At 44.7% G+C, this 114,699-nt stretch overlaps 1 protein-coding gene across 3 annotated transcripts; it reads right to left on the bottom strand.

Annotated features, from left to right (window-relative positions):
• Positions 1–31,146: 31,146 nt before the first annotated feature.
• Positions 31,147–105,219, bottom strand: LOC133356635 (leucine-rich repeats and immunoglobulin-like domains protein 3). 3 transcript variants are annotated; one of them, XM_061574257.1, is made up of 22 exons: positions 104,342–105,219; positions 96,519–96,590; positions 80,897–80,968; positions 77,141–77,215; positions 68,694–68,831; positions 67,425–67,568; positions 61,389–61,532; positions 60,182–60,325; positions 59,653–59,796; positions 54,496–54,576; positions 47,301–47,372; positions 43,719–43,790; positions 42,730–42,893; positions 42,281–42,453; positions 41,527–41,674; positions 40,240–40,521; positions 39,305–39,571; positions 38,705–38,893; positions 35,723–35,887; positions 34,708–34,869; positions 34,280–34,501; positions 31,147–32,894 (listed from the first exon to the last, which is right to left on the bottom strand). In XM_061574257.1, exons 1-22 carry the CDS (start codon positions 104,617–104,619, stop codon positions 32,650–32,652), a joined length of 3,453 nt encoding a protein of 1,150 aa, XP_061430241.1. In that variant the 5' UTR covers positions 104,620–105,219; the 3' UTR covers positions 31,147–32,649. The 3 variants fall into 3 exon arrangements, with proteins under 3 accessions (XP_061430241.1, XP_061430242.1, XP_061430243.1); XM_061574258.1 differs by having other exon boundaries at positions 31,148–32,894; positions 38,717–38,893; positions 104,342–105,218; XM_061574259.1 differs by lacking the exon at positions 96,519–96,590 and having other exon boundaries at positions 31,148–32,894; positions 104,342–105,218.
• Between the last annotated feature and the right edge of the window lie 9,480 nt (positions 105,220–114,699).

Below are 114,699 nucleotides of genomic sequence, written 5' to 3'. Positions count from 1 at the left end.
ATCAATCAATGCTGGTGAACTGCCTGAGGTTAATATGCAAACAAAAAACATCTCTTCAGGATATGAGTCCTAGTCTGACGCAAAATTACATAATCCCAAAACATGGCATTACGGCATATAGCATTGCGCTTGACTGCTTGATGACACCCAGGAGGTGGAAACTCGTGCAAGGTTTGCTCACTTAAATGCAACTGAATAACATTAGTGTCGAAAGCCAACTGGCTGATCGACATTATTTAATTGTGGAGACAATGGCATTCTGATTATACTGTATATTTGTTTACATATGGTTAGGTGGCATTGACTCAACTAAGCCAAGCATCCCTCCAAGGTTATTAAAATTGGTACCACCTTGAGAAAAATCAACAGCGATTGTCCATTGAGACTGCTTCGCCCCTGTCATGGAAATATGGAGTTGACACCACTGGCTCTAGACTGCCAACTGGTGAAACATTCCCAATTGCCCCTCAGATACTAATTGGGTCATTTTTTACTTAAAGATGGTTGGTGACAATCACACCAATGCACAAATTGACAAACTATGCATTGTTGTGCATAATTATTGGTGCAAATCTAAGCAGATCAACCGTTCTGTCTCCTATTGTCTTCCAGAACAGCATGGCCTGCACTTTCAAGGTCAAAGTAACGTCCATGTTTACAAGAAAATGTTCCACTGAAAGTGAAGTGGTTGCCCTGTAGAATGAATAACTGGCCAATGCCAAAGGCATATATGGGATTCCCTAAAGGAGCTTTGGACTTCCGGTGAAGGGTAACAAACAGTGCCCAATACTCATTTGAGTATGAAGACAATGACCTTTTTATAAAGATGGGCTGTGGCTGTCACCTACCTCATTTTGACAACAGCTTCGCCCCCTTTGCAGTGTTTAAATATCTTGTGTGGTCGTGACACACTTAGTCATTCACGGACCTCACAAACCGGTTTTTCAGCGTTATTATGTGACTACCCTTATAATCTTTCCTTGTTCCACACAAAACCGGTTCCCTTCTTTACGCTTATTGTTGAATTTTTTTTTCTAGCTAACATTGGTCTTCACAATGCTGGGGTTTATTTTTAAACTGAACCACTCCTTCGGTTTTTTTTACACCATAAATCTATGTACCTGCGACCAGTGGTGTACTTGTTGTTGTGGTGTAATGGTAACCACACGGATCAGTGGCAGTGTATAAATTATAATAGGCTTGTTTATTAAATCCCTCCGATCTTTTTCCCCAACCATCATTTGCAGTTGATTTGGCAGGTCGCATGCGGTGTGGTAAATTGTGGATTCTCACACATCTTCCAAAAAGGGTAGACCACACATGCACTGATACAGAGGTTGTCTAGAGCTTCCTCTGGTAGATGCTCTTCTGCCAGCAGTGGTGTTAAGCAAGTTAATCCACGGCTTTACCTTTTAACTGCTCGAGGCGGGTGCGACTCAACCAATAAGTCTGCTGGTACCAAGACAAATGACAGTATCACACCTCTTCAAATGGACTAATGCTTATGATTATCTCAAACCACCTGCCATTTTAGAGGCCTTTAAATTAGTACTTTTCCCACACTGAATAACACAATAAGTAGGTAAAGTACTGTTATTTGTTATGTAATGCTGCTGTGCTACATTCTAAAAGCCGAACAATTCTGAAGGAATAAGACGGAAAAACTTCGTAAAATACAACCCAACGGCCATAATTAAGGGTGCCTTATTGTTGTCAGCCGTGATCTATCATGTGCTGGATTAGGTCCTTCCAAGCTCTCCCCATCTCTCTTCGTTCTGACATGCAAGCAGAGTTCATTGCGTCATCTCATGTGCGTTCCCTCCCTTGGCTTTCCATTCCATCATTAGTCTCAACCATTGGTCATCGTCGCTTCTTGTTGTAACCATGCCTATACAGTATTTACCTTTGCAGTAGAACACCTCTTAACGGCCACCCCTGTTGTCGACTAATTGCTTAACGACAGGCCTCCATAGAGCCCAATGTGTAGTGTATAGTAGTGTAGTGTATAGTAGTGTAGTGTATAGTAGTGTAGTGTATAGTAGTGTAGTATGTAGTGTATAGTAGTGTAGTGTGTAGTGTATAGTAGTGTATAGTAGTGTAGTGTATAATGTAGAGTATAGTAGTGTGGTGTATAGTAGTGTAGTGATTTGTAGTGTATAGTGTAGTGCATAGTGTAGTGTATAGTAGTGTAGTGTGTAGTATATAGTGTAGTGTATAGTAGTGTAGTGTATAGTAGTGTAGTGTGTTATGTTGTGTATAGTAGTGTCGTGTATAGTAGTGTCGTGTATAATGTAGTGTATAATGTAGTGGAGTGCCTCCATAGAGCCCAATGTGTTCGCTTACCGACCATTCCCCTGTTAACGACGGGCTGTTTGGAGGTACAGTAAGTAGTAATTCATGCATTGATTAACCATGTTACTTTTACTACTATTATGTGTTCATGATGTTCGTATCTTTACGTATTAATATCCTTTGTATACATATAAAGTAAGTTTTTAAAATGAAAATTCTAACTTTCGTTTTCTCTCTCGAGCGTATGGCAAGTATGCGCAAATCACACGTCCAAGTTTAAGCCTGTGAGCCATGCGATATCTTCGGGAGTAGCGCGACTAATACTGCTCAGTCCGCCGGAGAGCGGGCGAAGGATGCGTTTGTTCGCAGTGTGGTCCATCGTGTGGTTCGCAGAGGTGGGACAAAGTCATTGTTATGCAAGTCCAAGTCGAGTCTGAAGTCATCAAATTCATGACTCGAGTCTGACTCGAGTCCAAGTCACCTGACTCGAGTCCACACCTCAGAGGTGGGACAAAGTCATTGTTATGCAAGTCCAAGTCGAGTCTGAAGTCATCAAATTCATGACTCGAGTCTGACTCGAGTCCAAGTCACATGACTCGAGTCCACACCTCTGGTGGTTCGTGTGGCCGCAGTCCCACTGTGGGTCGTCTTGAATTCTCCACTTGTGGAGGAGGAGGAGGTGTGCGCAGCGACATGTTACTGTTCTGAAACGGTTGATGGAGCACCGTAGTTTTCTTGGCAGGTCAACGCCGTGCATAGCAATCGACTGATACCATCACTTCGGCCTCTTTGGAAATCGTGTATTTTCGATTTCAAATGTGTAAATCGCGTCCGAAAAACTGTCCTTTTAAGGGTCAAATGATCAGCCAAAGAAGAGTGGGACCTGCATTACGAGTGTAGCAATTAAACGTGGAAGGCCTCTCACGAGCCACGTGTGAGGTGCTCGCCAAGTGTTTGCACCAAGAACACATCGACGTTGTCGCACTCCAGGAAACCCACGCCGAAGATAACCGACTCGTGAAATATAAAATCAACGGATATGATAGAATTTCCGCCATTGACCATCCGAAATACGGCCTCATCACTTAGATCAAGCAAGGCCTTAGGGACTATGAGGTGACAGGAGAAGTCACGACCAATGAAACATCAGCCATTACCATCAGAATAGGTCAGATGTCCATGACCAACTACAATGAAAATAAATGTTCAGGATACCCTGTCAAGTAAAAGCCTAATTTAACTATACATATCTGGGTGGTAGTGTATCTGCATCTGTTAATTCTTGTGTGTTTCAGTTCATAGTTCCTCAATGTCATGAGGTGCGTTAGATATGACGTTATATTTAAACTGGTTTTTAGGCCGAGGCAATGTGTGGGTGGCCAGTGGAATTGTTGACATTCCACACTTTCAGTCATGCATTTTCTTACCCGAATTTCAAGAAATATTTGCATCTTTATGCAAGTGTTATTGGTGAGCAAAGGAGGGCATAAAGTAATATTGGGGAGTGACGCACGGAGAATTGGGTTCCAGAAAAAAACGTGGTGGAGGTTTTATTGCCGCACACATTCCAGTCTTATTAGACAGTGATACTTGCGTAAAGCAGGCAGCATATTTCCTTTTACTTAGAATATAAATATGAAATCACTGACAATTAAGGAACTTAAACATTCCCATGTGTTTTATTGCTTTATTCATTCGAATATATGTGGTGCTTTTTTATATATACACACAGTATTTAAAAATGCCACTGTTATGTTGCTTTAGGCAAGCTGGAATGTTTCTTTAGGTACGTTGGAATATTGTTTTTATTAAGTTCAGTTTTCCAAAAACACTCCCAACTTGCGCTCATCCACATATTGTTGAACCACAATACCTCACCGATCTCGTCAACGAGCATAAACCATTACGCAGAAGACTCTGGTCATCCTCGCAGAAGCTTTTGGCTAGACGTCGAACAAAGACGGCCACCGCATCGCACGGCGCTTTTAAGACGCGCTTCTGTGGCCGTCTGGAACGATCTTCCATTATTAGGAAGCCACTGGAGCTATGTACTTTTATATCTAAATTGACAAACTAATTTCTTTGCTCTAGATTTGAAGCTTTCGTGACTGCAAGGATTCATATTCTTAGGTTTTTTCGGTAAAGTCACGTAGGTAAAAAAAATTAAAACTAATAAAAGTAAAATTAAAATATTATTTTTATTTTTAAAAAATCTAATAATATAATTTCTTTGTAACTGCTTTACGCGTTTAGTTCGTTGTCCTTCCGTCGCACCTATGATAAGCACGGTTGGCTACGTGCAGTGCGAAAGAAGTTCAACATACATTTATTTATTTTGATCCAGGTCCTCCTACCATAACTGGTCTGAGTATACTGCACGTACGCTACGTGATTATAGTTATCCCTCTAACGGGTATCTTTAATTGTTTAGAAACCTGTTGTACGTTGCTTTTTCCTATTTGCTCAGTGGCATATATAAAAGAGGGAATTAATGTATTTTGAACTTCTTTCGCACCGTACGTAGCCAACCGTGCTAATCGGAGGTGCAGGAACACGTCTGTCACAGAGATTGATTGATGAAATCAACCCCTGTGCTGGTGCTAGATCGATTGCTGCATCACAGGACCGTAAGAGATGGTGTGATGGCTTGGGGTGGCATTCATCCAGCAGTAGATTTAGAATTGATGATTGTGATATGAATAGAGAATGTTATTGATCATGAAATGCACTCTTGCATTATCAAAACCTATAATCATACCAACTATTTTACGCATTTTTGATAAATTCAAGAAATATTCTGCCTTGGATATAAGAGGCTATATAAATTTCAGATTAGATGTTGATGATTGTTTATATGTTTAAGATTGTTTATGTCATTGCTTTGCAGAATTTAATTAAATACAAATCTAAGCTGTATTGCGGTAGAGAATCTGTTGGGAAGATATCCCTATTCACCAGACAGCGATTGAGCTAAGGTTGAAGTCACACCATCGACAAGAATAAATCTGCTTCGGTCCAAGTAGTCTTCTTTAAGGTATTCCCTGATGCTTCACAGCTGCAGTTGGTTCATTTGCAAATGCCACAACTTAAGATGTGCTTCTAAATTATTATTCCCTTGCAGACTTGCATGCCCCTAATGCACGTGCACAAATTACAGCCCTTTGTAAAATCCACAGCTGGATGAGGTCCTCCCTGATGCAGTGCAGATCATCGGGATAATTCAGATACTACTTTACCACGCTGGTCAATACATGTTTGCGGGGAAGATAGATTCTGAATAATAGAAGTACAGCACTGTACAACCATGGATTTTGCTACTTTGCTCTCTACGGCCGACGAGATAGCCCCACATTTGCCTACCACAACGTGTCTGATGCATTTTGAGTCTCATCAGGCCCCACGATGTGAAGTGCAGGCCCCAACTTTCATCATCAACTCTGTCTCTGGGCCTCGCTATTTGCGCGCTATAAATAAGGGCCATTGTCTGAAACGTCACCAATTATATATATTTTACAATTCAAAGCCACACGGTGTTATTGACGAGTGGGTTGAGTTTTGTACACTGTGGGTCACCCATGCAAGCGCTACATGATGGGGCGCATTCCTGCCGATTTGGTTGGCGGCATGCCCCTGTTACACGAACCAAAATTATGTTGCTGTTAAATTTAGAAACTATTCTGTCTTAGACGCCAATAACCTTTTGCAATACATTCTTTACTAAATATTTGCAATGTTTTTCTTCAAATGCCTTAATTTATGGATGACTTTTCATATTTTGCTCTGTTTTGTGCTGTTTCTGATGTACCTGTACTTGCATTTTGCTAAAACTCAGATCTCCCTTGAGGCATATCGGTGTACTCCATAGTGAAATGAGTGCTTACACGATGATGGTGATGACGGTGATTGAATGGAACAACACAAGTTCGGGTTGAGGACACATTGATGCCCGTGTTGTATTTTATCTTCATGCGTTGCCAAGTGTGGCGGCTGGACACACCGAATGCAATCATTCAGCGCGATGAAACGCGTGGCAAAATATCATTGCCTCTACAAACGGATCTCCTGCTCTAGAAGTTTTAATCATAAAGATCAACGTCACCCCTGCAACGCTGGTCAAAGGCCAATTATGTGCTCGTTCATCGTTAATCATCCACTTATCGATAGTTCCATCTGAACTGCATGCCCTCGGAGATGTCCCACACTTTCTACAGTGATGCAAACGCATGTTATATTTTGTAACCCTTTGTTTACACAAGAACGCCAAGTCTGGCCACTTTGCATTACAAGGTGCAGTCCCGCAATTTATTTTGCTCACAACGCTGCTGGAGGGGAAGGGCAAGAGGTCGCAAACGGGTTTTGATTTCTTACCCGTACCCATACCCGGCCGCACCAGGGTCACAAATGGGTACCCGTACCCGGGTACCCGTACCCTACCCGAAATGAGTGACAAACGGTTACTCACCAGTGACTCACGGTCTACCCGTACCCGGCCGCACCAGGGTCGCAAACGGCTATCCATACCCGGCCGGGTACGGGTAGCCAGGTATCGGGTAGGGTACGGGTATCGGGTACCCGGTTGCGACCTCTGGGAAGGGCCTCCACTCGAGGGAGCTACTGGAGAGGACATTTTGGCCTATTTTTCTTACACGCTGGTCAGACTAATTGGAAGAGATGAGATTATCCACACTTTGCATCACCACAGCGTGTAATCCGATAGACTAACTACGCTGTATCCATTTACTGTACAATGCTGGGTGGACAGAAGCGGGTTAGGGGTATTTAATAAACGTACCCATTGCGTCAACTGCCGTACCGGGAGATCGAACCAGTGATCTCTGGCTTCAAAGTTTAGTGTTGTGTGCTCGCCGTTACACCATTGCATCATTTCCATAGGCCTATACACTATTTTTTAATGGCAGCTGCCATTAAAAGAGTTGTGAGATTTTTCAAGAGGTTCTTGCTTGAGACATTTAGCTATATTATTAAACAGGCCTTACATCATCTTGTTACCTGTGATTGGGTAAATTATTGCATCTAGGGTTTATTGTTTCTCAGGATGTAACCGTTCATTCATCAATTAAAATCTACTTTTGTGCTCGAAATGGGATTTCATTTGTGGGTGTAAGAATGCATTATTGCCAATTTATGTACGGTTATAGTTTTACACTCGAGATACATTTTACAAATTCGTTCTAGGGATGTCTTCATAGCTAATAGACTTAACCAAAACATCCAAACATTGGGCCTTGATATTAAATTTCTGCTCCAAACATTTTTGCTTTGACATTATCTGAAAATGTGATGTCCCTGGAAATGTCGTACCTTCAATGGAGCAATAATTTTTTTTTTTACGATTAAAATGTATGTAGAATATTTAAATTCAATGAATGTTTCAAGTATTACAATGATTACATTTCTAAGCAACGAAAGCTATTTTAATTAATACATTTCATTCTGAAAATACGAACATTAATTTGGTCCTAAACTTCTTCATATCCAATATCAGATAGAAATAAAATCTGAATTTCACCCCTAATTGAGATCACCTTCAGAACCTGCCGGGTGGCTTAGGAGTTGAGCAATCGTGAGGCTGCAAGTTCAAATCAGCCCATCGTCCCTCTGGGTCCGATACTAACACGTTCCTTCAGGGAGTGGGCAGGTAATGAACTGTGCAGAAATGCACGACAGACAAATATGCACGACAGACAGACAGACAAATAATCCCTGGTGGGCAGTGTAGAACCCGAGCTTTCAATACTCTGATAGTGCACTGTCTTTGAGTTGTACGCCTTTTGGCGTCATCTGGTCCAACACCAATGGAGACTAGGCTCTAAGAAAAGCTGTCTCGAGTGTGGACCAATCAACTTCAAGGACGGTGCATATCATTATCATCATCAGAGTTGTTTCTTTTTGTTTGCATTTACACTGCTTGTGTTGTGGTTATTGCAAACATGATGCCTTGTATAAAGGTGCCAGTTTTTGTACCACTTGAAAGGGTAAAAACCTATTACTAGTGTGGAACCTGTTGTTCCTACCTGTATAAGAAGTTAATAGTGCTTGTCCCGAGTAGAGACTCGCTCGAGGCTATTTAACAGAAAATGAGGACTGCCTAAAATGCTAATTTAAGTACGTAATCGCTTTAACGTGACCTGACTTTATTATATTCTAATTGTACCATGAGGGTAACAAAAAAAAATCAATGTATGAATGGAATTGTGTACTGGACGTGTGTCACTTGATTAAATTGTGGAGGGGTGAATTGATTGTTATGGGAGGTATGAGCAGCATCACGTTCTTGCTCTGCCTTGTCTTTGTAATTGCTTACAGTGTTTTTTTTGTGGCTGCCTCTCCCTAAGTCTGTCAGTCATTCTGTTTCTTTTGCTAATATTTGCATTGTCCCTTTGACGACTATAACCACATCACTCAAGTGTATTTGTTCATAACTGCTTTTTGTGTTTAGTTTGGCATCCTTCCCCCACACCTTTGATTAGCACGGTTTGCTACGTAACAATGCGAAAGAAGTTTAACATACATAACGTGTTCACGATGTACAAGATACGTTCACAATGTACAAGTCTGTAAATATTTTGTACGCACGCGTTGTATATTCCTGTTGGGCCACGAGCCGAGAGAAAACACAACGTGCTCGTGGCCACGACGCCCACGGTACTTAACACAACACAAGGGTTCATTGGCGTCGAGAATCGATGGTCCCTCCGCATGCCACTCTTAATGGCATAAGCCCCAGCTGTGTACATTCCACACGTGACTTGCCTCCCATTTGTCAGGACCTCTTATCAGGCCAATGGCAGGTTTTTCACGATCTCTGGCTTCTTGCACCCACTTTTGTCTCGCCTACCCACGCAACATTCTTTCTTGCACGAGGTCTGCATCATCTACATCACTGCTACTATTGTGCCTATTGCACAAGTAAGATTAACCGTGATAAAACCGATGCCGAGGCGCACGTAGTGCAGCTCACGAATTCTGGTTTCATTTGGTGACTCGTGAATGAAACATGATTTAATAATGATTTCTCACTTTGTTGTTTCGTGACTAACATAATGGTGGATGCTACCATGGTGTGTAATAGTACACTGTCCACCACCCAGTAGTATTAATGGTATACAATTCCACAGTTAGTCGATCGATGTCTGACGAGTGTGAAAGTCAGCCAAAGGAGGTCTCTGAATAGCTCTCTCTAGTAGAGGCCCATCTACTCGCAGTGGTGTGAGAAAGTGATTGCAGGGTTGCACCTTTATATAATTACTATTCTGTTTATATTACTGTAATGTTTCCATTTCACTGGTACAGGTTAAACCAGTGGTCGGCAACCAAAACAACAAGAAGAGCCCATTTTTTTAAAATTCGGTATAACACTCAACATTTCACGAGGCGCAATGCAGGTGAATACGAAAAGGTGGGCCTTAATAAACAATGCCACGAAGCAGTCATTAAAGAGCCGCAGGAGATTTTCATGGTGAACTGGACTTCCATGGTTAATTCAATTTTCATGGTAAACTGGACTTCCATGGTTAATTCAATTTTCATGGTAAACTGGACTTCCATGGTTAATTCAATGTTCATGGTTAACTAGACTTCCATGGATAACTGGACTCACATGGTAAACTGGACTCACATGGTAAACTCCCATGGTAAACTGGACTCCCATGGTAAACTGGACTCCCGTTGTAAACTGCACTCCCGTGGTAAACTTGATTCCCATGGTAAACTTGATTCCCATGGTAAACTTGATTCCCATGGTAAACTGGACTCCCATGGTGAACTGGACTCCCGTGGTGAACTGGACTCCCATGGTAAACTGGACTCACGTGGTAAACTGGACTCCCGTTGTGAACTTGACTCCCATGGTAAACTGGACTCCCATGGTAAACTGGACTCCCATGGTAAACTGGACTCACGTGGTAAACTGGACTCACGTGGTAAACTGGACTCACGTGGTAAACTGGACTCCCATGGTAAACTGGACTCACGTGGTAAACTGGACTCCCGTGGTGAACTGGACTCGCATGGTCAGGGGTTGGCAACCAAACATACCAAGCAGAGACTTTTTTTTCAAATTCTCTTAAAAAACTCTATTTCCAGAGCCGCCATGTAGTCCTTAAAGAGCCGCATGCTGCTTCGGAGCTGCAGGTTGCCGACTCCTGGGTTTGAATAATTAACTAACTAACAAAAATGCTCAGAAATTACGCATTTTTCTTGTGTTCCTTAACACAGGAAAAGCCATACGGTATATCAATTGTGTAATGATAGAGCACACTGAATTTCTTCCCAGAAGCTTATTGTTGCACACATTGCTGTGTCGTCGTATTCAGGGACAGCATTTGCACCAATAGGGTAGGTTATGCCAAGGTCAGTCTTGTTTTTATCATATCTGTTGCATCTGAATGTGCGTGTACGCCTGGTTAAACCTACAAACATTAATCTATTCATGCATTGCCTTTTATAAATGGAGATGTGAATGTGTTCATTGTACATGGTTATCGATTCGCTTGTCCACTTAGGGTTACGCTGTTATCTACGATACGCTGCAAGTCTTTTACATGTATTTTATAATTTGTGCTTTTTTCTGAAAGTGTTATGATTGCAAAGCAATTTGAGCATGTAAGCGGCAACTATACGGCTCATTATTGAAACTGTAATTCACAAATAGGTAGCCTTTAGACAGAAATATGGTACCAAAACACGCGATAGAGACAGTGGAGGAATTCTAGGAATCAGAACCTCTCTCAGATGAACAGGAGGAAGTTCCAGATGTGACACTTGGAGAAGTAAAACCTGTCCTTCGCAGGATGTTTTGGAGAACGCTCCTTAACCAGATGGCATAAACTGTGGACATCGTCAAAGAAGTGGCACCACTTGAAAAGACAATTAGGAGACGCGTTTCTTTTCTACTTTACACAGAATCGAAATATTTAAATCGTGGAATCGTGAATCAAATAATTCTATTACAAAGTAGACAAAACTCGCGACGAGTTAGAGACCAATTTTTCCTCCTATTAAAGACCTTGATCTACACTAGGCAGATGAATACGGGCGGTGGTGATTGCACGTCTGTAACCCAGCACTGTCGAGGCGCACTGAGCTTTAGTGGATCACACAAATGTCACAAAACTCCCTTCCCAGTGGGCCTCGAGATTGCCATACCCTGGCTTGCCAGGAGATGGCTGTACATCGGATAGATTAATCTCCATCCATTTCTATCTGTACAGGGACAGAGTTATTGGCCTTCTGGCATGTGTGGATTTTCTCAGGATACTCCGATTTCATCCTACATGCTTAATCACTGGTTAATTTAATTGGCCAAACACCCTAATTTAGGGCCACAGAGTTTGGGCATTTGTTGACACGGTTTCTGGCTGCCTTCCCATTTTCCTGTGTGTATCTTAAACTTTGAACTTTTAACAGCACACCCACAAATGCTCTCTCTGCCTTTGTAATCAGCTGCACCTGAGGCATGTGGGTGTGTGGAATGTCTGCCAGCAGCCCTTGAGATTATTTATGATTTATTTTCTAAAGTATTCACCCAAGAACAGCATATTTGAGCGAGAAGTTGTGCCTTATTCGACTGTGGATCACAACAGCTGGACTAACTAAAGCGGCTGTAAAATAAGATGCTGGCATTCGAGCTCTGGTGTCCAATAACGGATGCTGTGAAATTGGTGGCAAGACAGGATATCCAATGCATAAGTACAAAGGAGAACATGGGCAGGTCGGAGTTGTAGATATGTTTACGCAAAAAACAGAGTTGTGCTGGGTGGAATGTTTGCAGTGTGAAAGAGGGCCAGTTGCCAAGACGGGCATTGAAGTGGTCTCCACAAATCTGGTGTAACCAAGGGATAGCCCTACGGATACTCTTTGGGCAGATCTTGGACGTGATTGTGGGCCTCCAGTGCAACAGCTGCAGAGGATCTGGCAGATGATGGAAAGCATTAGCAAAGTCTGGTGGTGACATATATGGCTTTGGGTTATGATGACATCTTGATCTTCTCAACATACCTATTTTGGGACATTTGAAGCCTCTTTGCATGAACTGATTCTGAAAAAACACGTTTTTTTGGTAAACAACTGAATGCAAATCAGGTAAAACAACATAGCCATCAATGTGCGGTAAACAATTCCAAGAAGGCGCCGTAGTTTTAGGTCCACTAAAACTTTTTCGACATATTTTTTTTGGACAGCGCTGCTGGTTTGAACAATCGTTTTTAAATCCTTTATATTAAGTTTGCTTGCTTGCTTGCGCGCTTACGACCGTGCAAATCTTTCGGTCGTTTTTTAACCCACTTCCCGTGATCCAATCGAGCTGACATTTTGCACACAGACTCGTTGTGCGTGACAATTTATTTTTGTGAAATTTTTTTCCCAAAATGTTCCACTTTTTAGGAAAAAAAAATTCATATTTAATTTAAAATACCAATGTGATAAAAATGAAACTCTTACTCAAGAAAAACAGAAATGAATAATGAAATAAAACCGATGCCACGCATATCAAGGATTTATAGTGAAAAACTTTGTTTTTACGGGTTAATTTTTTTTCATTGGACTTCCAGAATGTAGAGCCACAGGTCTCAATTTAATGCGCGTGCCTCCGGTGCCCCCTAGAGGAAAACTGTAGCGTGAGGCTCCACACGAGTTCAAGCGCAGAATAAAAAATAATGACATACACCCTCCAAGAAAACTCATTGGTCATGAACACCGTGTGGCCTTAAAAGGATTTTTTTTATATAATTGGTGACGTTTAAGTCAATTGCCCTTCTTTGTAGCACAATAAATAAATCAATGTTAATTGTGCTTGTGCACTACTGCCAACGCAACAGTAGCATCACAAAATAATTAGTTTAATACTGATTTAAAGCTTTCTTCCGACAGACCTGTTCTTCACCTGAGGACGGCTGCTTGCGTTGTGGCCGAAACGTCGTGAGAATTATTTTATAATGTTTTATTTTTTATTATTTTAATATTTCCCTTCTACGTGACTTTACCGAAAGAACCAAGAAGATAGTTTAATACTGTATACAGCGACATGCTTGCACTGCTAAGCAATGCCCTTCAGTCAGATGAAAAGGTTGTAATATCAATGGTCACTGTGTGAGATATGTTGGCCCTTGACAATATATAGCAGGGGTGACCAAACTTCCTGACCCTAAAAGCCACAAACCAAAATATTATTATCGCCCAGAGCCACAAGATGCCTGGGTGGGTAATGTCGGCTGGTCATGTTGGATGGCTGTGGAGTTTTTAATAAATAAAAATCTGCCGGAGCACCACAGGAGTGCTCATATCTGCTAAGAGCGAGTGCCCTAAGCCACTCCCGCTTACGCAAATATTTTTTTTCTGTTTCAAATAAATGGGCGCCATGGTGGTGAGATGTTAACTACCTCGCCTGGTATTCAGAAGGTCGTGGGTTTGATCCCGGCCCTTACGCCTGCATATTTGGAGTTTGCATGTTCTCCCCGTGGTCGCGTGGATTTTTTTCCCTCCACATTTAGAAACAACACGCGTTTAGAGTATTTGGCTGATATGAATGTCCACATGATAAGCCACTTCGTTAAGCTATCATTTGTGGCCAGGTCACTTCTGTAAAAGAGCTTTATAACTCAGTGGGACTTACCTGGTAAAAAAATAACAGATAATGTATATTGAGAAGAGATAAAATAGCTGTGTCCTGATAGAACCATGCTTGAACGGTGATGAACGCACCATCGCATAAATGTGTTGTGCAGTATAATTTTCTCTGTACATTGTTCCATAATAATCAGTGGATGTGAATATAAATTGTATCGTTTGACTAGATACCTGGACGTTGTATCCATTGTCCTGTTTTTTTACAGATAAAAAGGAGTTTCGTGAAAAATGCATATTTGTTAGCGATGATTTATTCTATGGCTGATAATTTGTATACATGTTCATGTACACCCTATTGGCAGTCCACTGCTGTAGGAGGGCTTGCCCACACAGTGCTGGTTGTGGGGGAAATTTGACCATACTTTACCATGCTATCCATTGTGGGTTGGTGACGGTGGGAGCCATAGATGTGGGAGCATGTAAGTGAAGTACAGCAACAGATTTGTCTGCGATGCCCTCTCCTGTAAAATAGGAGTTCAGTCAAGTGTAAATTTTGACAGAGTAGAATTATGATGTATGTGAGTTGAACTTCTTTCGCACCGTACGTAGCCAACAGTGCTAATCGTAGGTGCGGGGGAAGGACAACAAACGAAACACGCACATGTTGTTGACGTCGTTTATTGTGAAAATTCGGTCACAGTTCGTATGATCGCTGTTTCATTGCTTTTATGGCTTTATTTTGGTGATTTTCGAAAAGTTTTTTGGTTTGGCCATGTTTGTTTGTTGTAGTACAGAGTTAGACTGATGGCCTTAATCTAAGTTGTCTTGTGGTTGTTGTTGTTTGACTTGCATCCCACTGGGATTTTTGCACACAGTGTTGGTGTACGGTGCTTTTTCTGCAATATTTTGCTGTCTTTTCTTGAATTTTCTGTTTGCACATAGTCACTTTAAGATGTTTTCTTGTTCATGTTTTTGTTTTCTGTTTGTTGCGGTTGCACCCGATTCAAGAGCCGAATGGCTCACAGGGCTATACCTAATAAATGAACTTGAACTTGAACAAACAGCAGTCCTAAAGCAATGGAGCGGTGGGCGGGGGGTGGCGACGGCTCACGTTGTGGCTGCTGCATCGCCGCTTCTTTGTGGTTCGTCCACGCGCCTCTTGAAGTCGTTCTCTTCGAGAGCGAGCGAGTGCCGTGCAGCACCACGTGACAAGTTGGCAGTATTATTATAACTGATCATTCGTCTGATGCAAGAACACCTCAGACGTTCAAAGTCATTTGGTTAAACTGCTGTTTGGGATTGTTAATACGTGCACTAACCACACACTTGCCTTACCACCATGTATGAGACGAAGTATTTGTCAGCAGATGGCAGAATTGCACCACAAAAAGTTCTCGCCGACCTAATTTGAGTCCACTTTCAGTGTTAACGCAGAATCATTTGGAGAGTGGATTTGCTATAATCATGGAAATGTTCATCATCATTAGCCATGATCAATCCACTGCTGGATGATGGCCTCCCCCAGTTGTCACCATCTTTCACGGTCTCAAAGCTGTACGTACGTTGAACTTAGTTCGCACCGTGCATAGCTAACCGTGCTAATCGGAGGTGCGGGAAATACAAATCTTGCAGAAAATACAAATGTTATTGCATTTGATTTTCACGCAGAAGGCAATAATCTTGCCCGTCTATTCACGTAGATGCACCCATTAGATCACCGGTGTAATGTTCGGCCGGTTGGCATGCTGCATTTCAGAGCCAGAGGACACGAGATCGATCTCCCGGCATGGCATTTGGAACTGTGGCGCAAACGTTTTTAATTCCCCCACTCAGCAATGTAAATGGTTTCGCCGCAGTCGAGCAGCAGGTCTCCTCTGGTGGGGTATAAAGTGTGGGTCCTCGCAACCTCTTCCAAGGCCATTGTGGAAGAGGAGGCCAAAGTCACCTCCAGAGTGTTCCCCTCTAAGAACTCCATCCGGCGGAGGCTTTTCCGCCAGCATTGATATGAGAAAAACATTGAGACTGCCCCCTTGAGTCTTAACTAAATGCATTGGAATGCAAATTGGCCAGGCTTGGCTTTCTTGTCTAAACAAAGGGTTATTGATAGATGTTATTGCAGGGCTGTACCTTTAACTTTTACCCATTATAGCACTGCCAGTAAACAGGGCGTAATTATTTTTGGCAGTGTATAAAGTTACGCTTCAATCAAACACATTGGCAAAAGTTCAAGGTTATTTACGTTAAATGCATTCTTAATTTCTCATGCATAAATTACGACTTATTTAAACATCTTCAGCATTAACTGCGGGAAATGACTATTCATTTTAATTAGCCAGCCACCGGTAATGGTAACAGATTGTTCCTCTGATCGCGCATTAGCCAAAGGCAAAAGGTTCAATGAAAAATGAACATGGCACTGGGGTTTGGCAAGAGAATACATTATTTATATTCCAAGCTGTTCTGCCACTGGCTGTTGCCTATATCTGCGGGCATCAGAAAAATTCATTCCTCTCATCAAAGTCGGTTTGAGTGGAAGGATCTGATGGAAGAGGCAGTGAGGTTATAGCTCTTCCCATTGTGTCACGTGCTGATCGGCATTATGATGTCCCCACGTTTCTCTCCACTGGCTGGGAGCTTCTGGAGGACCTGAAATGAGCAGCTCACGTTCTCCCTCGGTCGGTGGATCACACAATTGTGAACTTCCCGTCGCATCGAGGTGTTAACTCCCTCGCCTGGTATGTAGGAGGTCGTGGGTTTGATCTCAACCCTTTTGCCTGTATATTTGGAGTTTGCATGCTATCCCCGTGTTCGCGTGGATTTTTTGTCCGGGTCCTCTAGTTTTCCTTCCACGTTTCTACTCAACATGCATTTAGAGTATTTGGCTGCTATAAATTTCCACGTGATAAGCCACTTCATTGGGCTTTCATTTGTGGCCAGGTCGCTTCTGAAAAAGAGCTATATAGCTCAGTGGGCCTTAGCTGGTAACTAAAAAGTTTAGTACTGGTAGGAAGCTCCTGTTACACCAGCCCACAGGGGATTATTGTGTCCGTCCGTCGTGCATCCAAAAATGGGAGCGGTGGGGCTGGGTGGAGAGGGGAGTGTGGGGAGGGGCTGGGTGGGGAGGGTGGGGAGGGGCTGGGTGGGGAGGGGCTGGGGAGGGGTGGGGAGAGGGGAGTGTGGGGAGGGGCTGGGTGGGGAGGGTGGGGAGGGGCTGGGTGGGGAGGGTGGGGAGGGGCTGGGTGGGGGGCTGGGTAGGGAGGGGCTGGGTGGGGAGGGGCTGGTCACCTCGTGGTGCCCTTATAAAACTCAACGTTTAACCTACTCACGCCGGCTTGTGCCCGCCCTCACAGTCGGGCATATTTGCGGAATACACCACGCCGCCGTTGACCCTGGCCATTGACCGAGCAACCCAACGTTCCTACCAGCTCCCTCCGCAGGAATGTGTTTTAAGTACCCTGGCTCACCAGGAAAAAGCGCTACAGCAAAAAATCTGGACGCCACCTCTTCCATCTGCATGGGAATAGAGCGTTTCCCCTTCACACACGTTGGTTTTTCACTCTTGGTGCTCCAGCTTCCTCCGACAAGTAAAACACATTCTTTGGCCTATCGCACGTTCATATGGAGGACCGCAGAGCTTGGGAAATTTTTGGTGCCGGCTCATTTAAGTGGCTGCAGCTCTCGTGGCTTGCCTGGTGGTCCCCCTTCGTGCCTCTCAGTTGTCTCTCTGTCTCTCGAGTGAATACGGCGCGGTGCGTTTGGAATTGAATTGATCATTATTATTTTTATACGTAAAATTGCATGCGAACACACACATACGTTGCTTATGTATGTTGAACTTCATTCACACCGCACGTAGCCAACCATACGAATCGGAAGGTGCAGGTGTTCGAAACGATTTTATTTCTGTTTTTCAATAAAAACGTTCGAGAAAATCGAAAGCAATATGGCACGGGCAGCATCGTGCACAACAACAGCCCCCCCTTCATTTGTTAAAATTACCCATAATTAGTCCCCGTGTGAACTTACACCGGTTTACGAGCTTGCTTTCCTGATGGCTCTTAAGCAACAACTATTTGTCATGTCGTTTACCGGACGCTGCGAACACAACCGATTTGGGACAACTTTTTTCCCGGACAGGCCTAGTACATAACACATTATCGGCTCACGAAGATGAATGGCGACGTGCTTTTGTGAGTGGCTGTTCAGGCATCGCTGCTCTGTAGCACACACAAGCATCACTAGGCTGTAAATTAAAATGGATTTTAATCTTTCTTTTTTAAATTAAAAAAATTTCGCCGAGAGTGCATGGAGCGGTGGCGCAGTAGTTGTCGCCGCTGAGTTCAAGGCCACGTAACGGCTAACGTCCCCTCTTAAAACAACCCCACGTGACCATTCCAAGATCTGGAGGCCTTCATCCAGTTGTGGATTAACGAAAAGGGGGCCGTACTTGTGTTTTCACATCCACTGAGCTTCAGCCAGCATAGGTTAAATGCATTGCAGGGGAATATCTTAAAATATCGTTGCATTTAAAATGTAAATCCACTGTACATGACCATCTTTAATTTGTTACAGTAATTGCTGTTCATCCGGTCGAGTGGTCACTGTGGTTAGAGAGCTCAAACCCCGCAAATCAAAATGTTTTTGAGTTCGACTCCGAGTTTGGGGGTCAACTCCGTCCATCATCCCCGCAGGGTTGGTAACACGGGCTTTTAAGTTGATTTGGTTTAACCAGGTGCGAACTCAAGAGACCAGTCACGTGTTCAACAGTGGCCTGGGCAATCAGTCTGCCGGTCGGGGGCGATGATTGCTGTGTGGAATCCCAAGTGAGTAATTTGCGGTGTGATTTTTTTTTGCCAAATCTTGACGCTGACACCGGCTCGTGACTTCAGGGGTTACCCTTAACAGCCACCGTGGAAGAAGATAGGGCAAGTTGTGTTGTAGTGGTTAACATATCTGCGTTAATATTCAGGGCGGCCGCAGGATTCAAACCGTGAGCCTGTTCAGCAAGTGGCGAGCCATGCTATGACGAGGCCATGTCACTCCCCACCTTGCACTGCCCCATCCCCCATGGATGCCCTTGATGCTGCCCTGCTGACTGCCCTCGCTGCCCCAGCTCTCAGACACACACACACACAGTTATTCCATTATAAGACGCTTGTCCAAGTTTTGCTTTAAAATACACTGGAGAAAGAGCAGCTCCTAGGCACGGTTCACTACGTACTGTGCGAAAGAAGTTCAACATGCAGTGCATACAATTTATTTTCATTGACGACTTGTAAAAATGATTCCTTTTCTCGGTTTCGCGTCCGATTGCTGTTCCTACACGGGATACATTTTTTTTGTATTCCGAGCAATGAACGCTCAGTGGTAGCAGACCCCCCTCCTCCCCCCCCCCCCGTCGTGCTCATAACTCGTACCTGGCTGAGAGAGTGTTTGCCCTTCAAGGCCCAAAGCCCTCTTGATATCCACGTCCTTCGTTTTGAAGGGCTCTGTCGAGAAGCCAATTTTACTCTTTATTCATGGAACAAGGATTTGACCCCACGATTTTCCTGACGATGGTTTTGATAAATGAGTTGGCTTCTTGAATAGCAGATTTTTTTTTTATTATTATGAGCGAAGGGAGAAACGGTGGAAGTGGAGCATAAGATTAGGGGGGGGTATTTGAAGGGAAAAAAAATTACCCGTAAAAACAATGTTTTTCACTCTAAATCCTTTATATATGCGTGGCGGCTAGAGTCCTCTCGTCCTCTGGCTTGAGATGGCTGCCACCTATGGGTCAGATGATTGTCTGCCAGCATTAAGCAATTGGTAAATAAATATTGAAATTGTTTTCCCTAAACAGTGTAAAATTTTGGAAAAAAAATTTCACGAAAATTAATTGTCACACACAACGAGTCTGTGTGGAAAATGTCAGCTCGATTGGATCACGGGAAGTGGGTTAAAAAACGACCGAAAGATTTGCACGGTCATAAGCAAGCAAGCACGCAAGCATGCAAGCACGCAAGCAAGCAAGCGAACTTAATATAAAGGATTTAAAAAAGTAACGTCGTGGTTCGCTATCCCAGAAAATTGTGTGACCGAGAGTGAGAGGATGATGTCTCACATGTATAAACACTCATTAATTGACCGACAGCAACTTAAGATATAGAGCACTGCAGTGCTTTGGCAATTGTTGGTGCCGGCTTACCTTCCTGGCTGCCTTTCCCGCTTTGTACGTGGTTCCTTCTATCGCCTCTTGAGTCGTTGTCTCTTCCAGAGCGAGCGAATGCAGTGCGGCACGTTACAAGATTACATTTTAGAATGCAGTGGAAAGAAAAAAATGGTTGTAAATTTTATTATCCTCTAACTGTGTCCTTAACTGGAGCACTGCCACCTTGATAATTGTTTTTTTACCCTTTTATCTGGCAACAAAACTGACACCTTTTTTTACGAGGAGTCATGTTTGCATAGACCACAATACCTGCAGTCATAATGCAAACAAAAAACATAACTCTGATAATGTATGCACTGTCCCTGAAGTTGAAGTGCATACATTATCAGAGTTATGTTTTTTGTTGGCGTTATGACTGCAGGTATTGTGGTTATGCAAACATGACTCCTCGTAAAAAAGGTGTCAGTTTTGTTGCCAGATAAAAGGGTGAAAAAAACAATTATCATATTTTTTACTGGCAAATGAGGTACCAATGGTGTCACTGCCACCTTGTTGTAAGACCACTCCTCCTGTGTCTAGCTGCAAGACTGTTATCACCGCTTGTAATTGCAATGCTGATGCTGATGCACGATGGCAAAGGTACGACAGCCCTGGGCTTGCACACGGTTCCCTTCATGATGATGACATGAAAACGTTGAAAACAAACTGACAGAATGAACGGAGAAAAAGTGCGTCTCGGCTGAGTAGCGAAACCTTGCTACAGGGCGATTCACAGCGATGCGTTTAACTCCCTAAGTTTCGTTTGCAAAATTTTTAACTCGTATGAATATATATCCATAAATATTTGTAATACAGTTTGCTGTGCATAGTTGCCAAAGGCCTGCAATGTCAAGCAGGACAGCAACAAACTGCAATATCACAGAGTTGCCTCTGATACAGAGGTCGCAAACGGGTATGGGTAGCCGGGTATCGGGTAGGGTTACGGGTATCAGGTACCCGGTTGCGACCTCTGCTCTGATAGCACTTCCATGTGACCTCTGGTTGACGCAGTCGGGGGGCAGCAGTTCCCCAACCACTCTGCAGTTGGCCACCAACTGGGCAAATTGGCAGGGAAAAAACACTCCTTGTTGAGCCCAATTTAATCGCAAATTGTCCTTTATCAGCGTCGAGGGTTCTGCCGTATTAAACGGCCACTAATTGAGCATTAACTAAGCTTAGGCAACGCACAAACAGGCTTTCTAATGGGATTAGAGTTGGGGTTAAGGTTAGGACCGTTATTAGCTTCAAGGCTTGGCCAGACTTAATTACTGTCCAAATTAAAAGGTGACGGTGTTTCATGTGACGTCTTAAGATATTGTAAGTCACGAAGTCTGTGCTGGTTCAAGGAGTTTAAAATATGAGAGCACAATGAATGTTATTGGGAATGATGACGTTAAAAACCCTGTGAACAGAACCACCGAAGAACGTAATAGGGCATACTGCGCTTAAATTTAAAACTGTGCTTAAAGATCCGTTTTTTTCTGAAGAAGATGGTGAAGTCTCAGAGACGAATTACATCAACCCATGTCATTCTCATAATTCCTGCAAACATGAGTGAGGAATTGCATGGCCAAAATATTTAAGCAAATTTTAGTTTACCAGGTAGGGGCCCACTGAGTTATATCGCTCTTTTTCGGAAGCAACCTGGCCACAGATGATAGCTCAAGGAAGCGGCTTATTATCATGTGACTATTTATAGCAGCCAAATACTCTAAAACGCATGTTGTTTCTAAATGTGGAGGGAAAAAACCGGAGAACCCGGAGAAACATCCATGCGACCACGGGGAGAACATGCAAATTCCAATTATATAGGCGCTAGGGTTGGGATCAAACCCACGACCTCCTGTATACCAGGAGAGGTAGTTAACATTGCCACCGTGGCGAGATGTATATTGCTTGTTGCAGAGGTTCATAGTTGGAATACAGCAGTCGCCCTGATTATCACTGTGTTATTAAGCGTAATAATACTGGAGCTAGGGTCCAAATTTGCTAAATACAGAAATATGTGAACCACAAACTACTCATCTTCTTGGTTCTTTCGGTTAAGTCACGTAGAATGGAAATAATAAAATAATAAAATAAAACATAATAAAATAATTCTCACAGCGTCTCCCTGACAGACCTGGTCTTCACTTGAGGACGGCTGCTTGCGTTGTGGCCGAAACATCGTGAGAATTGTTTTATTATGTTTTATTTTATTATTTCCATTCTATGTTACTTTACCGAAAGAACCAAGAAGATGAATCCCTGCAGTCACGAAAGCTTTAAATCGAAACACAAACTACTCATTTGGGATTACGCATCGCAGAGATCGCCTCCTCATTGGCAGGCTAATGCCCGTTTGCAGGCTCGGAGTCACCTTGTGCCACACAGGGACAACTGCCCCTTACCCTTTTAAGTAGATGAGATGTGTGATGTAAAGCGCAGAGATGTGATGAGGTGCCCCGTCCTATAGGGTAATATGTCAAAAATAAATCATTATCACGATCGTTGTTGTGGAGTTTGGAAGATTCCGCTGGTGAAACTAAACTCTTGACGCCTTAGCGTGAGATTTTTTATCGCGGTTTTCCCAGTTGGGCTGCATGCTCGCAGGAAATCACTTTGAATGTTCTGTTCGTCCGGATGTTTGGCCAATACCAGTGGCATTGCATGAGTCTTTTTTAGCTATGGGAGGAAACTGCAATACCCGGAGGAAACCCATGCAGAAGAGGGGAGAGAACATCAACTCCACACAGAATGGCACCCGAGTCGAGAATTGAACCCAGGCCCTTCTCGCTGTGATGAATGAATGATACCATTCCTCCACCCTGCCGCCCATTAATGCCAGAGTTGTGAGAAGGAGGGCCAGAATAACATTGCATTATTAGCAAGGGAGGATTTTAATGGACTGCCAAATCACTGGAGGAAAGTGGAGAGGCCAAGCGTAATGTCTCTCTTAATGTACAGTTCAGAGAGCGTTGGACTTGAATAAAGCATCTGAACCATACAGTTTCATGCATGCAGAGGACAATAGCAATTTTATCCTAACTATTTAAACAACATTGTTTCTATTTTACCAGGCAGGCAAGGCTCTCTGAGCTATACAGCTCTTTTTCAGAAGCGACCTGGCCACAAATGATAGCTCAACGAAGCGGCTCATCGCGTGTAAATTTATAGCAGCCAAATGCTCTCAGCGCACGTTTCTAGACGCATGTTTCTAAACATGTTTCTAAACTCGCGTTTCGAGTAATAATAATTTATGGTAGGAGCACGCAAACGACTGAGAAGAACGGCCATCAAATGTTTCAGACGCAATTATGAAGAGGCGGTTGAGATGGCTTTGGTTCGGGTGCAGGGTGGAAGAGGGCGGGTTGCTCACACAGGCATGGATAGTGGCACCCTGAGGCCGGTCACCCAAAGGGAAGACCTGGAAGAGCGAGCCATGAAGGTCGGTATCGACTTTGCGACTCCTTAGGGGAGGGATCTACCAGGAGGACGTGGGAAGATTTGTGACAAGTGGTGCCTTCGATGGCAACGGCTGTTTTCACCTCTGGACCTATTGACTGATAAAGCTCTTTAGACTTTTTTCTTGACTGAAATCAACATTGCACAAAATCCAGCGTTTTGCTGCACATGATTTGAGATTTTTATGAAACCTACACAGTAATAAAACACAGCATCTGTTTTGAGTGTTAATACAGTATTTATCATCAAAAACATTTAGGCACTTGACTACTGGTGGTGTAAACAGCTATTACCAACTTCTTGGTTCTTTCGGTAAAGTCATGTAGAAGGGAAATAATAAAATAATACAAATAAAACATAATAAAATAATATAAAATAATATAATACAATAAAAAGATATATTTTTATTATTTTATTATTTCCCTTCTACGTGACTTTACCGAAAGAACCAAGAAGATGAATCCCTACAGTCACGAAAGCTTTAAATCGAAAGCTTTTACCAATTCTAACACTTCATTTTGCCAATTTCGGCAGTGGCGATATTGAAACACCAGGCGGCAGTGTTGATCCATATTTAAACAACAAACAAGTCAGCTTTGCTCCAGATCAGCGGTTCCCAACTTTTCGAGTGTGCGGACGCCTTTTCGACATACGTATACGTATGTCGAACTTGTTTGCGCACCGTACGTAGCCGACCGTGCTAGTTAGGGGGTCCATGGACCATAGTTTGGGACCCCCCCCCCCCGCTGCTCTCGAACGCCTGCCCGTAACGCGGTTGTACTTTGAAAATGCGATGACTGAACACCGTCAAGGAAACCTCTGCTTCTTTCTGCAAAGTGGATCCGATGCAATCGCGTGCATTCCGGGCGGCGCTGGTCGTGGATAATATCAGTTTAGCGACGCTGCTCTCTCTCTCTTGCGACGTGCTTCTACGCTCGCGTTCCAGGTTTTCAGGTCATTGAACAGAATTGGAAAAATTCGAGCCCATGTACGAAATCTCAGACAATGGTCGTTCATTTCGGATTAATCCGAAAACGTGACGTGACAGGAAGTGATGTCACACCGATGATGTGAGTTGCACGGGTTTGAGGTCACTACTGTTAGCACAAAGACATTTAAAGTTATTACATCAAGTAAGTGATTCCCAAAAAGATCTCGGGCTGTCCTTGAAAGTCTGTAAATATGACCCGTTTAAATCAAAAACTCACCCCCAATGCTCATAGAACATTATTACACACGTACCTGCTTACCGAAAGAACCAAAGAATAACTTACCTGCTTTTTGAGCTTACGAGATGCTTAAGCTCAAAGCAGTTTGAGTAAAGCCACATCCTACGTTGATGATAAATTCAGCCATGAAAAGTCTCTAGCCACTGGTGGGGTGGGGTAGGAGCTTTATCGGTCAGAATTTGATCAACACATTGGCACCTTTAAATAACATCTGTGCCAATGTGACACATTCTTGGTCAGGTGGTGGAGGGTGATTGACAACGATGTTGATGTAAAACTATCACGTGGCTTAACCAAAAAACAAACATGGATTTATGGATCAACAATAAGGACTAGAAACCCAGATTTACGAGCGCCACACTGATTGCGCTCCCTCTATAAAATGGCTTTTGTCCAAAGTGTCAACAGAGTTCTGCAGAATAAATATTTGAGCAAACAAATACTCGAAATTAATCGTAGACTTTTCCCGATGTGTTTCCGGGTTGTTACCTTTGTGTGTGTGTTTTGATCGGGCACAAAGTCCGACGTTTTGCCCCACACACTGGTAACTGCTGCAGGAACCGCAAAGAACATCCACAGGTACCCACTGGGGAATCAATTAAATGTTGTAAGGACTTCTGTTGAAAATGCCATTTTTATTAGCTAATTGCTGAATAATTTAGGCACAATGTCCTGTAGGAATCAAGTAGAAACATTTACTGGAGCTGGCATAGTCATGTCACTGTGGTCTGATATCACATAAAATTGCCAGGTTATATAAGCCTGCCAATATTACATTTAAATAAAAACTATGAAAGTTGGAATTTTTTTGTACTTAGACCAAAATATATTTAAATTGTGTATTTTTGCACAAATGCTCTTGGCAAAATTTGCCGGCTTAATGTAATCTTGTCATGACCATGCACATTTGCAATATTCGCTTAATTCAGGGTTCTTATAGCAATGCCTCTTTTACCATAATGGAATTTTTATGGTCCAATAAAATTAATTTAAAACTCATTAAATCTGCTCAAACACTCCAGCCAGTGCCCATTAATGTGGCTCAATTTGGCCCAGAAGTTGAATTTTAAATATGCAAAAAAAAACCTGCATGAAAGTGACCATCGTTATTGAAAAGTAAAATGTGGGCGATTGCTCTCGTAATATTTTTTCTCTAGCTAAGGATGGACGTGCGTAGTTATACATTATTGTCACCCATTGTGGCTGACATACAAAAAAAGTGGGAGTAATGTGTTTCATTAAAGTCAGGGCACGGTGATGGTGGGATTCTGAGGATGCAGGGTGGCTCAGGTCAAAGCGCTGAGCTGTTACAGGTCCTGGGGCGCCACATTGGCGAGATGTTAACTACCTCGCCTGGTATGCAGGAGGTCGTGGGGTTTGATCCCAACCCTGACGCCAGCTGCTGTATATTTGGAGTTTGCATGTCTCTCTCCCCGTGGTCGCGTGGATTTTCTTCCGGGTCCTCCTGTTTTTCCTTCTACGTTTAGAAACACGCGTTTAGAGGATTTGGCTGCGTGAAATTTCCACGTGATAAGCTACTTCGCTGAGCTATAATTTGTGGTTAAGAAAAAAGCAAGAAAAATGGTTTAGTCCTAGGTTCAAATCCAGGCGGTCACCTATTGCCTCTAATAAACCGCAGTTGCTTGTAATAAACTGGATTTGCAACGGTAGAAAAAACATCGCTCTCATTTTTGTATTTGGATTGTCAACCAACACCGGGTAAAACAACATGTGCACCTATTGTTCTCTTTTAGCCCCGCCCATCCCCCCCAACACGTTCCATTCATTGGCTACCACATTCAGATAAGCCCCTACCCCCCCCTTAACTTGTATTTAAGAGCTTGTCTCTTGGAATTTTGCCTCACTTGATACAGTAAATCTTAGCTGTGACGGTCCCACCTGATGACGGAGACTTGTGTTGCCTCCGAAACGTCGTGATTTATTATTTAATTTCTATTATTATTTATTATTATTTATATTTACCTACGTGACTTTACCGAAAAAACCTAAGAGTAGAAAAAACATCACCCGACAATCATTCCTTTCTGTGGCAGAGCAAGTGGAAAAGCGCCGCTACACACTGTGTCGACTCGTAGAGGCTGCTTGAAAGGATTTCTGAGATAGCTCTGCGTCATCGACTTCTGTGGGCTCTTTTGTAACGTGAAAGGCGACACTTCGCCGCGAGACATCTGGATGGCTTCTTCGTCAAAAACGCCCATAGCAGTTGGGATAGAATTGGGGCAAAAGACGAGGGGTGGGGAGTGACTTTGTGAAGTAATGTTGGCCACTCAGTGATTGACAGATAAAATGGAGGTACCAATGCATTGCAGACAACCACTTGCCTTGCAATGTTGTACCTGAAAGAGCCAGTACAGCATAGAGCTGCATGGTGGGTAGTAGAGGCAGTGCAGATGCATTGATTGCATTGTACTTATATAATTCCGTGTCGCCATACACAACGACGAACACTGACCAGCGTGGTGAAGTATGGTCAGTCATCCTCACGACTGACGTGGCGATGGGGAGGTCGTCATCTATACTCTTTGGTTTTTTCGGTAAAGTCACGTAGGTAAAAATAAAATACAAAAATAACAACTTTTTATATTTCGATTTAAAGCTTTCGTGACTGCAGGGATTCATATTCTTGGTTCTTTCGGTAAAATTCTGTATTATATTATTATATTATTTTATTATATCATTTTATTATTATATTACTTTGTTTTATTTTTATTATTTCCCTTCTACAGCGACTTTACCGAAAGAACCAAGAAGATGAACTTTTTATATTTTTTATTTTATTTCTCTTTTTATTTTATTTTCACCTACGTGACTTTACCGAAAAAAATCAAAGAGTATGAATCCTTGCCGTCATGAAAACTTCAAATCTAGAATTAGGTCGTCATCGAGCATTGGATTGACAAAAGAGCCGGACACACATGTACATTTTCAGCTGAAATTTCTAGAAAGAATAAATCTTAGCCTGTGAACGTGTGGTTGATGCGTTTCTCCTGAACGCAAGATGCAGGTTCTCAAAGGGCCCTGTTGGGAGCACTGGCATCGTGGTGACGTACTTCACTACGAACCCGGTGACCCGAGTTCGATTCTTGTTCAGAGCCAACCGGTCCCAGGGCCTCCCCAATCTCAACTCAAAAAGAGTAAAATTAGTACCTGGTGTGGTGCAAACATCAGCAATGGGGAGACAAAGGCTGCTGGCCATCCACCCCCCCGTGTGCCGTGCCGGCCTTAATAGGTGCTCGCTAACACTTGCCCCAACAGTCTGTTTGCAGGTATATTGGGGGGGATATTTGTCTTTGAACACACAAGGTGACCCCACAGATACGAGTTGTCAACTCTCTCGAACCTGAAGGACTCCAGCACGGGATATTGATTTTTAAATTAAAAAAATAATTATCTCATCTTAAGAATGTGGTAAGATTGAATGTTTTAAAGGATGATGGTCTAAATATGTCAATAGTTCCTGGCTTATATGAGCTTACTGGGGGGGTCAAAGCAGTCAGCCATACATTGTGCAGTGGTTAAGCTTTGAGCTGCACGGACAGGTGTTGCCATGGTTATACGTCACAATGATATGCTGTACAAAGTTGTTGGCATTTCGGAGAGTGACATAACACTATGTGCAGAAACACAGATATACATGTGTAGTGACGCAGATCGGAGACAGTAATACTTGGAGTCATTTATTTTATTAAACAAGCACCATCGGGATAACACACACACACACACCCTACTTGGGTGCACACTATTATTATTCTTAGGTTTTTTCGTTAAAGTCACGTAGGTAAAAAATTTAAATTAATAAAAGTAAAATAAAAAAACCCTAAGAATATGAATCCTTGCAGTCACGAAAGCTTCAAATCTAGAATTCACACTTATTATTAAGACCGTCTATTGTCGACGGCACTACTTAGTTAGAACAGTTGGTAGGCTATCTGACTAACAGCACCCCGGGATCGTGAAGACGTACACGACGACGAGATGGCGACGACGATGATCTTGAACAGCACGACGGGGATTCCACTTCCAGCAACAGCCCCGAGCCTCCGCTCAGGGCCCCCTCTTTTACTCCCAGCGTGGCCTTGTTCCGCCCCGGCCACGCCCCCCTTCTGGAACCTACTAGCGGGTTCCCGGCGCTCCCCGATGGGCCCCTTCTGTGACCTTTCCCCGAGATTGTCCCCCTATCGAATATATCGTGGCCTGCCGACGTGAGTACTGCCGTGCACTGCAGTTACCCTTTTCCGCCAGCAGCCAGCGCTATTCCACTACATGTTCGGTTTTTAAAAAGTAGAAAATATCTATTTTTGATGTGCCCAACCAAGAACTCTGCATTACAATCGATGCCCTGGTGGGAGATGCTAATAGTTATAACTGCCAGTGAACGGCGGCATCGACGATGAAAATCGTACAAATATAGCGTTAGGTTTTCTTTGGGTCTTTCGGTAAAGTCACGTAGATAGGTTCAAAAAAAATAACAACTACGTTTCGATCGCAACACAAGCGGTCGTCTTTATCGAAAGACCCAAAGAATAGGAATTCCTGCAGTCACGAAAGCTTAAAGTCAAGATTTAACGTTGGGTTGTACAAAAAACATTCTCGGTGTTTACTTTAGTGACTTTGCACCTGAGGTGTGGACTCGAGTCATGTGACTTGGACTCGAGTCAGACTCGAGTCATGAATTTGATGACTTCAGACTCGACTTGGACTTGCATAACAATGACTTTGTCCCACCTCTGAGGTGTGGACTCGAGTCATGTGACTTGGACTCGAGTCAGACTCGAGTCATGAATTTGATGACTTCAGACTCGACTTGGACTTGCATAACAATGACTTTGTCCCACCTCTGCTTTGCACTGCTATATAAATTAAGACGTGGAATAATCCATAAATTCATTAATATACATATCTCTGCTCATCAAGTTTCAAGGTTAAGAAGGTATGTTGTTCAAATAGTATACTAAATGTTGTATGCAATGGCAGTTCACTCAGCCTGTCATAAAACGAGTACAACTTTTTACAGAAGTCAAAAGTAGTTGGCCTATGACTCCGCTCCCTGCCATAGGAATTTGAAATTTCCACCACTGGCTCCGCTTCAAATACCACCCGCCGATGACATTCGTTATGACTGGGAATTGAAAACGGTTCACGGGGTTCATAGCGCAGTGCACCAACCAATGCACCACCATGCCAACCCATTTTCCTTGAGCAAAAATGACAGTATATTAACTCGGACAATAACCGTTAACATATCCTCCCCTCTTTCTGATGTTGAGCAAAGTCAGACATCACCCCGCTGGAAGGATTATACAGTGGTAGCCAAACTTATTGTTTAGCAGCACATGGCCAGTATACTGAGATGTAATGGCTTTTAGATGCGATACAAACCAACATCGTATTGGTAATGAGAAAGCAGCCGGAAAATATTGGTGGAAGGTAAATGCAGCCCTGAAATTGTTTGCTCATTCTTAATTATGGAGCTTTCGTGACTGCAGGAATTATTCTTTGGTTCTTTCGGTTAAGTCACGTCTAAAGATAAAATAATACATTACAATAAAAGCATATTACGACGTTTCGATTGCAACACAAGCAATCATCATCAGGCAAAAAGGAATAGCAACAAAAATCTAACTAGAAAACTATAGACAGACATACAAGCAGACAGACATCACAAGGACACACAGAGAGAGGACACATATCGACACAAAGAGAGGGGTCGTTTCTGTGACGGTCCCTTAAATATAGATCGGGGGGCAGGGACGGAGAGAGGGAGGGGGCAGAGAAAATTAGCATATCAATGAGTGGCAAAGTGCTGCTGCTGCTGCTCAAGTAAGATGACGACGTGGCACGGCACGCAAGCTTGTAAATTAGGAGAAAGGCACACTAAAATTAAATAACCTCGCAAAATATCGAAATGTGATGTAATACAACACAGAGAGTCTCATGCAACTGCTGGTGGTAGGGGTCACCACTCAGAGAGCGAAGCTCAGGATATGCCTCGTGCAAGGCATTTTCAGCCAAATTCTACTTTCCAGATGTCTTGGAATTGTCGGGAGTTACTCACTCTGTACACGACAAGCAAACCTACCCAGTCTAAATTCATATTGGTTGGAGCCTCCTGATTAATGTGTCCATCCGTCGTGCAGGGAGGGGCTGTGTGGGGAGGGGCTGGGTGTGGAGGGAGGGTCTGGGTGGGGAGGGGCTGGTCACCCCGTGGTGCCCTTATAAAACTCAACGTTTAACCTACTCACGCCGGCTTGTGCTCGCCCTCAGTCGGGCATATTTGCGGAATACACCACGCCGCCGTTGACCCTGGCCATTGACCGAACAACCCAACGTTCCTACCAGCTCCCTTCGCAGGAATGTGTTTTTTTTTATTAAACAAAACAGATCGGGACATTTCAAATTCGGAGAGAATGTAACATTTTATTTCACACATGCTGTACAAATCCTAAATACAGGGGACTTTTTTTAAACAATTAATAAAGCGATATGTCTATGTACAAGCTTCAAGGTCGACAACGTAGCAGGAAATGCACTGTGAATAAAAGAGAAAAAGGTACCAAGACAAATAAAAATCATAATATAACATCTGAAGAAAAATACTTGTTGATTAAATCCCATTAAAGCACGCACAGGGTTTCGAAAGCCGCTGTCCATGTCCTCATGCGATCAGCTTTAGTGCTGTTGCTCGTCAGGGCAACGTAAGATTAATTAGGCCTAGTGCTTTAATTACGATGAAGGCACGGATCTAGAAAGTAGTAGTAATTGGTAAATTTATCGATTAAATTTAAGACGTCAACAAAAAAATATGTATAGAAGGCCAATGACCAGGTCCAAATTTGGTAAAGAAATGGTGCAGGTTTTGTGCAAACTGTGAAAAGTGTTGCTGTTTTGTGTTTTAATAGAAAGAGCTAGAGTGTGCATCATGAAGAGCAATAAAATAGAAAACAATTAATTTGCAAAAACCTTTTCATCTATACAAATATACAACACTGTTATTTATCTTACTTTCTTTCCTATTCGTTTTTTTATACACACGCTGTACACGGATTTTAAAAGAGAAGTCCGTTTGTTTTTATTTCAGCATCGTCGCGGACCTCCGTGCTTTTCGCGACTTCCATCGACGCTTGAGATCCAGAACAGGGAAAACCGTTGCTCTTGTAAAGTCGTCCTTCGACTGGCACTCCGTTCACTGCCAGAGGGACATTGTAGGCCTGTAGTGTTGTTCAGTACCGATGTGTATTGTTCAAAAGAGTGATGTTGCAACTGAGGTAGGGGAAAGCATTTCACAAACTGGCTGCAACACTTCGTAGTACCGTTGTTGTCTTGGAAATCCTCTCCAACTGTGAATTCATATTTCCACGTTTTTAGAACATGTGGCTAGTCTTGGCGCTATTCAAGTCGTACAGCCTTCCTATCTCTGCTGAGCAGTACCATTAGTCGTGCTAAGCAAGTACCAGCGCAAGTACCGACAATTCAGGGGTCACGCCCTTTGACGTACAAACACTTTCGCAGGATGCCAAGTACTGTTCTTGCTTGCATCGCGCAACCGTTGTGACACAGGCTTGCTGTGCTTTGCAACGCTGAGCTCACACGTACAACTGAAGCCAAAAACTTAAGAATAAGTTACCATCCCAAGAATCCTGGGCCAGGGTATGGGGAGAAACATATAATGCTTTCTTTCTGTGCAGTTTGACAAACCGTGTTTCCTGCGTCATTGCAAATAAACGGCAGCGGCGTTAACAAGTACCAACTTGCGGTCACGTGACGGCAGCTGTTTACAGTCTTAAGCCGCTTAAGAGAAGGTCCGCTACCCATCTCTCTCGGTGAGCACGATGGGCACGGGGTGCTGCACGTCAGTCCACGTGTCCGAGACGCGGCTCGCCGGCCGCTCTACGTCTTGATTCGTCTCGGTTGTGGCTGCGAGGCTTCCCTCGTTCTCTGTCCGAGTGGTTCGCTGCGGCCCGTCGTCTCGGCGGCTGGGGGAACCGCCGCCGCTGCTGCCGCCACCGCCGGAGCAGCGACACCGCCGTCTGGGAACGGTGGCTCCTCGACCTGACCCCCGGGCGGGGGCTGGCGGGGGCAACCGAGCGCGTGAGTGTCGGCCGGGGAGCGCCGCACCGAGCGCGCGCATGCCTCTGTAACGTTGCACGCACAAGGAAGGAGAGCGATGTTGGAACGGTTAGCTTCGCAAAATCAAAAGTGTGAGATTTGCGGTTCATCTTCGCCCAAAACAGCCAAAAGGTACCGCCATGCCGATTAATTATTCCCACCCTTCCCCACCCGCTGTTGGTGAAGGGTGCGTCGGTATGTTTTGTCCAACATTTTTACCCACACTAATTGAGCCATAGGGAGGTGCTTGCCTTTTATAGCTGCTCTGACCCAGTGGTGGAAATTGCAGTCTTTCCCAAAGCAGAGCCATTTCTGACAGTACCCACAAGTGCAGGGCCAGCACAACCCACATGGATAACTACTGCACTGTCCTTGTAGAACCTATGTTAATACACTGTCCAAGGTACTCGTTTTAAGGTGGAGTCAACTTAGGGGAGATCCAGTTTAAATTACAATTGAAGGTGGATGTCCATCAGGAAATCTAATCCAGGTTTATGGGTTTTGCAGCAAAATTCAACACCCCCTTAAGCCACACACGCATACACAAACCAGTACTTCCTATGCAAGTAAGCTGACAAAATGGTATGCAGAATATTTAAACACTCCAGGGTCATCAAAAACATTATACTTGGTTCTCAAGCAACGTCAAGCGTGATTAATACCGCGGCTAAAAATATCTGACCCAGCGATGTCCACAGGCGACCATGTTTGTTAATTCATTATTTTACAGGAAGGCGGTGATTAATCAAATGTTGGCTTCCAGCAAAACAAATCTGCTTTCTCCGGCATCAAGTTCATAAACTGTGGTTCAGTTTCCAACCAAGGCTTGTACCTGAACACCTTTGGTGTTTTAAATTGGGACACCCTGTCTGTGGAGCCATTCATAAATAAGAACTTTTTTTAAATTGAAACAATTCCATCCATTCCCATTAGCTGCGATCAACTGATAATTCACAGGACAATCATCTTCAACTGGTTTACTTAGATCGTGACTGTCCCCAACATAGGAATGTGGAATTTCCAATACAGCGTCAAGGTATCCAAAGACGGGCGCTTACCCCCATAATTTGAGGACACTATTTTAGTCATCTTATCCTTCAGGGGTGTAACGTTTTACTATTTGGCGAATGTTGAATTTAGTTACTCATTTTAGAGATCGTGTTTCGTCATTTGAAAAATAGTCGGCCATGTGTGCTGGGAAATTACTTCACCCACTTTTCAACCGCTCACTTTTTGCCGCATACAGAGGCCACTGGGAGTTCCCAAGCTAAACTACAACAGGGCTTTAGAACAATTGAGATGGCATGCGATGGAGAGAGACATTTAGGCACCTGGCTGGATCCAAGAACCCCCTCACACGGCCGTAGTAACCTTGTCACCCAGCCCACCCACCCACTGGCCCATCCCTTACCGTCGGCGCACTTGGATGGGCAGCCCTTCCAGCTGTCGGTAGGCCCCGCTAACCGGTCGTGGTTGCTGGGATAGATGTGGCTGCCATTGCTGGTGGGCGGCGAGCACGCGGAGTCGGGCTGTGGGGCCATCCCGTCGTCCGAGCTCCCCCCGCCGCCGTCCTCGTCTTCGCTGATGACGTCGTCACAGTCGACTGGGTTTCCATTTGGGAGCAGGGCCGCGTCTGAAAAGCGAGCAGACATTAATCATATAAATTAACCGAGTCCGTCCCTCTGCAGAATCACCGTTGATATCCCACAAAGCTGTACTCATGTTAATGACCCCGGACGAAAAGGAATGGATGTGTACGACCCACGACCGGGATTTGAACTGTAGTGTAAGGTTGCGATTGCGAGTGATGCACTTGAACCAGAGAAGCCACGCGCGTACCCCTGGTCATGTCGGCGGCTTGCTGCCTTGCCAGATGGCCCCGGGGCTCCCGCTTGCTGTACAGCACCCTGAGCTCGGCTCCGCTCGCCTGCGGCTGAAAGAGGAGGGGCCCGGCCGGAGAGTCCGCGTCGGATTCCATCTCCACGTGGCAGTGACCGCCGCCTGCACGGACGGAGCGAGAGAGACTCGTCAAACGCACGCCAACGATTTCTTTGCGAGGTACCCGTACAGCGTTGCCTCCTCGCATGCCCTGTGTGTCCTTCGGCTTCCTCCCACAATGCGAAACACCCAATAATAATGTGGCCAAACTTATAATGCACAACGCGCTGGAAATATTATTGACAAATCAGTGAAGCTTCCCAGTTTACTTTATTAGTGACAGTCGTGAAAAATGCAAGGCTGAAAAAGACTTACACTGCTGCGTGTTCTAGTTGACAACCACATGACCAAAGCATAATAATGTAATTTATTTATCTATTCGCTCACCGAGTCTCAAGGCTCTTTTCAGGAGGGTCCTGCACTGGGATGTATGGCCAATTCCTTTTTAACCCTTTCCCGTTATAATGATGTACGTATACGTCATCGTAACTTAACCGGAAGAAAAAATAAAATAACTTTACTGGTACCGAGGCTTCCCACAAGGCCATGTGGGAGAGCGTGGCACAGTTTAGCACCAACTACTATAGAGTGCGGTCGTGTCACTCCAGCTCTCTATTGTGAGTACAATGGCTCTATGCCTCTGAATCAAATTAATGCTGAACCGCTTGTGCATTCCGAGATTACTTTTTTTATTTACTTACAAACGTCTCGGACAAGGAAAGGGTTAAGGAACATTTTGCAAGTGGAAGGAAACCTTGAAGAAGGACACTGTTCGAAGTGTTCGCGCAATTTTAATTGATTAAACTCAAGCATCGTTGCGTGCCTAGTAAATAACAATGGTGACAGCAGTGAAGGTGAGGACATGGTTGATTGCGCAACAGCAAAGCAAAGAATCTGTGTTTGCGTGTCAACTCACCACCACCGCGGTGCTGTGCCAAGTGTCCATTGGGTTGCAGAGCCCCACTGTTGGGCTGGTGGTTGGGACCAACGTCGCCAATCTGCCCCAAGACGTCCTGTCGCTCGGACAGCGCCCCTTGCGATGAGAGGCAGCTGGGCACGTCCGGGGGCACCATCGTCTCATCTGCGTCGTGGGTGACACGCACGGGGGGGGTAAGGCTTTAATCCACTACGATAGGCCTAAGCGAATGACAAAAATCTTTTTGGTTCTTTCGGTAAAGTCACGTAGAATGGAAATAATAAAATTAAAACATAATAAAATAATTCTCACGACGTTGCGGCCACAATGCAAGCAGCCGTCCTCAGGTGGAGAACAGGTCTTTCGAGAAGACAGACCTGAGGACGGCTGCTTGCGTTGTGGCCGAAACGTCGTGAGAATTATTTTATTATGTTTTATTTTTATTATTTTATTTCCCTTCTACGTGACTTTACCGAAAGAACCAAGAAGACGAATCCCTGCAGTCACGAAAGCTTTAAATCGAAATTGAATGACAAAAAGTCACATTCGTCAACAGTACTGCCTTAAAAGGAAACTGTATGTAGAAAAGGTGATGGAATTGGCAATGGCCATTCTTCATAGCAGAAAAATGGAATTATGGATTTGTGAAACTTAAACCCACATGCCTATGAGGTGGGCAGCAGATGGAATATGAGCATGTGGATTCATTAGCCCATCTGTACAAACCCTTGGGGTGTTTATCATCTCATATGCCTGGGTTTAGGATAGTGAAATATTAACAATGAGGCTGGTTAATTTACATTGTTGATTAAATTGTACTTGGCAGTGCTGGATAGATGAAGGTGGAAAGTCCTTTAAATACTGTTTGTTCCCATTAGAGAAAGTGGCATCCAAAAAACAATTGCCACTACACAAACATGTCGGTAGCGAGGTTGTGTGTCCCACATTGGTCAACGTGATTTTCAATCTTCCTTCGTTTAGAAGGCATGGGGGTGGGTAAACTTTGATCACAATTACAGCATTATTCGCTGAAATTACATTGTGATTGTAAATCACATTAAATTATGTAATCACGATTTGCAATTGACCCCAGCTCCGGTGATATAATTGCAGCCCACTTCTGTCAAGTGACAAATGCTCAAATTTGTGATGTACACAAACCTTGTCTATTAGGCGTCATTTACAAAACGGTCCCTCTCTGGCATTAGCGCAAATGAAGTGTGCCTGAGCACACACACAGGCGGGCGAACGCCGTGTATTGCAAAAGTTAATCTATAATTGAGGGTTTGTAACAAAAAAATCAATCACAGCAACAAGCTCGCAGTGTGGCTGTATGTAAAAACATTTGTATTTCATCGTGCCATTACAAAACTGGCTTGGCTGCTGGATTGTGTGGTTAGCGGTGGGAGGGGCTCGTATAATACATCCTTTGTGCAGCTGTAATCTGTGGTTGAGAACAGCCCAAAGGTCTGATATGTAAAAATCAGCCAAGAGGCCTAAATATTTGCTCACCTGTGTGAATGAGAATTCTCCTATTTCCCTCGCGTCAAAAGCCGCATTGAATTGAGTGCGAAATCAACACTTTAAACACTCGCAGAGCCTTATCGTACCGTTGGCACTCAAATCGATGTGTGCTCTGTGGTATTTTCCTATTCTCTTTGTCAATAAGCAGTGTTTGGCGGCTGTTGTACCGACTACCTGATCTAACACCCGTGGGATTCTGAAAGTCCCTTTAAAGTAATATTCCCGTTAATAAGGTTGTACATTGATGATGGATGGTCTGAAACTAACACACACTTTGTTCCTCACTTATAGACTCAACTGGCTTTCCTTAAGGGTTCGTATATTTCAAGCAGAAATAAGTATGGTCTTGATCGTGTATCTAAGTATGCATTTTAATACGTGACTGCAGTGAAGTCAATAGTGAACACAAGGAAGTCAAGGGGCCGACTTTTTATCTTCCCAATGCTAATGTTTACACACTACACCAGGTCCTCATTTGAGTCAACGTAGGGGAGGCCCAGGACCAGCCTAGATATTCGTCACTGATATTGGCCATAAGCGGGACTCAAACTCAGGTCGTCGTTTGTATAGCACAGCGCACGAACCACAACATTACTGCACGCGTACCCACACACACGTTCGTTCATACTCCAAACGGTCTGCCCTGTGACAACACCCACGCGCACCTGGCTGGGTTTACTTTAAATCCAAGAACAGAAATTCCAAAGCTTGATAAACAAAGAAGAGAGATTGCTTGGGTCCAGTGCAGCTGGTTACCTTCCTGAGGTCCCACAAGGGTGAAAAATACTGAAGTTCTCAGAAGCAAATTGTAAAGTACTTAACCCAAGCAAGCCTCCATGGAGTCTGGTTTAAATGGACTTGATTAGGATGGTTCTGATTTGGGATATTAAACCAATTTCCTACGTAGCACTTTTTTTTAGTGAAGGCAGTTGAGCAGTGTCCTGAGGATACCCACTAATATTTCAGGGTGGGGCCTAAATTTCGTACACAGGTAGACAATGCAATTGAACTGCCTAATACACACTGTTGTTAATAATTACAGGTGGATGACTGGTGGACTTAATGTCTTCATCAACCAACCCAAGTCACCAAGATAACAACCGTGAGTCCACCACAACCAGAAAACAACGGTTATAGCATCTGCCTTGCTCACCAGAGCAATTGGGGAGAGCTCATCCCCCTGTTAGTGACCCTAAGCCAAAGGGGGAAGATTCTGCATTATCGTGGCAGGGGCCAGTTTGTTTACGCATAGGACGACAATTTTGTCACTCTGGGCCCGATGCACGCCTTTTTGTCTGATAGGCACAGAAAATGCGCTAATGTCCCTGTCGCGATCATCCGCGTGAATCTGGCGCTTGTCTCGGCTTGAATCTCAGTGGAGAGCCACCGAGTGTGCAATGACCCCAAACTGCAGAGGGGACGACAGTGAAAGCGCTGTGTGTGTTTGCAGCAACGCACTTCTCATCTCACCCGTGTTGGTGGAGCTGTACTCCTCGCTCTTGCGCCGCGTGTGGTAGATGATGATGACCCACACGAGCGAGGTGCCCACCACGCAGCACACCACGGCGATGGTCACGATTCCCAGCACCGTGCTGCCATCGTCAATCTTTAGGGGTGTCGCGGGCTCGCAGTTTGGAGACGGCGTCACTGCGGCACAGAGACCACGCTTAGGTTATATTACACGTCGCGTCCCAACGCTTACTTTACCATCTGTGGCTACTACATCTTATTTCGAAGGCAAGATGCCTATTCATTATTTTAACACTGGGATGAATGTAATGTTGTAGGGGTTTTGGACCATAGCCATGATAGACTGTTGGGGCAAGTGCTGTCTGGTAAGCACCTACTAAGGCCGGCACGGCACAGGACGTGGTTGGTAGCTAACACCATGCCTTGTTGTCCGCTCCCTTACACAGCGCACCAGGTACTCATTTGAGGCTGAGTTTACAAGACAAATGATCCCTCGTATAGCCTCGGTAGACTGTTGGGGCAAGTGCTGTTAGCGAGCAACTATGAACACCGGGTCAGAGTTGACACACACACTCGTGTTGCCTCCACCTTTGAGCACGATGTCTCCCCGCTCCGTGCCGAGCGTGTTGGACATCTCGCAGGTGTAGCGCCCAGCGTCCTCCGCGCCGGAGCCCACGATGATGAGCAGCTGGTTGCTGGCCGTGAAGAAGTGGCGCTCCGTCACGCTGAGCACGCCGCCGTCCTTGGTCCAGGAGATCTTGGGCGCGGGGCTCCCGCCGGCGATGCACTGCAGCACCGCCGTCTCGCCCACCACCACCGTGCGGTCCTCCAGCGGACGGACAAACGAGGGCGTTTCTAGAAGAGAGGAGGGACCGACATTGCGGGTGAATTACGCTCGTAGCGCGCAAGGGTTTGTTTGTTTGTTTTAATTGACCAGATTGAAACGCTTTCCAACTATGAGGTCGAAAGTGTTCATATGCAGGGTCGCAAAAAAAGTCTTGCGAAGATCATCCAATATGAAATAAACTTCGGCGTTGCCGAGTTTGTGTTACACAGATGATCCTGTTTAGCCAGTTGCGGCGCAACAAAAACGCAAGTATCACAGATAACGACTCCATGAATATTGCACAACTGACAAAACGTATTTGATGGTCATATAAAAAAACACGCAAACAAAACCCCAGTGCAACTAAACTCTAAATTTAGTAACAGTAACATAAATACACGTGTGACAAACAGACTGATGTTAGCTGCTGCAACTCGAGTGGCATGGTCAACACCCACTGGACAACAAAGACAGATCTCTCGTGCAGCCTGAGCAGACTTTTGGGGGTAAGTGCTGTTAGCCAGCACCGATAATAACCTAAGGCCGAGTGAACCTAGGGAAGGCCCAGGATCATGGTCACTGGTACTGGTCATAAGCAGGGAAACGAACTCTGGTTGTCTAGTTCGTAGCGCTACGCTACCCAAGCGTGAAGTTGCCTTCAGTGTGCGAGTGTGTGTGGATGACAAGGCCCCCTCACCGAGCACGGTGAGTGTGGCATTGGCGGTGATGGTGCCGGCGCCGTTCTGCGCCGTGCAGCTGTAAACACCCATGTCCTCAGGCTTCACGTCCATGATGAAGAAGACGTCGTCCTTGGGCATGACGTGCATCCGCCGCTCGCGCGCTGCGGGGAAGTCCGTGCCGCCGTCCTTCTGCCACGCGATCTGCGGCACGGGGTGGCCCTCGGCCGCGCACTCCAACCTCGCCTTGGCTCCTGCGCGGATTGTGATGTCCCTGGGCAGCTTGGCGAAGGACGGGAAGACTGGCGGAGGGGGGAGGAGGGAACGGAGATTGAAATTATGCTTAACACGTACACTCCCGCAGCCAGTATTCGCAGTTGTTTTTTTAGTTAGGCCACAATGTTCTGGCCAAATTTGTGTCGTTAAGAGACATTCGCCACCTGACAAAGATAAGAGGACATCATTCTGGAAGTCATTCCGACTTCCTGGATGTTTTTTCTGGAATTGGCAAACTGAAAAAGTTATAATTGACCGGTTACAATTTAATTAGTTTGGCTGTCAGATGATGGAGGGCCCTTAACAAAACAAGCTCACTCCTATTTTTTTTATTGTTTGTCGTAACTTTGACCCCATGCCCCTATTGGACATCTGTTGAAAAAAAGATTCATAGCTCATCAGATTTCTCCTCGACAAATAAAGATTCGGAATTGGCCAAATCATTGCATGGCCCAACCAAAACGGCAGCAAGTCAAGTCAAGCAGTAAAGTTGAATTAGCCGTCAGTAAATAACAGAAAGGTCTACCCCTCCCCCTCTTTACTCTGAAGGACGACAGACAACAGAAATGTTCAAACTGTTGTACAGCAAAAGCTCTTATCCGGTACCCATGGGGAACGGAGGGTGCCGATTAATCAAATATGCTGGCTATCTGAGAGTAATACTTATGGCGCATAAAACTTTTCAAGAAAGAAACTCGGCCTACATTTTAACTATGATATAGGAATTACTGTACTCTTTTAGAGAGGTACTCGCCAGTCAGTTGCAGAGCATCTTAAGTTCATTGTATAGAGAAGCAGTGGGACTGCTTAAGAGTACAGTAAGTACTGTATGAACAGACCGGCGCTACCAGCGTCCTAAAAATTCCATAAACAATAGATCTACGAGAAGAGCACAGCAGGATGTCGTACAGACGTCGGAATTTTTCCGGATACGTCAAGGAAGATTTATATTGCCAGATGCCAGTTAATAGAGCATTCCGGATATTGTCTGTTCTAAGGCAGTGTCGGAAAGTGAGCGCCCAGCCCCTTACTATTGACAGTGAGCTTGGCCTTGTTGGAGTAGGAGGCCCCGAAGTGGTTGGAGATGACGCACTGGTAGCGGCCTTCGTGCTTGAAGTCCACGCTGATGAGGTGCAGCCGCGTCGTGTATTCCGTCACCTCCTCTTCCCGCTCGCGCACCTGGGGGTTGGGAACACGAAGCCGCTCGTTGCCAAGGTGTTTGGGCGCAGAGAATTCTACCTCGGCCCGGTAGTAATCCCAGCAATTGTAGGGGAAGCGATTGTGAGGTGGTGCTACTCATGTGTATAGTTGTGTGGGTGAGAGGCCGTAGCCTTGTCGCGGACCCACCTGTTGTTACCTTAAGCACAACTAATATTGTCGTCGAGACAAACTTGATGTCGTCAATGTGCATCCAATAATTGACGTGGCATCACATTGCAATGTGATCTAAGTTCAAATCCTGAACTTAGTCTCATATACACATTATCATTTACCACTGATGAATGGGTAACATGGTGGTGACGGTGGTTAACCCACTGCACTGTTAAGCCGTTTGTTGTCCTTCCCACGCACCTCAGATGAGCACACGTTGCCTACGTATGGTGCGAAAGAAGTTTAACATACACACGCTCCAAATGAAACTAAAAAGCTGGTAAAGTTATAATATAATGCCGAGTAAGTGGCGGTGGTTAAGCGGGCGAGTGAAATTGAACAGGTGGCCCCATCTCATTCCTTGCGCAGTGCCAACCACGCCATCAGCCGACATACCGCCCCTCTCCTCTTCACCTGTGCGTAGTTTTCGACGTGGCCGTCCGAGATGACCTCGTTGTCTTTCTTCCAGGAGAAGGTGATGGGCGAGTCGCTGCTGGAGCGAGCCGAGCACACGAACGTCACGTTGCTGCCTCGCAGGGCCATGGTCGTCTCAGGCTGGACGCTGATCTGCGGCTTGGGGAACGTGTCTGCACACCCACCGCAGCAGCAGAACACGGGCGAGACACAGAAAGGGATTCACTCAGGGCTGGCTCGGCTCGGCAAAAAACCACCTGTTCCGCGAGGGACGCTCGCTGGCACAGCTTGGGTGAACCAATGTGAGCTCGGAAAATTCAACACGGCCATCCAAGCATTTCTACCTACCGCACATTAACTGAAGCCATTTTCCTGGCTAACTAATCTGGACAGACTTCAACTTGCACGAGTTGTTATTCACCCAGCCACGTGCCGCCGCAAACACTGACCGCACACGTAGGAGTCGGGCTCCACGCTGAAGATGTCCCTGCCCTTGAGCCACTCGGGGTGAGCGCAGTCGGCCTCGATCGTGTCCCGGAAACCGCGCTCCTCCAGCCACGGCGACAGCCACTTGAGGGTGCAGTCGCACAGCAGGCTGCTGCTGTTCAGCCGCCTGTATGGCGTGGGAGATCCGGGAAAAAAACACACGCAAGGGTGGTTAGGAAGGTTTAGTGCAATGAATACTCAAAGTAAGCTTCAAGTCAAAAACATGCTGCTCCAATCTTGCAAAAAGTTAAAGTCACAAATTTGTCCTGCGCATTTTTTTGTTATGTGGTTCAGAGTAGTGAGGAACCATAGACAAGTGGGAAGGCAGCCACAGAATCAGCGCCAAAAACTGTCCGGAGCTTTGTGGCCCTGAATTGGTATATTCGGCCAATTCCATTAATGAGTGATTAGACATGTGGGACGAAACCCAGGAGTTTGTTGGGGGGGGGGGGGGGGCACAACTCTAAATCCACTTGCTCGCTATATATACTGTCAACTCTGCGCGATTAATGGGAAGGGAGCATGCATTTGCATGATACACCAACCCTCTCCTCCACAGCCTTGAATTACAGGTGTGCAGCAGCAGCAGCAGCAGCACCACCGTGAACTATATATGTCTACATATGTAGACGTGAGCTGTAACCAAACCATCCAGAATGCACCCAATCTTGTCAGATGCTATTCAGGATTTGAGCACAAGTGGTAGGATAGGCAACCACCATGCACAGCAGGTGATTAGAGGCTGGAGGACGATGTCGTAGGCACCAGAGGGCGGTGTAGCATTTGTTGTGCTGTACTCCTACGCCAACACAAATATGCTCTCCACCTTCACCAACCAGCGCTATCGAGCGTGATGAAGACGGTCAAAATAACGGCCATGACCCACACAGCATGACTAATGCTACATTTGTAATCATGGATTAGTTTTGGTGCTACCTTCATTTGTACTCACATTTCTGTCAGGGCTTTCAATGAAGAGAAGGAACCGTCTTGGATGGACATCAAAGCGTTGTTGCTCAAGTCCCTGAAAGGACAGACAGGGAGGTTACTTGACCAGTTTTCACACCGACACCAACAAAACTACTCAATGGAGGTTACTTTAGCAATAAAGACAATTCAACAAAGCTCCAAGTTGTTTAAGTACCCACTTTGTTTCAACATTGTGCTTCCCTATACGCTATGTTCAATGGGTCTACTGATGGGGGTGGTAACAATTATGCACGACTTGGGAGTGTATGGATGATGCAGGTTTGTTTGCCAGGACATTGGCTGGGTTGTGCTGCAGCTGCAAGCATGTTTAACAAGTCTTTGACACTTGTGATTTCTTCAAGGCATCAGTCAATGACAGAGATACCCCATCTTCATAACTTTTGAATGGCAGGGAATCAAATTAAAGAGGTCACCGCCTGCCAATGTTTGCTGATGCCACCACTTATCGCTGTCATTTTCTTTCGCGTGACGGATCCCTTGGCTGTTAAACAGTTAACGAGTGATGTCCGAGACCAACATTTGGCTTCAGGTCTTCACTCTGTTTACTGATCCTCTGGGAGCCACTCCAATGCATGTCTTGATAACCTGACCCTCTATCCTGCACATGCACCACCGCCATTACAACTGTCTCTCCGAGATGACAAATACAATGTTTTCATGGCACACGCTATTCCAAGATTTCAAATTGTTCACACCAATTTTTCCAAAAAGTTCTCATCGTCCATGTGTGTCCAGACGAGATATTTCACTTGTCTGTACTGCCCGAGGTGGCATCCAATTTTATTCACATGGCCAATTATGGTGAACTATCAAATCATTTCACTCGTATCCGCCGAGTAAATAAATCGGTTACTAAGTTTTACAACCTTAGATGCTAACAATTTCTGCTCTGGTTCATGGACTGCAAGTATCCATTTACATGCACCTGCACTCAAAGAGAAAATTATTTTCGCGAGTTTTTCTTTGTTAAAGTGAACCTCCCTTACCCAGAGCGTAACACGGCCATTCCTGATTCCAAGTTGCTCACCAAATCCTGGATTGCTATTGGTAGCATCCTCCTCTTATACTCGAGCGGCAGAAGCTTCTTTTGGATTAATATTGCTCAAGAGGTAGTACATTTTAAATCAAGAGAATGCGGCTTATTTTACAAATGAAAGGCTTGTTTTTCCCTACTATTTTGATCACTGACCTAAAGCACACTTTTTCTGGCTCTGCCAACGCTGCTAACAAATGACTCACAACCGAGTCAGCCATGTGGTCTCTGCGCTCCCGGCAATGAGTAACGTTCCGCCGACTTAATACAGTGAGTGTTTCACAATTCGCGCCTGCCCACAGTTATTTTAACACTAAATAGCAGGGTTTTTTCATGTCATATAAGCTAAACCACAGTCATCGCGTTACATTCTTAACTACGATGTAATTCTTAACGAGCCAAGACCACTTGCGACACACAATTGCTCATTAAAACTCTGCGCTTACAAAATACGCAGAGGAAAGACCTGCCTCGCAAAAATACACATCTGTCCAGCAATAACTGGCAACAATGGGCAATCTTCGAAGCGGAAACGAACTGGCCAACCATTCAGTCTTATGCCTCCTGATACACACCCCTTGAGGAGGTTCCCAAAACTCAAAATTTTGTTATAAAGTAAAGGTAAAGGTGCAGCCTGATGGCGATCGCTTACACCTGCCACTGCTGGCTGCTGGGGTAGGAAGGGCCTTCACTAGAGGGAGCTCTGCAGCCTCCTCTAGAGCAGTGTTCTTCACTAACTTTCGCCGATAAGAGACATCATCAGTGTGAGGGCTGCCACACATTTGAAACCATTGGGGTTTGACAGCAGCACGATGATGATGATGGAGGGGTGTTTTCACATTTGTGTATTGTTGGGGGCCGCGCGTCAGGGGCCGCACTAAAGGCCACCACAGTGGCCTGCAGACCTTGCAGTGAAGGACGCTGCTCTAGAGGCTATTTGGCCTTCTCTCCCACACTTGCCAGATGCCTTGCAAGAGATGGGAGCCCCAATACTTTAACCCCGCCACATGCGACATGCCGATCGACTAAGTGTGGTGGGCCTATTTATACTGCTGGAAGGACAGCGGATGATGGGGTTTAAGAAAGCGGATGATGAGGTTGAAGCAACATTATTTCAAATGGCGAGTCGGGGAGAACGAGCCGGCGACCTCTGGACTGCAAGTTCATTGTGCTTCCCGTCACACAGTGGGCAGCATCCCAATAATATGTTAATGAAGAATGCAAAATACAAAAAAAGTATAGAACTCCTACGCTTCGATGCAACACTCTACAGCTGCTGCACGGCTGGTGCACAGAAGTAAAGTGACGGGGGGAGGGGGGCAGGAGACGGCATCCTTCGGCAATTACGTGACCAGGCTACGTCGTCTTCCAGTGGAGGCTATTGTGGCGTTTCGGTGGGCTCGCAATGGACGCTGTGGGGGAACGTTCGCGAACGCTAACGTACGTGACACCGACGCGAAGAGGGAAAAAAAAACACAACAAAAAGACATTTGTCCCGCAAGAACTGGAAACGGCGCAACGCTCGCAGAAAAATAACAAATCCAGTCTAGACTCGCAGATGTGGCTAAAGCATGGGCTGGTTTCGGAGCCAGATTGCCATATTACAAAAGCTATCTGCGCGCTCGTGCAACCGCCAGCCACATGTGTAACTCCTTCCTGGGCTTCGACTCGCTGCCAAAGTAAATGCGCGGCTACCCACGAGCGTCCAAAACGAAAGTGGAAATGTCGGAAGGGCTCCAACTTGAGAAAGAGTCGAGAAAGACTTGGCGTAACGTGCACAGAAAAGCAAAAGCTACTAAAAGCATTTGCAAGCGGCTGAAGCCAGCAACAGCTGAATACTTTAGCACCTGTTTTGGCCACACTTCTGTATACCCCTTTTATAAGTTTTGGTCACATTATTGTGATTGGCTTCCGCGCAACTTAGCGCATTAACGTATAATGTGTATTTGCACAGGGCAAACACGTACACAGTAACTCTCACAGAGATGCAATCTGTGGCAGAGAGTCTCTTCAAAGTCAGCCATGCTTATAATGCACTCTACGCGGTTATAGGCGCTCAATATCCAGTCACGTGACAATGTAGTGAGACCAACTTTTAGTCTACTTCATCGTCATCAGTCAATTTTTTTACATTTAAAAATCGTGACAGCGGCAATATATGTAAGGTAAAGGTGTAGCCCTGCAATTTTTTACTCGCTCAACTGTTGGCAGAAGGGTAATTTGGCCTACTCTTCCACACTGGCCAGATGCCTTGGAAGAGGTGGGAGTAATGGCACTTCCCCCCTGATGCCCGACCTGCTGATCAACTTTGCTCAATAATCAATACACTGGGTACCACTTCCAAAACGGTACTCAACTCTTGAGCATGAATTGGGACTCTGAACTCACGCATGTTTTGACTGCGAGTTGAGCGGTGTAACCACAGGGCCACTCAACCGTATTGTGACTACACAATTCTGCTCATCGGCAAAACAGAGACAAATAGTCAAAAGGCAGTCGGGAGTAACTTACAAGTACTGCAGTCTCTCCAGACCGATAAACGCCTTCTTGGCAATAGACTTGATCTTGTTCTCACTCAATACCCTGGAATCAAAGAGATACACAAACAAGCAGGAATGTTAAAAAGCTGTCCCATAAGTCACATTACCACATGCTTTCCAGAAACAACAGAGCGCCTGCAAAGATGTGCACGCCAAATTTTATCCTACAGGGCGCAGTAAAAACACGGTGTGCAAGGTGTGACCGTTAAAAAAAGGTGTCTTTTTGTGGTTAAAAGCATTTAGAAATTTAGCACAAGGCACATGTAAAAGAAATTGTGGACTGCGCGTGATAGATAAAAAAAACAAACATCTGTTTTAATACGTAGGGGTTGTCTGTAAAGACAGAAGCAGTTTGAACGGTGGGGTTGAATACTGGGGCTGTGTGAAAGACAAAAGTGTTTGCCAAAAAATATATATTAAAAAAACACTTGAATGATTTTCGCACTGCACATAACAGAAGCATTTCAAACAATCACACCTGAGATAAAGGCCAGCAGCGCCTGGGACTATCAAATCTCGATACGACGAGTGTTGCCAACACTATGGCAGACATGCGGATGTTTAGAGGGATTAGACTTGTACGATAAAAAAAGTCATACTACCAAGCGCATGTATTGTCTTATAGGCCCAGCTCTCACTGCTGTACAATTGGAATTATTTTTTTGTTTCATTCCCCCTAATTATATTTTAATTGCATATAACAACTAACCAAAAAGCCACAATTTGCTTATATGTTGATGCGTTTCAATGACGAGATGGTGCTTTGGATGGCGGACTTGTGCCAGAAAGGCACCACGTTTTAAACACCAATCACTTGACTTGCTGTTAGGGTCGTCGTTTGCCAAGTACACTTCTATTCGGAACTCTGCACCTAACCGTGTACCACTCCGTCTCAAAGAACGCCCCCCCCGAAAGATGATGTCAATTCAGTTACTTTGCGAAAGACCACTTTTAATCATGGGCGTCTGGTCCAGCTTTTGAAGCCAGGATCTCAGCAGTGCCGGCTCGGCACGCTCAACTCTGAGCCACGCGGACAAATTTGAATACATTAGGGTGCATGCTGGGAGGTGGAGTTGGTGCTTGCTATGAAACAAAAAAATTGCACATGGAATTTTCTGTTTGCAGCATTGGATGCTATTAACTGTCGTACTGCATGGAAGAATCTTGAATGTGTTAGTCCCCGATATACCTGGGGTTTATCAAGGTGCTCCAGATATCGCACATTCAAAATAACAGTTAATAACAGTAAGTTATTTGTAAATCAAGGGCATTGTAAACATACATGAATTATCAAGCAAAGAGCGTGAGGCAATGTTCACAACTTAGTGCCTGAACACAGTTTGCATTTAAAATATTTAATTCCTATGAAAATTAACGCTTGCTTCGCTAGCTCCCCAGTGTGCACTCTGCTCCACACACACACACGTGTCACAATGCAGCTAAACCTGTCAAACCACTTTGTGGGTGTCATGGCAAGAAGTCGCGCTATTAAGTTTTACCCCGGGGACAACGCCCATCCCCATGTCACCGATGAAGACCTCTTCTCTCGACGTGCGTCGACAGGTGCGAACACACCACCCGGCCACTCCATCCATCTCGGCCCCTCGACAAATTGCTTTGCGCGCCTCCGTTTTCCAGCGCCGGTGTTTGTGTGCGTGCACGCGCAGCGATATCCTCGCCAAAGCCAAATTGCTGCCATCTCCCCTATCGTCGGAAGCCAATCGAGCTCGCCGCCGCGTACGACTGGCGTTGCACGAGTCGCAATCGAAAAGGCAGCGGCGTTCAAATCCCGAGGATTGACTCGGGCCTCATCATCCCTTTGAGGGTTGATAAAACGTCAGACTGATTTACAGAAAGACAACAGCGTCAAGCCCTACCCCGCCATCGGAATGTGGAATTACCAACAAAGTCTGGCGGTGATGAGTATTTTTTATCTGAGCAGCAGGACACTGGGTTTATTTTCCCCCATGACAAATGTACATTGGTGCCTCGATAAATAAATTACCCCATCTTAGGTGTGGCATGATCTCTCCTGGCTATGCTATATTTTCCACTGCAATCTTACGGCTTATTATGAATAATAGGTAAAGTAGTCCCTTCTTCAAAGCACATACAATGCTTCTTCATAGCACACACAATACTTCCTCAATGCACATACAATGCTATGAAGAAAGGTAAGAACAAGCAATCAAGGGGATTATACACCTACGCAAATACAATTTCTTATCTGCCTTGTTCGGTTGAAATGTTGACATAACTGCACCAACAACCAAATGGACGAATACAAATACCGCCCTTGTTGATTTGCTCTGCATGAATATATATTGTTGAAGATTCAAGTCGGTAATAAATTTAAGCTCGTTTTAAAATGACGACCCCATCACCGTTTAACAACGCGGGAGGAGTTAGCGTGTTATATTTCTAAAAGGAAACCGTCTGAAATGCACATTATGGGGAGGAAGAGCTGTCGAAAATGAATAGAGAAAATGAAAGATAAATGATGATGGTGAAGGCATAATTCAATCTAGACACATTAGACTGACATGTAGAAAGCCCTCGCATCATCTCAGGTGAGCTTAAGGGCTCTGACATTTCGAGTGGGGCATTTGCTTTCAATGACAGCTAAAATTGCACGTAGTAAAAATATTAGAAATTAAACTGTAGAAAAGTACTGTGTTACAAGTAAAAAAAAAGAAAACGTTACAGTTTGCAGTGTCAAGCTTTTCCTTCCTACACCAACGTATGTTACCATCAATAAATAAGGCAATCGTATTTTTGATGTAACTCACTAAACTGCTTTGCTTAGTACTTTGAACATTTATCATTATTTTGCTATGGTATCCGCTCATTGTTATGTGACAATTGGAAGGTTACAAGCTTAAATAACCGGTTTGCGGGCAAACTCAACCCATCATCCCCCCAGGCTCACTAAAAGAGCACAATTTGTGGAGTGTCATTAGAAGTCCACATTGAGAGACTGATCCCCTGCCATGAGAATGTGGAATTTCCCTCCACTCGCTCAGGGCTGTCAACGGTTGATGAGCACCACTATTTCCACATTCGAGAAGGGAGACAATAACTTGTTTCTAGAACTCGCACAACGTCTGGTTAACAATGCCGAGCTGTCCACAGCAAGCGATACATATGTAAGAAATGTCTCGGGTCTAACCCAGGGTAATCTTCGCACGACGCCACTGAACAATGGTCTCTTCTCGGCATAAGTGTCAAAGCGAATCCTGAATGTCACAAGTGGACAGGGCAGAATAGTTGATCGATGTCTCCACCGTGATGGGGCTTGCCTTGTGACACCGTCTGCCTTCGCAGCTCACAGCCATGCGTAGCGTCTTATCTCATTGGCACGACTCATCTCAAAACGTGGATTTTGTTTTCCCTCTGCAGGCACTTCAGCCGCACCGAAAGGCACGAGGATTTTTCAAAGTGGTCCTTTTGTTTGAAACGAAGAGCCGCGAAAAGGACAAAGAAACCAAAACAACACTCGCTGGACCGGCTGAGCCAAGGAATAGGAGCTGTCGACACCCGAGCTTGCCAACACGGCGCTAACGATCGCCCAAGCATGCCATGTGTCGACAAAGCTAGCTCCAAACACCACGTCAACTTTGCCCTCGAGCCTAATCCACGTGAAGCCATTCTTCACGGTGTACGTATATACCCAGGTAATTATTCACCATATAATTGTGCAGACTGCAGGGGCAAGTGCTGTTGTAGCGAGCACCTATTCAGGGTATGGCTGACGCTACAGCTTTAGTATTTCCAGTGCCCATGTTTACACAATGCACGAGGCACTCATTTACGACAGAGCTCACCTACGGGATGCCCAGAACAGGTTCAGAGATTACTGATGATGTGGCGTGGCTGTGGCTCGGTGCTTGAACCGCCGGTCAGTGATTGTACACACACCAAAAATGTGGATTCCTTCAGTGGGTGGCTGCACCAACTTTTGCTTTAAAATACAAGAATAAACGTGCGTCTTAGAAATTGTGGACTTTGGTAACAATAATTAAACATTCTCGCTCTTTGCCCTTAAGAGCAGGCAGGAAAATGCTGGCGGAAAAAAAACATTTTCTCAGATCGCCTTGATACACACATCCCAATGTTGTCCCGCCATCTAGAAAATCTGTCACATTTGAGATGCTTTATAAGTCCAAACTGTGATGTTGGTAAATATGTATTTTCAAGCCGAACCTGTAGAAATTCTTACACTTGGAAATAAAAAAACGATACATTCACTACACTAACAAATGATGACTAAAGTCGACCTATGCAACTGCACCAGTAAAAAATCTGACCGTTTTGCCTTTGCATCCTGTGCTATTATATATATTCTTACGTATTCCTTTCACACTGGTCTGCTTGCGAGCACGCTTGCGAGCACGCCTGCGTGTGCGCGCGCACGCAGATGTCCACCCTGTGACAGGTGCTGAAGCAATCTGGAGAATGTTAATCAGTCGAGTTGGTATTTTTTTTTCTCTCTGGTTGTTTGTTGAAATCTGGCCCTGCGTGGAGGAGGACGACAGCTGCGCAAAGCCAGTGCTGCTCTCACACTTCCTGCAGGTGCCTGTGCTTACATTTTCCAAGAGACACGGCCAGCCAAGCAGACACAAGAGCGCGCTCAGACACACACACACGTGTTTCCCCACCACCCAAACCCACTGCTTTGCCTCTTCCACTGCAAGCCGTCCACCTCGCAGGCATCGCTTTGTTCCCCAAAGACGCGAGGGGAGGGAGACGTGGGGTGAACGCGTTGACGCAAAGGTTTGCGGTTCGAGAGCGCAGTGGCCGCCCTAGTTAATGCCGCATGTGCGCATTAACGCACCAACGTACGACTTGATGTGGCAGAGCGGTGGGAGCTTTTGTTTGCCACTTGTTGTAGAGGTTCGTGGTTCAGGCCTCACGGCCGCCCTGGTTAATGCCGCGGGTATTTTAACCAAGAAATAGGTGCCGTCTGCCTCACAAAGGATGTCAAGGTTGCCGTGAAGCTTTTCAAAAAAGCGTGGGTTACAAGTGCCGGGATCAGCCCCCTCTAAACCCGTCTGAAACATAGCGCCTTAGAGATACCCTTGCATTCTAAGAATTGCACGAATACAAACTGTACTAAATGACTATTATTATTTTAAGTTTGCTTTATTTCCTTGTCTAACTTGAAATAACTTCATAGCTTTAGTGTGCACTCTATCATCTTTAATGTATGTTATGATGTTCATAAAACCAATGGATGGCAATTGTAGCGTGGTGGTGTTATACAAATATAGTATGATTACAACTTCTACTTTGGCTGAAGCATAGATTATGATCGACGGTTATTGTAATTGTTAGGCATTGTCCAAGTGTTGCTAACATACATTCACGTAAAAGGAGTTATAAAAACGTCTTGTACAGAATGCTTCAACATTCATTTCTTCATTTAGACATACGGACAACTGTACTGGAACCGGGCGTGACTTCACGAGCAACTATTCGGGCCAGCAAGGAAAACGAGGGATGGATGTGAGACCAGCAGCATGCTGAATCGCCTCCATCTCGCTCTCCATCCCCATCAAATCCACACCAAAAGAGGCTTTTGGCCCCAGCTGTCGATTGAGGTTATTGCTCAAGAACATTGAACCCAGGTTTTCAAGGATGGAAGGAAGCACACTGTGGAACCACTACACTAGTGCTCCCCCCATGGTCACGTACACACTCGTACAAAAATAATATTCTCGATTCAGCTCTCTAAACCAAAGGGGGCAAAAGTTCTCCCTCGTGAACACTTCGCAAAGTTCCAGAGTGGCTCAGGTGTGGAAAGGGATGTCCAAATATGAAGTTGGCCACCTTTGACTCTCGAATGCAGACCATTTCACCGAGCGTCAGAGACTTCCCAATCTTCTTCTTCCGTGTGTGTGTGCGCGAACACTGGTACTGTAGTTGTTAGTACACTTGCGTTTCTATCACAGCAACCAAGATTCGATTCTTGGCCCATGCATACCAGTTAGTTCTAAGGAGCACCTAAAACCTGTCCTCGACTTTCCTTCACCCAACTCTTACTTCAACCGATTAAATGTTGCCAAATGTGGTGCAGAAGAGTTGACAATCTGAAAATTGCATCGCTGAGCTAACGCCGATTGAAAAACAGAATTTCGATTTAAAGCTTTCGTGACTGCAGGGATTCATCTTCTTGGTTCTTTCGGTGAAGTCACGTAGAAGGGAAATAAAATAATAAAAATAAAACAATAAAATAAAATGCAAGGGTAAAAAAACTATTATCATGTCAACTCCTTTTTCAAGGCGCTCTTCTCCCACCGAGTTAAAATACGCTGCCAAGCTCAGCAGTGTTCATTGGAGCGCTGTGTTTCCGACAGCTGTGTTTCTTCACCTGAGGACGGCTGCTTGTGTTGTGGCCGGCTACTTGTGTTGTGGCCGAAACGTCGTGAGACTTTTATTTTGTTATGTTTTATTTTTATTATTTTATTATTCACCTTCTACGTGACTTTACCGAAAGAACCAAGAAGATGAAAAACAAAACTTCACGAAACAACAGCTTGAGAACAGGACTGCCCCTTGACTCAACATCAAAATAAAAAGAATTGGGGGCGCAGGTGGCACAGGTGCTGCATTCCTCACGACGGCCCTGCCAAAGGAGGTGGGAGGAGGTCTGGCTACTTCTCCTGCACAGCCGGGTGTAAAGTCAACGCAATTCCAGGAAATTGATTGCTAGCGTGCGTGCCTGCGTACATGCGTCCGCGGGTGGTTTTTTTGGCACCGTTAGTATAATGCTTAATGCCGGTGCGGTGTGTGAATATTAGTCCTGAGAAGACAAATACGGCTGGGTATGCTTGATCCTGGCCTCAAGAACCCCCCCCCCACCACCTTGCGTACCGTGCTGATCTTGCCCCGGTGCTCTGCAAGGTTTAACGGGCAGCGTTTGTCTTTGAGGCGGTTAGTCGTTCCGTGCTTTTATCATGGCAATGCGTATTTGACTCCCAGTCCGAACATCCATTATCATCATCAGTGGCAAATTGTATTATGAACCAAGCATACGCCACCCCTAGGTCAACTCAGTCGAAAATCCTGATGTAGTCTCAACATCAGCACTGGGCAAGACAACTGTGGCCAGGCCATTTATGGTTTTGCCGACGCAGCCCACTTGTGTGTTTTATTTGAGAACTCACAGTTTGTTGAGGTTTTCCAAGCCTGTGAAGGCTCCGTGCATGTCTTCTATTGTCCATGAGATTTCGTTTCCTGCCAGGTCTCTGTTAACAGGCACACAAAAAAAACAAAATAAAGACAAATAGCAGCAGCAGCAGCAGCTTACTCCCGAGCCAAAATTCCCAGCAGCCTTCCATGGTAATGGTTTCACAAGCGATGAATAATGTTGGCAGGATAATGTTTTTGATGGGAAATATTGTCAAAGTGACAAAAAATATCCTTGTTTTATGCATTCAATCAGTCTCACTTTAAATGAGTGCTGAGCACAAACATTACTTTACAAGTTGAACGTTCATACCGTGTTCAGTTACACACGAATTGTAATAATTTAACAGATACATCCAAAGCCACCCAACTGTAACTATCGCACGTATTCGTGAGTAAAATACTGTCACCCAAATGTAACTGCGTACGGCAAATTGTTTCCATTCTGTAATTCAGTAAAAGCACACTTTAGGCCACTCACAAAACGTATCATCTCACTTTGGCAGTGGCCTGAGGGGCACGTAGACTGGATGGGATTGCGGTGTGGCAAGTCAACTTGTCAGCGAAGTGAAAGGTTACCAGTTAGAATTCTTCTTGGGCGTAAACTCGGCCCATAATCCCCGCCGAGCAGATAAAACAAGAACCATTTGGAAGGAAGTCAACATTGGACGTTCATCTTGTACCGCAGGGCGATATCCATCATCCGGTGGTCCCCTCGGCTAAAAAACTGCGCTCCTAGACGCTCATTGCATTACTGTGTGCAATATAAATGCACGATGTTGTTGTTGTTGTCCTAGATATGTACTCGCCCCCACCGCGGGAATGTTGAATTTCCTGCGTTGGTTCAGGGCCTTTTATCCAAGTCAAATGCCCCCCCCATCCCCCCCCCCCCATTACTTGTTGGAGAAGCAGGACACTCCGAATTGACTCGACTTTGAATGAAAATCCCCTGAGCAGCAGAAAAGGCCAAACTCGTTTAAGTGTATTCCAGTGGTTCTCACCGTTCGTAGCCCCCCAATGAAGACCACTAGCACCCCACCCCCAAGGTACTCGGGGGGGTCACTATTCACCAAGATCACTTGTCCACACCTCTAGTCAACACAGGGTGAAGAAGTAAGGGATCTGTAACCTGAAGCGTTACACCTTTTGTCGCCGCAATGCGGCGCTGACATTCGCTCGCGCGCAATCAAAAATTTCTCCTGCACGGTATCCGTACAGCAGCCTGGCACCCCCCCCCCTCAACTACTGTTCTAAACAGTGGCGGCTCTCGTTGTTGCACACGACAAAAAGGGTCCCCCCCCCCCACACAACCCCTCTCCTGCCACCTTCACCGCCGCTACCGCAAAAAGAAATCCCCACCCCCACCGCGCAAACAAACACGCCCTAATCGGAGTGCCTTCACGGCTGGCTGGACACAAATGGCCGTGGGGTAGCGCAGCGTTAATCAGAGCCTCTCTCCCCTCTCCAGGGCCGTACGCTGCCCCAAAGCCGACCCCCGGGCCTCAATGGCCGCCTGTCCATGCCACTTTCACACCCACTGCCTCCCGTCATTTCCTCCCAACAATGGCACTTAATCAAAGCAGGCCTGCACCCAATTCTTTTTCCACTCGAGACTCTTTGACACAGAAAGAGGCCCCCCGTAAGGTTCGTGTGTGTCTCTTCTCTTGGCTTTCCTTCTCCCCACTCTCTCCTCTTTGCTGGCACCAAATAACCACCCCCTTCTCAAGAGTTATACCTTTCGGACATTCAATGAAAGCCTTCCCATTTCAAGTGATTGGCAAACAACTGTAATGCAGTCGACGAGGAATGCTTGCAGCTCGTGAACAGACTGTCATTCCACCAAACTACGTTTAGCTGGCCCAAGTTTGTATGACGTTGAACTTTTTTCACACGGTACGTAGCCAACCGTGCTAATCGGAGGTGCGGGTAAAAGTTTGACGCTTTAATAAAATAAGCACCACCACTTTGGGGTAAAGTTGAGTGGTCCACCTTACGACGAGGGTTGACCCCCACTGGAAACGTAGAATTTCCTGCACTGGCTCAGTGCAGCGAGTAGAGACAACACGCACGGCCCCATAGCAGGAAGACACTGTTTGAATGTTGACCGATTTGCAAGAGCACTTACTGCAATGGCTACGGGCACCGTACAACAATTGGTGAAGGCGAATTGCATGACAATCTGCCAAGGTTCCTAAGGCCGTGTGAAAGGTGATGAAGGTGGGGGGGGGGCAGGAGCAGACACGTATATACAGCGCGGCTTGCGGGAAAACGCGACGAGAACTTGGCATTTACGTCAAACGCGCGCAGTGATCGTGCCGAAACGGGGCAAGGCATGCAAGGTATGCGGCTTGCGAAAGAAATATTTCGTTCAGGTGAACACATTTGCTGAACGTGTTGCGGTTGCATGGTGCAATTAACCCACACAATCTTTGAGACCCTGGTCACCCTTATTGCTCACTGGTGCATTAAAGGCTAACAAAAAAGCAGGCGCCACGCTCAAGTGTAAAAACGGTATCTTTGTAACGAGCGGCGATTTTGCGTAACTCGCTATGAGCAATGGTGATAACTGGGCGTGTATTTATTTACAGGGCATGTGGGCAGTAGCATGGTGTATGATATGCGAATAGATTTGTAAAGTGTAAAGATCATCTGGCCGATGCAACAAATGGCATCACACCTCGCCATCACTTCTTTCCTTCTGCCATACGCCGCAGCTGTTGCAATGTCAACACCTGAAACTCCACGGTCCACTGTCACAGTATCCCACCAGCTGGCCTCCTAGCTTTTTTACGGTGGCGAGATGTGAACTACCTCGCCCGGTATACAGGAGGTCGTGGGTTCGATCCCAACCCAGACCTCTGTATATTCCGAGTTTGGATGTTCTCCCTGCGGTCGCGTGGAATTTTCTCCGGGAACATCCGGTTTCCCCCTCCACATTTACAAACAAGAGTTTAGAGTATTTGGCCGCTATAAATCCCCACACAAGCCACTTGGTTGCACACAGGTCACTTCTGAAAAAAAGCTTTTTAGCTCAGTGGGCCTCACCTGGTAAAATAAAAATGGTTTCGTTTTTTGTTTAGTTTTCCCCTTGAATGCCACTCCAATGCACATGTATTGACACCCAACCCTCCTCTTATCCTGCACATGTTCCTCACCGATCATATTGTCCTCTCACCAATTAAAATCTACTACGCTGTCACACACACTCTAGATAATCGCGACTTGAAAGAACCTGTACGGCTGAGACGCGTATGGCCAGCGTGCATGACGCTTGCCCAGACAAAGGTTTTACCACCTCCTCCTCCTCCTCACCACCTTCCACTCAAGCCATCAACGCTCCTTACTGCAGGTAAAGTGAAGTTCAATGTTCATTTATTCCATATATTTATTCATTTATTCCATTTATTTATTTATTGTGTTTCTTGTTTTTTTTTAAATGATTTTATGCATGTCATTACTGTAAACTTCGTGTAAAAATGCTTTATAATGAGAGATTTCTTGTGTCTGGAACCAATTAATGTAATTTACATTAATTATTATGGGGAAAATAAATTCGGTGTTCGAACAAATCGGTGGTCGAATGGCCTTCTGAAACGAATTAAGTTCGATCTCCAGGGTACCACTGCAGTATGGTAATGTTTGTTGAGTATGTGTATATATGTATAAACCTGTACCATTATGCTAGGCTACGTTTACAACATGCAATCGCCTACCCAACGCAGTGCCAATGCCAAGGTTGGCGAGTTTTAATTCGGTAGAGGTCTATGGAATGTGGAGGCAACTCTAGTTTCACCATTGCCACTTAGTTCGCTGCTCCAGGAAGCCACTGTACATGTCGGCTGCCCAGCGGCAGATGCCCCTGCGTGCTTCGGTAATGCGAATTTACAAATGAGTCGAAAAGCGCGGTTCAATGACGGCCGTTGAAAAAGCGGAGCACTTACCACGAATAAAAGCGATGTAGACCGTGCAGAGAGGTGGACTTTGAACACCGTGTTTTCGGCGCGCGCGCGTGCATGAGAGCACGCGTACAAAAACATCGCCAGTACGGCTTTGCGTGCGCACGCACACACACAACACCTTAATTGCACCTATGGGAATTTCAAAACGAGCAGTTGCTAAGGGGGCTGAAACATGTTTATTCCTATTGTCGGCGGGGCTGCGGGCACGCACGTAGCCGCACACACAAGCCCTCCTTATTGGGTTGAACCCGGTGAGCGTTAAGGACGCCAAGAAATGCGTCAGCAAGGCCTGGCAAAAAGAGCTTTAACACACTGAACCAATAACGCGAGCGGAACGTCACACTTAATCGCCTGCAGACCCTTTTGAGGTGGCAATCGGGGCTAAATTGGCTGCCTTGTAGTTTTGGACTTCACCGCGATGGGTCACAGTGGCACACGCATGGGGAAGAATTAGCCAGCCGCTGAGAATACCATTGAGGTCTCCGTTGGACTCATGTTTGCGTAGAACAGACGTGCGCAATAGTCGATTTTGTCACGCATATGAAATCCGTACGCGATGCATGCAAATCGTTTCGACTGCGTCACGTAACTTAACGTGAGAAGGTCGTGGAATCCATATACTGGTGATGGGTCAACTTAGGTCAGTAAAAGACGTACACTTTTGTGGCAAGTCTACGGTGGTTTCTTCTACAGAAAGACTGGCCTCCCATCACTGTTTCAGGTCCACAGGTAGAGTGGATCACTATCCCATGCTCTATGAAGCAGACACTTTCACGAGACTTTGATGCTTTTGACTCTGTTCCTGTCCATGGGCGGCCCTGGGGCCACTGCTCAGTGGAAATGCTCCAGTCCTTTGGTGGGGAGTAGAAGCACTATACAACAACCTCCGACAAAGTTGAACTCGTTTTATCCATTCCAGACCAAGACATGAACTTGCACGTTTCCGACTTAAGAGTCAAACACTACCCACAGGGCCACGTTGATTTTTTGCTGTCTTGGTTGGAACTACCAGATGAGTAAACTGAAACTGCTAAGCAGTTACAGAAGAAGTGACCAAGCTGTGTGCCCATTGGCATACGTTGGCCACCACCCCACACGCCAAAAGGTATGTGAACGTCCTATTGAGCCCCTCGGTAAAGTAAAAGAAAAAAAAGAGGCTCTCCACCCCTGACTCACAGCGTGAGGAGGCTGCGCAGCTCCTTGAAGGCGCCGTCGGCGATGTTGCTCAGGTGGTTGTGAGCGAGCAGGAGCGAGCGCAGCATGCCCAGCCCCACGAAGGTGCCCTCCTCGATACGGCTCAGGTGGTTGTGCGACAGATCCCTTTGGACAAGAGGAACCAAGGGGCAAGAACACACGCGACTCAACGCCGGGCACGTACAAATACACGAATTGAAATCATTTCAATCGATTCCTGTGATCGTAATACACGCAGAGAGAGAGAGCGCGAGCAATTTGATGATTTGCGATTCGTGCGGATTGCACGTAAACGTGACACTTCGGGCGGTGGAACGAGATGGATGAAACAAGACGACGACAAAGCGAGATGGCACAAACGAAGCGTAGCTCTTCCATCGCATCATGTCACCAAATAGTGACAGAACCATTGCACGGGAACCGATTGATATCGTCTCGTGTCAGAAGTGATGTGACAGTGAGTGGGGTGGTTAATGCCACGCTGTGCCGCCGCCACCACCGCCGCACTCACAGCTCGTCCAGCTTCTGGCAGAACTCCCAGGCGTCGAGGTCGATGCGCGACACGTTGTTGTGGCTCATGTTGAGCTGCTGCAGGGAGGAGAGGCCATACAGCCAGCCCTTGGTCACGTTGGTCAGCGCGTTGAAGTCCAAGTGCCTGCGGAGGAAGAACGAGTCGCTGTTTATCACCACAACGTGGGCCTGATACCTATGGTATAGTGTATCGATGGAACCAGATATGTCCACCTATGTATGTTGAACTTCCACACTGGACGTAGCCAACCATGCTAATTGGAGGTGTGGGGGAAGGACAACAATCTAAACACAAAACAGCAGTCCTAAAGAAATGTGTTTTCAATCTAGATTTGAAAATGCATAGCTCCAGTGGCTTCTTAATGTCAGACGGAAGAGCGTTCCAGATGGCCGCGATGCAGTGACCATCTTTATTCGATTGCTCGCCAAAAGCCGCTGCGAGCATTACCGGAGTTCGTGCGACCAAGACCACCACTACTCGCATTTATATCACGGGGCTCTCACATTGTGGAGATGAGTGGGGGGAGGGGGGTGTCTAGCCTGGCTGTAAAGCTAAAACCACATGACTATGATTTTCAATTATTCTTCTCATTCATAAAGCTTCCAGGTGTGTGTCAGGACAGCCTTGCGATACAAATCCTGCAAGGAGTGGTGATGCAAGTGTTTGCACCGCACTATGAATCCGGCTGTCTGAGATTGATTCCCGGTCATGGCTAACATCAGTGGCGAGTGATAACCGGACGGGTTTTGGCCTTGGTAAACATCAGCACGAGAGATATGAGGGTGGGTGGGTGTGGGTGTGCTTGACGAGACCAACTCCTCAAAGCGATGTTTTTAGCCTTAATAGGTGCTCGCTAACAGCACTTTCCCAAACAGCCTACACAGGGTATACAACTTTTGAATATGTTTCCATGTGCATCCATGGTATCTACAACACAACTGCTATTGCATCTCTACTCGAATTATACATCAACAAGAATTGACCAAACAACCCAGTGCATGCTCCTAGTGAATACAAGAGTCCCGACACTTGGCAAGGCTTTCCTGGGTAAGATAAAGAATGTTCTAAAAAAACGAATTGACGTTATGACTACGGCCAGCATCAATTAGCCAAACATCTGCAGCGCCGAAGAGGAAAAGAGAGCAGAAGAAATATTGGTAAAACGAGCCCTTTCGCGGACACTTACAAGATCTCCAGCTTCTCCAGCCGCCAGAAGGCACCGTCCATCAGACGCCCGATGTTGTTGCGCTGCAGACGGAGCGACTGCAGCGACTCGAGACCAAAGAAGCTCAGGCTCTCGATTCGCTTGATGCGGTTTCGCGTCAGCTCACTGCAAGGGGTCGGGAAATTCGTGGAGACAATGGAGGTGCGGCGAAATGAGCACAGTGTGAACCAGACAGAAATCCGCATCGGAGATGCGACTGGCATGATTTTGCGTTTCATAAACGGCTAACTGCGTCACACCACAAATGCACAGACTCCTCGCGGCACATGTTCGCGAGACGTAAGAAACGTCGCCAGTCCGTCGGAGAGTCGGTCACGAATGGGCATCTGTGAAAAAGAGGTTAATTTCGATTTAAAGCTTTCATGACTGCAGGGATTCATATTCTTGGTTCTTTCGGTAAAGTCACGTTTCCATTGAAACACAAGCAATCGAAACGTCGTGAGAATTTTATTGTTTTATTTTTATTATTTCCCTTCTACCTGACTTTACCGAAAGAACCAAAAATATGAAAGAGGTTCATGCCTCATCGGATTCCTCCAGTCACGGCACTGCCTCAAAACAATTTGCTGTGCAGAGCAAAGCAAAGGGCTCATGATAAAAATTTACAACATAAATTTTGGCAAATTACTTTCTTTGGCAATTCGTTAACAACATTGCTCCCTACAGCTAGACAGATGCCAACCTTCACACCCGTGCTGTGTTGTGCCGCACAGGGATATCTTCCATTAGGGGGTCCGCTAGGTGGAAAAATAAAAGACTAAAGCTGGGCATTGTAATGATTGAGGCGGGACGTGATGCAAGGCGCTTTGAGTTGCCGAGGGATTTAGGCAAGCGTCCTTATTCTGACGAGGAACTAAAGCACAATGAAGAGCAGTGTACCACCTATGACCTTTCACCATGACCAAAAGTCTTCACGTTTTAATCCTAAGGGGGTTTCTGAAATTCCTAAACTCTCTTCCCATTACTGATTTTTTTTTTTGCCGAGTTGAGAATTGGGAATAGTTTTTCAAGTGAAGACAAATGCAGGAAGCATCTGGGGGACAAATTAAGTCTTGAGAGGGACAAGACCATGAAGTTTCAGGCATTCTCGAGTCTCCTTGCTGCACCCGACAGGGAACGTACCCCGGACAACAAGCTCTATGGTAAGGAAAGCGGTATACTTTTGTTGTAAAATCGGCATTCAAATGTCAGGGCTTGTGATCAAGTAATTGGGTTTATGTCATCACCATACAAAACATAATGCTTTAGTCTATCAGCTAAGGGGGCTTACAGACGATTGTTTTCCACTAGCATTGGTGGTTTAAACGATGCAACATATGGACTGGTGTCTACTTCTCCGAGTCTCATCAGCAGGCTGTGGCCTGCGAAAACAAATGCTTGATGTTACAGGCAAGAGCTCTCCACAAACACCATTGGATCCCAAGCAATGTTCAGCAGAGCCGCAATATTGTTACCAATAAGAATGGAAATTGTATATCCCTCATTTCTTCCATGATTAAATAATTGAAACAAATTATTGAATTAAACAATGTGATGATCCCCAGAACAGTCATCTCTCCCAACAGATAAGCTTAAAGCCTATAATGACAATGCCAGGGACCCTATCAAACCGACAAGACGTTGCCTTTGGGTTAAACGTGCACACACTCTGAGCAAACGTCTCCTTTAATTACAGACATGCATCTCGCGATTAATGAAAGTGTCCATGGGTATTTACTCCAAGGCAAACAATCCGCGGGATTGGTAGTTCGGTGTAGACTGACGAGTACAGGAGAGAGCGCACGCGGTTTTTGCCACAGGATGTTTAACGCCCCCCGCGAAAAATACTTAGGGCAGCAGTCAAGAAATCCGAGACATGTAGTGTGTGTATTCTAAAACACTTCGGCATATCCCACAGCTGCGTGAACAATGACAAACACGCCTCTGTGCGTAATGAAATAATTGAGGTGTTGGCAAACTAATGGCTCCTTTTTATCGTTTCAATTAGTTTTTGTCATCAGCATTGTTCGTTGCCGTATCTACTTTTATGCGATTATCGGCGTTTTTCAGATAAACGCAGTTTTGCTGCCTCCTTTAAGAGGTTCCCTGCTTGTGTTAATTGTGAAACGTAGGGTGTCTTTTGTTGCTATCAACTAAATGAGCTCGAGGATAGAAAGTTGGTGGAAATAATAAAACACTTTACTTTGTAAACTCGCAATGACGACATCAGAGCACGCAATTGATAGCAACCAATTTAAAACACCAGAATATGGCCGCCTTATCCGAGCTCTCGCGGAGGGCTTCTCGCCACCACTGATGTCCTCTTATTTTCACCCCCCTCCCCCCGCAATGTGTGCAGATACTGCTGACTCAGTAGATACTACTGACTCTATTGTATGTAGAGTGTGTAGGCATATATGTCTACAAATTAAATGTTTTTTTTGGGGGGGGTCCACTTTCTATATCGTTTTGATTCAGGCCTTCTGAAAGGCTCTTATAATTTCGTAGACGGACAAACGGACAAACGTAACGCCGGGCTTTTATAAAGGTAAGAGGATGGTTTAACATTGAAAATATTTCCTCTGCTCAAGGCCCTCATGTACAAGAGGGGAAAGCTCATTGTTGAAATAGCAACGATTTCCCCAAACTGCTACAGACCCGTCACAGTAAGCAACTCAATGCTCAACTAAGCTTTGGGTCGTGTTCATCTCTGTTGGCAGCCCTACGCCAGCGGTCAAATTCGCGTGGGAAGGAACTCGCCATTCCAGTAGGGCAACCATTATTCACTTCCCAAAAACGTTGTTCAAATATTACTGACCACAGAGACATGATGGGATTTGAACCTGCAAGTTTCTGAATGAGAGTCAAAAATGTAACATTTGTCAACATCACTCCCACTCCCCTAAAGTAAAACATCTATATAACAGGCAATGGCTCTTCTTCATAGCATAGAAATTAAATAGGGCCAACTTTTTCGTTTGTTTTTTTCCCTTTTAGGGGATCAGTAGTCAGGTGGCTCTTGCCACAGTGCCATCTGCCCGGTTTGGTCAAGATTAAAAAAATAAAATACGCACGTTGTTTTAAAAAGTTGAAATGCTACGCAAGTGAGAATGGCTGTTTGATGACAGGCAGTCGAGCGCTGAGAGAATGAGTGTAGCAGGGATGCTGCGGAAGCTCTCTAACGGGTTTAACACGGATCGGGGCGGAATTTCACGGTCTTGGCGTCACTGCCCATCCGAGGGCACACGTGCAAATCTCATCAGGAGGCCACAGTAAGGACAATTCTGCTAAAACACCGAGCGAACCTTATTAGCCAAACACAGCCCAAAGTAGCTGTTCGGTACCCACTCATGTATTACAATTAATTGCTACGCTTTTAGTACATGCATGTAATCGTACGTGAAGGAGTTGGTTGTGACCCACAGTCTTCTATGCGGTTGGATCACGTCAATCCTGCAGCCACTAGAGGTGCTGCATTCACAGCAACGCTCAAAAACATAACTAATCTTTGACTTAGATCGTGATGCTGAATCGCTATGATTCGCATAATTGCGAGTTGGGTGAATCGGTGCCCATCCTTAAACTACCAACAGGAATACAACTCACGACGTGGACATTCAATTTGGTGGCACAATCAGACACATAATCGGATGTTTGAGTATTTGAATGCCGGTCAAGGGTCACCTCAGCCCATCATCCATACAGGGTCGATAAAATCAGTTCCACTCTGCTGTTAAAGCAACGCTTGGTTGCGCTCTACATAATCTGTCCCTCGTTATGGGAATGTGGACTTTCCGACCACTGGCTTATAGCTGACAATGGAGATGCGTGTGCCACCCCATGCTCATTTGAGCACGGAGAACCTCTCCCATTTGATATTTGTATTTACCTTGGCACGCCTACACAACTTTCCAACTCTTATCAAGCGGACGAAGGAGTGCCAAGCTATGGAAATACTTATAGCATGGACACAAAGAGGCATTCCAGGACCTGGGAATGACTGCGCTAGTTTTTTTTATCGCAACCACTTGAAAACAATAGGCCAAAAGAAAGAACGGCATTACAGATTTGAAGACGAACAGACTTGATTATCAAACACAAACGAATAGTGGACGTATTATCGGATGACTTAGATGAGTGTTTTGCAAAAGATAAAACATTGGCAGTAGGGTACAATGAAAAAAAAACATCTAAAAACTCACCATGTGCGTCGTTTAGACTGACATCCATACAAGAGGAAAATACATAGTTTTTATTCTGAAGGCCAATTTCCAACAAAATTTGCCTTTCACATGTTTTCTGTTGTGAGGCAGTGTTAATGATGAACATGAAAATATGTTCATATTCATTTTAAATGATTGTTTATACCTATGAGAAATTCAACATACATTATGGATACATAACAGATATGTTAAAATAAAATGCACCGGGACCTATTGTAATCGAGTAATTTTAGAATAACGAACATGCAAGCTGTCTAGTAAAAAAAAACTAAATAATCAGTCATAACTCAAATGCAATTGAGGTAAACGTTCCAATGAAAATAAATTCCGCTAAGATGCATCACTCTGCAATGAATACATCCGCCAGATGTTATAACAAGCTTTTCAATATTACACAAAATACATAAAAACACGGCAAAAGATTGATGTAAAATTGTCTCTCTTGTTCACAGGAAAAGGGGGTAATGGAGGTTTTGCTCAAATTTTTTGCTTTAACTGAAAGACAAGTTTTACTAGCTGACGGATTCCAAAATAAAAGCCCAACATACGGAGAAGACATTGCTTCACGTGTGCTGCGACATCTGCTAAGGCTATTCATATCGCGATTAACCGGCGGTCACGTGACCGTGTGGAGCTAGAGGTTAAAGGCTGGAGGTCACAGAGAGGCGGGGTGCATGCCTTGTGGGGGAGTTTCGCTTGAGCAGGATACAGGAACGGCCATTTGGGTGATTCTGACAGCGTGAAATTAATCAAATAAAACACCACGCTCGGCTACCTGTTGGCCGATGGCCACTTGACACGCTGATTTTAAATGTGGCGTAACTGCCACCCCGCACAAATCATACGTCCATATTTTATTTTAAAGGGAATTTTCACACGAACCCATGACTATGGACAGTAGCAGTATCGGGTGGCTTCACTGCGAGATTTCCTATTCTTCTCTTCCTCCTAGAATGTTTTCAAACTCATGAATGATCTGTCTTCCTGCCTCTCTTTATCCTGTTCCGGACCATCATCTCCACATCCACTCCACAGTCCGTCACATCCTCGCTCACCACTTTGAGTCCCCTCTTTCTAAGCCCACCTCTCAGTCTACCCTCGGGTGCGTCCCTGTTCCCTGCTAAATACATTATTCTTGTCTTGTGTTGTATTCCCAGCCATCTGAGTAGACTTCGGGGCTCGACGGTGGCGAGATGTTAACTACCTCGCCTGGTATGCAGGAGGTTGTGGGTTCGATCCCGACCCGGATGCCAGCATATTTGGAGTTTGCATGTTCTCCCCGTGGTCACATGGATGTTTCTCCGGGTCCTTCGGTCTTTCCCTCCACATTTGGCTGCTATAAATTTCCACGTGATAAGCAACTTTGTTGGGCTATTAGTTGTGGCCAGGTCGCTTCTGAAAAAGAGCTACATAGCTCAGTGGGCCTTACCTGGTAATATAAAAAGGTTTAGTTTAATTTTAGTTTCTTTCAGCTTGTCCGAGATAGAAGGGTCCCACCACTCTTGCCTTCTTCCTCTCCTCTAAATATTTGACGCTACCCTGTCTTGTGATCCGAGATCCATCTCGGCATCCTCATTTCTGTGGTGCACAACATCCACTCCTCCCTGGATTTTAGAGTCTAACATTTAGACCCAAAGTACAGCAATACCAGTTGCATTAACATCTTATGTCCAGTATGGGTGGGTCAGCAAGTAATACGTACTTCGCAAAGTTCACTCGCCTGGCCTGCACTACTGCACTGGGAACTCACACAATACATCCTTGGACACACAGTGTACAGATATTGAGGACTCACAGGTGCTGCAGGTGAGGTAGCTTGAACAGCTTGGGGGCCAGGGACGTTATCCGGTTCTTGTTCAACTTGAGACTCAACAGAGATTGTGAGAGGTTGTCCAGGCAGCCCAACTCCAACAGAGAAATCTTGTTGCCATTCAAGTTTCTGTGGGAATGACGATACGAAGGTCAGCGATCCTTAAAAGTTGTATTCGTTTAAGTTATTACAGTGCGAAACACGAACACTGTTGCTACGAATGGATGACAGCCGATGGTCCAGAATAGCAATGGTGAGATAGAGGCAGCCAATCAATGGATTTTATGGAAGAGGACATCCAACCGCGGAGACGTATTGAATAAATCCGTTCAAGTGCAGGCGCTAGGTGGATTATTTTATTTGAAGATCATGAGAGGTGGTGGTGGCTTTGGGTGGCCAACATCCAGCAGTGGATTGATAAACGAAAACAAACTAAAAATCTACAACCCCATTCAAACCCAGCATATGTATTCTCAACTGCCCTGTACAACTATTCACCTGGCTGTTAAGATGTCTAGCATAGTGCACCCACATCTTTTTAATAATAATATATCTCAATCCATTGTCATCTGGTCTCAATTAGTCTTTCATTGAGTACCAAACAAAGATCCCCTGTATAGCCTTAACACTGTTGGGGCATGGTGCTGTTAGCGAGCACCTATGAAGGCCGATACGGCGCACCAGTGGGTGGGTGGTCAGCACTATGCCCAGCCGCCTTTGTCTGCCTAGTGGCTATGTTTACACACCGGACCAGAACAGAGTACACACACGCACATGTACATGAATTTTATTTATGACCAGCTGAGAGCCCATTGAGACAAACATCTCTTTTTTGCAAAGGAGACCAGGGTTGGGGATTTTTTTTTAAAGACATTAACAACATTAACAACAAAATCATACAAAGACGAGGCAAACCATAGTATGGTGACCGAGCTGAGATCATTCGCACCCTGCGTTTGAGAACTCATTGAACAAAGACGGTCACCGCATTGCACGATTTCAGATGCGCTTCTGAGGCCGTGTGGAACGCTCTTCCTTTCGACATTAGGAAGCCACTGAAGCTATGCACTTTTAAATATAGATTGAAAACGCATTTCTTTAAGAACTGCTTAGTTTGTTGTCCTTCCCGCGCCTCCGATTAGCACGGATGGCTACGTACGGTGTGAAAGACATTCAACGTCATATGTACACACCTCAACCGTGTGGCAAATATTTACAGGGTGCTGATGAGAACAGTGGGGTTTATATACTTACAGGTGCTTCAGGCGCATGCCCTCTGGAAAGGAGCCAGCCTTTAACTCCGTGATGTGGTTGTTGCTTAGCTCCAAAGACTCCAGCGACGAATACTTGTGGAAGTCCTTTGCTGCAATGGCTCGGATCCGGTTGTGCTGCCTGCATGCAAGCAGGCAAGCGATAAGCACACAAGGGCACCGTCAGCCTATACACGACCACGTTCAAACAATCGCAGCAGCTCGCACAGGGGGAAGCCAAGGCACTTTGAAAATCATTTGCGTATTTACCGTGGGCATGCGAAGGTGCGACAGTTGAAATGGTCACGCTGACGAGAGATGTGTTGAATTGTGTGTGTAAGCATCGACTAATCGACGATTGATGCAAATGTACATATTAAGGGAGTGAATGACACTTTACCAAAGCGACAGAAAAAAACAACAACAATAAATGTAAACGAGACGGTGAAACTACGTAAAAAATATAATCGACAGTTGCATCAACTCAGAAACATGAAGAGTGAAAATGCTTGACAATCATGCGGCGGGGGCGGCGGGGGTGCTGAATAGTTACGAGCATACTCATGCAGATTTTACATTCTTCCACTGGAAACAAAACTTCCATCATCCCGTATGACCTCAACGACAAGGAGTTATCTAGAAAAAGGAGGCTTACATACGTGGCTGAAACATTTTACGTGGGCCGGAGCAGGCCCAAATGATTTTGGCCAAGTTGTGTGTGCACGTGCGAGCGAGCGCGTGCCACACATCCACACTGCGCCCCAAGACGTACAATCAAAACAAATAAGACGTAAACCCAAAAGCAAACACCTCTTTAGTTATATTCTTTGGGTCTTTCGGTAAAGTAACGGAGATAGGTTCAAAGAAAATAACAAAAAACGACGACGTTTCGATCGCAACACAAGCTGTCGTCATCACGAAAAGGGGGTTAGCTTCTAAAGGCAAATTGTTTATAAAGGTTTAAAATGGGCATAGCCCAAATGTCAGCAGCATGGGTGGGGCAGCTAGAGTTAATGTAAGTGATGGGCAGCGACCGCGATTGGCGGTGGGTTTCCACCAATTAAAGGGCTGCCAGGTAAAAATGAGCATGTTCATGTAAGATCGGTGAGCGGCCTCCACGGCGAGCACGCCGAGGTGGCTATGTTAATGTGAGAGATTAGCATGTTAATGTGAGAGATTAGCATGTTAATGTGAGAGATTAGCATGTTAATGTAAGATCGCAGAGCCGCCGCCACGTCAAGGTACGGCGCATCAAGGTGGCTGTGTTGGTGTGAGAAATTTTACCTGTTAATGTAAAATCTGAGAGCCGAAAATAGTGACTAACATCAGAAGGTGGCAGGATGGGAACATCACAGCCAGTTGTGCTTTAAACAGGTTGATAACGTCCTTTTAATGATTGCTAAATTTGTACCCATCTTCTCGGTTGAAATTGTGTCTGTGTCTGTATATATGGATGGCTTCATGAACAAATCTTTGTTGATAGCTAGTGGGTTTGCAAAGTACCTTCGTCTTCGAGAAATCAATTTCGTGTGAGCCCACCGCATTAAAACAATGATCAGCCACGGCCGAGGTATTGGTCCTAGCGTGTTTCAGATCTGCCTTTGGTTCAAGAACACGGTCCGAGACATGTCGCTTAGTTTCTCCCAATGTAACTACTGCCGCAGACACAGCTTAGTTTGTAGACGCCGGGGTATTGCATGTCAGGGATCACATCCTTCACAGATGGGATCAGATCACAAATTTTAAGTACTGTGATAAATCGGACCTGGATCTTGTGTGTTTTTTATAAGATGTGTGCCCTCTCACTGTTTCAAATGATTCTGAAGTTTTGTTACCATACACTCTGGATTCAGAAGCAATTTCCCCTGCGCCCCGCCTCGTATTTTAAAGCAAAAGTTGGGGGCGTATCATACAATCCGGTAGTCGGTTGACTATGACCTCATAACGTTTTATTTATTTTTGTATTGCCACATGGCCAAAGATGTGGGTCTTACAATCCGGAGAATATGGTATGTGTCGATTAAGGCAAGACCAGGATTGTCATCATGGACGAAGCCAACGATGCCATCACACCTCGGCAATGCCTTCTTATTTTCGCCACATCCCACAGCTGCCACACATTACGTGGCCAACTCCAAGAGATGCCCAAACAGTATGCCGCCATTTAGCCTCAGGTCTTCCCATTGGTCGCCGGACTAATGGGGATCACGCCAAGGCCTGTCTCATTAACATTAAATAGGACCCGAGCAGAGCTCTGCATAATGAAACTCTAGAAGCCTGCCTTATTTCAGGCAGGTAGCGGATCCTTTGCACTGGCATTCGTTTGCAGAATGCGCACATCAAATGCTTTGGCCTCCAGCCATACTAAGTCAGTGCGGACCATCTGCAATGCATACCAGTCTCTGTCGTCCAAATGGGGATATAAGGCACACGAGAGGATAGAATGCTTGCATGCATGTGCGCAGACTGCACAGCAAGAATGCAAATGCTGATGCACACGAGCGGATGAACACATAAAGACAAAGATGTCCCATATAGGCTTAACCGACTGTTGGGGCAAGTGCTGTTAGCGAGCACCAATGAAGGCCAGCACGAGGGGTGGCCAACACCAAGCCCAGCCGCCTTTGCCTCCTCAGTGGCGATATTTTTACACACCGCACCAGGTACTCATTCGAGGCCGAGTCGACCTAGGGGAGGCCCAGGACCGGTTGGCTGGGTTCGTAGCGCAGCACGCAAACCGCTACACTACCGCACACGCGGACACACACGCACCTAGACAAACACAAAGACACTTGCACAAACCGACCACATCTCCCCTGGCTTGCTCGCTCTCGCGCTCTCTCTCAAAGCGGCTTTGTGAAATCTGCTCCAACTGCAGGCACAGTGACAGTATTGATGTGGGTGATGTTTACTCAGGTGGGAATTAGGGCCCCTCTCTTGGGGTAAATACATTAGCCCTGGCCTGTATTAAACCCAGTGGTATATGGAAATTCACTGCGTTCTCATCCTTGCCACCATCGTCGTCATCTGCTTCTTGCAATATAGCTCTATAAAGTAACCAATTGCCATGTAAGGTCTTTTTCAGCCGCTTTGTAATTCTGCATGAGAGCCTTGATTCCTTTGTTCCATCTATTCTTGGGTTATCCCTTTGTGCTTGCACCATCTCTAGCTGCCCATGTTAGCATTACCTTAATCGAGAGCCACTGGTTGCCATTAATTTAAATGATGCATCATGCCAAATAACTCGTGGTGTTCTTGTCAGAGAAAACACAATTTTTTAAAGGTATCCGTTTTCTGTATCCCTCTATTTGTCGATCATCATAAGTGTAAAAAAAAATTAATCATCTAGTCATTTGCAATGCAATCTCTGGGAAAATAAAGTTAAACATATCAAAAGGAAGCCACCCACTTTAATTGAGCACATCAAATTTGATTAATTCTGGGGTCAAAATAATTCACTTTCTACTTGTGAGTGCAAATAAAAGTGTGTGTGTGGGCATTGAAAATCTAGGTTTTTTAAGTTACCTAATAGTTAGGTTTTTTCGGTATAGTCACATAGGCAAAAAATTAAAATCAATAAAAGTTAAATAAAAATAAAATAAAAATCACCACGTTTCGGAGACAACACAGGTGGTACCGTTCCACCTGAAGACGGAAGCTTGTGTTGCCTCCGAAACGTCGTGATTTTTATTTAATTTTTATTAATTTTAATTTTTTACCTACGTGACTTTACCGAAAAAACCTAACAATATGAATCCTTGCAGTCACGAAAGCTTCAAATCAATAATTACCTAATAGTGTTGTGTGTACTTGTTGTTCTCGCGCTAAGGAAGACGGCAGCACAGTGGCTGCTCCGGCGCAACGCCCCTTTCATTGGTCATAGGCTGGCCAGCAACAGGCGCTGTGATTGGAGCAGACGTTTGCCGTCGTAGGTGCGCACGACCATTCGCAATTTCAACAAGGGGGAGGTAAAATGTACGATTATTAATTAGTAAAATTTAGTCAAAACCACGAATAGGACCACCATGGCCGGGACCTGGACCGATTTAAAAAAAATGAAATCTTGAATTGGCACGCGATGCGAGTCTGTGCTGAAAATTTAAGCTCGCTAGGCTTCGTAGATCCGAAGATATTCAGCGTCAAAGATTCCAAAGAATATAGACAGACAACACGGCAAGTTCAGTAAAAGTGTGTAAAAATAAACTGCTTGATAGGCGAGCTCTCTTACCTGGTAGGAAATAATATGTATCTGTATTAACAATAAAGCAAACTTCAGAGCAGTAGTCTTTTCCTATTTAAAACAATCAACCGCATATGTTCCATGGGAGTGATTGTAACCAGCTGTCACACCACCACACTGTAAATATTTTCACACTTAAGCCGTCCCGAGAACACACACACACAACCGTACATAATTTAACAAGATCCAAATGTTGCTGTTTGTTCAAATTTCTTGTTTATTTTTGTTGTTTTTTTTTGTCTTGTTGTGCAACTCACAAACGTGTTTCCATCTTTTAACAAAAAATTTGCTCGGCACCTGCAACTTTGTCACTCTACTAAATACTTTATTGAATGCCATTAGGTGAGAAAACTCCGAGTCCCGTGGCATTTGGGCTACGTGCTTTTAGTTTTACAGACTCCTGTTGGTTTTTTTTACGGTGCAAAGTGCATTCAAATGCCACGACTGGCACACACAACAGCACTGCGAGTTCTTTGGCCTATGCGAGAATACAGTTTGGACCTTGGGCTCAGCATCCGTTGTGCTGGAGAACAAAACACATGCTCTGATTCAGTGGTATAAGATGCTGAACTGAGAAAAGTTAATCTTAAAAAAAAACACGATTGAGCCATCAGTTTTCTATTGCCCGAATGCAGCAATGCCGACAATCGGGAAGTAGAAAACTGATACACTGGTGTCAGAACAGAGGGTTTTGTTGTCATTGGAAAACCTAACACTCAACCATTCATACAATGCAACAGTCTGCAAGAGTTGAACGCCCCTTATCAGTGACCATGTTATTTATCAATGTCATTCTCTTTGGAAATACTCAACCACAGTTTTTATGTTCTGCTTCAGCATTAAGGTGAACTGATTTTGGTATTTAATGAAAGGCTTCATTCCAAATCAGGTGCGAGGCCATCAAGACAATTTTTTTTCAAGATCTGGGGGTAGTGCAGTTCGAATGCCAATGATCGGGTGTAACATGGCACAGGACAATACAATATAACAAATGGAATACTACACATGTACAAATAAGGTTGTGGCCTGCGACGGAACTGCAATGTCAGAATTTAGGAAAAGGAATGCTAGTTTCTTTCAGTGTTAATTGTCAGGTCCACATGTTTCACAATCGGGGCCAATTAATGAGGGTTAAGGGAAGCTCTCAAAGGCCAGTTACCGCACGTCAAACTTCAAAACACACGCAGCTGCTTCATCGCGGAGGCCCATGCTCCTTGCCGACACTGATTAATCTGTAGCAGATGCAATGCTGCGAGTGCTAAAACTGAAATAAATTTTGCACGCTCTGCCAAATACTGTAAATTCATTTTTCAAGATTCTGAAACACCTTGCTTAAAACATTCTTGCCGTGTCTGAAAACTCAAATTTCTCGGCACACAAGCTGCCCAAAACTTGGCACAGTTGGGCCGTGTGTGACCATCCACTTTTGGAATTCACTTGAATTAGTTGAAATCTACAGAAGGGATATCCATTTACAAAAATGTGTTGACTTTGGAACATCTAGAACTAGGCAACAAGCAGTGGCTATTTCATCAACGTTGGCAACATTTACTTATTTTCAAAAAAGAGTGGGGTCTCTTAGCTGAAAAAAGTATTTTTAATTTGTGGGAATTAATCTAGACATCAGCTGCAAAAATCCACCCTTAACTGCCACCCAGATGTCCTACTTTTACTGCCAACTTGCACTCCATGTAAATCTTTATAATCCCAATAAACTATTCACCGTGCAGCAATGTAGGATATTCAGACGTACCTCGTAAAATGCTTGCTAAGAACACAGCGGTTCGTCCCCCTTTTAAAGTTCCAAGAACAAACTCTTTGCAAAGGTATATAGTGGCTATAGGCCTGGTAAATAACCAAATGTAGACAATGATTCCACTGGACTGTTATCGGACACCCTGCAGCCCCTGCTCAGGCCAAACTGCATGAAGGCCCTCCCCCCTTTCCTAGGCTGTAAACCATACATCCACCGGGTCCTATTAAACAATGTTTACAGCTTCCAATGTTATCCTAAGTTAGCAAATACGAGAACATACTGTTCCCCAGAAGCCCTTTCATGTTTCTGATTTGCAGGAACACTTAATAAAAAGGTTTATGTATGCTTTTTCACACTCAAACACAAACACCGTTCTTCACCGATCGTGTCAAGTCAATTTAATCTCAGAGTGTCTCTCCGCGCATATCATGAGTGCGCGTCCATTAAGTAGTAAGGTTTACGTGATAAACCTTACCGGTTAGCTGTGTCGGGTGGTGGCGGATTAACGACACATTTACACATAAACGATCTCACCCAAAAATCTTTATAAATGAATAATATTGGCCACGAAAGTCTACGTGTCAAACTGCTATAACTTTGATCGACACCAGACAAACGATAGTCTGGGTTGTCCCCCAGCGGCAATTTGAGCTCCCCCCACACGAGCCAGCTCCAAGCACAGCACCAGAGTTTTTCTGAACCTAAAACTGTATATACCCCCTCCCCACCAACATGGCTTAATACAGGGGCACCATAGTGGCGAGATCTTAACTACCTCGCCTGGTATGGCGGAGGTGGTGGATTTGATCCGACCCGGATGCCTGTATATTGGGAGTTGGTATTTCTCCTCCGTGATCGCATGGATCTTTTTTCCGGGTCCTCCTGTTTTTCCCTCAACATTTAGAAACATGCATTTAGAGTATTTGGCTGCTATACATTTCCACTTGATAAGCCACTTCGTTGAGCTATCATTTGTGGCCAGGTCACTTCTAAAAGAGAGCTATATAGCTCAATGGGCCTTACCTGGTAAAATAAAAAAAATGTTTTCATTGCTAATGTGTCTGACGAAACTCAAATGACCCCCCGACAAGACTCCTTAGCAAGACAGCCGAGCAAGTAAAAAAAACCCTGGCATAGATAATGCTTGTTAATGTGGAGTTGTAGCTTCCGTTAATTATATGTGTGTTCGGCACGCTGACATGTTTAACAACATCAGCAGCACCTTGCCATTACCTGTTTTGCGGAGTGAAAAGGGGGGGGGGGGGGCTCAATTTGTAATTCATTCAGGCAGCCCATTTTCACAGCACGGGAGGATCATATCCATTTCATCCGTTGACATTACATAACCACAGGCCTGCCGACTCCAAATCTCTAAATTACAGGCTTGCATGGATATCCAATAAACAGACGTAAAGATCATCGCAAACCTGTTTCACCACAAAGACACGTCCTGGAAATTGCAGACAGAACTAAAATAAACTATTAAGGTACTCGATGTGCAGGTGGAAGGTTTTTTTTTGCCAGTCTTATCCTCTCGAAACCGGTATTAGTTACATGAATTCATTCCACACGAGTGTTGTTGCATAAGGTTCGGAGTAGCATAAGTGTTTTTTTGTATCTACTTACATTGGTTCAGGGTAATATGATGTATATTTTCTAATGAAAACATTTTATAAAGTGTTTAATTAGTTCCATAATTGTACAATTTTGCTGGACCGCAATTAATATGTTCATAGAGGCTGTTTGTCTCGAACTGCAGGCATTGAACAAGATCAAAGTCAACACCTCTAGAGTCTTGCTTGCTTAAATGTCGGTGAAATTAAGGTTGCTAGACCAATAGCACTTTATTTCATGGTGGTGTATGTTTATTTAATTTACAGACATTTAAATATTCAGTTTGGCATTCACCTAACCAAGTGAATTACTGCACAGGTTCACTGAAGTAGCAACACTTCAATGCCACGTGTATGTGTGATGCACAAGACGAGCAATTTAGACGCAACAATATGTTAAACGAGACGCACGCAATAATAATAATAATAGGGTTTTCCCCCTTTTTTCTGGCAACAAAACTGAAACCTTTTTACAAGGATTCATGTCTGCATTAACCACAATATGTGCAGTCAAAATTCAAACAAAAAACACACTATGATAATATATGCATTGTCCTTGCAACTGATTGGTCCACACCAAGGCACGGCTTTCTTTTGAGCCTCGACCCAATTGGTGCTCGACCAGAGGACGCCAAAAGGCGGACCAATCAGTTTCAAGGACAATGCATATATTATCATAGTATGTCTTTTGTTTGCATTTTGACTGCAAGTATTGTGGTTAATGCAGACATGAATCCTCGTAAAAAGGTTTCAGTTTTGTTGCCAGAAAAAAGGGGAAAACCCCTATTATTATATTTTGGTACCGGCAAAGGAGGTCTAATGATGGAGAAGCATTCACTTACAGCGAGAGCGTGGTGACGCTGCCTGTTGCACTTCCGAGGTCGGGCACTTCCAAGAGATGGTTGTGATTCAACTTCCTGCAATGGACAATTTCAACAAGGCACATTTAGCCGTAAGTTTGTGCTCCGGCAACGACAGAAAAACCTCAAGATCAAATATTAATGCAATTAAAGCGCTGCGTTTTGTTTTGCAAGTGAGCACCAACAGTAATTATGGAACCTGGCAACTGACTAGCAATTGAATGTTCAGCTGCAATAATAAACCACTGTGGTGTTTACCAAATGAGCGTTGTTATATCTAGAAAGCCAGTATATGTGTGTATATATATAAAAAACATGTGTGTGCATGTGTGTGGGTAAGGATTGAGAAAGAAAACATTTCAGCCATTCATGAATAGAGCATGGTCTAATTAAAACCGATCACATTGTAAGTATCAAGCGGAGCGCATGACCAATGTCAAATGCATATAATACATTACTCTAAAACACAACACTGTTCATTGGTTGAAGATCAAATCGGTATGCACATTGTTTGCCAAGGTTACATTTCACAATAATATATATTTTTTGGGAAAATTCACATTTTTGTTTTAATAATAATCGAAATGTCACGTTTACTTAACTTTTTGGATTTAAGCTAAAACTAAACTATTTTTTATTTTACCAGGTAAGGCCCACTGAGCTACATAGCTCTTTGAGAAGCGACCTTGGACACAAATGACAGCTCAACAAAGTGGCTTATCACGTGGAAATTTATCGCAGCCAAATACTCTAAACTGAAATCTTACATTCACAACACTCAAAACTCATTAACCTGTAAACGTGATAATCGCTTATTATGGCTTATGAAAATTCCATGCAAGTGAATGCAAACGTGACATTCAGGCTAGTTGAACGATAAAAGTGCAAGGCAGAAAATACCAAAAACCAGTACAAACAAAACGACCACATTGTTGAATCGTGACTCTGATCATCGAATCGCAAGGGTTGGAGGAATGAGTGTATCGTTACACGCTTATTATTTACTACGCGAACGCTGCGGCAGTACGGAGGCAAGCGACGCAAACCCACTGAGCAGAGCAAGGGCTTCGGGGCTCCCGATTCCGCTCTCTCCTCTCTGCAGGCTCACACACCACCCACCGTGGGCCCCCTCACTTAGCATTCACACAGCTGTCCCGCCTGTCTCACGAGAGCCAGTGGGGGGGGGGAAGGGGGGGTTACCATGCTCAAATGAACGCCCCCTTTCCCCCCGGCTGCCTTTCCCCTCCTTCCCCTTCCTGCCCCGTCTGCTTGGGCCCCATTCAAACTCCTCCCCGCTGGCTTGAAGTCAAAATGGGAGCACGGCGCCGTTGCGTTTCACCGCTGCCGATTATGAATGGATGGTCGATGCGCGCTACAGTGCACGAATCTCAATGGGCTTCAAGCTGGTTTTCACATGCATACAACACATATGCAGCGCCTATGACCAAATCACCCGAATGCACCCCCCCATCTCATGAGATTTTGGAAGCCGAGCAGATTTCGACCTGGGTTGTTGCTCGGATGGGTGACCACCAGTACATAGCAGAGGTGTTACGGGCTGCGGCGCTATGTGGTGGTTCAGCAGCAAGTAGTGCAACAATATCGAATGATGGAACTGCACTTTACACTCCCGCGTCTATGTTCCCTATCTTCACCAATCCACAATGCCTAGCATGGTGACGTACAATCATATAACCACCACGACCCGCATGGCATGGGAAGATCCTCATTGCAGCATGCAGCAGTGGAGGATTGACAAATGGCTCTACATGCCGATCCATATTCAACTGTGGTTTCCACGATCGTACGTGTGCATTGACTGAACGACTTCTGGATCGACTACACAATGATACTGGGAATGTATTTTTGTCGAAATCTGAAAGCTATACAACCTTGGAATGCCACGCGCATTGAGCAACTGCGTTCAATTTAAATTGCATCCAAAGTGGTCACAAAGCCTTTGTGGTTTGATTTTTTTTCTGGTGATTTCTCTTCAGAGCGTGTACAACTTTCGCTCTTTGGGGTAAAAGCTTGGCATGGGCATCAATTGTAAAGTCAGAGCGATTCCTTGTTCAAACGGGGCATTGAGGCATGGTGCTCATCTCCTGTTACCAGCCCTGAGCCACTGGTGCAAATTCCACATTTTTATGGCAGGGGCGAGCCCCCACACATCGGTATGCATCGTATCGAGCCCAGAAGGATGGTGAGTTGAGTCAACCCCCAACCAGGATTTGAATTTGCAACATTCCAATTGCGAGCCACTCGCTTTACCCCCACGCCACCTCAACTAAACTTAACGATTTTAATTTCACCAGGTAAGGTCCACGGAGCTATATATCTTTTTATCAGAAGCCACCTGGCCACAAATCAGAGCCCAACGAAGTGGCTTATCATGTGAAAAAATGTATAACAACCAAACAACTATAAACGCACGTTGATTCTATTTGTGGAGGGAAAACCGGAGGAACCTGAGAAAAATGTAAGTGACCACGGGGAGAAAATGCGAACTTCAAATATACAGCAGTAGGCGTCAGGGATGGGAACGAACCCACGACATCCTGTATACCAGGCGAGGTAGTTAGTTAACATCGCCACCGTGGCACCTGTCTGGTGTAACACTGTACGGCATCAAGACTTAACGTGATACTCCCGCGCGGGTTCACTGTAACCATGTAACGATGCGTTGACTAACACCGCCATCGATCGAGCGACAATTCTTCCCGCCAAAGTGGAAAATCATTTGACGAGCTGCACGCTCGGGGAGCTGTGTGTCGCGCACACACACACACACACGTTGGCCGGGTCGATGTTTGAAGGCACAAGAGGAGGCAGAGGGCAAGTGGCAGGAACAGTCGCTCAATAGGAGCAATGCCGATTCGTCACCCCATTTGCGCGATCCGTCCATTCCATAAAGGTGGGCGCCGATTGGCTAAGCGACCACATGGGAGCATCGGCGTGCACGAGTGAATCAATTCTGAATGCTCTGCTGCTGCTCAAGGCAACAACGGGACGGAGGCAGACGGGCGGACAAACCGTGTGTACGTCGCGACCCACGCTAATAGGCTGTAGCTAAAACTAAACTATTTATTTTTATTTAACTCGGTAAGGTCCACCGAGCTGTATAGTGACGTGGCCACAAATGATAGCTTAACGAAGTGGCTTATCATCACGTGAAAATTTATAGCAGTCAAGTAATCTAAACAGAAATATTACGTTCACAAGACTCAAAATTCATTAACCTGTAAACATAATAATCGCTTATTATGGATTAAACAAATGAATGCAAATGTTACATTCAGGCTATTTGAAAGTGAAAAGTACAAATCAGAAAATACCAAAAACCAGTACAAACAAAACGACCAAATTGTTTAATCGAATTGTGACTGATCATGACAATTCATCGAATCGTAAGGGTTGGAGAGGTGGGGGTGTATCGTTACAGGCCAAATACTCTAAACGCACGTCGATTCTAAATGTGGAGGGAAAAACCAGAGGACCCGGACAAAAATCCACACGATCACGAGGAGCGAGAGAGAGAGACACACACGCAAACTCCAAATATACAGCAGGCGTCAGGGTCGGGATCGAACCCATGACCTCCTGCTGCTGCTGCTTCCCCCAACAGTCGTCGTGTTTCAAGTGCCCGATATAGACCCGTGATTGGATGGCTCTAACGCGCGCGCGCGAATCTCCATGCATAAATCATGACTGATATATTGAAGCACGATCGATACGTACACTTCGTGTAGGTTTACGAGGCCATCCAAAGCTTCGGGATTTACGGTCGTTAGCTGGTTGTAACTCAAGTCCCTGCAAGAGAAAAATCAATATACATTACAGTTAGCGCGATCATGTCAAACAAATAAAACATTACATTTTGACGCTTTTTTGTTTAAAACTGTTAGCGGTGCACAGCCCGCTTACCATTATTGCTGGCACACCACCGCTTGTTTATTTTCCCAATTTAAATGTAAATAAATTACGCTGACCTAAACAATAACGCACTTTGGGCGCATTTGAAACGGTAAATTACATTTAAATGCTACTGTAAACAGCTACCGAAAGTTTAATGATTTATTTAAACAAGGCTCATTCAATAGGCAGAGCACAATCAAGTGTTTTTGGAAGTGGGTAACAATAACTTACGACGAAAAAAACAAGGCCCTTCATTTACCCAGGAGAGCTTAACAAAGTCCAAATATTATTTTTCAGGAGAGTCCTGCATTTAAGATGTTGGGCAAAATCCCATTAAAGAGCAATATGTGATGACTCCGAGTTACTCAGAGAAAACCCACACAGTCACGAAGGAACCACACTCGCAGCTTCCCCAGTTAGAATCAAACTCATCGCGGTACTGCCATCGCGTCCATTAAATTAATTAGACAACAGGTGGAGAACGGTGGTCCTACAGTAGAACAACTCTGACGAAGAGACCATCGCCTGAAACCACGTATACAGATATTTCCATTGTACGGCAATGATAATTCGGGATGTGGTATTTCTGGCTACAGATGTAGGCAGTCCCTTCAAAAATGTTATTTCAGTGCAACTTTTAGTTCCTACAGAACCAGGTGTGAGGTGCTCATCCCCCACCCTCGCCCCACCAGGAGATGCAATCCCTAGTGCAAGACAGACCTGACTAAACTATAAGGAACAATAACTCGATGTTCAATATTAAAACTGAACACAGCTTGTTTCACAGCTGAGGATTGTGTTTTCAAATAACCAAGCGGTGCTATTAATAAGTGGGTCAAAATGCACTTTCTGGAATGCCAACAATAAGTAAGGGTCTGATTAGTTGTTTTTTTGCACAGGCATAAACATTGGGTTGTGCTCGCAGTGTTTTCCCCAAGTCAGAAAACAAAAAACTTCCTTGGCCAAACTTTGTCTGTGACAGCCAATTCCCAATTGGGGATTGGGCGTCCCGTGGCAGGCGTGCGTCAAAGTATAAAGCAAACAGGATAACAAAATAAAATAAAGTCCAACTCAAGCAAAAAAAAATCTCAGAGTCAAGCAATTAAGGTTTTTTTTCAGCAGCCAGCAGATAGCATCAACGACTTCCTTCCACTGTGTAATCTTTATTGGCAAACCACAGCACTTCTCTCAATAGCAGAATACCCTTTTAAACCCCCCCCCCCCACACTTCTGCAAACACTAGCTACATTCACACCCTTCTGGACACAGACCTTGCAGTTATAACTTGAACCAATACAATGAGCAGAAGCACAAAGGTGCTTGTAAATGTTGTGCCCGATAAAGGACTGCACTTTGGTACCTATCTAAACACCGACAGCTTTGTGTTCTTCTTAAGGTGAGTAAGTTACCCTCACAGCCAGTACCGTATATTTATCTCGGCGCATAAACGACTACACAAGATAAACGCGGAGTGCATGTGGGCCCACGAGATAGATTGCAAAGCCACGTGGAGACAATAGCTCTGACATGGAAAAAACAAGGTGGGGCGCCATATGTGAAGCGCATCTATTCCAAAGAGTGAAATGAAGCTTCCATTAACCAATGCCAAACGTACAGACGAGTTTACGGTTCGGTTATGACTACACTGAGGACAAGGTTACTGCCAGGAAGAGGAAAGGTTGAGTGCCACCTCTTTGCGAGAAAGCAACAGTTGTCCAATAGTGACTCATCGTCCCCATTGTAGAAATGTAAATTCTCTAGCAGGAGCTCAGGAGAGACATTGGACCGCTCAGTGTCCATTGGAATGGGAAACCACTTAAGACCACTGACTATTGGCTGTAAATTAGAGTAATGATACAGTTCGAGCAAGTCCAGTCGATATATACTATAAGGGATACGGTTATCGTTAAAAATAAGGTTTAATTCATTGCCCTTTATTTAGCCAGCTGAAAACTCATTGAGATTCATGACTTGCTATACAAGAGATGGATAATTGTAGTAGCTCAAACGCGGTTCGACGGGCCAAATACCCTCCACTGTTATTTCTTTACTGCACAACAGAAAGGGCGTACGAAAAAAAAATATTGCCATGTTTAGCGGTAGCATATAACTACGTACAGAATGCAACCCGCGCTGGTCAATTCTTGGCTGGCGACCAGGCGTCTGTTTATGCAGGTGGCAGAGCACACTTGCACAAATCCATCTTCGCCAAATTCCCCCTACGTACGTAGGAGCCACAGCCGGAGCTAAGACAAACGAATGAGTTCATTCATTCCTGAGCAGCCCGGGACACAGCTTCCACGATTTCTTTGCCGCTGCCGGCGTTATCAAAGTTAACCATCGATTGCAGTTTTTTAGTACGGAAAAGCTCTCGGGTAGCCGTGAACAATTTGCAAGCTGGCAATTGCTGCGAAGCACTGTGGAAACCGCAGGGCTCGTTTCTCTCACGATGTCAACCAACCAGAAAAGGCCCCCAACAACCCTGCCAGATTAGAAGTCAGCCCGGCTCTTGCGGTCTATTTGAAGTGCATTATGCATCAGTGGGGACTGACCGACAGAACGCGTGTGAATGTGGGCAATGGGAATGGCAGTGCAGAAAATCTATCCCATGAATCCTCGGCCAGCAATGGCCCACACACCACAGGAACCGGGTCCGTATGCAAAACCTTTAAGACAAAGCTCATGCATCAGCAAGCTCTCGAGTGCAACAAGCTGGAAAACCATAATAATGAAGGTTGCCCCGAAACTTTGTCATGTGATTTCACTGTACAAAAACAAAATACGTTCACAGACGTTCGAACACTACATTGGTGCCGATCGTGTTAAACCGGCTAATACGTTGCAATAAATTATTGAAATGTCTTTAAATAATCGGTCAATCAATTGGGCCAGCAAGACAGTGAAAAGAGATTGCAAGGAGGATATCGTCAATAACGGTGTATATCTACTTAAGCCTTGTGTGTGGAAGCTGCTAATTTAAGTAAATTATGTGAAAATTGCACGCAATTTTTTTATTACATTAAATGGTGCAATACCGATAAATAGATTAATTGATTTATTTCAATAATCGGTAACTGCAGCGCTTCACTGTATAAAGCCGCCAGGCTGTGTTTTAACAGTGCCAAGCGGCCTCAAACTGAAAACACTCGAGCAATCTCCTCCATAAGAATGAGCAATCTCAATAACGCCACTGCAATCCTAATTAATTACAGCCTGTTGCTCGCTTTTCAAAGGTCACGACAAAAGCTTTGCAAGTTCAGCACAAGTTAACTTCCCCAAGTCTTTGTTCTGCCTACAACGCAATCCGAGAGCCGCACACACAAAAAAAACAATGCCGCTCAGCAGTTTTTTTAAACTACTGTCTTCGGGGGCTCTCCTTACAAGGTCACTGAGCCAGAGCAGCTTGCAATGATATAACTGGGGCAACCCTGTTTTCAAATGCGCCAACCCTCCACCAATAAAAATGCCCTTACAAATAAATGTTTTAAACAGAAAGAAATACACTATTCCCATGTTTCTACAAAAAGTTTTAAGTGCGCCAGATCCAGGCCTGTGCCAAAACCATTCCGAGTGGGCGGACTTGAGTCCCAGAGTTGTCCCTCGCTCACCCCCCCCACCCCTTCCCTCTTCGCATTTTCACTCTTCCTTCGCCCCAAGTACACCCTAGTGTCCGACCCCAGAAAGGTGGGCCCATTTGCCAGGCAGAAATCTAGGTGACGACAGACAGATTGGGCAATGGTTGGGAAGCCGTGCCTTAACAAATACTCTTTAATGAAACCATAGTTTAGGTGAGACTGAGATACATTGTAGTCAACATCATGCGTGATATCTTGCCATGTTGATTTAATGTGAGGAAAAGGCAGTTGTAAGCCATGGAGATGGATAAGGACAGGAACCTGCAGTGGCAACCGAGAGGTCAGCAAAAACAAGGGGACGCCTAAAGGAGGTGGTGGATGAAACTGAGAGCAGAATTTTCCAGGACGAGTGTTGCCTTTGTTACCATGGGATGGCAAGTTGCATTGGCATTCATTGCATTAACCTTAATGGCCTCTTCTCTCTTGTTACAAACATGGTCAGGTGGGTGAAGAAAGGTACAGTCACCTCGTGACATCACAAATGGTTCTGAGATTGGCCCGATTAATTTCTCTCCGACGTACATCGCAAGCAAACGCTTCAGTATGCATTGGTCATAGATCAGGCATGGGGATATGTTCAAATGTCCACCGAGATGCCATAGGGAACACCGGCTCTGTTTCAGCCAAGTCTGACAATTCGGAGGGATCATGAAAGCAAACCGGAAAAAAAAAGACTCAAACCCTAAATATTTCAAATGAAGTCGTCTTCAGACCACGCATGTTTTCTTTACAACAAAGGCTCCAACTAAGCCTTCTTAGCGCAACAGCGCCAATGGATTGACGAGCGAGCCATCGATTTGGTCAAGCGGCACGACACAGGTGAGCAACGAAGCACGGGTATCGATCCCGCAAAAAGGGGGTGGGGGAGGGGGGGAGCCGCCGCGGAATCTTTGAAGTTGGCGAGCGAAACCGGACATTGGGGCTCAACAACCGCACGCTTTGTGAGCGCTGCAGCGATGGGCACGCAACTGCATCTCTGCGCCCCGGATTGGGTTTCGACCCGAGGGGAGGCGATCCCGCTAACCTCCACGCGGCGTAGGCCAGCCCACCCGCCATTTAAACGCGGCACAACGAATGCCCTGACTTTCGCTGTGCCTTGGCGGTGGTGGTCAGGTGACAAGGGCTGGGGGAGATGGACAATAAGCCGTTGATTGGATCGCCGACGTTGAGGTCTCGGCAGTTCACCCGCAATCCGCACGCAGTTCCTGAGCTGTCAACAACTTAAAGTTCACGAGTTGCCATGCTCTTACGAAGAGTGAAACTGTCAAGGTGTTGTGTGTATGCAGGAACATTTTAAAGCACGTTATTATCAACACTCGCAAAGCCAATTATGCAGATATATCAGCTTGGTCATGTGCGTCGATTACACAATTTACAAAACATGACCATCGCATTGGTAAGCTGAAGATCAAGCTAATCCTGGAATTTCCCGACATTGGACGCAATAAAATACTTCAGCGTTGCTCAATGAAGCCTTACTTGCTTACAACTCAACAACAGAAAGAGCAACTTCTTAACAGCTCAATTACCAATCAATATTGCCTTGTGTGAAAGCTTGTAGGCACACATTTTTAACCACTTGGTATGGTAGCCCCCCAGTTAAAAACATTGGTCCTCATGAACCCCCGCCCCCCCCAGGTTATACTAGGCCACAATACAATAGAGATCACATGTCCACGCTTCTTGTCAACGAGGCGTTAACAAGGTATTTGTTTCAGGTTGTGTAATAGTGTCCTTATTTTGACGCAACGTGGCACTGACTGATGTTGCCCCGAGTACGTTCAAAATTTATCCTGCACGGTAACCAAGCCATAGTCTGAACTGCCCCTCCCCGCCACCCCAAGGGAGGAGGGTGACCTACGCGTTAAGGACCACTTATTCTTGGTTCTTTCGGTAAAGTCACATAGATAGAAAACAAAATTAAAGATAATAAAATGTTAAATTATTTTTTTAAATAATTAATTTCAAATAATCGCAACACAAGCAGTCTTCAAGAGTCCTTACGAAGACTGCCTGTGTTGCGATCGAAACGTCGTGGGTTTTTTGCTTTTATTATTTTCAATTTATTATTTTTCTTTTCTTTATTTTATTTTCTATCTACGTGACTTTACCGAAAGAACCAAGAGAATATGAATTCCTGCAGTCACGAAAGTTTTAAGCTAAAATTTAAGGACCGCTTCTTTAAGAGTTAAGGTCGGAGTGTGTGGTGATAATTTTCAGAGGCAGCCGACGAAGAGCCTGTTCCCTAGTACAGCCCTGTGTTGGCACAGGCTGGGAAAACTACATCACAGAAATAACAAAGCCCACTCGTGTTTGTTTACACTCGTTTGGGTCACTCAAGTTGGGCTTGGTTTTTAATTAGCAGTACAAGCTCTTCTAACAACGTCCTCATGGTCGTGGTGCAATGGAAATAGTATTCATTGCGGGCTTATTTATGAAGCAGGCTAAAATCAAAGATGAAATGTTAGTGGCTGCTGGTAATATGAATGGCAATAAAAAAGCGTTTATAAGAAAATCACTACCTCTAAAGGCCTGTCCATTAACCACACCAATTGCTTGGCATTAACAGTTAATAGTTAATATGGCTGTACGTCACCAAGGACTGTAAAATGCTATTTTTAACACGTTAAATATCCAGAGGATCAATTGCGGGAAAAAAATCCGAACACACACGCACGCACGCACAGAGCCAAGACCCTACATCGAATGTCTGCTGCTAGCGTGTGCAGTTCAAATCATCCCGTTCAAATAAATCGCAGGAAATTGCCTTAGCAGCAGGGGAAGCGGAGTGCAAACTCAAACAAATGCTAAAAGCAAAGCTAAACACAGTTGGTGGGACAACTGAACCACACCTGGCTACTGGCCCCGACTCAAATCTCCATGACATGAAGGCAACACCCAGTGAGAAAAAAAACGCTCACGATGGATTCCTCCTCAGTTAGCCGCTCACCTTCCAAACCGATCTGGCTACCCCACGGGTCGGCAACCAAAACAACAAGAGCCATTTTGTTTCCAATTTCAAAAGCCGCACTGCAGTCCTTAAAGAGCCACCGCATGCGGATTCAGAGCCACAGGTTTCAGACCGCTGGGCGAGCCCTACACTCGGGACTTTCGACTCGAAGCAATTTCACTCCTGCCCAACATCTCTGCTCACGTCAACCTTTACCACCGTCTGTCCATTCCATCACCGTCCCTTGTGATCCTGTGATGGCAAGAATCCATCTCACTTCTGCACGATATCTCGTCGCTCTATCTCCACCAACGGTCAGCCTCTCGGGGCAAGGTTCTCTATGCTGGCAAGCACTGTCACAAGTGCTGTCCACTGGCATTCATCCCTTCCAGCCCAAGCCCGCTTTTTTTAACAATGCTGCTAGGGTGACCTTTCAATGCATTTGCAACCCGATCTACGTGCTCCTCCTATCACTCTGGGTAAATATCCAGGACGCATCTCTCTGCTGCTTCCTTGCCACTGCTTTGTGATTCCAGCTGGGTTCCCAAAAAGGGAATATGGCTTAGTTGGAAAAGTGGGAGAGACCAGTGACGAGATCATCATTATCAGAATCAGTCATGGTTAATTCACTGCTGGATTAAGGCTTCCCCCAAAGCCGCTGCCATCTCTCATGATCCTGCGATGAAATAATCCACGCAGTACCTGTACACGAGCTGATTTCATCGCGTAACTTCCACAGCGGACATCCTCTGGGACACGACAAGAGAAGGACAAGTGTAAACGCTAGCCTATCCAAGTTCATCCCCTCTGGGATCGACAAAATGAGCACGAGACATTGACCACTCCTAGACAACATCGGTTGTTCTCTGACCAGATTGGTCTGTGCTTTTCAAATGGTTAAATGTCATCCATCACTCACTGAGAACCGCTAAGAAATGAGCACTGCGCAACCGCTCATTTGAGCACGGAAACTTTTTCAACACTGAAGCGGCTTTTGCATTAAATACAGTTACGCCAATTTGTCTCGTGCTATCCTTTGCAATGTTTAATACAAAGGTATTTACGTAGCCCCGGTGTGCTCATGCTTTCCCGAGTCATAATTCTCAACAAAATATTTATGATGCAATTGAATATATTGAAATAAATAAATATCCATTGCACTGTTGGACTGAGGATATAGGAAGATTCAACACACAAAAAAACCCATCTTGTTTGATGACCGACTTTAAATATTTATAATTGCAAAAAAAAACCTTCAAGCGACGGTCAGATCCTCCATTATAGCACAATGGTGACATCATTGCGACGCCTCTCTCATTTGACGCGAATCGCTCACACAAGAGTGCTGCGGCCGTGACTTTCACATTTTCTTTGTTTTTTTCCTCGAAACAAAGCTTAAGAAATGTGTTTAACAGCCCCAGGATGTATAGCCAAGGTCTTGTATACGCAAGACCCCATTTATTTCCTGACAAGTGCCTTCCTTTAAATGTACAACACACACACGCGCGGCAATGGCCGACAACTTGCGTTTCACGGGACAAGAGTGTGTGTACGTTTAATTTCAATTTGCGCTCAAAATACGCGAGATATACATTTGCGCGACTCAAATAGATGGGTTTGCAAGGCCTGTCGAGTTAAGACTCTAAATCAGTTTGAAAAGCGGGGACTCCACCACCTTCCCCCCACGGCGTCGGAGGCATAAGTCACTTGAAGTGCCCCCCGCTCCAACCGGGGGGGACCTGCAGGCCATTTAAATGAGATACATTTACACGTCTGCATAACAATGCACTTGGCCTGTAATAAACGCGCAGTTTTCAACAAAAAAAAACGCTAAAAACATTCTGCCCATATAAAGCAGTCTTCAGTGCTGCATCGACCCAGTTTTTTTTCCCCGCAACCGCCTCGTGTTCTGTAGTTTTCTGCCAAAAAGTCTCTGTCGGGACTAATATAGCACTACCACCTGGAACAGCGACCATCTCATCTTCAGCACCACTTTAATGTCCTTATAGAGCGCCAAGAGAAACAATGCATTACGTAGTGGTGACTGATGAACAGCGTAAAGAAAATCAAGTTCCTTCTCAACACGAAGCTGTGTTATGGTATACTTGAGCTGGACTAAACATTTAAAAGGGTGCATGAAGTAATGACTGATTTTTTTCTCTCTCTTTAAATCGGACTTAGAAAAGAGCAAACGCATGTACGCAAAATTCAGTCAAAGTATCCAGACAACAAAAAAGCCTATTATTATATTCGAGGATGCATATTGTAAGCTATGGATGGGGCTATGCCAGATTTCCCTTGCAAAACAGATTGTTGTGTGAAAGTTCTTGCACGTGCTTATAAAGTCCATCATGTTATAGTGACCATAAGTGAGAGATGCAAATTTTATTTTATTTGTCTTCTGGAAGGGCTAGAAGGGTTGTTTATTTTTTTGCACAAACATAGTAAGAGTCTATGCTTATTCTAAAAAACAATATCTGAAAACCAACGCTTTGAATTGTGGGTCCCAAAAAAGTATGGCCTGGCGATGTATCGCTTTTCACACATACAGCAGCTTCAGCCTCAATTCCTAAATTGCTTAACTAAAAAATACACAATCTCCATCATCAGTGAAATAAGTAATTCACCTACTTTGGAGTGCGATACTAAAGCCGATAAAAATTCAACCATGCCTGCTACCATTACAACTTAAGTTCACGTTTATATTCATGTATATATACTCAAGAAGTTGGCTGAAAATAGCAGGTCCACATGTTGCCAAAACCAAAATGAGATTGTTTGAGAGTATCATGGAAGTCAATGGATTAAGGTAATAGGTTTAAATAAAGACCTCTCAACTACACCACTTTAATTTGCACACTTGGGGAATTGCCAGTGGTGTAATGGTTAGCACCAGTGCATTTGCAATCCAGATTACTGGTTCAATTCCATCTACTGGCATGAGTACATTTCTTATAATCCCCCCCCCCACCTGTCCACCCAGCAGTAAAAATCCAACTACAGTAAAACCTTGGATTGCGAGTAACTTGATCTGCGAGTGTTTTGCAAGATGAGCAATTTTTTTAATAAATGTTAATTTGATAAACGAGCGAGGTCTTGCAATACGAGTAGTGCGTGTATACGCTTTGTCCGCCGAGCGTCACGTGATCACAACTGATATATGAGTGCTTTGGATTACAAACACATTTCCGGAACGAATTATGCTCGCAAGCCAAGGTTTTACTGTACCTATAACAGCTCTTTTTCAAAGTTGTCTACCAGTAGGTGTGGGTCAGAAAGTTACAACAAACATAACGAAAATACGATAGGAGTGTAAAGTATATAAAAGGCAAGAAAATCACGAAAATAACTTTCCATGTGTATTTTAATGGGTGAAGCGCAGAGATATTAGTTTATTTTTCAGAAGCGACCTGGCCACATATGATAGCTCAACGAAGTGGCTTATCATGTGGAAATTTATAGCAGGCAAAATAATCTAAATAACCTAAATGCACTACTAGCTAGTTAATTGGCAGCTCATATGTGGTGGGGTAAGGTGTGGGTTACACCCACGCCTTCCTAAGACGTCTGGTCGTTCTACCAGCAGCATAAGAAAGCACTTTCAGGGCTGTACCTTTACCTACTACTACGAAAGAGCAAGCTGAATATACGTATGCCAAACTCGATGACAAGAAACATGTTGCTATCAATGACACATATAGTCCTCAAAACGCTACTACTTTCTTGTACCGATAGCTGACTGCATGACTATCCAGGCTGTCGATAAAATAAGTACCGTTATGGGAAATCAGCAATGCTTTTCTGATGGATACCTGTTCCCCTGCTATATAATTTGGAATTTCCAATACATCTGAGCAACACAGCACTCGTTTCAGCAGGAATTACTTGGGGAATTATTTCATAATTACTTCTTACCATTAAAGGTTTGTTAACATGGATGGTAAATGTGAGTCTGTCCAATTGGCGCTATTGCCCGTGCAATTCCTAGGAATTTGAGAGACACCAATAAACACTCTATGGTCATGTTATTGCAGTATAATCTGATATATCTCAAGCCCTACTGGAAGCCATATAAACAACATCTTTTGGAAAGCTGTTAAGATCAGACTGATTTTCTTCTTATAAACACTGACCTAATGTTTGTTCTATTTTCACATCGTCTGCCAAGTAGTGGGGCTGAAGGCAAATCGGAGGAATGAATTGAACACACCTTTGCCAAATTAAAAAATTATTGGCAATTTACTTTTTAAGATCGCCCCCCCACCACCCCCCTTTCTACTATACAAATACTCCAAGCACTGCAATACCCTGTTTCATAGAAATGTGATCAGTATATAATAAATTTAAATACTTTATCCAGTTGATGATTTATTTTTTCAATTAAAAAAATGCTATACTTTAAAAGCAACAATGGCCTTCGTGAAAAATGTAAGTTTAAATGTATTAGCATTACCCCATCTCCTTTGCAAAAGGCACTTGAGTGACCATTACAACGGATGCTGCGTAGGCTCGCCATTTCAAGTGCACAACTAACAACCAGAAGAGGTTGCCGATTAAGATCCCAGTCAGATAGTGTTGCTGGACTTCACACCTCTGGGGCTGCTAAAACGAGAACCAATTTACACTATGAGACCTCCTTTACCAGTGACAAAATATAGTAATTGGTTTTTACCCTTTCAACTGGTACAAAAACTGACACCTTTATACAAGGCATTATGTTTGCAATAACCACAACACAAGCAGTCAAAATGCAAACAAAAAGAAACAACTCTGATGATGATAATGATATGCACTGTCCTTGAAGTTGATTGGTCCATACCCGAGACAGCTTTTCTTAGAGCCTAGTCTCCATTGGTGTTGGACCAGATGACGCCAAAAGGCATACAACCAATTTGTTGGAAACCAAAAGTGTCTGGCCCTGGGCACTGCGACCTGTCTCCATCAAGGGGAATGTGGAATTTCCATCAATGGCTCAAGGCTGTAAACGGGAGATTGAGCTCATTTGCATGCGAGGGAAGCCATTTTTACTTTGTTTTGTATGCATCGTCAGCCATCATCTATCCACTGCTAGATGAAAGTCTCTCCAAGCTATCACCGCCTCTGGAATGTTTCCTCTTTTAACTCTCACTCCATTAAGTCTGGACCGCCTCCGGTCAAAATCCCTTCCACGTGACATGTCATACACAAGGCCACTTTTATTTACAATTAATGCGATGTCTCTAAATTGCATTTGCTCTCTAATCCACGTGTTCCTCGTTCCGTCTCTCAATGCAATATCAATCATTTTCCTACCACTCCCAATTTGCCACATACATTAATTCCGAAGCACAAAAACACACAAAGCAGATCAAATGCGCTTAGATAGGATTTGTTAGAAAATTGTAGAAGTAAAGTTCACATTGTCCAACGGCTAAAATTTGGCAAGCCAGTATAAGGGGGATTTGCAGAGAGACCATTGCTCAACTTGAAATGTCTGCCAAACAGCCCTATCTATGGAACAAAGCACCACTACAAAGCAAATGTTCCGCCTGAGAGAGGAGCAGACAAAGACAGAAAGGAATTGTTGTACAAGTGCCAACAGCAAAGCAAGCACAGCTGTGGCCCCCACAGAAATTCATTATCCCCCAGCAAGGGGCATCAACACCACAAACTTCACACGCTGGTACTTAGAAACACTGTCAATAGGCTACGGCCGTTGTCAACCCTTTTTTCCTTTTAAGCTTTCCTTTCTACGGCCCCCTTTTTTTTGGGGAGGAAGGGTGGTGGTCGGAAACCCTCCTATGGGCTCCCACCGTCCAGGGCTCTTGCATTGTGAGTGAGCCTGGCACAAAGGTGATTATCAATTTTAAAGGCCACGCAGCACGGACAAACAAAAGGTGAAGGCCGTACGCACGAACGGAGCGTCCCTTGCTCGCGCTCGCCCGCCCGCCGTGAGCACGGGCGGCCCCAAACGGATGTGAGGATGAACGGTGCACAATGACAGCCTTGTGAGTGTGAGCACTCCGTGCCTGCAGGGCAGCTGCCCCCCCCCGCCGACCTCTAGAAGCGCTCGAATGCCAACAGATGGGACGCACACACACATGTGTGTGCACATGCGCACACACATGGGCACACAGACAAATATTCCCCATATAGCCTAAACTGGCTGCTGGGGGGTAAGTGCTGTTGGCAAACACCTATTACGGTACGCGAGGGAACAGTGCAGGGCTCGAACCACACCCGACTGCTTTTGTCTCCTCGGTGGTAATGTTTTAAACGCGCACACCGGACATTCGTGAAAGGCTGAGTTGACCGAGGACCGGTTCAAAAAATAACCATTCATATTTACGCGATCTAACTCAAAAACCTCTATTATGGATGATATTGGTCGCGAAAGCCTGCTACGTGTTAAACTAACCATTTATATTACCCATGACCAGGAGAATCGAACTTGTGACTACAGGGTTTGTTGCATAACGTGCTAAATACTACACTGCAGCTCCCTGCATGCACACTTGAGGGTCAACCCCCATTCTAGGTGGCTAAATAATTATAAAAATACCCTAATTTACATGTCTACATAAACCACTTCTTTGTATCCATGCCACAGCTCCCTCCATTATTCACTTGGCTGAGAGATGACTACATTCGAAATAAGAGCTATTACTTTATTGTCTTGCACATCTTTCAAAGCAAAAGGCTTCCATGTGAGAGTTCACTCGGTTGTTGTTGTTGCTGAAATGTCAGTCCCCATGGAATTAAGAGTGACATCAGCGCTGTTGCTTCAAGCCCCCTGTGACTGGAGTCTGAACGCGCAGGGTTCCCTGCTTACCGGAGCAGGCATGCGTGGGGAAACGGGTTCACACACGTTGCTCACAAGTGAACCATTCTGTGCTTCCTAGCCCGAAGAGAGCCTCGCACAGATCCACGCGCAGGCACGTACCACACCCGGGACCCCAGACGTATTTGGACAACTGGAACACGTTTGTAAACCAATTGCTCGCGACATCCAATCCTGGGGCTCCACTGTGCAACTATGCACCGCCGCTAAAAGACACAGAAACAGCTACGGAGAGATTAATTTCACGTGGGTTTCAAAACTGACCACTTGCTGATGCAATAGTGTTAAAACATTTTCGTGAAAATCATAAAAATATTTAAATGCTTTGTGAATAAATATAAAAAAAATGTATACTTCATTTCTGAACTACGTTGGTGTGTTATATTGATCAAAAAGCTCAAATAAGATAGGCTTGGCAAAATATTATGAATGGAAGTGCTCAATTCTGATGTTAATTGGTCTCCAACCGTTAGAAAGAAAAACAAGGTAACAATTAAATTGTCCTTGAGAACCATCAATTAACTACTGAACATGAAAACACTAAAACTAAGTACACCTATGCAAAGAATAAAGAAAAATCTGCTAAGTTAGTATAATAAGATGTCTACAGCCTTTTTTTAGAACATCGTCTTAGGTTTTGCATCAATTCTGTATAAGCGCAGGACAATTACCTAAATTGAAACAAATTTTGTACCCCGAGCTTGGAACAAACTTTAAAAGACTAAAGCACGCATTTCCTACTCCATAACTTTCCATGTGTCTACACTTTCGAGTGAGCCAAAACTGGGTTGGACTGCACATAAGGCCAAGCATTGTGTTTCTGTACATCCTATGTAAAGCACAGTGCAGTAGTTCATAACCTAGGGCTTGTGACCTAATGGCAGGTCACGTATGGCTGCCAGTGGGGTCAATGATGTCACCAGAACTGGCGGATCAATGTCAGTAATTGCATACAATAATAATGTCATTTATTTATCCAGGAAAAGTCTAACCGAAGCCTCAAAACTATATTTTTTTCAGGAGGGTCTTGCATAGAGATGTTTGTCAAGTTCCTTTAATGAGCATTTGGTATGTCGGAGGAAACCAGAGTACCTGAAGAATCCCACGAAGACAAGGGGGATAACTCTAATTTCCACACAATCCATGCAGGGTGACTGCCATCTTATGGCCACCTCGCAGCCCCAGAGGCTTTAGTGGTTTCACAAATCTGTGTGAAACACCAACCCTTGCCTCTGAGATGTACCAACTAGAGGCCTGACCTGCCACGGATGTAGTGTCATCGGTAATGAGCAGGAAAGGTAGTAAGTGACATCATCATCAGCCAAGATCACTCCATTGCTGGATGAAGGCCTCCAAAAGCTGACGGGAGTATGTCGGTACCATAGTGATCTTAAAACATATTTCAAGATACTGTACATGTTCTGCATTTACCCTAGCAGAATATATACATGCACTAAATTTAGTTAGACAAGTATAGTTCACAAAACCGATAAAAAAAAACACTGCACCCACACAAATTGTATAGGGAAAATCGCTTTCTTTACAAGAATAACATAAATAAAACATTTGACCAGAATTAAAATAATATTGCTGCGTTAACTCTATTAGTGCTCTATATCACAAAAGATGCAACAATACACACCAGGATTTTAGGCAAATGAAAATACTGTTTAACCATATGCACAAGTGTGACCAGCGATGACTTCAAATGCAATGGTCTCCCATGTCCGATTGCTCACGTTTCAGAGCACACATAAGCTCGCAGAATTAGCATACATCAAAACCTGGCTGGGCAGCTCAGTGGGCCATGAATCTGCCTTGCAAGCAAAAGGTCGAGAGTTCAAATCCTACCACGTGGATATGCTCGCCAAGTTGAAACACTCCTGCGCTAAACTGCCAGGCTAATCTGGATTTAACTGCCACAAGGCAACATTTGGCATGCACACAATATAAAACATTTACATATTGTACCGGCTCAGTGAATGCTATTTGAAGAGCACATCGTTTGGTCATGAAACATGGTCATGGAGTGAAACTTACAACTTTTGCAAGTTGACCAAATGACGGAGCGCATCTTTCGGGATGTTGGCAATCTGATTGTGTTGAAGTTCCCTGGGGAAGTATGAAGGAAGGAGGGATGAAGAAGAGTAAATTGGCTCCATCAATCACATCATTAAATGCAACAAAGCTCAATTTTCTTCAGGTAATTATAGCCTGTTTGTGGTACTTCAAATCATGTAGGCTAAAGAAAGAAATTCGACCTCTGCAGACCTCATTTTTTTATTGCCCGCTTTGATGATGGCCGTGAACTTAATCAGGCAAAAGTATTTTGTAATATGTTGACAAATTCAACTCGTATTAAGATACCATTTGCAAATAGTGCTCTACATTATGCGCTTATGCAATACGATTTTGTCTTTAAAAAGCACTGCACGTTCACAAAATGGAACTGCGTTGTTTACCAATGTGCATTCAGAATGGGCAGGCTCAAGTTCAACAAGCAACAAATGCACACCATGAGTTAAAGCCTGTGCAAAGCTCACAGAATCTACAAGGAGTGGGTGTGTTTTCCAGGCAATAATCATGCATGTAAAATAACTTAAATCGGTGTCCCGTTGAATAGAAAAACAGTCAGGCAGGCAGCACACTACAACAGTCGAGGCAATCATCTAGTACAATACACAAATATAAAAGCTCAGACATGCTTTGCTCAAAACAAAAACAATTTTTTGGGCAAAATCCACAAACAATGCTGTATTTTTAAATTACAAGTGACAAGATTTGAGCAAAGCAACATGTGGGATGTGAATCCCAGACACCTAGGTTTATAATGGAAGATCAAGATGCCTTTCAAAACTGTGAATGCTCAACTATGGCTTGTCACCGATACTTATTTTCTAGAGCTACACTTCCCGCAAAAAGCCTTACCACTGCCAAAAGCATGCATACTTTTACAGGATGATGTACACGTTCTTTGTCAATCCACTCCTGGATGAGGGTTTTCCCAAACTGCTCAGGCCATGGGGGTTATCTCTCCATTCGTCAGTTCGGGTTTAAAGACACGGAGGATGTATTTGGTAGCATAGAATTACAGTACAACAACGTGCTTTGCTGCGCTGCCCTCTGCTGCCCACAACATAGCCCCAGAGCTGGCTTACTAAACCTGGCGTTTTCTGGTACAAGCACTAAGTCAGGTTGTATGAAGCTTCCGAGATCTGATGGGATCGGGCACATGACCAACTGTAGGAAGGAGATATGCAGTTGTCAAACCATACATAAGTGATTTGGGCTTGTGAAGTATATACCACCGCTTCACGATTCTATGATCATTATTCGGGTTTGGAATTTCAATTAAAAAAATGTACTTATCTTTATACCATTATGGTGCATTAAGAACCTCGGTGGCTCTGATTTAGAAACGTGCGCTTGGAGCATTTGTCTGCGATACATTTCCACATGATAAGCCATTAAGTTGAGCTATCATTTGTGTCCAGGTCGCTTATGAAAAAGAGCTATATAGCTAGGTGGGCCTTACTTGGTAAAATAAAAAAAAAATTCAATTTAGTTTACAGGAACCAGTTGCACACAAAAATCTTGACTTAAAGCTTTCGTGACTGCAGGAATTAATATTCTTTGGGTCTTTCGGTAAAGTCCCACAGATAGGTTCAAAGGAAATAACAAAACCTATCTACATGACTTTACCGAAAGACCCAAAGAATACAGTTACATACAATATATTGAAAATAATAGATTCTCACACACACGATGCAATGAATGTATGTATGTATAAGTAAAGTAATCGGTTTTGATCACTGAAACAATTCATCAATACATGCCCACCACTTGGGCTGTTGCATGGCCCTTTAGAATGAAGTCGAGGTAACACTCGGCTGCTTTACATTGAACATTTCTAAACTAAGCCATTAGCCTATAGGTCCATAATCAACGTTTTTGGGTTTAGATCGCGTTATTTATAAATGTGTCGTAACCCTCCACCACCCGACACGGCCAATCAGTAAACATGTGTCACGTTGACAAAGACAAATAGTTCACTGCTTTAGCCCACCGGTGTGTTGAAGCCACAACATTTACAATTTGAGTACGACGTTTCGCTGGTAATTGCAACCAGCATCATCGGGCAATTCGCCAGAATGATTGGCCGTGTCGGGTGGTGGAGGGTTACGACACATGTATAAATAACGCGATCTAAACCCAAAAACGTTGATTATGAATAACATTGGTCGCGAAAGCCTACGTGTTAAACTAGCCTATAGGTGTTCACAGAGGTATAATTCAGTGCTGTCTTGACCAGAAAACTGTCCTGTTTGGTTGTGCGGCTCACAGTCGTGACCACCTCCAGTATTATAGTCCTTGTAGGGCATGTTTATCACCTACTGCCAAGTGAAATAGCCAAGCTTGCTGCTTTCATTTTTATTTGACATGTGCAACGATTGTGAATGTGAATTCAACTGCCAAGATGTAGAGAGGAAAAAAAGAATATCTAGATTGATAACTACCCAGCTTTCAACACAGATGTTCCTGGTAATTCAAAACAATACTTGTTCTAAATACCACAAACTTAAGGCGTCAATGAAGCAGGGCTTAAGAGAAGCAAATGACAACCTTTACATTGAAAATGCTCACAAAACGCATGTCCATCCAAGGGGAAAACTAGAAATCTGTATCTTGTTCATTCGTAGCAGCAGCTACCCGTGAAAGTGCGGCCAAGCCACAAGTGGTCCTGCATACTTTTACCATTAGGGTAGTTGTTTATCAAGCTCACATTCCTAATCATAGAGCCGTTACATTTCGCTAACTTCACCACTGCAAATTCCAAGTCTATGTGCCTACGAAACGCAAGCCCTCTGTTGTTCCGAGCTCAAGTTTGCATTCTATTCTTCCCAACTCTTTTGACATTAGGAGGCAAAAAAAATAGTTGTTTTGCTCAAATGAGCATTGGAGCAGTGGTCATCTCTTGGTAACAACCCTGAGCCGATGTTTGAAATTCCACATTCCTCGGGCGGGAGCAAGTCTATACATAGGAAAAGTTTTGTCCGACATATATATTTTATATATCCCGGAGGAATTATGGGCTGAATCAGCCTCAAACCATAATTGAAAATTCGCAAACCTTCCGATTACAAGCCGATTGCTCGACCGCTGAGCCACCTCAGGAGGCAAGCTATTCCTAATATTAATAAGCACGAAAATAAATCACGTGAGGGTCATCGCTGTGGCCAATGCCATCAATTGGACTCCAACTCAACTTGGATGCCAAGTCGAGGAATTACAGCGTTTGGTCCATTTATTTGTAACAATTATAAATACAAGGGTAGGCAGCAATCGTAGAGAAAAAGGATGCTTAAAAAAACGAGTAAAACACATTTTTTCAGACACTGTAGTGTGCATGCATTCTGCCTCATTTGTCAAATATAATAGCCACTTGTTCTCTTCAGCATCTACCTAAGATATTCTTTTGACAAAGATGTCGGTTTTGATTTAGTGCAGGGTAATATACAACCACAACAATGGCAGCGTTCACTGCAATTTTGACGACACCTGGGAACTTTCAACCATTAACTAAGTCTTCTAAAGAAAATGCATTAAAACTACAGCCTGTACTTTATTACATCTCACTGTCCCCTGTGTGAGCACGTAGGTTCTCGGTGCAAAGTGATGTAAACAACCAATGCACAAACTGACGAGTTGTTACCAGAACACACTTGATGTGCAGCCACTTTAAAACCTTCACCTTGAATACGAAAGTGGCCACTTGTCGTCTCAATGGATGGAAACACAAACCACCAAAACAAGTCTAGCCCCCTAACAGCACATTACGCATACTTCATTATAACACATACGAGGGGGTGGGTGACAGCACCACGCCCGGCCGCCTTTGTCTCCCCAGTGGCAAGGTTTACACACCACACCAGTTACTCGTTTGAGGCTGAATCGACCTAGGGGAGGCCCAGGAACGGTTGAAATAATCGTCACTGGTGGTAGCCGTGAGCGGGAATCGAACTCGGGTCGCCGGGTTCGTAGCGCAGCGTGCTAACCACTACACTACAATGCGTTACGCTTCCACATGCGCGGGTCAGAAGACAGATTTGACGTCACAGCTCACTTGCATTATTGAGCTCCCCCCCCCCTAAAAAAGTGTATTTTTATAATTTTTGCATGGTGTACAGTCTGGAAAGTACTCACATGGCAAATTTCAAGTTTGTTGCATGTCGGGAAGTACGCTAAACATTTTGAACAGACACACATAATCACAACTTTGCCTTTTTTCTATATATATGGAGATATACCGCATTAACAGAATTTGACCGAATCCCCAGATGCTAAGCAGGCTTTGGGGCTGGACAGAGTGCTTGAGAAATTGTGACAACCATGTGACACGATAGTTCTAACAGCTGTTGTGGGAAATAGAGGGCTAGCGGTGCAGCAAAATCGATTTGTTCTACTCTACCCACCCCCAAACCGACATTGTAAAATGTGGTGAAATATGGTCAAATTTCTCTCGGCGTGGGGGGGGGCCCTCGTCCAGCAGTTGATTGCCAAAACGCGCCGTACATGTACAGTATACACATAACATGAAATACAACAGCACAGAACTCATTCTATGCATGACATAGTGTCGTGCACTGTATAGGCACACAATGCCCCCCATTTACCCTACACACAGCGCAATTGTGTACCATTCCTACACATATAGGCACGGTAAGGGTTTGGTAAGAACATCGCATGCTGTTTATGGCACACGATATATACCTAAGGAAAGCAATACTCCCCGTCAGAATGAGGATTGATGGACCCTAGGAGGATGAAGGATACCCTGGGAGATAGGTGGAAAGAGGAAGGCCTGGGGGAATATTGAGTGGGAGTGTTTGTAAAAGGGGGCCTCTGCAGAGATACGGTAGGGATACCCCAGAAAGTGTACGCATGGGGGTTCTAAAAAGATGGAAATTCTGCACGAAGGGTGGTAACAAATTTTGTGGATGGAATTACAGGGCAATCGTTTTGGGGAACCGATGGCCCTCCTGGTGGGTTAGAGAAAGTGGGTCCTGACAGAATGGACCTTGACAGTGGACGTATATGGGTCTCGAAGATTGCAGAGGGTTTAATTAAATAATTAAAATGCCCCTGGAGGGTGCAAAGTTGAAGATGCCTGTGGGGGTGGATTGAAAGCATAGCCCGTGGGAGTGGGGACTGTGGCAGGTTGAACTAAAAAAAAGACCCTGGGAGGTTAGAGAGGGGGGACACCTTGACCCTGGAACGTTAAACGTGGGGACTCATGAGCAGGTAGAGAAAGGAGGCATTATTCAAGATGAAAAACCATGACCCTGGCCAGGTAAGAGTGGTGGAAATCGCGTGAGGCTACAGAGAGAGAGAGAGGTTGTGGGGGTGTTTACGAAAAGCGTAAAACGACTCAGGAGAGTGAAGACTTGAGGCGGGCAAGCGACCAAACTTGCTATCGCTGACAGAGAAAGAAGCCAACGATGGAGGGGTAGAGTGCACGAAAGTTGCGTTTATGAAGCTTAGACTACTGGACACAAATGCACGCACACACACACGTATTGTATACACAAACCCATACACAGAGATACCCACACAAACGCATTCACAAAGGGAATGCAGTACACCTACAGTACTCTTACGTACATGTATACCGTACGGCAGATGTGTATAACAGCATACACGTTCATGCATAAACACACAAACACCCAAAACAAATATTTCGTTATGAAAATGCAGACGCAAAGACGCACGCATACCCAAATACAACATACATGTATGTAACTTGCGCTGGCATCTTTGGAGAATATACCAACCCGTGTATATGTTGCCTTGGTCTGCCCGGTGTTGATGTTTATAAATACACGTATACCCACATTTAGTAAGCAGATATACACTCACAGACACACATACACACAGAAACTCACACTGATACAGACGAACACGGTACACATACATATTCATGCAGTATATAGACACATATACACACATCCTGACATATACTGAACACAGTATATATACACAGAAAATTTCAGACGCATAAATGTATCAACACATACAGTCAATACCTGAAGTCACCCACATTGCCGCACATACATATAAACACAGACACATAAAACCACAGGCAGTACACGGACAAAGTGATACATTGTTGCACACAGCCAGACACACACAATCATTCATACAGTCGCAGTCAGACAGAGAGGGACAGTCACATGCCAAGACAAAGATCCTCCCGTGTACCCTTAACAAGACTGCTGGGTCAAGTGCTGTTAGCGAGCACCTATTAAGGCCCGCATGGCACACGAGGGGGTGGGTGGCCAACACCACGGCCGGCCGCCTTTGTCTCCGTCGTGGTGATGTTTACACACCGCACCAAGTACTCATTTGAGGCTGAGTCGACATAGAGGACGCTCATTATCGGTTCCGATAGTCGTGAGCTGGAAACGAACTGGGGTCGCCGGGTTTGTAAAGCACGTCGCGCTAACAGCTGCACCACCGCTCCACATATACAGACACACACACAGTTGTACACATTAAGACAGGGAGATGGGAAACTAGAAGACATGTGGAGGCCACTCATAGCTGATTCTCCACACAGTGACACACACACAAACAAGCAACTTTCACAAAGTCGCACACAGCCAGTCAACATACAGTCTTGCACACAGTCACCAGACAGACACCGAAGGGTAACACACAAGCGGCCACAGCTGCATCAACGCAGTCGTCTCCTCAGTCTCTCTCACACGCGTCCACACAGGCGATGAGAAACCATGAAGCCACTCACCGAGGCCACTCAACAGCTGCCCACAGCAATCGGTGGGGGGCACAGCGTACTTGACGCATTCTCTCACACACACACAGCAACCACACGGTGCCTGTGACGAGGCCACTCGCAGCTGTCCACGACATCGTCAAGGCGTACGGTGCCAAAGCAGGTCCACACACACATTACAGGAGACGCAGCAACACACAGAGAGAGATGAGGAGAGATGATGAGGTAAGGTATAGGAGGTGGAGGAGGAGGTAGAGGAGGAGGTAGAGTTGTAGGCACTCACAGCTGTCCCCGACATCATCAATGCGCCAAAGCAAGTCCACACACATCCAAGAAACGCAGCAACACACAGAGATGATGATGAGGTGGAGATGATGATGAGGTAGAGGAGGAGGTAGAGGTGTAGGAGGAGGTAGAGGTGTAGGAGGAGGAGGTGGTGTAGGCACTCGCAGCTGTCCCCGACATCGTCAATGCGTACGGTGCCAAAGCAGGTCCACACACATTACAGGAGACGCAGCAACACAGAGAGAGAGAGATGAGGAGAGAGATGAGGAGAGATGATGAGGTAGAGGAGGAGGTAGAGGAGGTGTAGTAGTAGGTGGTGTAAGGCAACTCACAGCTGCCCCCGACATCATCAATGCGCCAAAGCAAGTCCACACACATCCAAGAAACGCAGCAACATAGAAAGATGATGATGAGGTGGAGATGATGATGAGGTAGAGGAGGAGGTAGAGGAGGAGGTAGAGGTGTAGTAGGAGGAGGTGGTGTAAGGCAACTTACAGCTGTCCCCGACATCATCAATGCGCCAAAGCAGGTCCACACACATCCAAGAAACGCAGCAACACACAGAGAGAGATGAGGTAGAGATGATGATGAGGTAGAGGAGGAGGTGTAGTAGGAGGAGGTGGTGTAGGCAACTCACAGCTGTCCCCGACATCGTCAATGCGCCAAAGCAGGTCCACACACATCCAAGAAACGCAGCAACATAGAAAGATGATGATGAGGTGAAGATGATGATGAGGTAGAGTAGGTGTATGAGGAGGTGTATGAGGAGGTGTAAGGCACTCACAGCTGTGCCACTTCGCCCGGGAGCCCCGCGGGAATCCTCCCCAGCGCCGCGCGGCCGCAGTCGGCGCCGTCTCCCCGGCACGAGCAGCCGGGCGGGCAGCGCGGCGACCCCTGCGCTTGCTGCTCGGCTGACGGGAGCAGCAGCAGCAGCGGTAGCAGCATCATCATCAGCAGCAGCGAGGTCGACGAGAAGAAGCTACGGACGTTGAGATGATAGAACGACGACGATGTTGTTGATGATGTTGATGATGAGGCGAAGGAGAGCGGAGTAGGCGCCATTTTTCCCCCGTGGCGGCCCGGACTCCGCTCCCTCACGAGTCTAGGCAAATAAGTTGTTGTTGTTGTTGTTGCTGTTGTTGTTGCTCAGGATTCTTCTGCTGCTTCTTCTTCTTCTCGTCTTGCTGGAGCGGGTGTGAACCGGAGAGTGGTTTTGCTGGAGTCAAAGATTCTATTGGTGGCACCAGCTACCCCGCCGCGCTCTCTCGCCCATCGTTGTCATTGCTAGGCACGAGAATCGGTGTCCTCAAACACACCGTGTCTCTCTCTGTCTCTCTCTCTCGCGTTTCCGAACGCTACACAACGAAAGCGGACGACGCGAACCGCTTTACAAACACGCAGCAAAAAAAATGAACAATGCGTTACGTGTATATACTGTATAGACACTTACAGTAAACGCGTTACTAACACGGGCGGGCGTTAAACGACGAACGAAAACGGCGGCAGCTCATGGCTGCAGAGATTCGACTTTTAGAAATAATAATTATCCAAACAACAACAACAACAAAAGGAAACTGTGTTATTAGAAAATTAAAATCACAGCCGCCGCTCGCTGCCTCCGCCGCCTCTCTCTGACTCCATCTCCCGCAAACTCGGGAGCTGCATTCCTCGCCGAGCCAGCCCTGACTCACACCCCCCCACCACCCCCACCGTGATCATCACGGGCCATCTTGGTAAGGGAGACCCTACCCCATCACCCCCAGAGGTTACGTCATCGCTATAGCCCCCACCCCCTATCCCCTCCCCCTGCTCGCCTATCAATATCCTTGACCAAGATGGCTGCTGCGACGTCGTCGTCATCAGACGGTCACGTGGTTGGGATCCAGTTCCCTCCCCCCCCTCCCGATCACTTATCCCCCACCCCTTAATCCCCCCACGTTCCCACTCTCAGCCCAGGCGCGCGTCTCGATTGGTCGAAATCCGCGCACGTGACCAGTGTGTGAGATCCCCCCCCACCAACCCCCCCCCACCCCCGCCTCTCTGACGCCTCGTCAGGCGATTGGATGAAGTGGCGCGTGACGTCACCCCGCATTCCTCAGCCGGCTGAGCGAGAGGGCTGAGAATGTGTCCAGACAAATGTGTCAAAGTTACTTTAATATAACACAAAATTATAATCATTTGCCCGAATAATGTACACGCTACAAAGCACGGCATTGCAATTAATTCAAACTATGCTCGTATGCCAACAACAAGGAGCAAAAGAGAAATAATGAGATAATCCCACGATTGCAAAGCTAAAACTTGCATCTGAGAAGGGACTTTTTAATTCAAAATCATGGAATCTTTGTCGTGATTTCGCCTTTATTAGTGATCATCAGCGTTGTATAGCCACATCTTCCTCCACAGCAATCTCCCCCCACCCCCCCTCCCCACTAAATGGTTTCACCATTCTTAGTGGTCATCAGCCCAGTGTAGCCCTGCTGAAATGTGCCATGTGATGGCTTGAGACCTTCAACCAACAGTGGATGGAACATGACTGATGGCAATGAAAGGAGAAATAAGATTTTAATCATCTCCGCTAGTGATATAGACTAGAGTCTAATCGCTTATACTCTCGCTACTTAACAAAGTTATACAAACAGAAAATGAGCTGCATATTGGCACAATAAGCACAGGCACAAACCATTGTACAGCTACTTGATGTTAACGATTGCTGCTGGGCTTATTGGAACAATAAAATGCCCATAAATGACGTCACGCAATTTTGGACGATTTTTGACCCCCCCCCCCCCTCATCACAGGCGTCACAAAAAGTTAGACCCCTCTCAAATATGACGTCACAAAGCTCTGCCCCCCCAATGTTTTTTAAACAAGCTTTAAATCGCTTTAAACTATTGCCATTGTAGTGCGTATTTAATGTGGCACTGCACTCTGATGTTGTAGGAGAAAACATTTATTAAAAAGTCTATTTAATTAAGTAGAACGTGTTGTCTATATTTATTTAAAGTTGCGCATTTTGATGTGACGTCACATTTCTCAACCGCCCCCTCCCTTCGTCACACATCGTCACAAATGTCTGACCCCCCCCCCCCCAGGTGCGTGACGTCATTTATGGACGGCCCCTTGAACTTTCCAATGGGAAAGTGAAGTGAATTTGGGGAGAACCTTTGCGGATAATAGCAATATGCAATATTGATCCTTAACATTACCGTGGATAAGAGGAGTTCCCAGTGAATATGTAACGTTGGGCCAATGTTGACTCGTGGTTGGAGCCGTTGGACCACTTTTTGTGTTATTGGGCCAATATTCCACGTTTATATTCTTAGGTTTTTTCGGTTAAGTCACGTAAGTAAAACATCAAAATGTTTTTTGATGTTTTACTTACGTGACTTAACCGAAAAAACCTAAGAATATGAATCTTTGCAGTCACGAAAGCTTCAAATCTAGAATTCCACGTTTACTGGATTCGTATGTACCATATATACGAACCATGGGTTAAGAGAATTTGGCTGATATAAATTTCCATATAAGCCACTTCGTTGAGCTGTCATTTGTGCCCAGGTCGCTTCTGAAAAAAAGCTAAAATAAAATATGTTTAATAGCTTTAGTTTAATACGATGCACTTGAACAGTATGAGTTTAAAGAATGCGTCAGAATGTCTATCTTTACTAATGACCATCAGCATACCACAACCTGTTCAAAAGTCTGTCAAAGCACATGTCCTGTTTAGTGTCTGCATATGGGGCATGTCAATAGAGCACCTCGGCCAATGGACCATCAAAAGGACTAAAATAAAATTTTAAAAGGCCCACTTGTTTAATGTTTTCAGAAACATATTTAGCCTTCTGTGTACCGCAGCCAAACTTGACACATAATCCAACTGGACTGGCATGCCTCCAGCCTGTGAGTCCAAATAACCCAAGCTCACTCACTGCAGCAATTGTATCCCAGAGCTGAGTATGAGATGAACGCCAGAAATCCAAACATTTTCACAAACCTTTTTCAAAATCATAATTTTTGTGGACACTTAAGCTCTGGTTGGGTTCGAATCAATCCACCATCTATCTGAAGTGGATACAACGAGTACTGTTTTGTGGGAAGTCCTTCAGAAAGACTGCCCCCCCCCCCCCCCACCAAAGTACGCCATCGATACAACTACACCTTGCCATCGCTTCTTTCTTTCTGTCAGGTGCCACAATTTGTTGAACAGTCGAATCAAACTTCCATTGTTTGCTCTTACATTATCCCAATATGTGGCTCTAGGTCTCAACTTTGGTCTCTGACCTCATGACGTCACTCCAATGCCCATCTCAGTAACCTGGCCTTCTCCATCCTGCACATGTGCCCCAGCAATCCAAGCCTCCTCTCTTTCCCATCATGTTCACAATACTTTCTTGTCATATTTTATTCTGAACTTTGAAGCTGATTACTCTATCCTACCATGCTATATATAGCAGCCTCCACATGTGCTCGTATTCAAAGGCCAGATGTTTTTGCAAAACTCAGAATTTCCACGACATGCATAGTGGCGCTAAGATAAGTGAGCCCTGCTTCATTGGTCTTTGAGCGGGATACATTTTGAATTTCACTCTCAAGGTCTCGCTGCTATATATTGCCTATAACTGAATCAGCTGGAACACATACAATCTCATCAGATGTCAGAAGCCAAGCAGTTTTTGGGCCTGCCCTCGTGCTTGGATGGGCGACCACCATGCACAACAGCAAGTTATAGGTTGTGGGGCAATGTGGCAGGGCAGCAGAGGATAGGGCAGCAACACCCATTGTTGAAATGTACCCCTATGCTGCCACATATATGTTCGACACCTTCGTCAATACACACGGAATTGTGTGTGCGTTGGGCATATATAAATATAATAATATTCACAATAGGGCCTTATGTACATGGTCAGATAACTCCCACAAAGCTGGGGAGGGACCTCATCCAGCAATGGATTAACAAAGGGCTGTACATGTACTTTAGATGTAGATTTTCATATTTGTACACTCCACAAGAGAGAATTACAATTAAAGCATGGATAATTATGAGTTTAGCTTAATTCTGCTTTCATTCTGTGTAGATTGCAGACACCTTCATTTGAGCTCACCCATCACATCAAGCATTTTTTGATTTGTAATAAAATGCACTTGTAAAGCATGATTAAAAGACCAACAATACATTATGGGTGTTCTTTAAAAATACATATTTAATGTGCTATGAATTTGAGCCAAAGGCAAATCTCTATAAACTGTAATGCTTTTATATAATAGCACGTGCATTGAGAGAGTACATTTGAAATATATATAAATATATTTTGTTTTCTCAAGGGACTATTCAGTACTCTGTGGAACAAAACCTCGATTTTTGCATAAGTTTTAATTTGAATGTGTAGCATCAGCTGTTGAAGTGCTGTAAAAGACACGCACGCTCCTTTGTGGGGCCATGAACCATATTTAAAATATAGGACATATCATTTTCTCTCCAAATAAGCCGTTTTTAAAAAAAAGTCTAACTGAGGATTAATGTTGACATGCATGTGCTGTACATCTTTAACAATGAACATCATTCCAGAATTACAATTAATAAACATTTGTAATTTTTTTGTTATTACAAATCCACTGCTGGTTGAAGGCATCCCCGCATAATGCGTTTCAAATTACGTGACCACACTTCATTACCCTGGTCAGTGTTTTAAAGTGAAGGTAGGGAGCATGGATGTCAGAGCAAAGTACAGTACAACAATTTTACTATCCTGCCCTTCACTGACAACATAGCATGTATAGTTCCTCGCCTCTTGCATGGCGCATTGGGATCCCTGGATGAATTGTGCCTTATAAATGTCAATTACTATTAGACCCGTGGTCACTCATTCAGTATTGGTGTTCGCCCATCCAGGCACTATCAAGCTTCAACCTTGCTTTGCTTCTGAGATCTGACAAGATCGGGCTCGTGTTCAGGGTGATTCGGGCCATGGCTGCTAATGGCAACATACACACACTAAACACATGCAGTAGTTGTATTCTTTATTTATATAAGCATTGGAACAAACAAAATCCACTTCCCTTGTAACTAACAGCAGCTCAACATATGTTTTTACTGATATGCCAGTAATGGGAATAAGTAAACATTTTTGCTCGCTGGAGCAATTCACATGCACATGACAGTTTTGCCAGATCGCAAACCTAGCAACCATAATCCTTATGGGCTGGGAGTGCACACTAGAGCAATGCTCACACTCGTACAGCAAAGCCCAACGCTGACCCTGCCAACAGGCCAGTCAAACAAGCAACGTCCTTGTCTTGGTCAAAACAAACCCCATCTGGGTCTACATGTTGGACTAAAATCCAAATATATTATTTGGTTCTTTCGGTTAAGTCACGTCTAAAGATAAAATAATAAATTAAAATAATAGCGACGTTTCGATTGCAACACAAGCAATCATCATCAGGCATAAGAGAAATAGCAACAAAAATCTAACTAGAATTTATTATTTTATCTTTAGACGTGACTTAACCGAAAGAACCAAAGAATAATTCCTGCAGTCACGAAAGCTCCAAAAATTAAGATCCAGATATATTGCTCCGAATTCTAACAAATTATCTTTGCACGTAGTTTTGGAACGGCTGGATGCTAAGCTGAGTAGATATGCCATCTCATCAAGGTGTGTTCAGCTGTGTCGTTTTTGGGTGCCTTTCGGACCAAAAAGCTTGAATGGCCGCAGTCTGCCGATGAGACTCCGAGAAGTGGAAACCAGTCCAGAGTTTAATAGCTTCAACAAATGCTGGTGGAAAACATTGTTCCAGCTGGCGTTTTGGTTGATGGCATTAGGAGCTGCTTCATATAAGCTTGCAAAATGAAACAGACCTCTTGTTGTTTTTATTGTTATTTTGGTATCCATAACCAATCAAGATGGGTGGATTGTAGGACCAGTGGTTTGCGCATTGTGCTAAGCACTGCATGACAAAGGTTATTAGATAATTATTCATACAATCAGCCGAAGCAAAACACAACAAAAAATAATAATTTCAATAATATGCTGTAGATGTTTTCTACACCTTAAAAGCCACTGAAGTAAATTTTGACTCTTGATTCATTGACATAATTAAATTTGACTGAAATAACTACGTAAGCATCTGAAGTTTACGTGCACATTTTCAATCAATCAAAATATCTAAGTCTCCTCACTTTGCAGAACGCTTCCCTCAAGGCTATGAGGGATAAACGGGGGAGAGGAGGGGGCTGTACATTTTTAGCTTTTATCGTTTTTTTTTATTTGCTGTGACCAATGCTGAATGCGAACTTTGTCCACATGAATTCAAGAAATTCTCGGTGTAGCAGGAACTGCCACCCATTCGCCCCGTGGGAATATTCTGAAAAGAATGGAGCGGAGCGAGAGCGGAAGAAAGAGGGAATATTCAACTAACAGTAACCTCGCGAAAAACACGTGGAGGAGAATCGAGTAAAGGCAAATAAAAGGACTCGAAAATGCATTTGCATTGGGATGTTTTATCCAACTGCAGTTTGCTGGTGAATGCACCCAAAGATTTCTTCCAGCCCAGAGGGCAATGTGCACACCAACACACTGGCTCTCACATATTAATCTAAGGAAATCAAAGGGACTCTTTTTTGTGTGTCGTTTCTTTTGCTTTCTTTTCTCAGTAAATGGATCACAAGGTCTCTCTTTTGGACGCTGTAGATCAAGGGAGAGAGAGCTAGCAATGGGGGTGCTGCCTATATAATATGACAAAGGACAGTTATTGTGGGAGGTGTGTGTGTGTGTGTGCTCGGGGAACGTGTGTGTGTGTGTGGGGAGCGGTAGTGTCGCAGTTAGCGAGCTGCTTTACGAAACCGAGTATCTGAACCGGTCTTGGGCCTCCCGAAGGTCGACTCAGCCTCAAATGAGTACCTGGTACGGTGTGCAAATATCGCCATTCAGGAGACAAAGTCAGTTGGGCATGGTGCTGGTCACCCACCCCCTCGTGTGCTGTGCTTACATAGGTGCTACTCGCTAACAACAGGCTGTTAAGGCTTTACTGGGGATCTTTGTCTTCGTGTGTGCGGTGAAGAGGGGTGGCGCAGTGGTTAGCATGCTGCCCTACGATCTTGGTTGAGACCTGGCCATACACAACATCAGCGGCTAGCGGAATTTCAACTTTCCCCCCTGAGCCTCTCCTACCTAGATCGACTCATGGGTTAAATAAATACATAGATACGATGTATGAACATCTGCGCTGGTGTTGCTCTTACCACAACTCGTTATGCGCCATGCCAGCCCTAATAAGTGTTCACCAGTGGTTAGTACTAGGTTTTAAACAATCTACGCAAGTATCTGGCCCCAAATAAATTATCGGACCCAAATATATAAAAAAAAAACCTCACGAGTAATATAACTTTCGATTTAAAGGTTTCGTGACTGCAGGGATTCATCTACTTGGTTCTTTCGGTAAAGTCACGTATAATGGAAATAATAAAGTAATAAAAATAAAACATTCTTTTATTTTATGTTTTATTTTTATTATTTTATTAATTCCATTCTACGTGACTTTACCGAACGAACCAAGAAGAGTAATATAACATTTAAAAATAATTGCAATTGTACTTGGTATGTTTTACATTCATTCTTGCAATGCAGCTTTTCCACAAGATGCAACTTGCTGATTTTTGTCCCGACTGGAAATCTGTGAAAAAGAGCTTCATAGCTCATCGGATTCCTCCAGTCTAAATAAATATTCTGATTCTGGGATAATGTTTGTAGTAAAGTGATGGATTAAAGCATAATTTCTTCTTCGGGCCTCCAGTGGACTAGCACCATCCCTGCTGCTCACTAACACCATTTGCCACTACGGTCTGTAAGCCTTAACAAGCAAGGGATCTGTCTCTTTGTGTGTGTGTGTGGTGAGGTGGTTTCTGACAGCATAGCAAGGCGGTTGGGGTGTGGGCTAGCCTGACATTGCATGAACAATAGCCATTGACCAGCAGCAATGTGTGCTGGATTGTGAATTGGGCACAAAGTATTGGGAGTGGAGGCAGCGGGCTTGGCTCTTTGTTGGACTCTTCTTTCAGACTAAACTCACTAAACGATGCACCCCCACCTCATCCCCATCCACACCCACCCACACACACACGTTTCGCCCCACTGCCTTTTTGCCCTCTCTGCCGCAACATTTTGTGCACATTTAGGGCGGAGAGGTAATACATTTTTCATCTCTAATAGCGGAGAAAAATGGGTCTTTCAGGAGTCGCTTTGCAGGGACGGGTATCCGACCATTAACCAAAAATGCTGTACTCCAGCAGAGTAATGTCCCCCACACCCTCCCACCCCCCCACCGTGTGCCCAACGGACGCATAAATGGACACAATTATGCATGCGTCGAGGGCGTCTGAGACTCTTTGCATATTTTGGTTCGCTTTGAGTTGAAATCACCCAAAGTGTGACCTTGGGCGCGGAGACTCTGGCCCACAGCTCGGTCGGACTCGAATGAGTGAGCGTGGGTAGAACATCCAGCCAGCGTGCGGGTGCCAGTGAAGTAGAAGTCGCACGCGCGGAGGAAAAAGCACCTGCGCGGAGGGGGGGGTGAAATATTTTCTGAGCTGGGAGGGATGTGAATCAGGCTTCCAAAATAGATATAAACCCACCACCCCCCCCCCCCCCTGCTCGATGGCCAATGAAAATATATTTTTTTCCATTTGATTTATTAATTCACTTAGTGCGCATGAATACCGCGCTGTGCAGCAAGAGCTCCGACGGCTGAGGACGCCCTGTAATGGAAGTTATAAGTAACACTGGCTTCTCTATTCGAAAAAAAAGCATGGTGCAGTGCTCATCCATTTACAGACCTGAGCCAGTTGTTGCAATTCCACATTTTTATGGCGGTCTCTTTAGAGGGCAATCGCTGCTGACTTCCCGCATACGATAGTGATCATTCTGTCTAAACTGGACATCGACCGTTTGAACGTATGACCTTCCGAATATGAGTTTTATTACCCTGACCGCATCGCAACACGTGGCTGGGTGTATTCTGGACATTTCATCATACTGCGTCACACTGCAGAGCACCCATCTTGTAGGGCTGCCGACAAGGTGGCTTGAGCCTAAGTGAGACTTGAATTGATAAATGCAATGTTGAATATTTTTCAAAGTATTATTATGTTATGTTGTCTAGGCATGGCTCGTGGATAACTCCATATGCCTAAACAAAGTACGTGTTACTTCTAAAGGGGCTGAATTTTATGGAGAGGGGCTACATTAATTCAAGTATAAATACATATTCTGATTCTGAACTGGAATTGTCTCGTGTGGATCAGCAACAATCTCGAAGGAAATTTTCTGGGGAGCCTGTTTTTGAGCTCACCTCTATCTGTACACCAGTAAAAAAAAAATCAAGGTCATATTGGCCAATGAGGTTCATGCCACCACACCATCCATCATCACATCGTTCCTTCTACCAGATCACACGACTGTTGCACGGTTATCATCTCACCTCAAAGATCCACTCTGACAATATCCCACCATCTGGCTTTAGACCTTTCTTTCGGGTGTCTGGCCTCTGGGTGCCACTCCAATGCCTTTCTTGGTAACCTGCCATTCTGCATCCTGAACATATAACCCATCATCCTCTCTCTTCGTGATTATGTTCACAATGCTTTCTTGATCTTCTTGGTTCTTTCGGTAAAGTCACGTAGAAGGGAAATAATAAAATAATACAAATAAAACATAATAAAATAATTCTCACGACGTTTCGGCTTCCGCACCTCGATAAGTACAGTTGGCTCCGTACGGTGCGAAAGAAGTTCAACATACATACAACCTCCAAGCTGCCTACCATATTCTGTAATGGCATTTATATAATTTCATGAGAGAATAGCACTTTCCACAAGCACATACACACAAGCAAGAGCTGTACATGAGTACATTTCTCTGAGTGACACAATCTTATGGTGTATTTAAAACTCATATGTTGGTCAGAGAATCATTTTCTAGAAACGCAACCACCATGCCGCAGTGAAGAAACATTTCACCTTTGGGTAGAATTACTTTCCCGAATAAAATGTGACAATTTTTGCGATCTGTTCACAAGTAAATCCTTGCAGATGAAATGCATTGTGAGGAGGCGGCCAAACTGGAGAGGTGAGGTTTGTCGGGG

This window comes from Lethenteron reissneri, chromosome 55 (genome assembly GCF_015708825.2).
Source record: "Lethenteron reissneri isolate LAM-NWPU_2019-01 chromosome 55, ASM1570882v1, whole genome shotgun sequence".
Classification (NCBI taxonomy): domain Eukaryota; kingdom Metazoa; phylum Chordata; class Hyperoartia; order Petromyzontiformes; family Petromyzontidae; genus Lethenteron; species Lethenteron reissneri.
This window is presented reverse-complemented; position numbering and strand designations above follow the sequence as displayed.

Coding starts and splice junctions, on each gene's coding strand:
- LOC133356635 (XM_061574257.1), bottom strand. CDS start 104,619: ATGGCGCCTACTCCGCTCTCCTTCGCCTCATCATCAACATCATCAACA. Junction 38,894..39,304: donor GGGAGACATCGTGCTCAAAG/GTGGAGGCAACA, acceptor TCTGTGCCGCAG/TGACGCCGTCTCCAAACTGC. Junction 34,502..34,707: donor AGCCGCCGACATGACCAGGG/GTACGCGCGTGG, acceptor CTCGCTTTTCAG/ACGCGGCCCTGCTCCCAAAT.